The sequence below is a fragment of the Nelumbo lutea genome, chromosome 5 (assembly GCF_056320005.1).
Source record: "Nelumbo lutea isolate HS-2025 chromosome 5, American lotus-T2T, whole genome shotgun sequence".
Classification (NCBI taxonomy): Eukaryota; Viridiplantae; Streptophyta; class Magnoliopsida; order Proteales; family Nelumbonaceae; genus Nelumbo; species Nelumbo lutea.
Genome location: NC_142688.1, coordinates 1,036,793 through 1,180,971, shown reverse-complemented (window position 1 = coordinate 1,180,971; position 144,179 = coordinate 1,036,793). Strand labels below are relative to the sequence as shown.

At 36.5% G+C, this 144,179-nt stretch overlaps 8 protein-coding genes and 1 pseudogene across 22 annotated transcripts in view; 5 read left to right on the top strand and 4 right to left on the bottom strand.

The window, feature by feature from the left end:
- LOC148849729 (protein PIN-LIKES 7-like) overlaps window positions 1-5,708 on the bottom strand; it is a 7,137-nt gene extending 1,429 nt beyond the window's left edge. The window contains exons 1-8 of one of the 4 annotated variants that reach the window (XM_088945284.1): window positions 5,271-5,708; window positions 2,682-2,744; window positions 2,263-2,584; window positions 2,065-2,144; window positions 1,766-1,890; window positions 1,555-1,673; window positions 279-503; window positions 100-204 (exon numbers count right to left, since the gene is read on the bottom strand). In XM_088945284.1, the coding sequence (XP_088801410.1) occupies window positions 100-204; window positions 279-503; window positions 1,555-1,673; window positions 1,766-1,890; window positions 2,065-2,144; window positions 2,263-2,397 (789 nt within the window). In that variant the 5' untranslated portion in view covers window positions 2,398-2,584; window positions 2,682-2,744; window positions 5,271-5,708. Of the gene's footprint in view, window positions 1-99; window positions 205-278; window positions 504-1,554; window positions 1,674-1,765; window positions 1,891-2,064; window positions 2,145-2,262; window positions 2,585-2,673; window positions 2,745-5,270 lie in introns of all 4 variants that reach the window. The other 3 variants (XM_088945286.1, XM_088945285.1, XM_088945283.1) reach the window with 3 other exon arrangements.
- A 4,948-nt stretch (window positions 5,709-10,656) lies between these two features.
- On the bottom strand, window positions 10,657-29,271 carry LOC148849728 (inner membrane localized protein). 5 transcript variants are annotated; one of them, XR_016099353.1, is made up of 6 exons: window positions 28,984-29,147; window positions 27,668-27,800; window positions 25,046-25,145; window positions 24,199-24,285; window positions 10,868-11,089; window positions 10,657-10,791 (listed from the first exon to the last, which is right to left on the bottom strand). XR_016099353.1 is itself a non-coding variant. In XM_088945281.1 (5 exons), exons 1-5 carry the CDS (start codon window positions 29,045-29,047, stop codon window positions 10,955-10,957), a joined length of 516 nt encoding a protein of 171 aa, XP_088801407.1. In that variant the 5' UTR covers window positions 29,048-29,271; the 3' UTR covers window positions 10,704-10,954. The 5 variants fall into 5 exon arrangements, 3 of the variants coding, with proteins under 3 accessions (XP_088801407.1, XP_088801406.1, XP_088801408.1); XR_016099354.1 differs by having other exon boundaries at window positions 10,868-11,086; window positions 28,984-29,141; XM_088945281.1 differs by having other exon boundaries at window positions 10,704-11,086; window positions 28,984-29,271.
- A 10,011-nt stretch (window positions 29,272-39,282) lies between these two features.
- On the top strand, window positions 39,283-47,006 carry LOC148849727 (DHHC-type zinc finger family protein). Its single transcript, XM_088947064.1, has 10 exons — window positions 39,283-39,793; window positions 41,211-41,324; window positions 41,397-41,517; window positions 41,804-41,997; window positions 43,357-43,425; window positions 43,721-43,792; window positions 43,923-44,051; window positions 44,808-44,888; window positions 44,998-45,204; window positions 45,698-47,006. The coding sequence occupies exons 1-10, from the start codon at window positions 39,749-39,751 to the stop codon at window positions 46,622-46,624; spliced, it is 1,959 nt and encodes a 652-aa protein (XP_088803190.1). The 5' UTR covers window positions 39,283-39,748; the 3' UTR covers window positions 46,625-47,006.
- A 9,394-nt stretch (window positions 47,007-56,400) lies between these two features.
- On the top strand, window positions 56,401-74,842 carry LOC148849726 (Ribophorin I). The gene is made up of 10 exons (XM_088945278.1): window positions 56,401-56,937; window positions 60,148-60,192; window positions 60,450-61,081; window positions 61,191-61,338; window positions 61,500-61,676; window positions 62,308-62,376; window positions 62,526-62,615; window positions 73,158-73,316; window positions 73,427-73,651; window positions 74,447-74,842. Exons 1-10 carry the CDS (start codon window positions 56,845-56,847, stop codon window positions 74,636-74,638), a joined length of 1,830 nt encoding a protein of 609 aa, XP_088801404.1. The 5' UTR covers window positions 56,401-56,844; the 3' UTR covers window positions 74,639-74,842.
- Window positions 74,843-78,236: 3,394 nt separating this feature from the next.
- Window positions 78,237-83,045, top strand: LOC148849725 (outer envelope pore protein 21, chloroplastic-like). Its single transcript, XM_088945190.1, has 5 exons — window positions 78,237-78,527; window positions 79,336-79,410; window positions 79,538-79,690; window positions 82,436-82,534; window positions 82,798-83,045. Exons 1-5 carry the CDS (start codon window positions 78,435-78,437, stop codon window positions 82,879-82,881), a joined length of 504 nt encoding a protein of 167 aa, XP_088801316.1. The 5' UTR covers window positions 78,237-78,434; the 3' UTR covers window positions 82,882-83,045.
- Window positions 83,046-85,200: 2,155 nt separating this feature from the next.
- LOC148849724 (RING-H2 finger protein ATL80 pseudogene) lies at window positions 85,201-86,211 on the top strand (annotated as a pseudogene). Its single transcript, XR_016098593.1, has one exon. The product of XR_016098593.1 is annotated as an RING-H2 finger protein ATL80 pseudogene (transcript).
- Window positions 86,212-91,832: 5,621 nt separating this feature from the next.
- Window positions 91,833-98,480, top strand: MCD1 (multiple chloroplast division site 1). Of its 4 annotated transcripts, none has more exons than XM_088946747.1 (6): window positions 91,932-92,267; window positions 92,471-92,623; window positions 92,952-93,118; window positions 93,350-93,737; window positions 93,959-94,036; window positions 98,066-98,480. In XM_088946747.1, exons 1-5 carry the CDS (start codon window positions 92,124-92,126, stop codon window positions 94,019-94,021), a joined length of 915 nt encoding a protein of 304 aa, XP_088802873.1. In that variant the 5' UTR covers window positions 91,932-92,123; the 3' UTR covers window positions 94,022-94,036; window positions 98,066-98,480. The 4 variants fall into 4 exon arrangements, with proteins under 4 accessions (XP_088802870.1, XP_088802873.1, XP_088802872.1 ...); XM_088946746.1 differs by having other exon boundaries at window positions 91,999-92,267; window positions 92,360-92,623; XM_088946744.1 differs by lacking the exon at window positions 93,959-94,036 and having other exon boundaries at window positions 91,833-92,267; window positions 92,360-92,623.
- A 1,599-nt stretch (window positions 98,481-100,079) lies between these two features.
- Window positions 100,080-106,991, bottom strand: LOC148849722 (GTP binding protein). Of its 2 annotated transcripts, XM_088945200.1 has the most exons (7): window positions 106,557-106,991; window positions 106,344-106,405; window positions 104,232-104,292; window positions 103,948-104,083; window positions 103,502-103,829; window positions 101,391-101,519; window positions 100,080-101,313 (listed from the first exon to the last, which is right to left on the bottom strand). In XM_088945200.1, the coding sequence occupies exons 4-7, from the start codon at window positions 104,035-104,037 to the stop codon at window positions 100,670-100,672; spliced, it is 1,191 nt and encodes a 396-aa protein (XP_088801326.1). In that variant the 5' UTR covers window positions 104,038-104,083; window positions 104,232-104,292; window positions 106,344-106,405; window positions 106,557-106,991; the 3' UTR covers window positions 100,080-100,669. The 2 variants fall into 2 exon arrangements, with proteins under 2 accessions (XP_088801326.1, XP_088801325.1); XM_088945199.1 differs by lacking the exon at window positions 106,344-106,405 and having other exon boundaries at window positions 106,557-106,900.
- Window positions 106,992-117,346: 10,355 nt separating this feature from the next.
- LOC148849721 (monosaccharide-sensing protein 2-like) lies at window positions 117,347-125,855 on the bottom strand. Of its 3 annotated transcripts, none has more exons than XM_088944974.1 (6): window positions 125,718-125,855; window positions 123,892-124,012; window positions 123,056-123,622; window positions 119,867-120,819; window positions 118,591-118,778; window positions 117,347-118,226 (listed from the first exon to the last, which is right to left on the bottom strand). In XM_088944974.1, the coding sequence occupies exons 2-6, from the start codon at window positions 123,968-123,970 to the stop codon at window positions 117,785-117,787; spliced, it is 2,229 nt and encodes a 742-aa protein (XP_088801100.1). In that variant the 5' UTR covers window positions 123,971-124,012; window positions 125,718-125,855; the 3' UTR covers window positions 117,347-117,784. The 3 variants fall into 3 exon arrangements, with proteins under 3 accessions (XP_088801100.1, XP_088801099.1, XP_088801101.1); XM_088944973.1 differs by having other exon boundaries at window positions 124,351-125,852; XM_088944975.1 differs by having other exon boundaries at window positions 117,347-117,871; window positions 124,351-125,805.
- Between the last annotated feature and the right edge of the window lie 18,324 nt (window positions 125,856-144,179).

Sequence of the window (144,179 nt, the reverse complement as noted above, 5' to 3'; positions counted from 1 at the left end):
ATACAAAGGCGTTAATATAGCAATAACAAAATATACTTAAGAGTTTCTGAGTTCTGAAGCACCTATATATAGTGGGATAAAAAAAGAAAAGAAACTCACTGCAGCAATGGTCGGAGGTGCCATTATCTCTTTCAGAATGCCATGAAGAACTCCTTTCAGCTTTTCCCAGAATGCCGTCTTCTCTTTTCCCGCTTTCTCACTCAACTGATTATTCTAATTTTTTTAGTATTAAATGTTTCCCCTGTATTTTAAGGAATTCAAAACAGAAAATCACTTACAACTTGGCTTTCTTTATCTTCGTCAATGGGCTTCACTGGTTGCACTACTACCACTGTCACTGCCCTTTCTTGATTTTCTGTTTTGAGAAGGTGAGTTTCATTTCTAGCATCTAAATCAGCGTTTGGCACCTTTACGGTAGACTCACCTTCTTGAAGTGCTTTGTACTTTAGTGCCGAAGTTCGTATTAGATGGTACGTGTGAGACCAAATGAAGAAACCACCAAGCTGTATGACAATAATATGATTGAGCCTTAGATATTGAAGAAACTATAACTTCAACTTATGGCTAGCAATTCACCCGAATTCAAACTGGAAATCTGAAACCATAAAGCAATTATCCATTGTTAGTCCAGTTATTCGGGGTAAGGGTGTCAATGGACCGGTTAATCAATATCGACAGATTGGACGGACCAATAAGATATATTGGATTGGATCAATTCATTCTAAAATATTTAGGGGTTTTTATAGTTTAATCTATCTTTAGAATGGAATTAAGATTTCTAGGGGTGGACTGAATCCTGACCATAAATTGATGTCAAATTTACCGGCAGGATGCGGTTTATAGGGGGACTACTAGTATACAAGGAGGGAGTTGCAATTTCAGATTTATGAGATGGATTACAATCCACTTATCCCAAATATTTATTAGATTAGACTGGACTTGGTCCGTCCGTAATAAACTTATATTGGATTTGGTTGGATTAAGCCAATATCCGGTCTATTGATATAACAAGAACATAGATGTAAATGAACTGGATTTGGATTGAAACCAATATAAATTAAAACAAATTAAATTTAAACAGATTGGACGGTTCAGACATTAAATTGGACCGATCCAAAATAATCCAAAATATGCATCGGATTGGACCAAATCCACTCCGATTGACACCACCTAAAATTCCGAAGTCTTGGGAGGGGTAGACTAAATACGGTTCTAACTGTTGGCAATTTTTGCACAAAGTGGCCGCTGCAAGTCCAAGTGATGAGGCCAACCAGGTTGTCTGAGTCATAACTTTTTAAAAGGCACCAAATTCACAGAACTCTATATTAACACAGTCGATTCTCAAAAACTCTTCTTTACTCAAATGTCAAACATACGTCTCGACAAACATCAATGTTTAGACCTAAGTTTGTTTGTAACTCCTTAAACAATGTACCACATTTACTCTATTCCGAGTGCTTTGATTCTAAGCAATATAATAGGATGAAGCCAATAATTCATAATCATAGATAGAACATGGTATATAATAAAAAGAAGAGATATCAATGGCTTTACCGCCATGGAGAAAGACACATAGGAAAGCGCAACGGAGTTGCAGATGCCATGACTAAATGGACTACCATCCTGGCTACATATTGCAGGCACGACTATCAGAAGAAGGTTTCCCAAGTTTCCTATTTAGAAAAAAAAATGAGAAAATGAGAACCCAAACTTCATACGAGTGCTCTTAAACAGAGAGATGAAAACTAGTTAATTAATTATATACCTGCGGAACATGTAGCAATGACCAAGCCTTCTAGATGCGGCTTGGGTTTCAATATTTTTACAAGAATCCATCCAAGAACTCCTCCAATTAAGAAGGTTAACCCGATGTTAACCGGCATAAACCACCTAATGTAGCATAAAGAAAAAAATAAGTGAAATTAAGATAAATAGTATTCACATATATATGTATCATCCTCAGAGATATATAGAGAGAGAGAGATTGTTTGTAAATCAAACAATATAAATTTGCTTCTATCGCTCTCTTCGTTAGTAATTTTTGAAATGTACTATGTAGTTTACCATGAAATAATGTCTTGGAGTGTGACAGTCTGGGCAAGACATGCAAACATGAGTGAGGGAGTGAATACAACGAACACAACCTGCATTAATTGGGCAAAGGTTCTCATCAGATCAGATCATAGGCTTTAATACCCTGAACAATGTAAATATGTACAGCAAATAATATATTTGGGAATGTGCATGCGAGTGCATGAATACCTTGTTAATGTATCGTCGAGCATCAGCATTCAGTATATTAAAGTATTCGGTTGCCATGAGGACCCCTAGAATACTGACGAGGAGGACCTGCATTATTGGCATGGAAGCCACTTCGAAAAGTGTCCAGAAACCCATCTTTCCTGTTTTTTTTTTTTTATTTGTTTCCCACTTTCCCTTCTTTTCGCTGTGTTGCTAAAAGGACGTTGATAATGACGTATTTGGCTCTTTTCTTTCTTGTTCTGATTTGCTACTGCCTTCGATTCTTCCCTTGCGAACTAGTTACACTTGTTTTATGATGCTCGGATAGAAAAATAAGAAAATCCTGATAACAGCGATATTGATTATCATAAGTGACAAAGTTTCAACTAAAAAAATCAATAATCTGAATTGCAAGTAAATTAACATGATCACCGACTGACGATGGTTCAGTTGGTAGATTCTGTTGTATGTAGCGGAGGCTTGGAATAAAATCCCGCTGGTCTCTGCCACCAGAATTGGGGTATTGAGTGAGGGATCGGATTTAGTAAGCACAATATAAGTGAGCAGGTTTTAGACTGAAATAAGGTATTTTAGACTGAAATAAGGGTATTTTAAGGAATAGGTGTCAAAAAAAAATTTAAGTATTCATTGAATGTTTTTATATAGTTGAGCCTACCTGATGTAAACTGCTTGAGGAATGGACTATATTGTTGTGAAGCTTCATGAAACATATATATATGATTATAGTTTTTAAAAACAAACCGGTCAGGGGTCCGGTTATTGGTTCAAACAGTCCGATCATTCGACTTGAATGGCTGGCCCATTCGAACAAAAAATTAAAAAAAAATAGAAAATGGTCAAAACCGTTAGAATAATTAACCGACCGGTTCAGTGGTTTGCTGATCAAAATCAATGGTTTTAGGGAGAAAAACAGTTTTGGAGGAAAACGGAATCTGTCAGGGGATCCAAAAATCTCCACATATACTACATCCACCAATGGTTGGCCCCTTTATAGCCCATCCATAAGTTTTGGCCCCTCGTGAATCTTGAAAAACAAGAAAACTTGTATAAAAATGCTTTTTAACATTCTTTATTAGAAGAGAACTTTGGCTCCTATTGAATTGTAGATATCTCTTCTCACCATGGAGAGCGAAAAAGAATTAATGTTGGGGAAACATTAAAAAAATTCCCCAGCAACTCAAGAAAAATAATTTTTTAACATATAACCAAACAATATTTTAAATTCTATTAGGAAAAATATTTATATGGCGTTGAATTAGTACATTTTTTTTCAGATAAATGACAATAAAAGCAAACACATAATCTTGGGCCTGCCAACGACTGAAGTATAATGGGATGTTTAGGTACTTTGGTCCAATGCACGAACTCAGTTTGCTTATTACTGGAAATTAACGAATGAAGGCCATCCTATTGGCGTAATCACTGACGCTGGGACGCAAAAATTCCTTTTTTTTCAACTCAAAATTAAGATTCTGAGCTGGTAAAGATGCTACGTTTATTATTCGAGTGGCCGGAGCGCTCGCTAAAAAATAAAAAGAAAGTAAAAAAAAACAAGGAGAATTATTATCATTTACGTAAGGGAAAATTTCTGATCATTATTGGCTCGAGTGACAATTTGATCTTGAACTTTAAAATGAGACAATTTAGTATCTAAACTTTCAAAATATGAATCAAATATTAAAATATGACAGTATAGTATTAGCCGTTAAACAGCCTGTTAATCAACGTTAAATGACATTTGAAAAGTCAAAAATGCCTTAAGAATGTCATTTAATTCTCTTTATCAATCATCCAAACATTGACAATAAAATAAATAATCCCAAATTCTAAATATTGAATAGAAGAGAAAGATTTTGAACCGTTCAGTTTTTATCAATGTTTAGATGGTTGATAAAGAGAATTAAATAGCATTCAAATGGCATTTTTTACTTTTCAAATAGGATCAATGCTATTTATCAAAATTCATGGAGGGTTTTGATTGATCAAAACTCTTTCTATACTATATCTTTTATGTATTATAGATTTTCCCAATATTATTCAACAGTTGATTATATAATGGATTATCACATTTTAAAAGTTCAAATACTAAATTATCACATTTTGATAATTCAAATACTGTATTATTGCATTTTAAATTTGGACGATCAAATTATCACTCGAGCCAAAAAAAAAAACTGGAATTCGTATCTACTGATCACAAAACGAACACATGCTGGTCGCAACTCACGACACTTTTAACCGCACATCATAAACATCTCCCTAGTAGTATCAAAATATAGAGTGCAAGAGATGTCTCCCATCTGCGGATGCAGGGTCTTGTGGCAAAACTAGAGAAACCCTATGATACATGCAGCGGGATACCAGTGACAGACTGAGAATGAAACTGTATGACAAATAAAGCAGATCTGGACTATTCTCACCCTATTTATTTCTACTATTATTATTATTATTATTGGAATAAGAAAATCAAAACTATTAAAACTTAAAAAAAAAGTTAAACAGCTGTTTTCTCTTTTTATTATACCGAAGATGGCGGAAGTTCGCTGTTCTACTTATCAGTTTTTTTAATTGTTTTTAATTAATTTATTTAATAAAAGAGGAACTAAATAATTACGACACTTTTTTCTGAGGTACGCAAACGATCGACGTTGATTGTAAATACTAAATACAGTAGGAAGAACAACCTAGATCTGCAGACGAATAAATTCGATTCATATTGAACGGAGACCAATAGAAAAGTGTTCCAAGTAAGATGAAATTCAAACGCTAAAGAAGAAGAAGAAGAAAGAAAGATAAAGACGGTCGAAACGAATGAGAATACAGGGAAGAAAAAAAGAAGACGAACCATCTTTGTCGAAGGAAGATAAATTAAAAGGAAATAATAAAAATAACGATATAAAAAAAAAAAAAGTGAGAGTTGTTGGCATAGAGGAAAAGAAAGAAAATCGAAACACGAAGAAAACATGAAAGGAGAAAGGAGAAAGAAACCATTGAGAGAAGAGACGAACCTGGGATGGAGAGACAATGTTGTCAAAGAACAGGGGAAGCCATTTGAGTCGCCAACCTTAATCCTTAGAGGGCTTAGATGAATAGGAATCCATCGAGTTGGGAATTGGCGAAGGCGAATTGGAAGTGGGAGAGAGTTAGCTTATATCCCACCTTTTTGCCCCACGTTCAAGTGGGTCTGAACTCTCTGAAGCCGTTGTGGAAGAGACGAGCATTCATCATGGACTTTGAGTTTGATAGATAGAGATCGAGAAGGAAACGTCAGGGATGAGATGAAAAATAAAAGGGAATAAATAAAAAGTAATGGTAATCCTGATCCAGTTGCAGGCCTCCCCACAACGAGTCTTGAGTGATCTGTTCCTGCCCCTTTAGGCCTTTACACAGCTATAGACATGGACGAGTGCGAGTAGAAATGGAGCATTCATCTCTGATAAAACGGTGTGGGCCATAACGTCGTGTTCATTATCAATACGATAAACAAAACTATACTGTTTAGAGTTCCATCTAGTCGGGTTGTATTTGAGTTGGAGTTGGAGTGGCTTTTGGGTCAAACCCGTATTGGACCCAACCTGCTGAGTGTTGCAACGTTAAGCACCACGTCAGTGGGATGAGACCGTAAACGGAGTTGCCGTCTGCATCACTGTCACTGCCAACCTCATCATGTATATCATCCAACTTCATTTGATATTGTTACAAGCAAGGTTTTGGTTTTAAAATCGAATCCGGTTCCCGGGTTGAATGTTCTGATCGTTTGAACTAAACAGACAGCTCATTCTGATAAAAATAAATAAAAATGGCTAAAATTGTTGGATGGTTCAAACGATTTGATCACTCGAGTCAATGGTTTGTTGACTAAATCAATAGCTTTTGGCGAAATAACGGTTCTAGGGTAAAATGGAACCAGTCACCTGACCTATTCCTGGTTTTTCCATTCCAACCGTCCGGTCCAGTCCAGTTTTAAAAACTATGGTTACAAATACAACCCTCTGCAGTTGGCTCTGCTCCAAATCTGTGCCTCTATTCCAACTTATATTGAAATAAAATTTTTTTTGTTTTCAGATTGTACAAGGAAGGAGGACATGAGTCGAATTTTTCATAAGTTATTCAAGTTTGTCTCGTAAAAAGTTTGATTTAGCTTCACCAAATTGAATTTTGAACCGAATTCAAGCCTAATTAAATTCGGCTCATAAGATTCATGAGCTTAATATAATTCTTAAATTTTATATATATAAAATAAAATATAATTTTTTATTTTTATAAGATGTTTGATTTACAATCGAGTTCGAGCTCAAGCCTTTTATTGGTGAGACAAGCTGGAATAGTTAAAAATTTGACTCAGATGGACTCGGATCCATCCCTAAGTGGAATGAGACAAGTAGGCCAATTCTAGGACCCAAACCAATACCACATTATTACACTAGTACTATCTTATCGGACCGGAATCAAGTTTATCGAACCAGATCCGACCCATTTAAAGCCAAAGCCCCAACCCAACTGAGAAAGAAATTAAGAATGTATAAAGACGGGTAAATATATGCTAAGTATTTGGGTCCAGCCGTGTATGACCTGAAAAATTAAGTATCAAGGAATTTGCCTTGTTGTCATACACATTATTTATTATTTATTATTTTATTAATGATGAACGTATATTCATTAATTAGTTTTGACCGCGTGGTAATGGTATAAATACATATATGGTCACAGTCACAAGGATCTCGTTCTTTATCTAATTAATTTTGAAAGAATGACCAATCAGCTCATATCAGAATTTTATAGTCCGAGTATAGAGGAATGCATCCTGACCGTTAATTGATGTTAAATTCACGGGCAGAATGTATTTTAGAGGGGGGGAGAGGGTTAATAGTAGGGGGTTGGAATTCAGAATTCTGCATCGGGTGTTTCTCCGATTAATTTTCAATTTAAACTACGTAATACATACGTTGCATACATAATCTATGCTATAAAGAAAGAAATCGTATGGAACAGTCTGGAATGGTGAAGATGTGTCAGAGAAGACACAAAACCAACATACTAAGGGAGTGTTTGATCATGTGAATAGGTTTTTCTAAATAGAACAGCTATCATGTCACTAATGATAATATATTTTTGTTGATGTAGCAGTTGCTTTTGTTTTATAAATTAGAACCATTTGTATTGTCGAACACCCCTTAAGCTTTAAAAGATCATTAATATGGTAATTATGCAGGTTTGATCTTATGCATGTTTCCTATTTTGTAGGGGGATTGGCTAACCATCTCTCAACAACTACTGAATCAACCTCAAACCTTCCCTTTATAAGTGAGATAATTGATTATTCAACATATTTTGACATGATTTAAGACACACACACACAATAAAAAAAAAAAAAAAAGCCTTGGCCCATTGAATAATTATTGACCTTGACCAAGTGTTTCCAACATAGTAGGTAGAATCCTCCATTTGATGGGTATCAACTAGTAATTTCAGCATGACTACAAAGAGAGAGGCCCCAGAGCCGTGTCAACCAATAATATGCCCACAATTATTTTCATTCCAAAAATAAGTTATGATGGGAAAGGAAATGTTCATTTATTTGAACATCTCTTTTCTGGGCAATACTTGGCTTCTATCATGGTCGGACCAAAGCGTTGATCACTTTTGATTTTCAAATCCAAGCCCTAAAACCTTAAATCCTATTATCTAAATTCTTAACCTCTTGCCCTTAAAATCTTAAATCCTTAAGCACTATAATTATGTAAAATGGATCTTATAGGCATCTATTCCAACCGGTAGGGCTATTCACATGTCGGGTTGAGTCAGTTTATTAGTGTTTTTTCAACCAACCCGATCTAGTCGGTTGAAATCGAAATCGATCCAATATTAAGTAAAACCAAATTGGTCGGTTTGAATTGGTTTGGGTCACTTTTGTGAATGATTCTCTCAGTGTGAACGGTAAATGATTTAAGTCTAAGAAAGCAAAGGCTGGATGCCTGGAAATTAAAAAAGATTTGATGAATTAAAACTGATATTTTATATATCAGAATTTTTATATATAATATGTATATTTCTGAAATAAAGCTGATATATATATATATATATATACATATATTAAAACTGAAATATATCAGATATATATATAATATAATATAATATCTAAGTCGATTCGGGTTGATTCGGTTTCGGTTTTTACAAATAAAAACCGAAACCAAACCAAACCATCGATTTATGTTTTTTTATAATCCAAAACTAACCGATGCTAAAGAAAAACCGGCCAACTCAAATTGGATCGGGCCGGATTGAAAGGTTTGATCGGTTTGCGTCTTGTTATAAACAGCCCTACCAACCGCGTGGGAGACAAGTATTTTTTTCTCTCTTTTCGATGGATTTCTGTTATGGAAAACAGAGCTGACAAGTAAATAGCTTTTGTCGGTTGGTCCTTCAAAGTTATGTCAACTTTGAAGTTTGAAACTGAGCCCATAGTCCATAGAGCACGCCTTGCTCATTCTATATTGGTGTCCCACTCTCCAGTTAAAAGAATAGAAAGAAAACAACAGAAAATAAATACGTTTTTTTCAGTGGAACGCTATCATCAATTACTGTCTACTGACTACTGATGCTCTCTTCAGTTATAATTTTGATGCGGAGTCGGTGCCCTTTTGCGCTGTGTTGTGTGAGGGACTGAGGGGCTGAGGCTGTGATGCTCTGAGGGACTCGGTGGTGTGTCATGCGTGTGATAATTGATAAAGACAGTACATGTTGTATACAGGGATGGAGGAATCAAAGGCAATGAGACATGCTGGCGCATGTACAGGAATCATGGTCACTGGTAGTCACCATTGAATTAATAATGCCTCGAAGTGGGTGGCCTGGCATGGGCTCCCAGTAAAATTAAAAACGAGGATCACGCTCATACAAGTCATACTCCATAAACCTTACTAAAAAGGAGGATGAAACTGTTTGTCGCCGGCAAATTCACCGAACCCACGCGACATGCGGCGCCGGCGACAAACCCATTTTGGACAAATCGGGTATATCCTTTTGAACCTGGATAATTGACATGATTTTTTTTTTTTGGGTGGGGGGAGGGGGGGTGAAGGTTGTTTTTATTCCATTTACTGCATAGCCACCAACAACACAAAGAGAGTGCTGTGGGAGATTAGTAGTCAAAATAAGGAGTTAAGTTTGGCTCTTAGAAAGAAATTTGTCATTTAATTCCCACTGCAAATAGCAACATCAAGTACGCAGTTGGGATAGGCTGGTCGAATTCTAGATTGGATTCCTTTTTGTCACTTGTCAGTGATCCAAGAGTTGCATCGAGTCAAGGCTTGCCAGCAATTGTTCTGATCCACGTCTTTCGGCTTCTGGTGGTCAAGTCTTATTCCTGATTCCACCCCTTAGGCTGTGTTTAGTTGCAGTGCAAATTTATTAGAATTAGTGCAAATATAAAAAATGCAAATGCTTGTTTAATTTTGTTTTGGATTTTACTTTATTATACTCCATGTGTTCATTTATTTCATTTGTACAGCGATCAAATAGAACAAGCTAAAATTTGAAATAAAAATAGTTCAAAATTTATACTCAAATCATTTGCACTGCTTGGGGCTGAGTAAGGTTGCCTAGCAAAAATACAAAAGGTCTAGGGCGATGTTGGACTGTAGTCTAGTGCAGTTAGCCACGCCTCACCACCTATTGACTATTGTACAATTCAGAGGATCAGGACGTATGACTGGAATTTGGAAGGGCCCCTGACAAGATAGCAAAAATCAGCAGTCCAGAACGAATAGAAGACTTCTTTTTTTTTTCTTTTGATAAATACAAATAGAGGACAATTTATTTAAGAAATTATCTTCTTTTGAACATCCAAAGAGTTGCCTCACGATATCTTTCCAGTTTCCATAGATCAAATCTAAACAGTAAACAGTAGAAGCACTCAAGCACATACCAGTACCCTCCTCCAAGAATCGACCTGGGGATTGTGGCGCTGCGGGTATTTACCTTTTGTAGCTCACGCTGGAATCCATGGACCATGGTTAATTAACAGCCTATACACTCGTATAACCCTCCAGTACGGCGCTACCAAATGGGCAAATAACCCAGTCGAAAGAGCTAATTCTACCTTCTTAGAGTTTTAATCACGTCTTTCCCCTCCCACGTCACGTTCCCACCTAAAATACATATGCGTTGATTGTAAAAGATTGCCCCGCAGTTCTTCTATGTGTACATTGGCATGCATACCCACTAAAATTCTATTTGATTCAACATGCACACAGATTCAGTAATCGTATTCGATGGATCCCATGTATTATCTCCTTTATAACATACAATGCCGTTCAACTAGTCACGAGTAATGAAATTTTATTTTCTCTTCCTTTTTGTCGATCAGTTGATTAAATCGGTGATAGTAACAACTGAATCAAGAATACGACTTCTACCAAATGGTTGAAAGTACCACAAAATGCATGGAAAGCACTCTTAACATGACAGTTCTAAAACGAAAGCTGGGTTCTCACAGTGACATGCTGCATGCAGGTAAACTATTGGTTCCTTGCATCGTAGAAAAAAAACTGTTTATCAATATAAAGAAGTACAGAACTGAAGAGAATGTTAAGGGTTAAATTACCGGTGGTAGCTGATGGCAAATCTCAGTCCAGGGATAGTAGTTTAACAAAAAATCATATCGTATGTGAACAAGACCATTCTCATATGGTCATATAGCAGCTTCTATTTCATCTGAGCCCACGGCAGCCCCATTTGGTGCATCTTCTGCGCGTAGCTGAACAGACACGTCGTCAATGGCAGAGTTCAACTGTTCTATCTTCTCTGCCAGTATCTTCCTCGTCTTCTAAAAAGAAAAAAATAATAATAATTATAATCAATGCAATGTTACATAGAAATATGGTCTCTCCATATCGATGCCAATGTATCCCACATGGCTACAATGTGTACATTTCTTCCCTAATCTACATATGTCCTAATAAGTTTGGATCTTCTACCCACACCCTACCCACAAAACAATGCAGCCGTACATCAGAAACATCTCCTCACTTGTATATTGTCATTCACAGTGAAATGTTCTTGATGTAAGAATGTAATGCCTTGTGGATAGGGTGTGTATAACGGATCCGGACTCCGGTTATTGTTCGTATTAACGTCTCATGTAGTTCTACTTCAAGATTCCGCTCTACCTAGTGATTTCATTAAGTTGTAAAATCTACACTATTTTGAAATTTCTTACAAATTTTGTGATGAATTTCTCATTTTCGAAGCATAAAATCAAATTGCGATCCTTGGTTGACTTGCCAGAAGGTCAAAATCCAAGTTGATGAGACATCCAAATAGAGAGAAGTAATAAAAGGAATTCACAAGAGTAATAAAAGATAGAAAATATAGTGTTGATAACAGGAGAAAATAGGGCATAAGAATCACAAATACATGCAGTTGAAGGATGGTATCATAACATAAGTTGGTGACAATCTTTTAGAAAATGTGGAGTCGTAATGTAATCTAATGGACATGATTACCACTTTGAGCTAGCTTGAAAATTTTTCTAACATCAAGTTCAGTCTTAGTATTTATGGTATAATAAATCATTTGGTTTATCTATTATAACATTTCTGACCACACTTTTCAAAGTGCTAAGACGAAGCTAGGTGATAGGGGCGGGGCACCCTGTTGCATAGGAAATGGTTTTTTTTTTTTTTTTTTGAATAAAAACCATGAATCTTAGGGCAATTCCCTAGTTCCATAGCAAGCAACAACCATCTTTCATTATAAGTCGTCTATAATCTTCATAAAAAATGTATGAACTTCATTTAAAACATAGAACATCAACATACTCATGAAAAAAGGGGAAATGCAAGGTGTATCGGGAAGACAATTTTAAGACATATCGGAATACACTTTGAAAATGCATAGATACAGATGAAGAATCAAGATACACATAAATATGTTAGGAAATTCAAATGTATCCTAAAAAATATATTACTTACAATAATTACACGTTTTAAATTATTGTACATAAGTCATTTAAATGAAAAGGGATTCTTAAATGTCTACCTGTGATGTATGAAGGTGTGAGATTTAAGGTGGGAAGTGGTGGTAGGCTGAAATTTTGGAAGGATCCCTGGTGTTTGGACAGATCTTTAGAAGAGGCTTTTCCCCTTCTTTACCAATGTGCAGCTAACCAGGAAATATCAGTGGCGGATTCCTATGTTTTATCCAATAATACAGTGGTATGGAATCCTCAGTTTAGAAGAGATCTGTTCAATTGGGAAATAGATGGGGTGCTGCAGCTATTGCAGATATTACAGGAACAGTCTATAGATATTAATAGTGAAGATGAATGGAGTTGGACCTGGAGTAGGGATGGCTGCTTCTCAGTTAAATCCCTTAATTTTAAGCTCAGTAGAACAGGGGTGACTGACTTTCCCTGCCATCAAGTGTGGAACTCTAGTTCTCCCTCGAAGTCTAACTTCCTTGTGTGGACAATGGTGCTGAACAAATGCCTCTCAAGAATCAATCTGGATAGAAGGGGTCTTCATCTCCCTTCTCTGTTGTGTTTGTGTGGTCTATTGCCTGAATCCACAGACCATCTGTGCACCCACTGCCCTATCTCTTCCAGAGTTTGGAGACATTTTATAGGGGCTATTGGTCTTTGTTGGGTCATGCCAAACTCAGTTAAAGATCTGCTGCTCTGCTGGGATATTCAAGGCCTGAAGAAAAAAGGAAAATTAATATGGAGAACTATTCCTGCAGATGTGATTTGGGTAATCTGGTCAGAAAGGTACAGAAGAGTCTTTAGCAACAAAATAAAGAGCACTGAGGAGATTGTGCAGCAGGCGGTTAGCAAGCTGATTTCTTGCGTGTCTGTAGCCCCTGATTTTAAAAACTTGAATGTTCCTGAGTTGTTTAGATCTAAATCCATTTGGGTTCTGTAACCTGTTCTGTGATCTGAATAGCCATTTTATGGTTAGTTCTCCTGTTGTAATGAGTCTTTTCTGATTTAATAAAATCTTACTTTACCTTTCAAATAATATATATATATATAGTGTGTGTGTGTGTGTGTGAGAGAGAGATATCGGGAAACAATTAATAACTGTTGAAAAATGGAATAAATAAAATGTGAGAAAACAAAAAATAAAATAAAATAAAATATGGATGTGTATGCATCAATTTTCAAATAACCAATATAAATGTTATGTGTATATATCAATTTATCTTAATATTTATTAGTGTATAAATTTTAATAATTAATTCTAGCATTTATTAATAAATATCCATTAAGAAAAGAGAAAATTTACTTACAAATAATAATGCATATGACCATAACAAACAAATGGGTGTGGCTTAGTGGTGACTTACGGTTGTTAAAACCTGGTGACTAAGGATCAAATCTTGCCATTGTTTAAAGTCTGTAATTTTTATACTAACAAAATGAATTAATAAGACTGGATCATTAATTAGTGGAATTAATGAGAGAGTATCATTAATTAGCGGAATTAATAAGAGAATTCGAATTAGGCGCTAAAATTTAAATTTAGTGGAGTAACTAACTAATTAATGAAAGAAAAGTTAGAATTAAATATAGAAGTATTAAAAAGATTAATGAATGAAGGGACCCAAAAAAAATCAAGTGTAACAGGCTGTATCGGACTGTTTCGGGCCCATATCAGCTGATACAGAGCTGAAACAGCCCAATACAGGCCTGTATCAATGTGATACATACGAAAATAAACGGAACAGATTATTTCTACACGTTCTGTGTATCGAACTCTTATCAGAACGATACGTATTGGCCGATACGACCCGATATGTTGAGAATTTTTAAACCTTATATATGCATGCAAATAATATGTATATGTGTGTACTATGTATATAGCTGGGTTGGGCTCAGGTTGGGGAAAGGTCAAGCTAGGCTTGGGCAGCCCAAGGGCTAGGCCAGGCCAGGTCCAAAAGTTAAGAAAGCCCAAACTTTTTGGCCCAAGCCCAACCCATGTAAAATTGCAAGTTGGGCTGATTAGGGCTCGAGTTGGGCCTGCCCAGATTGCACCCTATTAGATGGTCACAAGAACTCATTGTGTGATCTGGTTTATCCTTTGACTTATGATTATGTGAACTCATTGCCCCACATGTTAGGCTACCTTTATATTTCTTGAAATCCCTAGTAAGGTTGTGGATCCTAGAGGTAGTCTCCATTTTATCATATGATAGCAGGTAGTTCATGTATCCCTTTAGGTACCAACAACAAGCATGCACTGATAAGTGGTTGTATCTTTGTTTAATCGATAAAATGCCTATGTTTTATTGGAGTGTTGCAAAAAAGTGTTGTGACCATGCAAACTAATCAAAACCAAATCCCCCGGGCATGCGCTCACAAGGTGATTTGGTTTTAAATTTAACTATTAGCATGTCTGTGACTTATTGGAGGGCCACAAGAAAGTGTTGTGATCACGTGAACTCATCAAAATAAAATCACCTAGGACTGCACTCACTGGGTGATTTGTTTTTTTTTTTTTTTTATTGATAGCATGTTAGTGTTTTATTAGGTTACAAGGCAGTATCGTGACCATGTGAAATTGTGAAACATCACAACACATCTTAGGATACCTTGGCATTTCTTTTGTGGAGAAAGATAACTCATATTCAAAAAGAGGGAGGAGGGGTGGACACGAGATGTACAAACAGGCCAGAAAAAAAAATAAAGGTCTAGATCAACTAAGATGGCAAAGAGCACTATACAAAAAATCCTCTTCCCAAGCCTTGCTTTGCTAAAACATCAGTACCTTGGACTACCCTTAGGGGGGGAACCCGACTTCAGTTAGCTTCTGGGATCCGGTAGTGGAAAGATTCACAAAAAGGCTTGTTGGGTGGAAGAGAAACTACATATCTCCAGGGGGTAGAATAACCCTAATAAAGTCAACTTTGACTAATCTGCCAGTCTATTACCTCTCAACCTTTAAAATCCCCATAAAAGTGGCCAATAAACTGGAGAAATTGATGACAGACTTCTTGTGGGAGCCAGGGGATACAAAAAAGTACCATTTGGTAAAGTGAGGGGTGGTCTCAAGGAGTAGGGATAGTGGAGGCCTAGGGTTAGGAAACATCAAGCTTAGAAACATGGCTTTTCTAGGTAAATGGTTATGGAGGTTTCCTTTGGAACAAGAGAACCTATGGCATAATGTAATTGTAAGCATTCATGGCATGGCAGACAACGGATGGGGCGTTGGTCTTGATCCTAGGGCAACAAGGGCTTCTCAATGGAAAGAAATTCACAAATTGCTACCTTCTTTCCTCCCGCTGGTCAAGTATGATGCTTGTTTGAGTAACAAAATTCGTTTCTGGGAGGACATCTAGCATGGGGACATTCCTCTCAAAGATAGATTTCCACCTATTTATGCTTTGTCCCTCAACAAAGGGGAAGTGATTTCTTCGGTGCTTGTTAATGAAAATTCTTGGGATCTAGGTTTTAAGAAGAGGGTTGAGGGATCATGAATTGGGCTTAGTAGATGAACTAATCTCACTTCTTAATACTGTTTTCCTGGACCTATCTTGTCATGACAGCAGGATCTGGTTAGAGTCCCCCTCTGAATCCTATACATGTGCATCCTTCTCCGCACTCCTTTCCTCGCACCCAGGAGGTTCTTTTCCCACAAAGGAAGTCTGGTGTAGTCCTGTACCCCCAAAAGTAAGAGCCTTTTGTTGGGAGGTGGTGCTTCAGAAGATTAATACTCTTTATAATTTACAAAAAAGAAGGCCGAATCAATGCCTCTTCCCTCATGTTTGTTGCCTTTGTATGGGAAATGGTGAGACAGTAACACATCTTTTACTTTCTTGTCCCTTTGCATCTTGTGTTTGGGGCTGCAGGTGGACTACTCCCCCGTATGTGACAAGTCTTTTCAACCCAAGTTTCTTCCGACTTTCAAAGAAAAGGGGAAGAGTGATGTGGAGGGCAACAAGAGCAGCCATTCTTCGGTCTTTATGGGAAGGAACAACAGAATATTCCAAGGGGCACAAAGATCAAAAGAACAAATCATCGACTGTGTAGTCATTAAAGTCATACACTGGTTGAAAGTAAGTGATTTATTTAAAGATTTTTCAGTGGATGATATACAAAGGGGCTGGTCAGCAATGGCAAATTCTTCAACCAGACAACCCATCTTTCAGTTCTCTTGGACACCAGCAGCACAACAAAGGGTAAAATTGAATTTTGATGGAAGCTCCTTGGGTAATCCAGGAGCCTCGGGAGCTGGGGGAGTCTTTAGGGATGGGGAGGGCAGAATGGTGGCACTATATTCTTGTCCCATAGGTGTGGGAGACTCTTTGAGAGCTGAAATTTTGGCTCTCCTACAAGGCCTGAGATTTGCCAAGCAATGGGAGTTTCAGAACTTGGAGGTGGAAGGAGACTCTAAATTGTTAATAGGGTGGCTGCAAACAAAGAGTTTGGGTGTATGGAAGTTTCGAGCAAATGAGGAAAATAATCTGTTTGGCAAGGGAAGTTGGAGTAACATTCAAATGGGTAAAGAGATCGGCAAACTCTGTGGCAGATAGCTTGGCAAAACAGGGGACCTTCAGGGAAAACTTATTTTGGGCTGTATTGTAATTCTTGATGTTATTTTGGGGTCAACACTCTTTGTCTAAGTGGTTGACAGTGTAAGATGTTTATTTAATACTCTTAATGAAAGTTACCGTTTTCAATAAAAAAAAAACATCAGCAGTTCGATTGAAATCCCGGGGAGTCCATCTAAAGGTGCAGTTCAGCAGAGAAGACAGCTCAGGAATTTCAGCAAGAAGGTGAGCTATCCCCCACAGTCCCTCATCTGAGTTTTTTCCCACTTGACTTGATGGTAATCCTTGAGTCTTCTTCTACTGCTACGGGACTGAAACGGAACCTCTTAGCAAACCCTAAGCCTTCTAGAAGGGAGCGGACTTCTGCTTCAGAGGCATCTACAGCTTGAACCAGACAACTAAAAGCACACAAGATGTCTCCAATAGAGTTTCTAACAATGCACCCTATTCCAACTGCTGAGAGAGGAAGCAGTGACCTTCTAAAGCTGCCATCAAGCTGCAACAGGTACTCACACTCCCTCCTTGGGCGAGGTAGAGTTGTTGAAGTTGGAGAGGAAGGGGAAGTATGCAGAATCTGCAGCCAGTTTCTTTGTAACTCCCCTCTGCTCACACCATCAAATGTTAGTGGACCAGCATCCATGAGAAAATTAAGGATAAGATCCTCTCACGAATACGATACAAAGAGGAGAAACTATCTTGGGAAATTCTTCTGTTCCTTTCTTCCTAGATTCCCCACATCACAGGTTTCACAGCATGAATTTTTTTTATCAGTGTTTCACAGCATGAATTACTGCTTTCAAAAAGAACTTTCCTCTTTTTCCCATCCTTGGTTTGACCCACTGAGCAACAAAACCAATGACTGTACTTGGAAGAGTCCAACTGTAGCTTCCATCAAGAGTTGCATCCAAAAAAATACCAAAGTTTTCTGGAAAATCTGCAGTTAATTAATAAGTGACCAATTATGCAGTAGGCCTTAGAGATAATTTCTAGTTTTTCATATGTCAGTGGGTTATTTTGTATCGTTTGGGGTAGGAAAAAGGCATGCACTCATTGGGTGATTTGATTTTTCATTTGATTGTTGGCATGTCTGTGTATTATTGTAGGGCTGCAAAAAAAGTGACGTAACCATGTGAACTCATCAAAACCAAATCACCCAAGCATGCACTCACTCGGTGATTTGGCTTTTCATTTGATTGATAGCATGCTTGTGTTTCATTAAAAGGTCACATGAAAGTGTTGTGGTCATGTGAACTCATTGTTCAACATGTTAAACTACCCTAATATTTCTACATTGTCATAGTAAGGTAGTAGACCATACTAGAGGCAATCTCTACTTTTTCATATGTTAGCAAGTTATTAGTGTCATTTGGGGAAGCAACAGCAGGATGCACTCCCTGGATAATTTGGTTTTTCATTTGATAAATAGTACGTTTGTGTTTGGTTTTATTAGAGGGTCACAAATAAATGTTGTGACCATGTGAACGCATCAAAACCAAATCAACCAGTGAAGCTAAAGCATTCACTTGGTGATTTGGTTTTTCATTGGCTGATAGCATGTTGTGTTTTATTGGAGGGTCAAAAGAAAGTGTTGTGACCGTGTGAACTCATTGCTCCACATGTTAAGCTGTCTTTACATTTCTTGATTGTCAAAGTAAAGGAGTGGACCCTCAACATATACTTTTCAAGGCATCGAGGTGAGGCTAGGTGACAGTGGGTTGTAGGTTCTAGTATTTATTGTATAATAAATTATTTCTGTGATCTATTACAACCATTTGCACCTTCTATGAGTTTAAATTTTGCCTCTCTCTCTCCATCATCAATTATATAGTTTTGACGCTAATGGCAAGGTTCAAAATTTCAATACGATACACCCCATATTGAGCATATTGTATCATATTGGGAATTGTCTGAAACCCCAAATAAGGGGTGTTTCGGACTTTTACCATTTTCAAAGGGTAAGCATGATTAAAACCGACCCCCTGATGCAATTTTGGGGAAAAAACTTTAAAAAAAAAAGTAATTAAATAGCGAAAGCCATGGCTAATAGTTTACAGGACAGCATTGTAGTGTATTGTTTTCTTTGATTAGTTACTTTTTCATGTTTTTTTCAAAAGATTATTTTTCATATGTTTTTTTGAAAGACTTCTTTTTCACATGTTAGTAGGTTGTTAACGTGTTATTTGGGGTAGCAACAACAGGATGCACCCACTGGATAATTTGGATTTTCATTTGATTAATAGCATGTCTGAGCAGTGTTTTAAAAGTACAAGGCACAAAAAAATTGCAAAGGGCATTTTGCGCCCGGGGCGCAAGGAGAAAGGCAAGGCACATGTCTTTTTGAAGCAATGTGCAAAATCTGAAAAAAAGAAAATCGAAAAAATGCAAAATAAGTAAAAATTTTCAAAATAAATTAAAAATATTAAAAATAGTATTGATTAAAAAACAAGCTTTGATTTTAAACAATATGTTTTAAAAAGCCTATTAGCTCAAATTAGAATACATAAACATTACATATAAAACATATTTACAGTGAAAATGCAAAAAATAACATATACAACATATTCAAGCATACTAAACTTTCGATTTCTTCATATCTTTCCCAGTTGCATTATTTTAAATAACTAATATGATGATCTTTCATTCCAAATCCTATGAGCCACCTTTCTCTTGAGGCGAGCCCAAACAAGTCCATGTTAGGGTTTTAAATTCTTAATCCCTACAAAAAATGACTTTAATGTTAACTATTCTTTAAAAATATCTTTTATTAAGAGGAATCTGTGAATCATCTGCAATTGCATTGCAGATTTTCTGCTGAGGTTTGGTCCAAAATTGGAGTTTGTTCGAAGCGAAAGGTTGCTGTCTAGAATCAATATTGCAATTTGTTCAAGGCTGGAGTATAGGACTTTCCAAGGGGGGGAAATTGGGTTGGTACATGGCTCCAGCAGCAACTTTTTGGTGCATCTGGCAAGAGAGAAACACAAGAATTTTCAAGAATAAAAGTAGCACCACTGATCCAGTTTTTCAGAAAATTGTGGGCAAAATGTGTTCTTGGCTTTCTGTAAACAAGTTGGTTAAAGATAGAAACTTTAACTCCTTTTTTTGTATATGATAACCTTTTTGTAAATCAGGGCAGGGTGGGTATAGGACTGCTTGGGCAGTGTTTTGTAAATCCCTGTGTACAGCAGCTTGTTGTACATGCTTTCTCTTTTCTTTAAAGATATATTACTTCACCTGTTCTCAAAGAAAAAATATATCTTTTTTTATCAGAAAAAAAAAAAAATATATATATATATATATATATATATATATATATCTTTTATTAGAATGAATGAATGAACAACATTAGCAAATAGGGGGTTCTCGAAGTTTTGGTGAGCAAAGCCACCACATGCTTAAAAACCACAAATAGAGCAAAACCTTGTAAAGGGGTTGCACCCAGAAATGTGTCTCACCTGTATGCCTAAGCATACCTTTTATTAAATCACCAGTCACAAGTAGGTGGTGTGAACACGTTAAGATGTCTTGTATTTCTTGATTGTCAAAGTAAAGGAGTGGACTCTAGAGGCATACTTTTCAGGGGATCAAGGTGAGGCTATGCGATAGGGGGTGTTGGTTATTAGTATTTATTGTATAATACATTATTTGCACCTTCTATGAGTTTAAATTTTGCTTCACTTATCTATTATATAGTTTTCACTCTTAAAGTTTACAGGACAGCATTGCAGTGTATTATTTTCTTTGATCAATTACCTCTGTTTGATGATTTGGAACAAGATAATAATTTAAATGGGTCTACCTATAATAAATTATTTGCACCTTCTATGAGTATAAATTTTGCTTCTCTCTTATCCATTATATAGTTTTGACTCTTATATTTACAGGACAGCATTGTAGTGTATTATTTTCTTTGATCAATTACCTCTGTTTGATGATTTGGAACAAGATAATAATTTAAAAGGGTTTGCATATGCATCTTTTATTGTTACATAAAATAGCATTATATACTTTTGCATATTTCACAATGTTTCCACAAGTCTATAATTTTTATAACATTTCTATATGTCGTTTCTGATATTTCTGACTATGGTTTTCAAGGCACTGATTAGAGGCTAGGCGAAAGGGGGCATCTTGTTGGTTGGTTCAAAGTCCTTTTTGGAAAAAGTGTGGAAGCCAATTATTGAAAGAGTGGAGAAGAGGTTGGGTAGTTGGAAGGCCAAAATACCTTTCTTTGGGGAGAAGAATCACTATTATTAGGAGAATGCTATCAAGTCTACCTATATATCTCTTTGCTAAGAATCCCAACAGAAGTTGCAAAGTGAGTGGAGAAGATCCAAAAATATTTTCTTTGGGAAGGTGTGGAGGGTCCTAAGAAAGTAAGAAGTTCTGATTAGTTAATTGGGAGAAAGTTTGTAGGCTAAAGGAGGGGATTTAGGGAATAGGTGGTTGAAAACTCTCAATAAGGCATTGCTTAGAAAATGGTTTTGGATGTTTGGGTTAGAGAAGGCGAGGGACTCACTTTGGAGGAGAGTGGTGGTGGGGAAGTATGGGGTGATGAGATTTGGGTGGGAATTGAGGGAGGTGTCTACTTCTTATGGGGTAAGTGTTTGGAAAGGATTCATGATGTTTAAACAAGAACTGAAGAACTCAACTAAGTTTCTTGTGGGGGATGGTGCTAGAGTAAGAATATGGGAAAATGATTGGTGTGGAGTTGGAAAGTTGAGTGAGCTGTGTTCCAGGCTTTATAAACTGGCTGAGAATGACATTAGGATTAGTCAATGCTATCAGATGAGAGGTTAGCAACTAGCCTGGTGCCCTAAATTTAGAAGGCCACTTCTTGATTGGGAGGTGGATGACAATTTATTATATAAGAAATAGGAGTACATGAGAGGATGTACAAGAAAGGAAAAGACTTCTCCCGGGAGATTACAAGGGTAACATACAATCACTAAACAAAAAGTCCCTATGAATCCCTGATTTTGCTATATTGTCAGCCACAGAATTTAGGGTCCTAGGGATCCATTTAAGGCTTACATTTAACTGAGCCATAATATCTCTTGCTTCAGCCAGGTAGTGCTTTAGGCGCCAAGGGCCACTATCCTTCTCCTCTAACCATTTAATAGTGTTTGCAGAGTCTCCTTCAATAGTTAGGGATGCAAAACCCAGCCTCTTAGCAATTTGAAGGCCTGTTAAGGCAGCCAAGACCTCAGCTTTTGCAGAGTCCGCAATCCCTAAGGGGGTCCACTGAAAGCCCATCGTATATTCCCGTCTTCCTCCTTGAACACACCTCCAATCCCAGCATCTCGTTATTGGATAAGTTAGAACAATTGAAGCTTTCAAGTTCAACTAGAGATGAACTTTGGTGGAAGAAATATGGGATGGAAGATTCTCTGTGAAGTCCTTTTATTCAGCTTTAATTTAGAACCAGATGGATACAAGTTAGGTGGTTGGTGTTTGGGGTAATCTTGTTCCACCAAAAGTGAAAGCCTTTGCAAGGCTGGTTGCAATGGATGGTATTCTAACATAGATCACCTTAAAAGTAAGGGCTTCAATGGCCGGTATTTGGTACATGTGTGAAGAGCAGGAGGAATCAATTTACCACTTTTTTTCCCTGTAAGGTTGCCGGTTTCATTTGGAAATCCAATTCTTCTCTTTTTGGTATGAGAGTTTTTCATCCTTGTAGCCAAAGTTCAGAGTTAGACCTGTTCACAGACCGGGCTTCAGGCCTGACTTTAACACTGTGTCGGGGTCGGGCTTTGGTCCGGGCCCAGTCAAATTTTAGCAAAAGCCAAGCCCAAGCCCGGCCCATGAACAGGTCTATTCAGAGGAAGCAAGAAGGACAGAGTAGTGTGGAGGTGCATTCCCTTTGTTATCTGCTGGGCCATCTAGAAAGATTAAAAAAAAATGTTGTTTGAGAACAAAGACTGGAACATTGAAAGGCTTGTGGTGGTCATAGGCAAAACAGTGGCAGATTGTGTGCTAATCCTTCCTGAATTTGCACAAGTTAGCAGATCAAATTTGGGGGATAGATTTTGGGATGTGCTTGAGTTACAAACTTGTAATTCTGATTGTTTTTTCTGAGTTGGACTAGATACCTGGTGTTACCTTGAGGCCTGCTCAGATTGTATGTTCCTTTTCATTAATAAAATTTTCATTTTACTACCAAAAAAGTAGAAGTGCACCTTGTCGCCCAAGGATTAAAATAACGATACAATATGCCCCACATCGGGCATATCGTATACGTATTGATGGATCTCAAAATGCATGAATACACTGATACAAAAACATTTTAAAACTTTTAAAATGTCCCAAATATCAAAGGCATTCCTCCAATCATTATAAAATAAAATAAAAAAAAATAGAGTATCAATGATAAAAAATGCACATCAATACCCAACTTTGGGTATCAGAAATATTGATATTTTGATCCTTGTTGCCGCCTAGGCAATGGGACCTTTTTGATTAAAAACCATGAACCCTAACATCCCAAGGTAATTCCCCAGGTTCCATAGCAAGCAACAACCATCATTCACTACTAATTGTCTATAATCTTCATAAAAAATGTATAAACTTCATTTAAAACATAGAAAATCAACATATTCATGAAAAAATGAAAGAAAAGAAATTTCAGAAAATAGAAAGGCAGAGCCTCTATTTTTGTCTTAGGAAAGGAAGAAAATAAAACAATGTATGAAAGAAGAGAAAAGAAAAAGAAGAAAATCAATGTGTTAATTGGATAAAATTTTGAGTTCTTCCATGCTTATGGGTTCAAGTTTTGAATTCTTCAAGGGTTCAAGGCAGTGTACATGTTGATTAAACCCCAACAAATGAGAAAAATAGTAAAAAGAAACTAGTATTTTAACTTAAACTAAATAATTTAGTTTAATGTCTATTTTATTGTTGTAATCTCAAAAAGTTAAGAATATAAAAGTATCCAAAAGCACCATGTAAAAAATATATTGGTGATTAAGCAAGGCGACCCTCCATGAGTGCCTCATCGCCAAGGCATCACCCTGACAACTATGCTTCCAATACATTTGCAATATGAACTCTACTAAGAGGTAAAACTTCCTCAACTTAGAGAATCACATCCGAATTAAAGACGAGCAAAGTAAAGGAACTTTTAGAAAGTATGCTCAGATTAAGAAAATAAAGAACAGAGACAAAAAGAACCAAGGATCAACTATACTACCAATAACAGCAATAAATTTTCACCTGTCCACCATGCCTTTACCAGCATATGGATTGTCATAGCATATATAAAAAACAAATTGAATTGAAACCAAAATGATTAATGATGAAAATAACTGTTCTTTCTTATAGAAAAAATAATAACTATTCTTGCTAAAAAGGTCTGAAACTGATGACAAATTGAGAATATATCCTCACCTCTAGAGCTTTTTCTTCATTATAGATAAACTTTGGGAGCTTCTTCATCAAATCCTTTCTGTCGGCACCAGCTAGTGCTTTACTGATCTATAAGATAATATAATTTGTTGTTAGAAATATTAGCTAAACTATCAATCCAATTAAAGGACAAAATATTTGACAACTAAACTTCCTAACAGGCTGTTGCCTGCAATCTTAGTAACCTCCCAAAAGCATCGAACTAATCTCTGCAGGTTAGGACAACATGATCACACAGATCAAAAAGTACTAGAGTTGGTTCAACAAGGACAAACATAATCATTTACTGAATTCACCACTAGGTGATGAGCTCAGGCGATTCAAGTGTTCAAGAGGCCCTCCGAAGAAGATCAAATAGCCATGACCCTAAAGAATTTGAATATAGAATACTTGAGTAAACTGATTTGGAATATCTGGGAACATACTCTCTCCAAAGGAAAGTCTAAAGCTGTCAACAGTAGATTTTAGATTGTCTTGGAATCATGTTTTGCAAAAGTATATTGCACTATAAATGGTTTATCTTAATTCCTAACTCCTAAGGCTCTATATGCAGGGGTATGGCTGATGTCTCTAAGGATGTCCTATGGGTAAACAGGATCCTCAGACGGGTAGGACTGCCCATATACCTGATCACATAAGCATGTAACTACGTATTAAGCCTCTCACTTTGGTATATTACCCACCCAAGTTGTGGTCAGTGTACTAGAAAACAAAAATAGTAGCATGTGCAGCAATAATGTTTTTTTTTTTTGAGAGAGAGAGAAAGAGAGAAGGTAAAGTAATAATGTGTTAAGATAATCTAATAGGAACTTCTAGCCCAAATTATCACCTGAGGTGCATATACACAGCCTAGCATTCCGACCACTATCCCACCCAATACAAAACCACCAATGAAGCTGCTTGCACTGCTTGTCTTTCCGCCATCTCCACTGCAGATGCACAGAGATACAGCAAACTGTAATTACAAACAAGGTGATTTACAGTGCTTGTTAAATAAGAAACAAACACAGGTGACAACAACTTTGTTAACAAGTGTGAGAGGGATTCAAGGGAGAGGGGAGAGGGGGGAGGGAGGGAACTGGGGAAGACTGAAAAAGCATTTGAATGGTTCACAGAAAACACTTAAAAATAGTACAGCTGATAAAATATGCAGCATAACCTCATAAAACGTAACAGGTACATATCTGACAAAAGAAGCATTGCAGGAACTTTTAAATAGATTTTGAAACATTCAAGTTAACAGAACATGCTTATGATACAAAGAGAAAATCAAATTAACTAGGAAAATATGATACAATCTGCAACAAGTGTTTTTTATCGGTAACATAATCAAAAAGCTTATTGAAAAGTAAAGAAATCAGTTCACACTCCACACTGCAGTTACACAGAAAGACAGAAAACTGTAATTATAAATGAGATGATTTATTGTGCTTGTGAAATAAGAGACAGACAGGGATGACAACCGCATGTGTTTAGATTTTGTCCATGGGTGCAAGAAGGGCTGCAAGGGGGAGAGGGGAGGAGAGGAGGGAGGGATGGAAGACTTTTGCTGGAGAAGGCTGAAAAAGCATTGGTTAGACGCTGGATTGTTCATGGAAAACATTAAGAATAGTATAGTTATACAGCACAACTTCATAAATGCAACAGGTGAATATCTGACAAAAGAAGCATTATGGGAACTATTGAATAGACTTTGAAAGATCCAAATTAACAGAAAACACTGATTTGAAATTTCTTGGATCTGGATTCATCACTCTTCTGGTAAATTCTCCATCAAATTTCATTATAAAAAAGATTTGCAAAATGCTTTGCCAACTCTCAACTCTGATTTGAAATTTTGTTTAAAGCACATTTGGAAGTTGCCTGTTCCTCCTAGATACCAGTTATTTATCTGGCGTCTCTTAAACAAGTTCATTCCTGTCAGAACTCCATTACATCTGGACATTGACCAGAGTTTGTGTGGCCTTTGTAAAAATCAGGATGAAACCTTAAACCATTTATTCATTAATTGTCAGTTTGCCCAAGCTGTTCTTTTCTCAAATCCTTGGAATCTGCATCTGCACACCTTGCCTCAGGATGATATCGCTTCTAATTTTAAAATCTTGCATAATCTTGTCAATAATCATAATCTTTTCTTGCAAATTCTCGGCTGGTTATTTGTCGCTTGGTATTCTATCTGGCAGACTAGGAATGATCTGATTTTTAATAATACAGTTACTAACCCGGAGAAAGTGGCTAAGCTAGTGTATACTCTTTATCATCTCTCTAATCATCCTAGCCCTACTTCCCTGCCAAATCCTCAAAGTTAGAATGTTTTAACCATAAGCTTGACTCAACAAACTGACTTTCTCATTTTCACTGACGCAGGAAAATTTTCTCATTCTCTTTATACTTTTGGAGTTGTTATTGTCTCAAGAAACTTATCTGTATTAAAAATTTTAGGAGGTCGTACTTCTGAAGTCAATTCAGTTCTTCAGGTTTAACTATTTGCTGTATTGCAGGCGATTAAAACTTCAGAGTTGGTCTTTTAATGAAGTTTGCATTTGTGCTGATTCCCAGTGCCTGATAAGCGCCTTCAATGATCACAAGGACTACCCTTGGACTTGCCACTGGCTGTTTTTGAATACTTTTTTGCTATTAGGAAACTTGAACTATGTAAAGTTTATGTATATAAGTAGGAATGCTAACTTAACAGCCCATGCGGTATCCCAAGCTGCCAAAACTCATCCTTCTCCCTTTTTTGTCTGCAACAATTACTTCAATGGGATACCCAGGGTTGAAGATTGTATATCTATCTCTTTTTGCTAATATATCTTAGTTTTACCTGTCAAAAAAAAAATTAACAGAAAACAATCATACAAAATAGAAAAGTCAAAATTAACTGAAAAGTAATATATAATCTGCAACAAGTTTTTTATCAGTAACAATAGTCAAACAGTTTATTGAAAAGTTTAAAAAAAGGGATCAACAGAAATATATATATGCCAAACATCAATTAGAGCAAGACATGCTTATTAATTCATTCCAGGTCAGATGCCCCCTATTCAAGGTCAACCCTTTTAACCCCTCCCCTAGCTAACGAATTAGCAGCAGCATTGCCAAAACCTTGGGATCCATCTCGATGAACCGTTCATGTTGAACCCTAGGAACTTAGAACCTCTAAGTAGATGTCTCGGGGGCCAAGGGCCATCTGTTCTTGAAAGAAACCAGCCAATTACCACTTGACTCTCCTCCCACCAATATTCCACTCCAGCCTGATGAATAGGCAATTAGGCTATTTTCAAACTTTTCAGAAGAGCAAAAAATTCAACTCTCAATAATGTTCCTTTAACCAAATATGAACACAAGTACATCCTCTTGAGTATTGCACCAGAATAGCTAGATCACAATCAAACACTAGAATAATAAGAAAACTAAAGACTGAGAAAATGGATATGGTAATAAGCAATACCTGTACCCAGCTTGAACTGTAAGTGACCTTTTATAAGTTGGAAATTTTGCTTTCCTCTGGGGAACGGAACTGAAAGACAAATTAGTGGAGCTGATTTTCACAAGACACTTCTCTGCTGACTTCAAGGTAAAACCTAGAAGAGGATATGCAACATGTTACTGATATGGGGTTTGGATATAAATTGAAACATTTTTGTGGCCGGGGCTTCAATAATGTGTATATCACATATTTCCCAACTTGAGGTTCCATAAGACCGATTAATGCTAAGGCTGTATTTGTTTGTTCACCATAAAATGGATGAAAATGTTTTTCAGGCTGAAATATTTGAGCTATATTTCCACTCCTTTCAGAATCAAAACTTCGTTTTTCTTGCATTTTACATCAAAACAAATTAGAAGGAGCATAAAACAAAGTTTTCACCATAAAGGGATGGAAATAATAGCTGGAATATTTCGGTCCAAAACATTGGAGTTTATGCACATATCTCAAGTCTAGTCTCTGGTAGAAGTAGATTTGTTCATTTCAAAATCATTTTACTTTGCATTTACATATGGTCTTACTTATGCAAGGATCCACGTAGGACTGGAGTCCATTGGTCCTGCTTCAAGCCTTTTTCACATTTTAGAGTTGCATCGACCATAATTAGCATGAATTTAGCTTTGTGTTGTCAGGTTAGCGTCCAAGCACCGTTCTCGGCATTTCAACTGGCCAACAAAACTATAATACGATTTACCATTACAGCTGTCCCTCACGGAACAACTAGAACTCTTTTCGGTATGGGTATTCAATTTTGACCAAAATCGTCTAAAATTGCCAAACTTAATTACGAAAACACTTACCAAAATTTGACACTCAAGAAACCATACTAGGAATAGTCCAATAACCCTTACTTCAGGATCCCTATAAGTAATTTGCAGTCTCATTCTTACTATGGATATTGTGCAAACTCACTCCTTACCTTCAGCAAGCTCACAGCGTTTATAAACTACTGACTGGAATGTGACAGAATTAACTGGATAACACTATGGACACGGTTGGATTGGATTAAGCATAGAGATCGTAGTCCATCTCCTGACATTTCCATTTAATCCGGCACCAACTAAATCAGAAAAAAGAAGAAGAAGAAGAAGAGGCGGTTTCAACAGTACTGTAAATAACAGAATGCATGAAAAAGAAAGCCAGAGGACGGACCAAACAGCAACGAATCTGAAGAGAAACTAGATTGCAAGATCATAAGAAATCGAGTATATTATCAAAGAAACGGACAAGGGTAATGGGATAAAAGAAGGAAGTACAAATTTCAAGAGGGAAATCACCTGATGATGATAACTGGGTTTGAGAATTGCTGGTGGACACAAATGCATTTCCGAGAGTAGTCATCGTTTAGGAGCTTCCAGCGAGAGCAAGCGATGGGAACGGCGAAACGGGAGTTCTGCGTGAGACAATTTTCCTTTTTTATTTTCCTTTTCTCGATTCGATAAAATCGATGTTAATGGTGGGTCAGTTGGTAAGTTCACTCGCTGGTTGTAGCAGACTCGGATCAAACCCCGCTGCCACCAGGTTCCGGCCTGCGGGTACCCGCCCGAGTCGATTTTTAAAACTCCGTATACAAAGGTTTCAATTATGCTTTTTACGTGATAATTCTAAATCATGATAATAATAATCTAATTATAAATTTTTATAAATATAATTTTTATTTTAATTTTTATTATTAATTATATGTAAATTGAAAAATTCAAATCTAATTACATAAATATCTCATTCAAATATGTGATAATTTGATCGATTTGTGAAGTTCCAAGTATCATTGATAGGCCTATCTGCTTTACTAGAATATTCTTTTTATAATATTTTATTTTTTTTGTTCATTTATCAAAAAAATGTAAAATTTAAATAGAGGGGAATAATGTGAACAGTAGTAATTCAATTTACAATTTAATCGTCACAATTAAATATGGACAAAATCAAAAAAATTTATTATTTTAGTCGAAAGAAAGTTTCACAATCTTATTTATATTTTTAATAGTAGTGTAAATATAGAATTATACATGTGTTCAATTTTTTCTCTATTTTTTGTATTTATGTGTGTAGAAATAATTTTGATATGTCATACTTACATTTTTGTTTAATATGATAATTATATGATATTATATATGTGACTGAATCTTTTTCTTTTTGCAAAATTTATTTATTTATTTCATTTTTGTATTTTTATTATTTATTTATGACATTAAATGTTAACACATTTGACCCAAAAGTTGAACTATTGATTTTTTTTTCAAACATTAAAATCATTTTAATTTTGGTTAGTTTTAAATTATGTATTTCATTTTCATTATCAATAAAAATAGTTATTATTTATTACACTTGTTGTTTTTACATTTTTGTAAATTTCTATATTTATTCTTATTTTTAAAATTTGATTACCTAATTATGGCTTCATAGGTTGATCAATTTGATTGGGATGGTTGAATTTCTTAGCCACCAATTAGACAATGAATGGTTTTGTTTTTTAGTCAATTTTAAAATATATGGGTTTATGTTGTTAAAAATATTAACATAAATCTAATTAGCAGCATTTATTAGCAAAAAATAACTTAAGTATCGGATTTAATAAGAGAAAATGGGAGTTGATAATTTAAATATAAGACTTCATGAATGAAATGGGATTAAATAAGGTGGGAATTAATAATTGAAGTTACATTTTCAACCAATACCATTAAAATTTGATTAAATACACAATTATGGACATTCTATTAATCATAACGGCTAACATTAAAATTGTAATAAAATAACTTTTATACCCTTTCTCAAACAAATAAGTATAGGATAATTTTATTCCAAAAAAAAATCACATTGTATTATCACTTTTATATATAATATAGATTTAACAAGTTACATGTCTCTTTTACGGGGGATTACAATTAATCAACTCTCTCTCACTCTTACCCTATAATTAATTAATATCATACACCCAACGAGTTTGGATTTGTTCTTAACACCAACCTCACAACATATACCAAATGCACCATGAGAAACACCTTCAGCTCTTATATGTTATTATTCATAGAAAATGTTCTCAATACATGGTGGGATGCTGTAGGTGAGTGTGACTAGAGCTCTCTGAGTAGCAGATTCCAATTGGATGGATGAGCTACACAAAAAGGGTTAGCTCAGCCTCACAAATCTCCATAATAAATAGCAGCTAAAAAACAGGGAATATTATCATTACATGTGTGTGTGTGTGTGTGTGAGAGAGAGAGAGAGAGAGAGAGAGCCCATATAAGAAAGAGGTTCTCTTGCTTCCCGGTAAATGTGATGATACCCCACTCTCCAACTTAACATATCACGAGCCTTCCAGCATTCCTCCATAAATGGTCCTTAGTCTCCATGGTCCTTAGTCTCCATGGTACATTAGTCTTCAATGAGGCATGAAATGGGGAGAAGAGAGTCTCCTTAGATTAAGGTTGGATGATCCTTGTAATTCAAAACCACATTATGGGCCTCCCAAGCCCAAGCAGCCCAATCTTCCGCTAGTTTAATGGTATCATTATCAATAAAATATGCTTTCACCTCTAATGTTTTCCGATATGCACCTTTGACAACACATAATGTAGCACAATAGGCATCATTTGATTGAGATGCATTGAAATTAATTTTAATTACATCATCATTTAGACACTTACAAATAATATGCTTCCAACTATTTTTATTGTCTATTTCCCCAATTAGATTGTAGCTCCTTTTACTATCTAAAAACAAATTCAACACACAGTCAAGAACAAGGGAAGGGGGAACCTTTATTATTAAAATTTTATCATTTACGATTTCCATAGAAACCAAAGAACTAAAGCACTTTTATTTTTTCCTTAATTTGATTATTGTTCTCTTCAAAATTATCCAACTTTTTTCCCATTATATCCGAATGTTGTTATCATTCTCATCCGGCCCAACTAGGGAATTATTAGTGGCCACCAGCCATACTTGTTTTGCAAATGCACATTTACTGAATACGTGATCCGCATCCCTGTCATTTTCAGAAAAGGCAACAAGCACCATCAGTTTGGAAACCTTTTATCCAACTTTGTTTTTCGCGGGAGTCTTTTCTATAGTTAAGAAGAAAGAAATATAACGTTTTGATTTTGAAAGGGTTCCTATGTCTCCAAATTCTGTAAGCTCTTATTTAATCCGTCGGTGATATTTCTTGGGACTTTGAAGGGAGCTCATAATAAATCAATGCATCATAACACTAAGATTGGATTCTAAGGGGATCCTAAGCATCATAGCCATAATTCTTTGGAGCCTTTGGGGATGTTCTTTTAGAGATCTAATAGCCAATTTAGCAAAATTTGTTAATTGACCAAAATCCAAAGCAAAGCAAAGTTGTTGAGAATCTCTTTAATTTTCAAAGGAGTAGGAATAGTTGATTTTGTAAAATGAGACAATTATAAACAAATTGCATAATCGAGATGTAAGGACTACCCCTAGATATTTGAACTCCAATTTGGCTACCTGGGTTTGCCATCTCATTCTCAATATTTATAGTAAGAGTTTCAACACGAAAAAACATAAATGTATAGACAGAGGGGGTCACCCTGCCTAATCTCTTTAGTTGTGTAGGTAACCCTAGTTGGAGAAGCATTTATTATAATTTTGTAGGAAACCATTTTTAGGCAAGCCATTACCTACCTAACCCATGTATCGTGAAAGCCATACTTATGAATAATTTTCTCAATAAAGTTTCGTTCAAAGTGGTCATAGGTTTTCTATATGTCAATTTTGCAAGTCATAATACCCGATTTGCCTTTCTTCTTCCTCATAGAATGAATCATTTCATGTGCAATGAGGAAATTATCATTAATTTATTTGTTGGGCACAAAATCACTTTAGAATGAAAAAATGATATAATCCAAAGGAATGGTCTTATAAACCATATTACACAAACTAATTGGTCTGAAGCAGTTAACAAAATTAGGGTTAATTGTCTTTAAGATAAGAGTGATGAATGTTTCATTTAGAATCTTATTCATTATCCCCAATAATGGAAAAAGGTCTTCACCAACTTACAAACTTAATCCCCTATGGTTGACCATAACATTTTAAAATAATAGCACATTAAGGCCATTCAGACCTAGAGCTTTGAAGCGCTTGATATATTTCCTCATTTGAAACTTCTTTAATAAGGTTCTTATTTTGATCAAAATTAATATCAAATTTACTAATAAAGTTCTCAATGACATTTGGACCTTCAAATTTAAATATCTCCTCAAATTTTGTGCAAATATACTCAGAGATCTCTCCCATAATAGAGATCCAATCACCATTACCCTTAATTCCCAAGATTCTATTTCTATATATTTCTTCTTATAGTCATCATAGTGTGAAAAGAAAAATTATTATTAATGTCTCCACAAGCAATCCTGAATTTTTGTGCCTGTAAGAGGGCAGCTGAAAGGGTTTTATTATGCCAAATTCTACATCATAATCCATATCGACCCATTTAATATATCCTAATTTGTCTTCACTTTTTTCCTGAAAAATCTGTGTTACCAGGAAGATATGGTATCGATAAATCTTTGATGATTTGATTTAACTTTTACTGGGTAAAGAAATGTTAATAAGGAGGACAACTTTTTCTTGTTCTGGATATTTGTATGGACATGTATTTGAAGAAAGATGCTTGCAATGTTCATCAGGTACTTGAGTAATATTGACAAGTCGCATAAGATAGAAATATTTTTGTTGTTTTATAAACAAACAAAGGATGGTTCATTGCAGCGAAAAAACAGGAATAACAAAAATCCAAAATTGACTATGTCCTCATGCATCCTGTCTCATGAGCAAGTTTTCCTCTGCTTTGGGACCAATTCACACAACCTTTGATTATTAAAATAAATGATTTTGTATGAACGTTAATCCAAGAGTAGTGCGTACGTGAGGCTGCATTTGAATGGACAAAGAATTCTCAAAACATTCAATTCAAATGCAATTTTTTTATAGTTTAAGATCGGCTTCCATCAAACCAAATTTGTGCCCACACCGTTCTAATAGCCTTTTCTAATATTGCATTAAAAATATTTCTCATGAAATAAAGCACATACTCAAAGCTCAAGGTTCTCTAGCTGAAAATGACCATAGTCAACAGCACTACTAAACCATTCAACAGATAGTGAATTAACTATTAATCGTGGAAATTTTGATCAGGTCAACTTCAATGACGAATCTGATCCGGTTTCAATTTCATAAATCGGTCCACAGACCCCACAGACCTAGAAGTTATTACTTACTAGTGAATGTGATTTTCGTTCTGGTGCTACCCTTGTTTTGTGCGTGGCAGTGGCTGTTACTCTAACCGGGAAATCAAGGCTCAGCCCACCCAGATGGGTTCCACTCGAGGTTGGTATCCAACCAATACAATAGCTCAATCGGCTCATTTTAATGTATGCATGCAGCGGTGGAGTCTAGGAATTTTCTCTTTGGGGCTGAATTATATCTATAACTGTACATGATACATACCACACCCAATACGTACTGTGTGAATACACACCCAAAAACACACTTGTTGAGTATTATGGCTTATTGCTTATTTGGGTAGTTCGAAATTAGGTCAATCATGATATAATTTCATGATTTCATCATCTTTACTCATTCACAAAAAATGGGTAGTTTGAAAGATGCGGGCCTTGAATTAGACCCAAACCTAGGATATAACCCTTATCAAAGGTGCAGAGTTAGGCCCAATTCATGATCACCTCTACAAGAGGGAGAAAGAGAGGAATTATTTATAAGGGATAAGTGAATTGCAATCCACTTCAGAAATCTGAATTATAGCCCCTTCTTTTTATTTAGGGATAAGTGGACTGCAATCTACCTCAGAAATTTGAATTGCAGCCCCCTCCTTCTATTTAGGGATAAGTGGACTGCAATCCACCTCAGAAATCTGAATTGCAGCCCCCTCCTAATCTACTATTAGTCCCCTCCCCCCTCCCCTAAATTGCATCCTGTTCATGAATTTCACATCAATCTACGAGCAAAACTCAGTCTATCCCTGAAAATCTTAACTCCACCCTAATGGTAGATTGAACTATAAAAACCCCTATTTATAAACATTTAGGGGCCAAAGAGTTGAGGACCCACGCACCTTATTAGTTGACTTCACCCTCAGCTCCCCTGTAACTAAAAGTTTGGGGGGAAAGAACCCTAATGTATAATGTAACTCTGCCCTGCATGCATGCTTTAAAACATTGGCTTTATTTGTCATTTGGTACTAAAAGGTCTAAACAGCATGAAAGTACCGATGGTGTTAATGCTGTACACTGAATCAGAATAGCCTTTCAGGAGGAGACCAGACCAAGAGGATCCATGATATTGCAATCTGAGAGAGAGAAGAAAAGATACAAAGGAAAGCAAAGCTGGAAGGAGTATGGTCAGTGACCAGAAGCTAAAAAAAGGGTTTCAGAAACTAGGGAGAGACAAATATATCTCATGTCATGATATCACCTTTTCAATAACCAGGAAATTCATGCAGGCGGGGCCCAAAGATTTTGTCTCTAGGTAGTAGATACCATGGTCATGGTTTGTGTGGTCTTCGATGGATGGACGTGGTGGGACTCTTGATTCAACAATGATTATGAAAACGAAATTAAGTAAGTTTGGTCACATGAAATCAAATCATGATACCATTTAACCGAGAAAATAGTAGCAGAGCCATAGAAGAAAAAGCACATTGTGATCTCTTGTATTTTACATTGTGATTGATAGAAGATATTTATGAGGTATTTTTAATGAAGAGTTGCCTTTTCACATTAAAAAAAAAAAGAGAAAAATATCTTGTTTTTTACATAGTGATTGATAGAAGATATTTATGAGGTATTTTACTATTTTTAATGAAGAGTTGCCTTTTCACATAAAAAAAAAAGAGAGAAAATTTTCGATAAGTACTCTATCTTTAGCTGACTAACAATTTGATCCTCTAACCTTAAAATGTGACAACTAATATCTGAACTTTTTATTTGTGATAATTCGGTATTTAGCGTTAATTTACCGTCAGTCAGCACGTAATAAGATATAAATATCCATTTCATTTTCAGTAACCTAGTTTAAGTCATTTTTTAAATGACAAAAATGACCTCACTGTATTGAGGGATTCCTCTACCGCCTCTGCCTTGACCAAAAAATCCGGTGAACTTGCCCTCACATAATAAACAACCTCCAAAGGCCTGTTCGCTCATGCTAATTCAGCAGCCTCTACTACATATTTAGTTGAAACCCTGCCCCTGCTACTCCTCGAGAACCCCTCTCCACTTCCAAACCCCTCTTTCATTTTCACAATGGGAGAAGCCACAGACCCAACATGATAATTCCACCGAACATAGTTCATACTGCTGCTTGACCTCGTAGTACGCCTTACCCAACAAAAAGCTCTTCAGTTTGGTTCTTCATAAAAATCATTGAATATCCAGCAACAAGCTTCTTATAATTAACGAACTTACTCCACCCATTCGTCAATGATGCCGATGTGGCATCCCAGGGTAAATGAATCGGAAATCCCACATCACACCATGAACATCTCTCACTGTAATCATCTGTACTGGCGACTCCGCCTTGTAGTTCAATGGGGGAAATATTGAATCTGCACAAAACCTGGGAACCAAAAACCCACCTCCATTGTTTGCATCGCCTGGTGTCAGGATCTTCGAGAATGACAAAATCCTCAACGTCACCATGCTGCGACAATCCCGCTACAACCAGTGGCATACAAACCATTCCGGGAAATGATCAATCCAGCGATTCAAGACGTATTTTTGCAAAAACCTCATCAGTATCAAGAATCACCAGGAACATAACCGACACAATTATGCACAAAACCATGCATGTGCCTGACGCAAGCCAGAGAACTAAAATCTGGAGAAGAAGAAGCTTGCTCCGCATGGCCTTGTGGGAAGTAGTAAACCGTGGAACCGACGGTATGGATTTTTAACTCGTTTTGAAAGCCCATCTATCCTCTTTACTTTCTTCTTCGAGGAAGTGAAGATGCTTCTCTTTCGGAGTGGGCATACCCTTAAAACGAATGATACCAGGTGATAATTTTTTTTTTTTCCTGCAACCTCTTCTTCTCCTGTTATCTCATCGTCACTGTTGTAGATGAATAGAGTGTGCTTCCTTGTAAACCCCGGCATTTTCTTATGGTTCACGTTCATCTTTCTCAGCAATGACTAAGTGACCACAATCTTTCGAGATTCAAAAACCTTTTTGTTCTTTCCATCCATCCCCGTGACGAACTGAACACAAAGTAGTTTATATTTTAGAATTCAATTGGATAAGAGGGAAAAAGAACGGGCGGTTGGTGAGTGCCACCTCACCTCTTCTTCAACCCAAATTTAAGAGAAGGAGAATATGATAAAAAGAAAGGAAAAGGGTAAAATGATTTAAATATTATTATAAAGATTAATTTTGGTATTATGAAATTATTTAAGCTGCAATTCACGTGATAGTCCTGACTGACACTGAGTTAATGTCAAGTATTGGATTGTCCCAAATTGAAATTTCGGGTAATGCATTGTCACATTTTAAAGTTTGGGGACCAAATTACAATTCGAGCCAACTTATAGGATATTGATCCAGATTAAATTGGTTAATAATTATTATTTAATATACATGATAAATAATAGGGTGTTATACAACATTTTATTTTCACTTGTTCTTGGAATTGTCACATCAGCAAAAAAAAAAAGCTCTTCAACTGTTTTGTAGTTTTAAAAGGCAAAAAACAAGTTGGTTTTGTTCTAAATGCTTGGTTTGGAAGGAGTATAAATACAAATATGTACAATATAAATACATACAAAATAATATAAAATACAAGGGTTTGTATTTGGGAATGGGATTTGCTCCTCACACATGGGCACCTCATAGGCACATTCACCGTGCATTGGGAACATCTTAGAGGAGATGTTCTCAATGCATGGTAGGATATGCGTGTGAGGCGCCTTGTGTGAGGAACGGATCTGGTCTCTTGTATTTGTGCTCCTTCCAAACTGAGCCAAAACAATACATATTTTTTGAACCATCTAAATGCTGGTTTTGAAACAAAAAAAAGAATTTTGTAATAGAATATGATATTAAATAATATGATGAAAATATGTTTTTAAAATTAGAATTTGTAAAGCATGTTTTTTGTTTCGATATTAAGGGGATGTTTGGAACCATGGCCGTTATTCCAAAAAACAATGCCACATTGGATCCACATAGGCATTTCAACATGGGCGTTTTTTCTTGAAAATCAGTCCCAAAAAACACCCACGCTTCCAAACACTAAGTAAAAACAAAAAGCGAGCATGTTTTTAGTGTTTTTGTTTTTAGAAACAGTTAATTTGTTATCAAACCAAAGGGTTTTGGTTTATTTTTGAAATCAACTAAAAAATTGCATTATAGAATGCCCCTTAAACCCATTATTTTGCATGAGATCCATTATTAATTTGGTAAGTTTGGTTTTGATTTCTTGTTATTTTGTTTGGAAATCATGAATCTTTAAATTGAAACAAGGAAACCAAGAAACAACTTCCCTCAATCCTCTTTGCAGTTTGCATAGTGAGTCTGTGACGTTTCAGACAATTGGAACCATTATGGGCACGACTAATTTATTCTCCTTCATTGATGCTGTAGTTGCAACACGGTGCTACTAATGTGTGGCTTGGAGCACCGTTTTCTCAACTGAGCCTTTATTTTTGTTTGGAATAGTTGCTGCCAAATAGGACGTTTCCTGGAGCAATAACAACTTTTTCTGTTTGGTACCATTACTCTAGGAAACTTTTTCAGCACTGGAACCTATTATCCAGTGCCACATCACTGTCATATTGGCAGCAACGAGTTGTAACTCCAGGAAATGCCAAATTTGGCATTGCCCAAGCCATGGCTTCCCGATTTCCGAGACGTGGCTTGGAACATCATTTTTTATGGAAAAACAATTCAAAACAAATGCCCATTTCCTGGAGCACCATTTTTTCCGATGTGGCGCTGATGTGGTGCCGATGCTCCAGGAAACGGCAATGATGCCAAACAGTCCCCTTATTTTTCAACTTGCCATGGCCTTTTTAGGGTGATATTTCATTATTCTAAAGTGTTTTTTTATTAAAGTTAAGGAAAATTGCTGAACTCTCCCTTAAATTTTGATAATTATAATAATTTTTTGCTCAAATTTTCTGACATAATTGTGAATAAGTTCTTTTGTTTGAGTTTTCTAAAGATTAAAATGTTCAAAATACCTATAAAGTTATTTTTGACCAAAATGTTTAATTTCTAAAATTTCTTTCAAATAAATCTTAATAATAATTATAGGGTATTTTGGATATTAATAAGAGGAGGAATCTATTTGTAATGATATCATAAATTAAGGGGAAGTAATTACAATTACATCCAAAACATTAGCTGAGGCCTGATGTTTCATAAAAGAAAAAAAGATAGATTAGTTGAATGAAAAGGCTATGCCAGAGGAAAAGGAGAGTCAGCGAAGATATAACAGGGACAAAGACTCTCGACTTGAAAGATACTTTAATGGTAAGTTTGTTTATCAGGATTCGAAACTCTAATAAAGTAAACGGAAATAAAAAATAGAATAAAATAAAACGGGCTTGGTGAATGGTGAGTTAGTTCCTATTTTCACTCTCTCTATCCAATAACAGAAATGTAGGATAAAATCGTTGAGGTGAAAAAACACATTATTGGATACCATGGTAAAACTACACCAGACCTTCTTCTTCCTTCTTCTACTACTATTTCCATGGCTCCTCGATCGATGACTCCAGCTCTGAAAACCCTAAAAAGTGAAAATCAAGCTTGTCTGTCGTCTTGAGGTTGCTTTTGAACATCTAAATCAGATTGAAATCTCCCAAAACCTATTTGGAGCTTGGTTGTTGTTTGATCTGATACTGAAGAAAAGGGTTAAGTAGAACAGATCGGCTCTGATTTACTAGCTCTAAGAGCTTGAATCAGATTTCTGTTCTCAGTTTCCGTCTAAAGAAGTTCTTACGGTCATCTTCAATTGTAAATGCTGTTAATTTACACGTCACTACTTGGTTTTTAGTCATGGTGAGGCGTCATGGATGGCAGCTCCCTGCTCACACGTTTCAGGTACATTGTACAACTTTTATTTATTTTTTCTTTTTCCGCTGAATAGTTTCTGCAATGTAGATAAGTCTTTTGATTATTGGAGATAATTTGTTTTGTCCACCCCCTCTTGCTGCTGAATTGTTTTAACTTCCCAGAGCACAGAGGATTTCGCTACAGAAAGTTATATTTATGAAGCCCCCTCCCCTCTCTCTCCCATCTTTATATTAAAGCTTTACCGCCTTTCTTCTGAAATTTCTGCTCTTAGGACATTCCAAGGAAATCTCGCAGTGTGGACATCGTTACAGAGTTTTTGATTGGCTATGTAGCTTTTCTTTGTGTGAGTTAGTAGCAATAGGCTCCGGTTCTCAATTCTCTCAAAGCAAAACTTGTGTTTTCTTTTAGGAACTTTTATACTTTTTTGGTGTGCTATGCCATTGCATCCTACTCTACGCCGCCTGTTTTGTTTTGTCGTATGCACTTTGATTCAATAAAATGGAAATTTAACAACCTCGAATAACTTTGACACTATCATTTCTCTCTCTCTCTCTCTCTCTATTTTTTTTCACATCAGACTGCACATGGTTAAGAGTAAGAGGATCTTACATTAAAATATAGACTTCTTCGTATGGATGTAGTGTTTATGAAATCTTGTCACTTGATGTGCCATGTATCTATCAGCAGAAGTCCAACACCACTTTCTGATCATCTTGAAAACACTGTGCCATTATTTCTAGCAAAATAGAGCTAAATGTAGTTGCTTATGGCACTCTTAGAGAACATTTGCGAGAGCATGACTAAGGAGACTTGTATTTAAGAGCTTCGGTTGCCCACACTGTTGTTGATCGCTTTAGGAATTATCTTCGTGATTTCAGTTACGGGCCTATTTCTGTGAAGTTATGCCTTTCCTTTCCTTTTTTTCCTTTTTCCTAGGCAAATTATTCCCTGGATGCATACTTTCTATCTTTATTTTTTTGGGAAATAAGGAGGAGCATGATACCTTAAGTCCCTAACATGATAAATCCTTGTTGCTGATTAGAAGAACAAATAAAGCATATATATATATATATATATGGTGATTATAATAATTGTTCTTCTTTTCAATGGAATGAATGGTATTAAAGCCACTTGCTCTCATTTTTAATACAAGTAGGATTTGAAATGGGGTTACATGGCATAAGTTGAAATTGTCTATTGCTTTTGACATTTTTATTTTAAGATGGGTAAAATTGCCAATTATCAGAGCAGAGTAAGTATGTTTTCAATTATTTTGTGGTTTAATAACATGGTATCAAGATTCCAATATTTGTGAACTGCTGGGTTCTATGGTGTTTACTCCATTCATTCTGTTTCTGTCAACTATTGGATGTTCTTCTATGGTTTAGATGTTTAGTTACTATAAAAGCTTACATTATCATTCCTAACTTTTCTGGTTCTTCAGGTTGTGGCTATAACGGTGTTTTTCTTGCTATCTGTTGCATTCTATGCGTTTTTTGCTCCATTTCTTGGAAGGGAAATTTATGAATATGTGGCTATTGGTGTTTACTCTTTTTTGGTAAGTTTACTCTTGCTAGGTATAGAACATTATTTCTGGTTCCATATTGAACTTCTTGTTTGATTATTTCAGGCACTTTCTGTATTTATTCTCTACGTTAGATGCACAGCTATTGATCCAGCTGATCCTGGAATTCTGATCAGTGGCGACAAGACATCTACCTATAGGTCTCATGATAACAATGATTTGCCTGGTTAGTGGTTTAACCTTTTCTTTAAAATATTCAGATTAAAGAAGTTAACAAGTTTAGAGATGTTCAGTCCACCATTCAGATGGTGCCAGTAAGAAATCGTCCAAATACCAGCCTTATTGGATGAGACTGGCACCACTCTAACAGATTGGCTGGTTACATTTTCCAATATGCTACAGAATTTTGCCTTCCATTGCTTTATGCACATGGATAGCAGAGGCATGAACTCTGGCCTTTTGTTTCATCTTCTATCTTTTACAGTTTGTATAAACTTCATGTATGCAATCAGGGAACACAGCTCCAGATGGAGAGCCTAGCAAGAAGAATGGAGAAAAATTTTATGGCCATATGTCAAGTTGTTCAAAACTTGCTGGCTGCTTCTGTTGTCTTGTGGTAAAAGAAGATTGCCGGAATGATGAAGATCTTGTGCAGCAACAATCTGGCGAGGAAGATGCTTTGTTCTGTACATTGTGCAATGCTGAGGTATAAAATGCTTTCTACAGAAGTTACTTTCATTTGCCTGATGGACAGTGTAGTGTTAGTAAACCTGAATTTGAATACTTATTTAACATCAGAAAACTGAAACATTGACTTGCTCAATGCCAGAGGAGCTAGGAGGTGCCTTGGTTTTTCATTGTAATTCACAAAATACAATAGCATACCCATAAAATCTAGATAAATGATTTATCACTCATCCAAAGCCAACAATCTCAATTGGGTAGATGCTCAAAACCTGAAAAATGAGACTGCTCCATAATTTTTTTTTTTTTCTTTTTAACTTGAAAGGTCCTATCTGGTGCTCAATTAAGGGCCTGTTTAGGAGGGCTAAAGTATTGTCTGAGCTGCTTTGGAGAAGGCACTAAAACTTTAGTGGAAAACCATGCTTTTGGCTTCCAGAAAGTCATTTGAGGTTCTCTGGGGTTTTCACTAAACATGGCTTATAGGCTACCTGTGTGGGGCCCACCCCACAAAGCCAGAAGCCACTGCATGAAAACCCCTCCAAGCGGGCACTAAATATGATCTGAGGCCAAGATATGCTTAATTTCTTTAGTCAGACAGATTGGAAAATACATCTTTACAATGGACAAATCATCTCAACTCATCATTACTTCTGAAGGATACCTCTGGATGGAGTTCTGTAACTTGATAGCATATCAATTGTCTCAGTTGTTTGTTGACTTAGGCTGGGACTCTCTAACTTTTGAGTGTTGAGTATGAGTTGTCCATTACCTCAGTATTGGTTATTGTTCTGTATGTTTCTCATGCGGAAACAATTTGTAACAAAATATTTTCCTTCTTTTGAAAATGAAACAGAGGTTTTTTTCCTAGTTGCACTTCTGTTCATGGTAAAATGCATTGTAAATGAAACGATTCCAGATGAATTTCACAATACTGGCATTATGTTCTCATCTTTGCTAAATGTAGTTCTCATCTATTGCAGTCTATTAAAATCTACTGGGTGTAATAAAAAGTGTTAGTATAAACAAGTGGTCAACTGGTTGTTCGGTGGATGTAGATGGTTGTGAGGACCCATGGAGCCTCCATCATTTTCATCAGGGGGCTGGAACATCTTGTTCATTGCTCTACACAATCACAAGCTTTTAATTTTTTGCATATAAGCTATTTGTTCAAATCCAAAATGAATTTATGCATGGAAACATGTCTTTCATCCAGTTTGAAAGCTTAGTTGAGAGAATAGTCAAATTGCTCCTTCAGTCCATGGTGGTCAGAGGTTGTTGCTGCATTATTGCAACCTTGAAATAAAAGACTATATCTGCTAATTTATACTCTTAGTGTTAAATAATAGGAAAAAAGCAATTATATGTTCTGTTATCTTTGCAGGTGCGTAAATTCAGTAAACACTGCAGAAGTTGTGACAAATGCGTTGATGGATTTGATCATCATTGTCGGGTATGCAACCTTGGGAGCTAAGCTGCTTTACTCGGGGCAGGACCCTTAGTTGATTTTTTCCACCTAGGAGTCAAGTCAATAGGAATGTATTCTTTTTCCATTTATCATGTTCCTTCTGATTTTGAGAAAGATCTAGAGAATGGTCCATAAATAATACCAATAAAAAAGTCCACAAGCAACATTATATATCTGATGATTGGGACAGCTATCTTATTGATATTTTTACTAGGAGATTTTAGACTCTTTGTTGTCTTTATGTGTGGATGTCAAATAACAGCCGGTCTTTTTGGTGCAGTGGTTAAATAATTGTGTGGGGAGGAAAAACTACATCACATTTGTATGCCTGATGGCAGCGAGCCTTGTTTGGGTAGGTATTATATATAAGGTTTTAATTTAAAATTTCCTTTTCCATCATCCATTGGACTAAGTTTTTCCATTTTCCTTTTCTCCTCCGAAATGTAGATTATTGATGTTTATTCTTTATTGTTGTGTGGCAGCTTATAGTTGAATGTGGGATTGGTATTGCAGTCCTTGTTAGGTGCTTTGTTGATAGAAAAGGTATTGAAAATCAGATCATTGAGAGGCTTGGAGTTGGTTTCTCTAGGCCCCCATTTGCTACAGTGGTGGTATGTTGTTAAATCATTTCCATGTTTCTGTGTTGTGAGTTTTTTCTTGTCTATTGTCTAATATAGCTATAAATATTTTGTCAAAAGAGAAAAATCTGAGATATGTATCTTGTAGTTGTTGGGAAAGTCCACCAACAAAATGATACGTGAAAGCCTATTATGTTGTTTTTTAGATAAATAAGCCTATCCTGTTGTTATTGTTGTTGGGGATGGGGTGTATGTGATAGCGGCTGGGTGTGCCTTTTTCTTGTTTGGGGGAGGGGAGGTGTTTGCCAATTAACAGAATATATCAGGACCAAATGTGTGCTTGTTACCAGGACATATCAAAATGGGTTCCATTTCTATGTCGGATACTTGGGTTTTAGTGTAAGTTCCATATATCCCATATAGTATCATATCTAGCAGCATGACTCCAATTAAATGGTTGTCCTGTGCCCACCCCCTACATAAAACCAGGTGTGTTAATCCCATTGGTACTATACTCACTTTCTACCTAATGGTAGTTCTTATTTGTTTTCGGAAAGTTGGCATCAATTCATCCACTTTAAAGATGTGTTCCAGAGCTGCATGTTTCTGTGAATATGATATGCAGTCTGAAGGAGAAGGAAGAGAAGATATTACCGATAGTATTTTTCTATGCTCTTTTTTATTTTTTTTTGAGAAAAATAACTTTTATTTCAAAGAAAAAAGGGAGGATGTCTATGCTCTTTCTATTACTAATTTTGTTTTTTTTTTTTTTTCTTTTTTTGGTTTCAGGCCATATGTACAGCTGTTTCTTTTCTGGCCACTGTGCCCTTGGGTGAATTATTCTTTTTCCATATGCTGTTGATTCGTAAGGTGCATTTTTTTAAAACATTTATATAAGAATGGTGTATCCTTTAAAGAGCCTAAATAAAAGAAAGGGGAATTTATGATTTTATTCTTGTTCTTTCTGTCCTTCCAACAGGGTATTACAACATATGAGTATGTTGTAGCCATGAGAACACAAAGCGAACCACCTGGGCCATCTGTAGATGGAGGAGACCAGCAAAGCTTGCCATCCTCACCAACCGGTTCGGCTGTAACTGCTATTAGTGGAAGAAGCTCTCTTGGACTAGGCTTGCAATACAAAGGTGCTTGGTGTACACCTCCAAGAATTTTCGTGGATCATCAGGTATTATATTAATCTAAAAATGCAGATTTAGTTGGTATTACACAACTTGCGTTGTAGTGCTATTTCACCTCAAGATGCATAAAAGTGTCTTGGTGTGCCTTTTGTACCATTAGCTATAAAAAAGTTTTGGGGAACAAAATTATACTGCTCAAAGTTCTGCTGTTTCATCATATGTTTCTTTAGGGCAATGCTGCCATATTCTCAGTACATACAAAAGATCCGAGCTGTCGAGAGGCTTCCAGACTCTTTGGTCAAAAGTAAATACCGTAATATTGGTTAGTTAAGGCTATTTGCTTAGATTTCTTGATCATGATTAAATGTCTGGTCAAGGATCCCAAAATACTGCCATAGTGGATTTTCTTCTTCTTCTTCAGTTATTTGTTTTATTTCCCAAGGTTTCTTGGTAAATGTATCTTTATTATATACTTTGATTGTAAGTAATGTGTTTTAAAAAATAAAAGCTTAGTGCTTGTATCTCTTACCAATCAAACAGGATGAAATAGTCCCACATTTGGGTCCAGGACGTGTACCATCCACAGTTGATCCAGATGCTGTTGAATCATCTGATAAAGGGAAAAGATTGGCCCAACGCCCAGTTCGAATCAGTGCATGGAAGCTTGCAAAGTTGGATTCCAATGAGGCAATCAAAGCAGCCGCAAAAGCTAGAGCTTCATCCTCTGTACTACGGCCAATAAATTCTCATCATCCTCCATATGATGGTGATCATTCATCTAGTGGCAATTTAAGTGGCAGAAGCAGTCCAATCATTTCTGATCATGGATTCAATAACAGAGATGCTAGAGCAGGGACTTTGATGTTATCTCCTCTCAAGAGTTCTTATCCTCCAAGTCATGCCAGCAGGGAAGATCTGGAAACATGCGGTCATAGCATTAGCAACTTCAGCAGTCCTAGCCACACTAACAATGCCACCTCTTCTTCATTACAGCCACATACTTCTAACAGGGAACACTTCAATCCAATATATCAGTCTTCAGCAGATCAGTCTCCTTTGTCAACCAAAGCAAGTGATGTGAATGAAATTGCTCTTCAGGATAATTTAGCACAAGAGTTGGTCAAGAAAAACAACAGGGCTGCTGCAGAGAACTCTAGATCATCAGTTTTCTGGGATCAAAAAGCTGGACGCTTTGTGTCCACAACTTCCAGAAATATTGGGTTCTCTTCTCAGGGTCCTGGGACAGAGCTTTTGTACACAGGCCAGTCCATATTCTTTGGTGGACCTCTTGTTAATGAACGGTTAGGCAAAAGTGTCAGAAGTGGAGGTTCATCTGTGCCCCCATCTATGGAGAGAGGGTCTACTTCAAGTCATAATCAGTGTCGAGTAGAGAGAGGGGGGCAGCTTCCTGTGTTTGTTCCAAGTGATTCACAGATTAACCAGTTTCCTTCCTCTAGAATGCCTTAAATGTCTGCTGTGGAGATACTTTGTTCTTCTAGGAATATAATGAGTTGGATTAATGTCTTCTTTCATCGGTTTTCTTTTTCCTCTCAGTTTGAACATCTCTTGCATTTAGAATCTGGTGAGGTTTTGTTCTTAAAGCATCTCTGCTGTCATGTTCACTTTTTTTTTTTTTTGATATCTAAATAGTTGAATTGGTCAGTTAGTAGAGGTTACTAGGGACATGGGTGGAGACATTTGAGATATGGATCGCAAAAGTGGGCAGAACATTGTATATTTTCTGTCATTCTCCTCAATGATAAAATTTACTGTCCACATAATCTTGTAGTAACAGCAATGTCGTTAGAAAATAACGGTACCATATGAAAGATGTTCAATATTGGTGTTACATCGTGTAAATTATTCTTTTTTGTTTGCATAATAATCTATTACAATCTAAACTTGTTGAACAGCTGACAGTCTGAAGTACTATGATGATATGATCTTGTTGAGGGGAAGTGTCAAGTGGCTGAGAAAGGATTTACAGTCCAGGTTCTTCTATAATAGAAGTAGAGCATATTCTGTTCCCCCAAGTTAAATAGCTTCCTTGATTTTCCAATGTTATTGAATACATCCTTAAATTCTTCTTCTCCGGTTGTATTCTTAAGTCCATTTTGACTGCATATATTGAGGTATTATAGCTGTTTCAAGTCAAGAATCTAAACTCTTAGCTGAGAATTACATTATTGTGTAAGTTGTTAATTTATTGGTCCCTTGCCATGTTTTGTAAAACATACATGTCCTTTTCTGCCCATCTTTTTTTTTCCTACAGCGTTAGAATCATAGGGTGGGATTGGCTGTATTACCCTTTTATTCTGAATCTATATTTCTTTAAGAAACAATTTGTAAGATGTAAAAGAACTTGACCAAAAGCATGTCTCTAATGGCTTTACTTTCCAGCTGAAGGGCCACAGGCCCAATCTTGTTTTTTGTGCCCATTGCTTAGCCTCCAAAATGGATTAGTTCCCCTTGATCCATAATTTAGAGAGAAGTTGAGATGATGGCTAAGACCATATGACTGAATGGAATTAATGACTTAGCTTAAGAGAACTGGACCTCCCTAACACTCTGGATGGTGAGTGAAGTCAAATGGCTCGAAGAGGGAGAAACTGAATACTTGGACTAGCCCTCTTGCTCCATCTGTTTGTAAGGACATTTGAGACAAGATAGCTTCCAATTGCTCCTACCACCAGGCTATTCCACCATAATTCCATTCAAAACATGTTTATATTCCACTCTGTAATGGTGGCTAACCATCTACATTGTTTTTTTTTTTTTAAATGTTATGTATCATATGTAAATAATAATTACTGGCAGACATATTCTCTATGCTTAAGTAGCCATATGAGTTCAATATTGGAGCTCCTCCAGGAAAAGAAAAGAAGCTTGAATTTGTCAACAACCCAACTGGTCTTATTTCTGCCCAGGCTGTACCCAAACCTCGAGCAGCAATGTATTCAATGACCAAAGGGATGAAAGTAGGAGGGAAGGTGAGAATTTCTCAGTACTTAGCTATTTCACCACTTTTCCTCTTAGTTTCTGTACATTTCCTTTAACAATCAATTCCTCCTCATTAATGCAACTATATTCACTTTCAACTTGTAATTTGGCCCACATATTTTAAGTGACTAATTTTCTGATAATTGATTCCATTGCAGAGGACAGTTATTATGCCTCCAGAGGCTAGATATGGACAAAAGGGAATTAGCAAAACTGACCATACTATGAAGTGTGGACATGGTGTCAGAAACTGTCCGTGCTACAGTGGTGTCAACTCATGTACATTTTTCATGTTTCTGTGCATCTAGTCTAATTTTTGCTCCCATGTAATAAATTTAAGTTTTTTATTTGGTATAATGTGTAAATTTTAATTTAAGAGTGCGCTTCCTGTTCACAGAGGACCTTCTCAAGATTTACATGCATATTACATCTTGGAGCATACTTGAAGAGCAAGTAAAACGAAATGAGAGAAAAATTGTTAAGTTCAGCAACCATGTTTATTTTGCAGCCTAGAGCTACCTTTGAACCGAATGTGGAGCTTCTACAAATAATAGTATAATACCACCAGAAGAAAACTAATTCATGTTGGGTGACAAGAGGGACATCTCAGTTGAATTAATATTTTTGCATGGAAGCCATTCTTCTCCCTTACTTCCAGATGAGGTAATTTTTTATTTGAGTAATTCTCCCCCCTGTTACGTGGATTACCTGTGTTTCCTGTTTCTTTATTGTATCTATGATACCACTTTTTTGGTATTAATTGAATTTACCATACCTACTGTCACAAATATTGTAAAAGGTTGGGGATAGTAGGGAGGTTGTATTCTTGACAAGTAGAGATGTACCCAGTACCCACGTAAGGTTGTTCAGAATCCCTTTTTCCTTTTAACCATGTCAGTTATTCTCATCATTGAAGCTGTAACTTTGTACTGTGGTTATGAGCTTCCTATTCTGATAATACTTATTGACCATATCAGATGGTATGGTTATTTATTTTGATTGTTAAATTTAAGTTGTGGGCATTCAGGTAGCTGTTTGTGCAATTGTTGTTGATGGGAATACTAGTGTGCATTCTTCGGTTTTTCCTCCTTTCTGTACATCATTGATGGTTGACACCTACCATTGGTTTGGGTTGGATAAATAGATTCACTTAATAATGAGGGCTGAGACATGAGTGGGTCACTACAGCCTCACTAGCCACTCCAACCCAACCCACTGCGAGAATTTTGCTGGATAGCTCCTCAAACCAGTCCATACCTGTCTTATAGTTAGGCTAGCAAGCCTAGCATCCCAACCCATTCCAAAACTGCATCAGGTTCAAGATAACCTCTTCATACTTTTCTAATACAGGCAATGGACCATCAATAAGGTCCTTTTGTCAAAAATGAAATACATGCACCTGTTTCAAATTGTTTAGTTTAGTTTAGTTTTTTTTTTTTTTTTTTTGTGTGTGTATCTATAATGGAAGAATCATTTACTTAATTGTGCTATAAACTCGATGCATGGCATCAACTGTTGGATTCCACTTGCAGAATATGGAAAGCGTTCGTTTCAAAGTTTAGACATGTTCTTTGAATTTCTATTCTGTTAGGTAAGTTGGGTTTGAATCTTTTGACCTCATAAGGTGCAGGTGAACCATTAAGCAATGAAGCCAATCCATTTTAAGAGGATACAACCGAGTGGAGCACGGTGTTGAACTTACAGGCATTGGAGAGACTTTCAAAAACCGGATTTCACGTTAAAATTTACATCTAAAATGCTTGACCCTAAATATTGGCATTGAACAAATTGATGAATCGAAACCAATTAGACCTTAACGATTGCCTATGGGCTTGGGCCCCATTTGGTTCACAGGAATAGAGGTCTGGAATTGGAATGGGTTATTTTGATTTCAACTGTTTGGTTGGGCCTAATTTGTATCTCATTCCCATCCCTGGGGGAATGATATTCCCCATTTGAAGAATGGTCATTCCCTCCCCCCTCCCTTTGAAATGAAATTCTATGTGTTGATTCCCATTCTCGTCTGAACTGGACAGACTAGGGAATATCCCTAGACTATTCCTATGAGGTCAAGCATGTAACTGCCTCGTTGGAGTTCTGTAAATGTATTTGTTAAGGTTTGGAAAGAGTGCAAATACAAAAATGTACAATCCGAATACTAAGAAATGCTGTACATCAGGTTTTGCACTGTGCGTACATATATGTATTTGCGTTCTTCTCAAACTGGGCCTAAGTTCATTTGTAAATAGAAACAACCATCGCCTACAAATTGATTAGACTTATGAAATCTCCAAAGGATCAATAGTTCAATGAGCCGATGATCAATATTATTCGTTGGGATCAAGAATATCTAGAAGCCTCATGTATATTATTAGGTTATAGTATTTATGTAACTATACATGGATACTTCTTAGGCAGGTAAATATACAAAATGTTTGCAATCTCATGTTACTTTTAGCTTGGTTTGGAAAGCGTACAAATGTAAGTATGTAGAGCGTAAAATCTTGTGTTTTGTATTATTTTGTATGTAGTTGTACCCTACATATTTGCATTTGTACTCTTTCTAAACTGAGCTTTAAGGAGCAAAGTGAAAACATACTGGAATTAAAAAAACCTATATATCTATATATAATTAGCTTATCAAATTATCTTTTGAGCTGTGAAAAAGATTCAACAAAAGACAAACAAATCCACTATTTGTTTTATGTCAAACAATACGTGGAGTAACTCCTGATATAACAGTAAAAGTAAGAAATGTAGGCGGATTGACTCATCAAGTTTCCATTGAAATAGGATCTACAAAAGGAAAAGCACTTGACATCTGTTGATTATTAGGGGCATCCTGAAAACGCCCGGGTCAAATATATGGCTTTCAAATTAAGTTCCTAATAAGTGGATGCTGCCAAAGGAAGTGGTGATGCCATACGCAAAAAAGAAGAGACTCATAGAATGGCAGAGGCAAATAGAGCTTTTGCACATTTTTGTTATTAGCAAAGTTTCCAATTTATTATGTATAAATATTTCAAGATATTGGTTCACCAAAAAATTAAGATTTGATGAAATTTTGTAGAATTTTCAGTAATTTTGGTTCTATGCCTTGAATCAATGACCCTGATTTAAAAATAAAGAAAATAATGTTTTTTATCAAGGCAAGCAAATCAAAGCATTCATTAAATCAACGAGAGTTATTTACAATGAGATCATGAAGAGACTACCACATATGAATGCTTTGGATGTTACAACCATACTTTTCAAATAGACCATTTACTATTTTATTAAGTTCTCATTAATCCAAGAGCTGAGAAACCCGAAATGACATGAAGCTGTCTTTGTTAAAATTTTGGAAAGTTGGAACTGTACTTACAAAAGCCGCAAAATCCACTTTTTGATGAAGCTATTTCCCGTAGATTCTCCAAAGTGGTTTGATACTCAACAAACACAGAATCCCTTCCAAACAGGCTATAAATTATCAACTTTTGGTCAGTAACATGAATGTTTAGAAACTTAACCACCTAGATGAGCTTTTCTCTTATTAATAACATAAAAAGGCTATTATGGTTCTATCCTTTAGGTCCTGTTCACCTTTCGGTAAGTTATTTATTTGGGTAATACCTTCTTTTTAATTTTCTAAGTAAATAAGATAATGATTGTTTTAACCATAAAAAATCATTATTGAAATGGACAATTTTGTCCCACCCAAGTATTGGCAACTTTCCCCCATGTGGGAAAATTATTTACCCACTTAGGAGATGGTAAAGAACATGGGTTTCTTTTTAGGAATGGCAACCGGGCAGGGATCATATTCCTTGTCCCCGACTCCGATTTTGAAATTAACCTCATCCCCTGTCCCCGATCCTTGCTGAGGATAAAATTTGTCATTCATCCCCGATCCCCAATGGGGATGGGTTCCCATGGTGACTCAAATCCCCAATTTTTTTAGATAATAATATTTTTAAAAATAAATTTACTTAAAATAAATAAAAAAATTAAATTATAAATAAATATTTTAAATATATATATATATATATATAATCGGGGTCGGGGTCGGGTCGGGGTCAGGGTGGGGTGGTAACCTCAATCCCCATCCCTGACCGAATGGGATCGAGGAAGTTGGGTCCCCATCAGGGATGGGAAAATTGCCATCCCTATTTCTTTCCCCATTGACCATCTTTCTCTCCTCTTGAAATCCAAAAAACCAACGAGTCCTTAGAGATTCTTTTTTGTTTTCATCCATCCCTTCACAACGTGGCTGCTCTCATACTAGAAGTCTAGAACATGTGTTCTCATGCTTGCTTGCTGAGGTTTTTACCATTTACCAAGTAATAATAGCCTTTAGTTATTAATAATTAGTGTGGCTTTGCCCAATTGAAAATGTTATAAGGGTTGTTTAACTTGGATTTCATTTAAATGCATCACATGAACCCCTACTAGTACTATATCAACCAAAATGGAAAGTGATGAAAAAAAAACTTGATTGATAATTAAAATTATTAATTTAATATCAATTAGATTTATATTCTCTTCATAGATACATATTTTAATTATTTAATATCCCATGTGTATCTTAATATTTATGTGTTATGAAAGTGTATCCAGAATACAACTTTTTAAAATTGTCTTAAAGGTACTCTTTGTGTTCCTCATACTAAATTTTGAATCTTGGCAAACTTATTGTTAATAGCTGAACTGAATTGTTAATGATTTGTAGGTGGCAAATAAGTAATTAAACAGGGGCATTCTCCTTAATTGTTGAATGGAAATTGGTATGTTAGGGTTATTAAGGAATGGAAATTGGTATGTTAGGGTTATTGTAAAATACTTTTGTTCCACTAAATAATTGACTAATCACCAATTCGGTTAAACCAATTCAGCTATCAAACAAACCCTAAGTGGCTTATGAGTTCCCTTTAAACCCATTGATAAAATTCGATTTAAAGCGGGATAAAATTCGATTTAAAGCAGGAGTCCGCTTTAAATCCAATTGATAAACAAGAAACGACTATAAATTATTAAATTATAGAATTCGAGTTGATAGCAGACAGAATGCTGAAAAGATTTTACGTCTAAATCCGATATGAGTCCGCTTTAAATAATTAATTCCAATTGATAAAATTCAAAACCAAATCAAATTTGGGTCCAACTGTCCAAGGATATCTGATTCTACACGATCACTTGTGGAGCCCCGCTCCTTCTTGCCTTGCGGGTCCGGAATTGGAGAGAGAGAGTGATTGAGTTCAAGTCTCAATCCAATACATGGTGATGGATCAATTTTTTTTTGGGTGAGGTATCAATTTTTTGGCTAAGTACTTCGTTGTTTGGTTTGCTTTCAAGTGGCCGATGACTCAGAGGTCGAAGTGGAGAACTTTTGATGGATGAGGACCTAGATGCTGAGCTAACCAGGTCAAACTGGGGGCAGATTGGGTGTCGAGTTGACTGAGCCGAGCTGATTGGCGGTGAACTGGATTGATTGTTGAGCTTCGTCATTCTTTAGGGACATGCGAGGAACTAATGTTAGAGGACCCGAGGTGACTAACCCGACGAGGTTGCTCCGATGCTTAAGTCAGTACTCTCATAGTAAACTGCGAGCTAAAAACCACAAAGTATGAGAGCTAGAATATGCTTACTTGCCCCCCTAATGTCATTAGGATTGGTGCCTTTATATAGGCATTGTTTGGCGTGGGCTTTACGCACCATATATGAGATTTCTGAGAAGTCATCTAAGTGGTCTAAGATTCCCTGAGGCAACTGCCATGCACGTTGACCACCCTCCGGATCATTCGGTATGTGGGACAATATTCAAGGATTGTGGGAGTGTTAGGATATGCATGCCGAATTTGTCACCGAGCATGTCTCGCAGGTCACCAGGTCGCGCCTGTGCCAGGCCGCCAGGTCGTGCTTGGGCTAGGCTGCCAGGTGGGACACCATCAACTTGGCTAAGGCAAGTTGTTGCCAAAGTGGTTATGGGTGTCACCTAGTTGTTCCGAGATGCCATGTTTCACAATATCATTGGAGGGTCAAATCCACCATCATCATTTGCCCCCCACTCCCAAGCTGAAAGTACATCAGCGAAGGGAGTAGATTGCTCTTTTTGGCCTGAAATGACTAATTCGATGAGCTCGTAAGCGTCGATTCAATTCCTTAGGCCCTGGAAGCGATTCACAGTCCACTCTCCTTACCCTTGATTTTGCCCATGCCGAAGAGACAACTAGGTCTTATGTGCCTATGCCGAGGAGGCGACTGGGACTTGTATGCCTATGCCAAGGAGGCGACTAAGACTTATGTGGTGCCGATGTCTTTTATCAGCTCGGCACCTTAGCCCTTAGGCTCTGGGAGCGACTTGTAGTTCATTCTCCTTAATCTTTGATTTTGCCCATGCCAAAGAGGCGACTAGGTCTTATGTGGAGCTGGTCTTTTATTAGCTCGCCAGCTCACGCCTAGGCTAGGTCGCCAAGTCGGCACCCGTGCCAGGTCGCCAGGACGACGCTTGGGCTAGGTCTCCAAGTCAACGCTTGGGACAGGTCGCCAGGTTGCGCCTTAGAGCTACAGTTACATTGCATCAGCCTCGTTAGTGACGTCGGTTACCCACTCCTACAATAAGCTACTAGGAGCTCGACCTATGAGGGCAGCACTACTGACTTTAGGTCACCAGCTCACACGGGAGCCTCGGAAGGCTCGACCGGTAGGGGCGTCCATGCAGTCTGTTAGCCGCCTACTCCCGTGGAAGCTACGAAGAGCTCATCTTTGTAGAGGGTACCTCACGAAGAGGACTGATGATGCTTTATCCGAGTTGAAATAAAGTTGGTAGAACTGCTTAGTCTATTGGCCATCAACTTCCTGCATAGTCTTTGAGTTCATAAAAAATGGAAACTAGAAAGTGAGAGCTTTTAGTTCATAAAAGGTGAGAACTTAGTTTTCTGGAATAAGAGAAGAGGACTTAGCCTTTTGGAGGATGGGAACTTAGCTTTTTGTAGTGTTTCCCATAGACGACGCCAATTGATAGATTAATCTTTTTTTGTGAGTTATCAATTTTTTGGCTAAGTACCTTGTCATTTGGTTTGCTTCCAAGTGACCGATGACTTAGAGGCCGAAGTGGAGAACTTTTGCTGGATGAGGACCTAGATGCCGAGCTAACCAGGCCGAACTGGGGGCAGATTGGGTGTCGAATTGATTGAGCCGAGTTGCATATTAGGTGATGAGCTGACCAGAGGGCCGAGCTGCCTATTAGGTGACGAGCTGACTAGAGGGCCGAGCTGCCTATTAGGTGACGAGCTGACCAGAGGGCCGAGCTGCCTATTAGATAACGAGCTGACCAGAGGGCCGAGCTGCCTATTAGGTGACGAGCTGACCCGAGGGCCGAGCTGCCTATTAGGTAACGAGCTGACTAGAGGGCCGAGCTGCCTATTAGGTGATGAGATGACCAGAGGGCCAAGCTGGCTGGTGGCAAGATGGATTGATTGTTGGGCTTCGTTGTTCTTTAGGGATGTGCAAGGATCCAATGTCAGAGGACCCGGGGTGGCTAACCCGACGAGGTCGCTCCGATGCTTAAGTCTGTATTCTCATAGTAGGTTGTGAGCTAAAAATCACAAAGCATGAGAGCTAGAATATGCTTACTTGCCCCCCCCTCATGTCATTGGGGTTGGTGCCTTATATAGGCATTGTTTGGCGTGGGCTTCACGCACCATATTCGAGATTTCCGAGAAGTCGTCTAAGTGGTCCGAGATTCCTTGAGGCAACCGCCATGCACGTTGACCACCCTTCGGATCATTCGGCACGTGGACCAACTTCCAAGGATCGTGGGAATGTTAGAATATACATGTCGAATTTGTCGCCTTACATGTCTTGTAGGTTGCCATGTTGACGCCTGTGCCAGGCTGCACTAAGGCCAAGCCACTAGGTCGGCGCCTGTGCCAGGCCGCGAGGTGGAACACCATCAACTTAGCTAAGGTAAATTATTGCCAAAGTGATTTATCACCTAGTTCCTAGATGGTATGTGTCACAATATCATTAGAGGGCCAAATCCACCCTCATCACTTGGCACATAGCTTCACTTAACGGTGTAGATCTAGTCATTTATACGAGATACATTCAAATTTGTTGGATTGGAGTTGAAGATTGGGACCCACGGTAGTAGGTAAATTCAATTTCCGGAGATAGAATACCGTAATGCGGATCTACCGAGTGCTAAAGACTGAAAGGCGTGGCTCCACTTGGATAAAGGATACCGATCCAATGGAATTTGGATTAGTTGAACCGGGCTGTGGACGCAATAATGAGATAAATTGATAGTTCTGTTGTGAAAAATGCGGGCCCATGTATTTTATTACTGACGTGAAATAAGATTTAACAGCCCGCTAAACAGCCAAAACGTCCAGTTAAGATTTATCAGCCCGCTAACCAGTCAAAGCATTCAGTTAAAGCTTATCAGAGCCAAAGGGTTAAGCTAAATCTTGCCCGATCCAATGGTCAATATGGTTACAGATTGCGTGATACATATTGATAAATCGATTTTTTATTGATGTTGATTTACCTCCAAGTCTTAACCCATTCCCTTCTGTCAAATTTCCACTTTTAACACATCACAAGTTCAGAACTGCTAGTGCTGGACTCCTGCGTTCTCCACAACCTCGCGAGGTCTAGGGCTTACAGTCCACCCGTAATCTGTCTACGACACAGAGACGGAAGAGGTGATGGGTTTTAGGTTCGAATTTTTCCTCGTTTTGATCTCGATACTTTCCGCACCGGTTCTATCTGATCTAATCCTTTCGAAGGTCGATCGACGAGTAAGTAATTTACATCGATTTCTTTGCAGTTTTACTCAATCATTTTGTCAATTGTTTCTTCTTTCTCGAGCAATGGAGTTACTGGTTTTCGCTTAAATTATTTCCTTCATGCCAATCTCTAGGTCGTCGACTTTGTGGTGTTTCGGCCCTTAATGGATCCGCTTTGTTCTAATATGCTACATTTAAATGTTTGACTTTGTTTGAATTTTGATCTACAATGAGATCGAGTTAGATTAGCCTGCATCAGTTTAGCAAATTAGCAGTCAGTGCATATGTATCAGTTGAATCGAACATTTGTTCACACTTTATGCTTAGCCATGAAGATGCATATATGTACATATATCATATGCATATTGGGTGAATAGGCTTTATTTAACGCTGTAGGATATGACTGCTCGATTTCGAATATGATTGATCTTTTACAAGAACGCAATTTGTTTTATAAGCGTACTCAGTAATAGACGGAGAACTATTGTCGATGGTTGATCCATCTTTAGGTGTCTAATACATCTTTGTAAATGTGTTTGACCGAAGAAAAGGTCATATATTGTGCAATAACAATTACAATGGTGATAATGATAACGCATCTGTTAGGCCTTTTGTCAAGAGAAGAAGTTCAAATGACGGACGGATGTTATTGTTTAGATGTAAAGATACTGCAAGAAATGAACAAAAGGACAATCCACTCATTATCTAAAAACAATTCATCAATGCGCAGTCACCATAAAAAGAGAAGCATAACTTTTCTTATTCTATTTGAAGAAACGAGCTAGTCTCCAGGGACTACTTCTAACTCTTTTGGTTTCTCTCTCAATGAGTTACTGAGTATAGGATATATGACTATTTAGTTATGGATATAACTAGAAGGAGAGCACTTGCTATTAGCTTTTATTCAACTTGTATCCCCATTGGATCCACAAAAGCCTAATATACATTGCTCATCTAATTTGGAGAAAATCTTATCAATCGTAGCTGGTCCAGGGTACTGAATTTTCTACCTTTGATCTGCATTTTGATATTATTATCGGATGTTGCTGGAGGATGAGTTGTTCTACTTTTTCTGGCGGGTGGTTCATGTTAGAAGAATTAAGGACTCTCAGTAGAATTTTCTTAAGATCATCAGGGGAAACTCCTTTGAATTCCTTATGGCAAGGATCCGGGCACTAAGGGTGCAAAGCATCAGAGCACATGAACTGTTCTCTCAACGAATGAAAGGAAGCCTTTTTGCTATGAAATATGCTCTTGTTCCTTCCTTCTCAGATGTAGTACAAACTACAAGGAACTGCCATGATCATTTGGTAACAACATAGTGAATGAGGATTGAGGAGATATGTGGTTGACTCCCCATAAGCATGTGGTGTGAAGTTTTAAGTTCTTTATCCTTGTCCTTTGCAACAGGTTATAAGTGTTAATTTGAAAACATATTTCTTCCTAGGTGAACAACAGACCTCTAGGTGGGGTAAATGAGAGATGAAGGTTCAAAGTATCAATACAATACGCCCTATAACGGGTGTATTGCATAGGATCTTTGGGTCCCCAAATGCTATTTAAGGGGAGTTGGATGATTTTAGCTTTTTTTATATGTTAAAAGGCAATGATGTGATACCCCCCTGTCAAAATCTGACACCAGAAAGATAAAAAAAGGAGTTTTGTTCAAAGAAAAACTCTTGATATTGTGTATCGAGAGTATTGATACTTTGAATCATGAGAGACATAGAGTGTTCTCTCAATGCAACTCTATTGCAGATGAATAATGGAACTCTAGCATCGAGGTCTGCATTGATGGTATGTAAAAATGCATCTGGTCAGGGAGGGTAAGAAGAATGTGTCCTGGAGGGAGTAGATGTTCTCCAGTTCCGGTTTTTTGAGGGTTCTGTTGGAGTTGCAATTCCAGGATAGCTATGCTCGCCCTCACCTCTGGATAATATGGAGCAGAACATGGCTTCTATTCTTGACATGGGTGGAGCAATCTAAGACATAAGATAGTCAAGTGTTCTACTGGTGTAAAATAAGAAAAATCCTTGAAAGTAGATATGGGGTATGGACGTCCCATCCAAAGTATCTTTTTCTTATGGACAGCAATGTAGGCAGAATATTAACCATTGAACACTTGCTGTCCAAAGGTTTGGTGCTAGACAATTAGTGCTGCCTATGTGGACTGGAGGAAAGTATCGTGTGCTGATTTACTTCAAGAAGTCTTACATCATTTAAACCGATTTTTCAAAGCTGTTTTGGAATCAATGATTTGTGCCAAAGGACTGAAGGACCAAAATACTTTGGAAACTGATACCAGCTACTATCTGTTGGTTACTCTGGTTAGACCGTAATCAAAGAATTTTTGAGGTTAAGAGAGTGTCATCAGAAGTTTTGATAGGCAAGATCGAGTGGGCCCTCATTTTTTGGGCTAGCATATATGTAAGGAGTTTGTAGGTTTCAGCAAACTTTTTTTCAGCAGTCAATGTTAACGGCAAACAACATTTGGGAAAAATTCTGTATCATAATATTGTACATAATCACTATGGTATGCACTGTGACAAATCAGTATTGTAAGTGTCTTTTTGCATGAGGGCCTGAGAGGCCCTATCCCTCCATTAATACAAGATCATTTTACCTTTCAAAAAAAAAAAAGGATATACGATATTCAAAAGACAGTTGTCCCACAAAAGGATAGAGCATGATTTTATCCAGTTCCTGTTACCCAAACTATAGTGCTCAAAGGGAATGAGATTTTTGTATGTTTGAGTTAACCCCATGAACAACCAAGGTTTTTCCAGCCAATGAAAACCTTGCCACATGTTAAATATGCCTTTATTTGTCAGTATATTTAAATTAAAAGATTTACAAATTTGAATGACCTGCATGTCTGGGAAAAACTCCTGTACGTCTTTTTTTTAATTGGTGCCATATATGTCTTTCTTGTTGGAAATTTTCCTCTCATAATTGGCTTTGGCATCTTTTGCTGATTAATCTACAAGTTAATAGCTTAAAGAGGTATTTGTTCTGTACTTTACGTGATCTATCTTTCAATGTATCACAATGGTTAATCTTCAATTAAAGGGGAAAGTGGTCATGCAATTTTTTATAGGCTTTTCCATTTTTGCTTATTTTAATACAATCACTCTTGCTTATCTAAATAGGGAATAAATGTCAATTTCAATTTTCTTTACTCATAATTGATCTGTGGCTGTTTGGTCTGATCTCCTTTTGTAGATTGATTTGACTTCTCAAGTTGTGCGGATTGCTTCAACATTAAAGGTACCAAGTTATTTTGTTTTATTGCTTCAGGATATTTTCTATTCTCATATTATTGAGGTAGAACGTTTCTGCTTGATATGTAAATGAGTTTCTTTGTGAACTCTATTGAATTCATTGATCCTGTCTATGAGTGCTGTAAATGATGTTTTGCATGTCACTCTTGCAACTATATTAACTAACAAATCTAATACCATTCATGAATTTTCTTTTCCATGAATAAGTGCTTTGTGTCTTCTGAAGTTCTCTTTGTTTTCTAGGTTGAGAACACAGGCAATGATGTGGTATCAGAGGTTCTATTGGCATTTCCTGATCACCAGGCCAAAAACATGGCATATTTAAAAGCAGCATCTAATGTAGGAAAAGGGAGATCCAAAACTTCTGTTAGCCTCTCTGTTAAAGTTGTCCATCCTAAAGGAATGCCTCCAGCTTTGACTCTGTACTCAGTGACTTTACCCAAGGGATTGGGTAAGAAGGAAAGCTTCACTTTGGACATCTTGGCTGTGTTAACCCATTCGTTGCAACCATTCCCTGAGGAGATTACTCAGGCTGATGCACAGCTTGTCATGTTCCAAGATAGTGCTTATTATCTATCTCCTTATGAAACCAAGATCCAGTCTCTCAGTGTTGTACTGCCCGGTGCAAGATATGAATTCTATACAAAAATTCATAGTACTAAGGTTGTAGATTCAGAGATCAGATACGGACCCTATGAGAATCTTCCTCCCTTCTCATATTCACCTATAGTTGTTCATTTCGAGAACAATCAACCTTTTGCAGTTGCTCAGCGATTGGTGAGAGAGATAGAAATTTCTCATTGGGGAAATGTACAGGTCACAGAGGACTATGACATTGTCCATGGAGGTGCTCAGATCAAGGGGGGATTTTCCAGGTCTGTTTGTATTTTCTGGGGGTTTAATTTATCCCTACTGTTCAATATGGGAATTGGAAGCATAGTGTGATTTAAATCTTTGCACTCCGTTTTATGTTTTATGTTGCAGGATTGATTATCAAGCCAGACCTTATGTAAGAGGTGCATCATCATTTAGGCATCTTATTGCTAGATTGCCTCCACGGGCTCATTCTGTGTATTACAGAGATCAAATTGGCAATATATCTACATCTCATCTTCGGGGTGATTCTAAAAAGGTAAATTCTTTTGATGCACAAAAATACTGATCACTGAATGTTGTATTATTGTTACTCTTTTTTTATAGGACCAAATGAGAAATAATCCTTTATAGGTTGAAGATCTGGAGAAATTCCCTTGGAAATTTTGATTTTCACTAAATCCTTGTCTCTGGTTGCAGACAGAAATACTAATTGAACCTCGATATCCAATGTTTGGTGGTTGGAAAACATCATTTACAGTTGGTTATGGGTTACCACTCCGAGACTTTTTGTTTGAGTCAGAAGGGAAGCGCTTCCTCAACTTTTCTTTTGGTTGCCCTATGGATGGTGTTGTAATTGATGATCTCATTGTGAAGGCAAGTAACTTCCTAATATAAAACATGTTGCTTTATTGTTGCTACCTAATATAACCATTATAGAGAATTTGACTTTAAGTGTGCCAAGGGATATAGTATTTATTCTTTGTTTGATAAATATGATTGGCCATATTTTTCAATTTGGTATTTGCCCCTTCTTTTTGAAGAATCGTAACAGCACTAGACATTCTGCATTCTTTTATTGTCATATCTGTTCTCCCTTCATGATTATCAGTTCACTATATTCTCATTATGTTCAAGAGAGAGATGATAAATTTATCATAATGTTTGCTCAGACTAAGTTAGGCTGTAAGGGTTGTGGAGACATGGTAACTGCTAGTTAACAGAAGTGATTATATATGCTGGTTATCATCACATTCTTTAATGTACTAATTGATCTTTTCTTCCCTAGAAGGGATGGTTATGTTCTAGATTGTTATTTTCTACCTAAACAGGTGGCTATCAATTCCCTATATTTTTAGCTTATAAATTTTTTTAAAATTGTTTTAGCTTATATTGTTTTATTTAATTTGTTTACTTTACTTTCCTATTATCGTTTTAAGATGCTAAACAATGTGATTCTTGCAGTTTACAGATCAAATAACCTTGTTTTGCTCTTTTGTTACTGCAGGTTGTGCTGCCTGAAGGATCAAAAGATATTTCTGTTTCTGTTCCATTTCCAGTAAAGCAATTGCAAGAGGTATATACTAATGAATTATCTTAATTAAGTTTTCTCATTTTCCATTATTTTTATTATTGCCTTTTGAATGATATGTACTGCTCATCTTCCCTTGGCTTGCTATCTGGATGTTGTTGCATTCTTTTAATTGTTTGTAAGGCCTACTGCAGATCAAGTATTCTCACTTGGATATTGTTGGGAGACCGGTGGTTGTGCTAGAGAAGACTAATGTTGTACCAGAGTATAATCTTCATTTTCAGGTAATCTTTTCACACCATTCTCCATAAGCTAATTGTCTCCTGTTATTCTTGGAAAAGTTTTGGATGGTTCATTGGCATTTCTATATTTACTGTTTGGCTCCCTTGTCCAGCTGTATCCTTCATGTATCCTGGTATCAATGTTTGTAGGCATTTTATTCAATATGGTTGTCTGATTGCTAACCAACTTGGATTGGAGAGTTTCATAATCGAGGGAGATTCGAAGGTGGTAGTGGGGTGGTTGTTGGATTCAGATACTGTTTTTTAGGGCTATAGGGATCTTTTTAAAAAAGTTAACTAGCTTACAAGGAATATGACAGTCATATTTCAGTTGGCAGATCGGCAAATGCCTTGGCTGATTTTCTTGCTAAACAAGGGGTTTCTTGGGTTTCTTTGTATTGGGCTACTTTGTAAACTGTAATCTGGTTAGCTTTGAAAATTGTAATCATCCTTAAAGGGGAGGTAGCATCTCGTGCCTCTTCTTAGGCTGGTTGTACTCCTTCCTCTTGATTAATGAAAATATCATTCAACTATAAAAAAATGTCGTCTGATCCTGCTGATGAAAATACACTCCTGATCCTGAACCCATACAGAGTCCCCTCTGTTTTTTTTTTGATCAATAACAGAAATTTTATAAAAAGAGATATAGAAACTACAACCAGGAGGGAGGGGTAAAAATACTTAACCCTCCCTAACAAACTGAAAAAACACGTTACAATATAGCCCAAAAAAGATTTGTTCTTCCCATCCCCTGTTTGGCCAAGGTATCAGCCATGGAGCTAGTGCACCTCTTGGCCCATTGAACCCGTACAGACATATTCTGAGTTAACTGAGTACTTTTCTTTCTTTCATTAGAGAACTTCCACAAGCTGGACACTTCCTTCTGCAACCATTTAATAGTCAACTGAGAATCTCCTTCCACCAACAGCTTACTAATATTCAGTTGTTTAGCTCTTTTAAATCCTTCTAGACTTGCCAAGATTTCAGCTCTCAATGAGTCCTCCCCAGCCTATAGGTCCTGAGAACATAGCAATGATTCTACCTTCCTCATCCCTGAAGATACCGCCTATACCAGAATGGCCTGGATTTCCTTCGTTGCTACCATCGAAGTTCAATTTGATGAAACCCGGATCTGGTAGAGTCCAAACAGGTCTAAGAGCTGTGGACATGGGAGCTGACCGAGCCACTTCATCCCACTTTCTAATGATGCCTCCTACTGAATAATCTTCAAAGAGCTTCAAAGGCTTGACCCAAAGAGCCACCCTAACATAAATAAGTTCTATGATGGCTTCCTTACTTTTTTCTTTATCATGAAAAACTCTTTGATTTCTTTCTTCCCAAACCGTCCAACAAACAGCAGCTCTAGCACAACTCCACAATATTTTCCCTCTCCTTTTTAATCCCCTCTGTTGTGGAGCTAAACAAGCTTTGCACATTAGAAGGTGAGGTCCACCTGCAACCAAATAGAGAAAAAAACCAACACCAGATATCTGAAACAAAAGGGCAAGAAACAAACATGTGATAACAGCTTTCACCATTCTTCTTACATAAGATGCACTAGTGCGGGGATAAACACCAATTAGGCCTTTTCTTTTGAAGTAAGTCACAAGTGTTACACTTTTCTAGGCATGCTTCCCAGCAAAAAGCGCCTACCCTAGGAGGAATTGGACTAGGCTATGTCAGTGCTTTGAAAAAGGAGGAGCAAGAAAAGATACCCGAAGGGACAAGAGACCATACCTTGGAGTCCCCAATTGAAGGCTCAAGGACTACCTCATTCAGGATCTCTAAGTGCCCTTCTAAAACCCAGGTTCCAACCTATAGTAGAGTTAGACATGGTAGCAAAGGTGGCTACAGGTTCACTTTTAAACCTAGACAGAGCAAACAAAGAGGGAAGCTGCTCTTTCAAGGGGGAATCCCCACCCAAATGTGTTCCCAAAAATTAACTGGCAAGCTAGAACCAAGATCATACCTGATGAAGGGAAGAAAAGATTGAAGGATGGCATGGATTGACTTCCACGGAGAAGCTCTTGAAGCCCTAGATGAGAGTCTGGATCCTAGCCAATTGCCTCTTGCCCATGAATACTTATGATTATTTTGGCCCGCAGGTTCTCCCTTTCTTTAGACCACCTCCATAACCATTTCCCTAAAAGAGCTACATTCTTCTTTTGGATGTTTCCCAGCCCCAGACCCCCTTCACTTTTGGGTCTTGTAACTAGATTCCACCTGTTTCGACTGTTGCTACAGTAGTCCGAACAGGAAGAGGAGAAGAAGAAGAAGAAGAAGAAGAGAAGAAGAAGAAGGGTCTGTCGAAAATCTGATGGCTAACCCATTCAGTCGACCCCCTTAATCTATATTAGTTTCTAATCATAGTTACAAAGACAGAAATGACCTTACTTAAGTGTGGGGCAGAGTAACTCTAATAACACTGCCACATAAGCAAGTTACTTAATAAACAAAAGAAGACTAAACTACCCCTATTCGACACATCTTAACACTCTCCCTCAAGCTAGAGAATATATGTCATATAATCCCAGCTTGTTACATAGATAGTTCACTTTCCCTGAGCTTAGAGCTTTTGTAAACAAATCTGCCCACTGGTCATTGGAGCCCACATGTTCTGTATTTATCTCTCTGGCAAGAACCTTCTCTCTCACAAAGTGGCAATCAACCTCTATGTGCTTTGCTCTCTCATGAAAGATAGGATTGGATGAGATATGTAGTGCAGCTTGGTTGTCACAGTACAATTTCATAGGTTTATCCATGTGAAACCCAATTTCTTGTAGGAGATTCCTCAGCCACACTAATTCACAGGTAGTGTGAGCCATGACCCTATATTCGGCTTCAGCACTGCTTCTGGCTACAACCGTCTGCTTTTTACTCTTCCATGTCACAAGATTTTCTCCCAGAAATGTGCAATAGCCTGTATTAGATCTTCTGTCACTCACTGAGCCTGCCCAGTCTGCATCTGTATACCCAACTACTTCAAGTTTTCCTCCTGGTTTATACAATAGCCCACAGCCTGGAGCTCCTTTCAGATACCTCACAATTCTAAGGACTGCATCCCAGTGAGGTATACGAGGGTTCTGCATGAATTGGCTCACCACACTGACTGCAAAGGAGATGTCGGGTCTCGTGATAGTCAGATAATTCAGCTTTCCCACTAGTTGTCTATACCTTCCAAGATCTTCAAATACTTCTCCTGTATCACTGCTCAACTTAACATTTGGTTCCATATGGGTCGCAGCCGGTTTTGCACCTAACAGTCCTGTTTCTTCCAATAGATCAATGACATATTTCCTTTGGCACAGATTCACACCTTGTTTTGACCTGGCAACCTCTATTCCCAAGAAATATTTTAATGTTCCAAGGTCCTTTGTTTGAAAATGATTTTGCAGAAATACCTTTAGTTTGTCAATCCCCAATTTATCACTATCAGTGATGACAATATCATCCACATAGACCACTAATAAAATCTTCCCACCTTCTGAGTTATAGCTGAACACTGAGTGATCAACCTGGCATTGCTTCATTCCAAAACTCTTCACCACTTCGCTGAACTTCCCAAACCAAGCACGTGGAGATTGCTTCAACCCATAAATTGCTTTCTTCAGCCTGCACACCTTACCACCCTCCCCCTGAGCAACAAACCCAGGTGGTTGCTCCATATATACCTCCTCCACTAGATCACCATGGAGGAAAGCATTCTTTATGTCAAGTTGAAGGAGAGGCCAATCATACATAACTGCCAAGGAAATTAGGACACGAACGGAACCAATTTTAGCCACCGGTGAGAATGTCTCCATATAGTCCACACCATACACCTGTGAGTAACCTTTAGCAACAAGTCTTGCCTTCAGACGCTCCACACTACCATCAGGCAAGTATTTCACAGTATACACCCATTTACAGGCCATAGCATGCTTCCCAGGTGGAAGAGTAGTAAGTTCCCACATTTGAGTATGTTGAAGAGCAGAAAGTTCCTCCTCCATTGCTCGCCGCCATCCAGGTGAACTAAGGGCTTCTTGAACATTGTTAGGTATGGAAATATAAGACAAAAGTGAAACAAACTGGCGATGTGAGGCAGAAAGACGAGATAATGAAACAAAATTGGAAATGGGATGGAGTGTGGAACTACGTTTACCTTTCCGTAAGGCAATGGGTAGGTCAAGATTTGAAGGTTAAGCAATAGGAGCCATGAGAGGATCCGCAGATGAGGTAGAAGCAGGAGGAGGGGCCGGTGTCGTTCGACGTGTATACACTTGTCGGATCGGTGGTCGTTCAGTGGTGACCTGCACTGGATGAGGAGATGAGTCTACTCCAACAACAACCTCTGGAACTGAATCATTGACAGGAAGAGGAAGAGGAGGTAAGGGTGAGGACAAGGGTGCTTCATGACTGGAGAAGAAGGGGACAAACTCAAAAAATGTGACATCAGGGCAGACATGGCACTTTCGGGCAATAGGATTATAATACTTGTACCTTTTTGAGTCTGAGAGTAGACAAGGAAGACACATTTAATTGAGCGTGCATCTAGCTTGTCTATTCTAGGACTCAGATTATGAACAAAGCACACACAACCAAAGACACGATGAGTTAATGGAAACAGAGATAAAGTGGGAAACAAGATGGAGAAGGGGGACCGACCATGAAGAATAAAAGAGGGCATCCGATTAATGAGAAAACATGCAGTGAGTACAACATCACTCCAAAACCGTTTAGGAACATGCATGTGGTGAAGCATAGACCGAGCAATTTCAAGAAGATGACGATTCTTCTGTTCAGCCACCCCATTTTGTTGAGGGGTGAAAGCACACGAGGTCTGATGAATAATGCCATGCTGTTCTAAATACTGTTGAAATGCAGTAAGAAAGTATTCATGACCATTATCTGAACGAAGAACTTTGTTTGGAACACCAAATTGTGTGCGTATTTCAGCATGAAATTTTTGAAAAATGGAAAATAATTCACTTCTTTCTTTCATTAAGTAAATCCATGTCATTCTTGAACAATCATCGATAAAGGAGACAAAATACTTGTACCCATTATAAGACTCTATTTTGATCGGACCCCAAACATCTGAGTGAACCAAAGAAAAATGACTCAACATACAACTCTCAACTCTTGGACTGAAAGACACACGACGGTGTTTACCAAACTGACGTGACTCACATTGTAAAACTGACAATTGACTCAATGATGGAATCAACATCTTGAGGACCTTGAGAGATGGATGTCTCAGTCGGCAATGCTGCTGTGAAGTAGTTTGAAGGAACCGTTCATACTCATCACGCGGAACACTCACCATCTCCCTCCCAGAAGTAGATGTAGATGTGGAAGGAGTTAGGTCTGTCAGTTTACTGTCACTAATAGCAACCTTGCCTGCTACAACATGATTAGCCCATTTAGAGGGAGGGCCATGTAGATCATAACAGAAATTCACTGTGTGTCCATCCCTACCACAATGAGTACACTTCCTTGTAGAGTTATTATTTCCTCTGCCACGGCCTCCCCTTGAGTCATGGCCACCCCTACCAATCATGGAATTGCCACGGCCCCCTCTGGAATGACCTCCCCCTCTTGTACTACGTCCACCACCTCTAGCTGTTACAAGTGCTGATCTATCATACTGTGTGGGGTTCTCTGTCTGGCCCAAAGAGATTCTACGAAGTCTTGAGAATACTTCCTCAAGTGTAGGAAGAGTAGAGCCCCCCAATATTTGAGCTCTAATTGGTTCATATTCCGACTTCAGCCCCACTAAAAATCTTGTAACATCTAGCTGCTCCCTTTGCTGTTGCTGAACTTGAATATCTGGAGTAAGGGGATGATAGACATTGAGTTCATTCCTTATATTCTTCATGCAGGCATAATACTCTTCTAGTGTTTTGGTTCCTTGTTGTAAATCAAAGTACTCCTGATACAGCTGATATACTCTTGTTGTGTTATCTTGTCCAGAATATAGCTTCTTAGCATGCTCCCATATATCCTTAGCCGTATCAAGGAACATGAAGTTGGCACTGATTTTGGGTTCCATACTATTCCACAGCCAAGTCATGATTTGAGCATCTTCTTGTTCCCAATCATCAAACCCTGGAGAGTCAACTGGTGGCTTCTCATCTCTAACATGCTTTGCTTTCTTCTTTGCCTTGAGAAAAACTTCCAATGATTTAGCCCATGGAACATAGTTCTCCCCATTTAGCTTAATTGAGGTCATTTGTACTCCTAGGTAGTCGGAGGAAATTACTACACTAGGTTTCTGATCATTGTAGCCATCTCCTATTGCTGCCATTGTACCTTTTCACAGTTGTCTCTAACTTTACTTCTCAGCTACAAGCTGATTGATGTTGTTCACAATTTGATATTTCAGCCCCTATTGCAGCCTCTAAACATCACTGCTGACTTCACACACTTGTTCTTATTCACACTACTGCTGACTTCACACACTTACGTCCCACATAAGCATCAGTTTACCATTCACTAATCACAAGTAGAGGCCTTCTTACAACCACTCAAGCACCACAACACAGTCAAATCTGTTGCACCCAGTTCAGACTTATTTAACACACTTAAGAGGGCATTACACAACCACAAGGAGTTCGGCAAGGTCACTGCATTCTACCTTACACCACTCGGCCACTTACAACAGCCCTAATACCATTCAACAACTTACAGCAGTCCTACACCATTCGGCTACTGCACACACAGCCCTTCCTAGGGCAACAATGAACCTAGTTCTCTAGGTTCTACTCAGTACAACAACTTCTTGTAGAGTTTCTACCTAGAAATACAAGTAACACTAGAAGAAGAGAGAACCGACCTTCCTTTGAGAATATCAATCAACCATTCACTACTGAAGTCACTTTCCTTGTTGAAGAAGGTTATGCACAGCAAAGAGACAAGCTGTACTGTTTCTGACCTAGGGCGAACCAGTTCTCTCCATCGACTGATCAGAAACGAAGGTGAAGAGTCACGAACAATGCTGAGGTGCTTTACCAACTGACTTAGGTCAGGAGCATTGCTCTGATACCATGTTTCAACTGTTGCTACAATAGTTCGAACAGGAAGAAGAAGAAGAAGAAGAAGAAGAAGGGTTTGTCGAAAATCTGATGGTTAACCCATTCAGTCGACCCCCTTAATCTATATTAGATTCTAATCATAGTTACAAAGACAGAAATGGCCTTACTTAAGTGTGGGGCAGAGTAACTCTAATAACACTGCCACATAAGCAAGTTACTTAATAAACAGAAGAAGACTAAACTACCCCTATTCGGCACAACTTAACACCACCTAACTCTATGGTCCCTTTTTTCTTCCTCGGGTTTCCATAATAAGTCCCTCACCAGTTTTTCCAACACCTTACAGACTCCTTTAGGCATTTTGAACACAAACATGAAATAGACTGGAAGGTTTGCCAATGTTGACTTAATCAGCGTAATCCTACCCCGTAGAGACAAGTAATTCTTCTTCCAAGAAGCTAGCCTTTTAGTGAATCTGTCAATTACCGGATTCCAAAAACTCCTTTTTCTAGGATTATCTCCTAAAGGAAGCTCTAGATATTTCAGTGGCCAATGGGCTATCTCACAACCTAGCACTCGAGCCCTTTCCTCCACCTCTCCCTCGCTCATATTAATGCCAATCACACAACTCTTACCAAGGTTTACTTTGAGGTTGGTCATTAGTTCAAACACCTTAATTTCCTTCTTCAAGTTTCTCACCCAACTAATCTCCTCTCCATCACAAAACAGAATTGTGTCGTCTGCAAATTGTAGGTGAGTGACTGGAACCCTACCCTCCCCACTCTCCATCCACTAATCAAGTTCCTTGAATCTGCCCTCTCAATCAGCCTCCCTAACACTTCAGCAATTAGGGTAAAGAGGAAGGGGGATAGAGGGTCCCCTTGCCTAATACCCCGAACAACTGGAAAGTGATCCACCATCCTGCCATTCATTAACAGAGAATAATGACAAGTCCTCATGCACCCTTTTATCCACTTGCACCATCTCTTCCCAAATCTGAAAGACTCTAAAACCTCCAATAGCAAAGACCAATCCACCATGTCATATGCCTTCTCCAAATCTAGCTTACACACCAACCCCTTCTCACCTCTACTTCTATAGTCTTCCACGCTCTCATTGGCAATCAAGATTTGGTCCACAATTTGGCGATTCATCACAAAAGCACCTTGATTGTGGGAAATAATTGAGGGGAGCACCTCTCTAATTCTTCTAGAAAGCACCTTAGCAATAATCTTGTAGAGGGTATTAATCAAACTGATGGGTCTGAATTCTTTAGGGTGACAGGCTCCTTCAATCTTCAGAATTAAAGCTATAAAAGTAGAGTTCAGGCCCAAGTTTATCACACCTCTTTCGAAGAAGTCAGAGAACACAGCTTGAATATCATCCTTAATTATCTCCCAACAATCCTGATAAAAAGCCAACGTGAAACCATCAGGGCCCGGGGCTTTAGATCTATCCATGGAAAAAATGGCATCCCTGATTTCTTCCAGGCCAAACTCTTTCCAACCACACAATCAACTCATCAGGGAGCTTAGGCCAATCCAATCCATCAATCCTTAATCTCTTAAACAGAGGCTTACTGAAGATGGATTTAAAGTGCTTCACAAAAGCCTCGGCAATCTCATGTTGTTGAGTCAAAACTGTCCCATCAACTACCAACTTAGATATGGCGTTTTTCTCTCCTGCTATTGGCAATTGCATGGAAATTTTTTGTGTTCCTATCTCCTTCCTTCACCCATTTATGTCTAGATTTCTGCCTCCAACTGATCTCTTCTTGGAAAATTGTGTCCTCCAGGCTCTTCCTTAACTCCCACCTCTGTTCTTTATCGCTTTCCCCAAAACAACCCCTTTCTTCCTTAGCATCTAACACCTCTATCTGGCTTATCAACTGCTGCTGCTTCTCCTCTAACCTACCAAAGTGGAGAATATTCCATTCCTTAATTTTGACTTTCAGTTCTTTTAGCTTCCAATGGAATTTCATCCCTGCCCAATCAACTTTCGGGTTACTTTCATTCCACCAACTTTTCACCTTGTTTTCAAAGTCCGGGTGAGGTAACCACATGTTTTCAAAACTAAAGGGGGAGGGTCCACTACCACCAAAATCAGACTTACAAATCATTATTGGCCAATGGTCGGAAGTAACTCTGGGTAAGGTCCTTGACACCAAATCTCCCCAATGCTCCTCCCAGCCTGTGGTGAACAAGAACCTGTCTAGTTTTGAGCAAATAGGTTCAGCTTGGAGATTGGACCAAGTGAAGCTATTGTGTTGGAGATTCAGTTCTTTTAGCTCAAAAGCATTAATGAACTCATTGAACTTCGTCATGCTGGTAGTACTCCTTTGTCTTTCCTTGTTACTCTCTTCAATGAATCTAATCACATTAAAGTCCCCTCCTAGACACCAAGGCCCCTCCCACAGTCCTCTGACATCTTCCAGTTCCTCCCACAACTCATTCCTCTGTTTATAACTTTTGGGGCCGTAATTCAAAACCATCTGACACATGCTTAAATTTAACCGAGATTGAGAACCTACCCACTAATTCTTCCACTCCCTCCACTACTTCATCCTTCCACAAAATAATTAGGCTACCAAATGAGCCCCAAGATGGACTCATAGCCCAACTTAGACCATTCACTCTCCACACTCCTAGCCCACTTGTTGGATACTTGGATTTTTATTCTCTGAGATGTGGCAATGTCTTCAGTATGGTTATCTGATATTTTGTGGGTATGACATGTTTATTGCTAATTCCTTCAACAACATCAATTACCCAGGTTATATGCTTTGGTGCTTCATGGCCCACCAAAGTTGAAAGTTGAAATCATTTGAGGAACTATTAGTTTAATTCATTATGAACAGGCAGTCTTTGTATTTGGTGTAGTTTTTTGTTTCCCTTTCCAGTTTTTTTTTCAACAACAAACTACAGAGGAAAATATGTATTGTATTTAGCCGATGCATCTCTAGTCTTTCAGACAGTTATTATGAGCTTTATACTTTTAGGAGCTTCTGTATGGATCTTCAGGACCTTGAAGTATGTGAGTTCATCAATATTTTCATTTTAGGCCAGCAACATATAAAAGCATTTTATTAATGAAAAGTGTGAAAATATTGGACTGGGCCTTGGAGGCTGGCTCACTTCCTTCTAAAAATTTCACATCTGGCTGCTCATCTTGGTTTCTATTTCAGATGGATGTCAAAAGAACTTAACCAGAAGAGGCTGATTCCTTAGCTAAGTCAGGATTGCAAAGTAACTTTTTGTATGGTGCAAATGGATTACCTGATTGTTGGAGAGGAATTGTACATCCTCTCATGTACATCTTTTTTTTTTTTTTGCCTTGAACGTAATAGTTACTTTTTCGAAAAAAACATGCTTATTGCATGATTTTTAAAATGGAAAAGGGGCTTCCACTTTGTCAATTTCTAAAACTGGATTACATTGTGCACTATATCTTTCTAGAAAATATGTTTTATGCTTTATCCTTATCTTTGGGGATTTATTCTGAAGGAAAATTTTGCTGAATTATTTTTTTCCAGGTCTATTACAAGTTCAACAACCTTTCTTTGCTTAGGGAGCCGATGATGTTGGTTTTTGGATTTTTCTTCCTTTTTGTTGCATGCATTGTATACATGCATGCTGATATGTCAATCTCCAAATCTTCTGCTTCCTACTTGGCAAAACTACAGTGGGATGAGGTATGTAGAATCTTATTCCAATCTTGAAGTATTAATTAGAGTTTTTTTTTTTGTTTTTTTTTGTCTAAAAGGCCCTTCCATTCCTGTTCTTGGCCGTACTCTTATTTCAGGTGCAAGCAGCGGTTCAGCAAGTTCAGAACAACATGAACCGCTGTTTAGCAGTGCATGATAAACTGGAAGCATCATTACGTGATCTCTCCAGGACCGGAGATGTTCAGGCTTGTAAAGCAGCACGCAAAGCAGCTGATGGTTTGTTGAAGGAATTGTCCAAGGAGTTGAAGCCCTTGCTTGGTTTTTTGCAATCTTCTCCACAGGCTGCTCAGCTATGGCCTAAGGTTTGATATGTTTCTATTTGATGTCATTCTTATTTGCTTCTAATTTGTGCCTTAGGCTCTGTTTGGAAGGAGTATAAATACAAATATGTAGAGCACAAAACCTTTTATTTTATATTATTTTGTATGTATTTGTACAGTACATATTTGTATTTGTACTGCTCCCAAACTGAGCCTTAGTTGATATAACTTGCAAGTTCTTGCCCTATTTAGATTGATGTTAGCTCCAAAATTGCATTGACTTTTGATCAAATGAGTTGTTTTTGGATGGTTGAACTTCTTGTCCATTGCATGTCTCAGCATTTAAAAGTTAGCATTGCCCTCGTTTAGCTATGGTTTATTCTAGGAGTAATTGACTGGTTGGCTACTCCAGTGCAGTGCCCCTCAACATAGGAAAGCCCTGTACTTTTAACAGAATTTATAAGATTATGACTTTGTGACTTGCTTTGTCCTCGTACTAAGAGCCACATGACTATTCTTTTTTCTTTCAACTTGGAAAATACCACCTTTTAAGAAAGTCATACAGAATTGATTGGTCCTCGTGCTAAGAGCACTATGGTTATTCCTTTTTCTCCCAAAATTTGGAGAGTAACACCTTTTAGGAATAATAAATCTTAGGGGGTGCTCGCCAATATGTATGATTTTGTGTTTTGAAACAAAAACAACTGCCACACTAGCAAATTTGGTGAACACCACTTGCTTTTGCAAGTTCAAATCTTTCATTTATGATAGTTTCCATCCTTGTAAAATTTGTGGATTATACACTGCAATTAAAAGTGTCTTTGGCTATTTATATAGATAGAGGAGCTGGTTGGCAAGGAGAAAGAGTTGCAGGAGAGGCTGATGCTAAAACACTCAACAGTGGTGGACTCTTATGAGAAGAAATCAGGGGGGCGAGAAATTGAGAATCGGGTTGCTTCACACCAACAGAAACTTACAGCCCTGAGGCAGGAGGTTGATGATCTTCTTGACATCATTAGTGAGATTTGATAGGTAAATTAATCTAGTCATCATCTAAAGTGAACAAATTTTCCCATGATGATTGTATACTTTGTTGGGGATGAGTGGATTGGATGGGAATTTTGTTTTGATCTAGTAAATGTTCTGATGAGACTGATCAAAAAGAATATTGTGATGAGCTACAACTTTAGTAGTTTTGTTATCATGAACGTGCTTATGCTTATCTAATTCCAACTACCAGACTACCAGTGCATGTACTCATTCTCCCTTGTTGGTAGGGAAGTTGTAAATCCAGCCTATTTGATGATTATCAATTCATGCTGGTCAACTTCTTGCAGGTGGCATTCTCTCAGATGGCAATTTTTAAGCCATCAGTCTGAAATTATGTTAGGCAGACGAGTTTAAGTTTCGAGTGAAAATAGCAATGGTACCAAACACAACTCAAATCGGGACTAAACTGAACTGCACCCTTCCATATTCAACGTGTATTTATTATTTAAGGACGACGCTGTTGATCTGATAGAAAGGGGTATGCTTGCCTGAACTTGATGTGTGATTAACCCTTTTCCATTTTTAAAACTCCACTGTCCTGCGGAAAGAATTTCTCACTGAACCGAACCTATCGTACGTACAATTTTGGAGAGCTTACCAAGTCTCTAAGGCTGGGTTGGGAATTGGGATTATCCAAGGATTCCGTTAGCCTGGCGCTGGCGCTGGAGCCCTGGACTCACACCACTGAGCTATCAGCCAAGAACAGAATCTTTTTTCAACCAAAAAATAAACCGAGCTCTCGCCTCGACCTCCAGCAAAAGCAACCGTTTTCTCAATCATCGACCCAATGTTAACCATTAAAAGCTATCTGTTCGAAAAAGAATGGAACTGTAAGGACTTTGACGAATCAAACACCCTGCTTCCCCGGCCCCATCACGAATATTAGCTGATAGGATAGGGGTGAGCATTCAGTTTATTCGGTTAAAAATCGATTTGAATAAATCGAATTTTTAAAAACTGAAATAAAAAATAAAAATTGAACCGGAACTGAAAATTCAGTTCAGTTTTTGGTTATTTCAGTTAAAAACCGAGTTTAATTAATATATAAAATATTATATATTATAACCTATAATATATATTATGAAATTGAATTTTATTATATACATTATATATAATATATTAATATATAGCATATTATATATTATATGTTATATATTGTATGTTATATATTACAAATTATATAATGAATTTTAGTTAATTCAGTTTTTTTGGTTAATCAAATTTCTTACTCTTAAAACAGAAACAAAAAATCAAAATTCTTAAAAACTGAACTGAATTACCTAAAAACTGAAAAAAATCGGAAAAACAAAAACCAAAACCGAAAATTTTGGTTCGGTATTAATCGAATAATGCTCTCCCCTAGTTACCACTTTCATCCAGTCGGATTTTAGGTACATTTTGTTCAAAAAATTCGATTGGATAAAAGTGGTAACCATTTTGGGTTTGATGGGTATCATACCTTTCCGGCATCATAGATTTATCCAAGCATTTTTATTTACTATATATAACTGATGTAGCTCGATTTACACCGGTCCCTACTGAAGAGGTAAGTCGGACGAGGAGTGCTTTGAATCTACAAAGAAGACAAATGTCAAAGAGTTCGGATTGCAGACCCAGGCGAAGAAGCTTCGACGATCAAATTAATACTGAGTTGAGAGAGATGGGAGCAGAGTAAGAGCTAGAAGACTTATGAGAGAGTATCGTTTGAGGGTAAGAAGCTACCCTTATATAGGTATTTAGGAATGGCCAAAACATCCCTGACATACTCGGAGGTAATGGGCTTCAACCAGTGGAATCTTAGAGAATACTCAGGAGTGGTGGCTAAGTCAACCACTCACCATTTCTTAGAGCAACCACTCCCATTTCCCTAAGAAATGGGAGAGACTTTTGTAATCGTTGCTACGTGGATGATGTGCCCTCCAAATTTCCCGAGGCCATTAAGGGGGTGTTCTTTTTTCGAATTTTGAGAGGGGGAAAGTTGGACAATGGGATTTTGGTTCCCATTGACCAAGAATCCCATGTTCTTTTTTTAGATTTATGTGGGGACTAAGGAAAGTTTATTTTCATAGGTAGGGCTGTTCACGGGTCGGGTTGGGTAAGTTTACTGGGGTTTTCCCAACTGACCCGACCTGGTCGGGTTACCTGAGATGGAAACCGAAACCGACCTAGTGTTAAGCAAAACCGACTTGATCGGTTTGAATCGGGTTGGGTCGGTTTCGGTTTTGCTCTTGTACAAAAAGGATATAGAAGCCTAGAAGGAAATATCTATTTTGAAAACTGAAAACTGAAAACTGAAGTTTTTAAGATATTTTATGGAAATATATTTAAAAAGTGAGAATTAGAGTAGAAGACAAAAGTTATCAAGAAAATAGAAAGTCAAACTATTTTATAGAAAGAATGCTGAAATTTGTATATTTTAAGAAACTTTCTAAGTTCTAATCTAATTAAAAATGACACCTAATTCTAATTGTAATTGCCTAATTGGTTGCCTATTTGGTGTAAAAGACTATATAAATTAGGATAGAGACAATTTAGTTAAATAGGAACTAGAAGACTAGGTTAGGTTGTAATTAGGAATTATGATAGAGGCAACTTAGTTAAGTAGGAACTAAGTCGGTTTTGGTTTTCACACAAGAAAACCAAAACCGACCCGAACCATCAGTTTATGAATTTGTACAACCCGAAATTGGCCAGTGCTTAAGAAAACCCGGCCAACTCGGATTGGGCCGGTCCGGGTTGGTCGGTTTGGTCAGATTTGCCCTTCTTATGAACAACCCTATTCATGGGTATCACTTATCCGGGTAAGTGATACCCATCTTCAAGGTGGATAAATAATTTTCCCACCTAGGGGAAATGTCGCCAACTTAAATGTGTCAAGAATGCCCTTTTTAATAATGAATTTACATGAAAAATAAAAGAACATGGGTAAATGTACTTACCCAGGCAATTGCATCTACCTGGATAAGTAACTTATCGAAAAGCAAGCGGGGCCTAAATGGCTTGAATGGTGCAAGGCGAATAAAATTGTAGATCGGTCTCCATGAGATTGGATAACTCGTCGGGTGCCTGAGCTGAATAGACACTTTGAGGTGATGACCGAAATCTCATGTTGGTCCTCTCGAGTTATCTTCAACTAAGCTCAGGTGCATCTGGTTGGCATGATGCCATGAACCATCTTACTAATGGATACTTGTGTTGCCACATTAGATGTCAAGATGGCTTTGAATGTCCACGTGGCAGCAAATGAATGGTGTAGCACTTTCACCCATCATCAACAGCATTTTAATTATTTTAATTCAGGTTGGAATTTTAGTGCATCTAATTCTATTTGTCATGTATTTTTATTTGGGAATGCAAGACTTCGCTGGGTCGGGTCGTTAACTGATTAGCCCAGCCCAGGTCGTCCGGCAATTGACATCGCGGCATGACAGACATGACCCGGATGACGTCCATTTATGTCTTTTACGTGAGATCAAATCAGTCCTTTTGCCTCCGCAATATCTCACAGCACATCTCCACCGTGTATTGAAGATATCTTCTAATGATAATATTAGATATAATGATATCATCATGAAGAGATATTTCCCATATACAGCGGGAATGTGCTGTGGACGCTGGGGGGGGGATCTTGTGGGGCTGATTTGAAGTCCTTTTACGGTCGGGGTTAGTGTCTTAATGATTACTGGTAGGGGGTTGAAGAGTAGCAAAGACCGTATCCCCCGCGCACAAATAGTAGGGTTTCTCTAGGATTTCTGTGCATGTTTCAAAGGAGAAAATGGAAACCTCTCTCAGATATGGTGGAGATTCTAAAGCTCTTAGGGTCCATTTCAAGGAGAAGCTTCCTATCAACTCCAACAACTATTTCCAGGTATGCTAGTCTCCTCTCCTCCTCTATCTTCTCTCCTCTTCATTTATTTTATCCGGCTGTCTTTTCCCTCCTCTCCTTTCATATGTTGATCACTTACCTCTGTTCGCTTTAGCAACTTCAATTCTCTAGTTCTGATTAGCGTTCCCATATCTCTTTTTTCTTTGTATTTAGGTTTCTGAATTATGATTTTCTTTGTATTTAGGTTTCTGAATTATGATGTATTGCTGATACGTATTTAGGTTTCTCAAGCACAAGGGATTGTATTGCTGATACGTATAACTGATGACTAATTTTATAACCATAATTTCCTTTGAATTGATTTATTACTTTACAGGGATGAACCTTTTTTTTTTGGGTAAGCGATAAACCCTGTTTAAACCTTAAACAAATTTCACTGAAAAATTAATGGTTTCTGGAGTAGAGAACTCTTCATGTTGAGGCAGCGATTTATGTGTCCTAACCATGTTTTACGCATACAGTAGAAAACTAATGGCACTTTCAGGGCATCTCTATGGGCACGTTCATTATTGTTAAGCACTTGAATTTTGACCTTTGTGGTTAAATTTGTACGCCAGCTCTATTACGTGGTCTAGGCTCCATCAAATTTTGTGAAGATTAATGCAAATGAGTACTCTTGGGATGTACATGCTTAGGTTTATGCTACATTACTTTGGCAGCCAATCAATGGGAAAGAAAGATTACCTTTTGGTCATGGAAATCCCAATCCTCAATTATTTATATTTTATATATAAGAAATGAAAGAAAAGCATTACAATAATTCCCCTAAAAGGTCATTATTCTTTGACAGGTCGATGGAGATCTAGATACTGGCATTGGAGACCTGAGTTCTTTGAGTGGAACAATCAGATGCTTTGTCCCTGAGGTATGTTATTACTATCTGGGCATAGACCAATAAAAGTTGTTCCTTATTTTTCTTCCCTTCTTTAGCTTCCACTAACTCATCAACAATAAACTCACATTAATACACCTGATGGTTAACTGCTTTACAGTTATCAGCCATCTTTGGCTTGGGGTTGCAGTATGATATACATGACAAGGCTAATTTTATTGCACGTGGAAAGAGGGCATTTCCAATAGCAAATAATGGCTTGTTAAGCTTTAACATGAAAGGGAGATGTGAGTTTGACAAGACACTTAGAAAGGTTTGTCTTCTCCTAAAGCTTAGGAAAAACTGCTTATGAATGCAATGAGTGATATGAGTGAGTGAGAGAAGCATAATATTATCTGCATCCTACAGTGGTTTAAAAGGTGCGCCTTGGCACACCTGCGTGGCGCATTTTGGGGTATGTGCCTTGCCCAGGTCCTAGGCGCACGCCTGGTGTGCCTAGGCGTGCGCCTGATGTGCCTTGTGCCTCATCCAAGCATGCACATTTTTAAATTTTTGCACTTTTTGCTTTTTTATTTGAGTCTTAACGGCTGGGTTGGGGGTTCTCGGAGCTTCGGTGAGCGAGCGAAGTGAGCGAACCGGAGCGGAGTAGAATCCCCTATTTGCTAATGTTGTTCATTCATTCATTTCAATAAAATGTCTTCTTAAAAGTCAATGAAAGTTATAAAATCATTATTTTTTATGTGAGAAATAAGAATTTCAGGCCCTAACATAGACTTGTTTGGGCTTGCCTTGAGGGGCATGGTACAAAGGTGACTTACAGAATCAAGAATGCAATATGTTTTACATCACATTAGCTACTTGAAGCAATGCGATTAAGGAAAAAAAGAGATTGTGGGTTTTACATGCTTGAAAATGCTTTATATGTTTGCTTTTTATTTTTAAATTTTCATTTGAATATGCTTTACATGTTATGCTTATGTATTTTAATTTTAGATAATAGGTTTTTAAAATATTTATTTTAAAATTTAAGTTTATATTTTTATTAACATTATGTTTAATATTTTTTGAAATTTTAATTTTTTTTGTCATTTTTTTTAATTTTCTGACTTTTCTTTTATTTTTTAGCTTTTCTTTTTGTAATTTTGCGCGTTGCTTAAAAAGGCGTGCACCTCGCCTTGCACCTCAGTTGCAAATCGGCCCTTGTGCTTTTTTTGCGCCTCGTGCTTTTAAAACACTGACATCCTATCATTTGAATGATTTACAATAGGAGAGAATCAATTATGATTCTGATGCAGGGGTTTCAGTTACATCCTCTAGAATGTTTTGGTGAATTGCTTCAGGAAGAATTTCCTTGTTCAAGAGAGCAAAGCAGATTCACAAGAAAGTTTGCTTGTCATTGCATTCTAATATCTCTAACCTCCAATATCTAATACTTAAATCTCTTTAATATGCTCCAAAGCTCCATTTGGTTTGCAGGAAACGGATGGGAATATTCCATTTTTGTGTGTTTGTTTTGAGAAAAGCACGGGGATGGGACGAAAAAGTAATGGGATGTGGGTTCTCAAAATTGAAGATACAGGGTTGCACCAAATCAGTATGCCCCCAGTGAGAAAGGAAAATAGAGAGATCGCGGTGAGAAAAAAAATATCGAGCCTTGTCAGAACCATATGTTGTCTCCTCCATTGGACTCTGAAACTCTTCTCCAACAGTTCAAACTTTGGTGTCATTTGTCATTGTTTAGGTCGAAAGTACAATGTACATTCATCTACTATGTTCTTTTGATCTATTCTTTTCACTTTTGAGATGCATCCTTCATCAGTAAGCACCACTGCTACTTATTAGCCAGTCCCCGTTGTAGAACTAAGAGGAAGGGCTTCTTCTTCATTGTAGCATCACTGCTACTTATTTAATTCTTCTGTTAACTAATGACAGACACTGCTGGGTGATGTGATGGCTTGGTTTTCTTTAATTGCTCTGCTAAATAACACTAGACACTATTGGGTGATGCTGAAATATGTTCATTGTCCTTCATTTTTTGGAATAAGAGTTGAGATTTATTCTTTGTTCCTATTAACAGTGAATGGTAGTTTGGATATCTATGTCCTGTCAATCATCCTGAACTTTTGCATTTGTTTTTGTGTCTTTGAGATGTCTGGGTTGATTTCCTAGTGCCCTTATTTGGTTGATTTTCCTTCAAATTGAATTGTGTGATCATTTTTTTTCCTTTTTATATTTGTGAATCTATTCTAATAAATTGTCTTTATTTTTTCACAAATCAAATATGGGGAAATGAATATCCCCACTATTTTCCCTTGTGTAGACAAATTATGGAAAATGAAAATTCCCTTCTTTCTCATCTCATCTCATCTCATCCCATCCTATCCCATCGTATTCCACTCCACCCAAGTATTCTAGCAAACTTAAATGGAGCCCAACAGTTACATCCAAGAAAGTTGTTCACTTTATGTGATGCCAATAAAGGGTCATTACACGATGATAATCCAGGCTGTGGGGTCTTGGGAGGGGTAGATTGGAAACTTATGATACCCAGATACCAATACATGCTAGCATACTGGTGTTGGATATGATACCAGATTCTACATGGGTACTTTTAGATGTACCCTATTTCATTAACAATTTAACACCTCTGCAATATTTGAAAATGGTATGTTTTAACAAATTATTCCATAAAAAAATCTGCACATGTTATAAATTTAATAAAATTTGGCAAGACATAAGTTTTGAGCTCCAAAAGCTAGATAATGTGAACATATTACATGGGATATCTGTCGTGTCCCAAATCTAAGGAAATTGAGTCATATTCCCATTTCCCATGTGTCTGTGTCCATATCCGTAACTTGACATCATAGCTAGATATTTTCTTTTGCACCAAGTGACCAATCTCAGACTCCATCCCATGCTTGCCAATCCAAGATTTGACAATTGCAAAGCTTTTAAATGATGTTTATACCACTAAAGAAAATCAGGGGCTGTAGTTGATGATACACTTAATTCTTATAATCTTATGCACCTTCAATGTTGCTGATATCTTTTGCAGAGAAAGCCAAAAGGAGCTACTGAATTGGTTTGGAGTATATTCAATTTTAAGAAGGATCAAGATCTAAGGTTAAAAATAGGATATGAAGTCTTTGAAAAGGTCTCTCTCTCTCTCTCTCTCTCTCTCTCTCTCTATATATATATATATATATATATATAGATATATATTTATCTATCTATCCATCTATGGTTAGACTTAATCCTAGGCTAGCCGAGCAAGGATGGCAACATTGCATTTAATCACATTTACAGACTTTTTTAACCTCTAATAGATTGCATCCAATATAGTGGTTTGTTGGTTTTCTTTCTAAAAAATGTCCTTATTTATCGTTGAGTTTCTTGTGTTTTGTGATTTTACTGCAGGTGCCATACCTCCAGATTCGGGAAAACAATTGGACCCTTAATGCAGACATTAATGGTAGATGGAACGTGAGATTTGACTTATAAAAAGGCAAACCCAAGCTTGTTGGAGGCAAAATTGATTGCGCTTCAGTTTTTTTTTCTTCCATGATTTTACTTATTCGAAAGTGTCGGGACAAAACGTTGTTTATGTTCCATGTTACAGACTTACATAATTATTTTATTGAAACTTTTTTGCCTTGTATTCTAAATTTTCTTGTCTTTGGTGTGATCATGGGCATGGATTGCCAAGTAGTGGGCCCCCAAAAGAAATCAATTGTTTTGCCAAATCCAAACACCCCCTCCCCCCCCCCAAAAAAAAAAAAATGAAGTATGCCAAAATACTGAAGGGTTGAATTGAACAGATTCGTATCGAAAGGCCTTTGGCTTATTCTATTTATCTCGTTATTCCATGTGGAAGGATGCCAAAATACGAAGGGTTTCACTTTCATTCATATGGAAGAGAGACTATTATATGATCTTTTGCCCCCGAAGAGGATTTATTCATTCCTTGGTGGTGGGGACGGTGGGGGCAACTCATTAGGTCGTCGTCAAAATTCAATTCTCAATAGATCAGTGGAAGAGGGGCCGAGGTGTCTGACAATTTGCACATGCATGTGCAGAGTGCAGGCTCTCAAATAAAGAGATGATGCGCTTGAGCATTCACGTTGTTGTTGTTGTACAAGCATTAGTAGTACTAGTAGGCTTCGGTTCGACTTCGACTTAGTGAGTCTTGGCTCTTCTCTTGCCAGTTGCCACATCGAACTATGGACTCTTTTACGGATCTTAAATTAAATATGGGGGGCTGCTTTAGGACCCAAAAAGGAGTCTAGGGTCCTTTCCTTTGTTCAGGGGCCCAGCACCTATCATCAAATGGGTCCCCATCTCATCATAGAGACTATAACTGGGTTATAAATCAGATTGAAACATGCTGCCAATTTTGATGTTGAAGTAAACCTCTCTTCTATCTGTTGGAATGTTGAGAAAAATTAGTGGTTTCATTACTCACATGGTGGAATTGGGAACTCATCTCCAATCCTTAATTCTTGCTGATATATACTTTTTCTTATGTAGGCAATTCGATAGATTTGATGGATGAGATTCCAAAAGGTCACCACATTATCTACTATAATAACAACAACAGCATGACAAAATAATGTTATCTCAAAAGAGGAAAGAGTATGCAAACAGTGAATCATCTGCAACATCCACCGAATACAAACTTTTTTTTTTCGTTGATGTATCTCCATGCAATAAATGAAGCGTCGGCCATAACTTAGTGGTTTCTTAAGGGGGCGTTTGGTTGGCTACTGGTAAGTCGCTTTATTATTGAGTGCCTGTTTGGAATCGAACACCACTCCAAAAGGGTGGTAGAAAGTAAGTTTTTTTTTTTTTTTTTTAAATGAATGATGATAAATAGCATATATCATAAACCTACTAAGAATCAAACATCACCCAATTGCCTCACTAGACCTGGCAAAAAGTTGATCCAACCCGCAAACCTGACCCATACCAATCCGAAAAAATAGGGTTAGGGTCTCATATTTAGCAACCCGAATGTCAAATGACCCAACCCAACCAACCCGAAAAATCTGGATTAGGTTGGGTTGGGTTGGGTCATGGGTCAACCCGTTGGCCCGATTGTCAAGTCTAATTGAGATTATTTATGCATTGTTAGAAGTTTTCACTCTTAAATTTTTTCTATTTAGTCTTTACTTTTTATTATTTACTCTTTAAATTGTTAAATGTTCAAGTTTTTATTTTATATTTGGAATTTTAAGATTAATTCTTTTAATTGACATTTTTTATGTAATTTTTCTTTATTTTTTTAAATTTCAATTATTTTTTGGGATGACCCAAATTGACTCATTGGTCAACTCTAACCTTAACATTTAGGGTTAAGGTATGACATTTGACAACCCAACCCGACCCAAAAGCAACCCGAAATACCTTGACCCAACCCAAACCGACCCATCCAACCCGATTCAGAGACTTATAGCCGAAAAAAGGAAAATGTAAAATCATCTAATCTTGATTATTTAGGGTATGGACAGTTTATCAGAGAGACTTGGTTCAATGATGGGTCCAGATGTTCCGATTATTTAGGGTAAAGTTGAACAAATTCTTGGTTCATAAGCTTAGGGGGTAAACTCGTGACTCATGAGAAAGAAATAAAGGATGAATAATGCATAGAGAAGAGAGAGGAAGAGTTGTTCATTCGGCCAAACTTTGTAATTATTAGTTAGACCTCAATAACTTTTCCTTTTCTCAAAGGGTGGGTTAGCCATAACTTAAGCATAGGTGAGACTTGAGAGGATAAAAATCATCAATCAATGCTCTATCATCCTTGGGATATTAGATTGGACGAAACTTGGGTTGGGCCTGCTACTGCTACCCGCCTATCCGTTCATCTTTATTTTATTTGGTTTTTAACTTTTAACTTTAAAATGTAAGGTGGTTCCCTTTTCTTCTTCTCCTTCTAAACTTCGGCTATAAAAGCACTTTGACAGTTGATACCGCATACATGAAAAAACCCTTTTGAAGTATCATGACTATTCCGTTAAGGATTCTTGCCGGCGTCAATTCGTCGTCGTCGGACCCGCCTAGCTCCGTCGAGGTGGATTCTGACTTCGTCGTTATCCTTGCAGCCCTTTTATGCGCTCTAATTTGCGTCGTCGGCCTCGTAGCCGTAGCTCGTTGCGCTTGGCTCCGCCGTGCCTCGGGCGGTGCCGCTAGAACCGGCCGTACTCAACCTCAGCCTCCGGCCAACAAAGGCCTGAAAAAGAAAATCCTCAAGTCGCTCCCAAAACAAACTTTCAATGGGGACATCAACGGAAAGGGGAAACTCGCCGACGCCGACTGTGCTATTTGCTTAACGGAATTCGTGCAGGGGGATGAAATCCGAGTATTGCCGCAGTGCGGGCACGCGTTCCACGTCGGTTGTATAGACACGTGGCTGGGATCCCACTCCTCCTGTCCGTCGTGTCGTCAGGTTCTGGTGGTTGCGAGGTGTCAAAAGTGCGGGGGGTTCCCGGAGAGCTCCGGCACGACAGCGGCACATGAAACGGAGTTGGGATTGAAAGCTAGAGAAGATGATGTCAACAGGTTCTTGCCTTGACATGGGTTTTTCTGTCTTCCTTAGCTCTTATCACCCTTCTGATTCCCTCCCTCCCTGTATTTGTATGATCTTCTCCGTTTTTTTTTTTTTTTTCAATTTATAAAACTAGACTAGACTAGAGTTCTGAAATCTGAACTCTTTTTATTTTCATGATTTTAATTTTAATTTTGTCTGTACCTATTTATTTGGTCATTTCACTTCTGTATGTAATTTAGAATTTATACTAGTAAACAGCTGATAATTAACGTTTCGTACTTTTATTGCCGATTTTCTCATATATATATTTTGGGCTTGATCATCACCTACACATTGCTAGGCATACAGAGATTAGAAAATGTGGGTTTGTGGGTTTCAAATTTCAACCAAACTCGAAATAGTTGGGGGGTTCTCTGAATTGAAGCTAAGATGATAAGAAGGGAAGAGGGTCTGAGGGTGGCTACACTCTACACTCTACAGTGATAAACAACACGCACGCACACGAGAGAGAGAAGGAGATCTCACATGGGAAAAGAGTTGATTGAGCAGATGCCACATTTAGGCAGTAGGCTTTTTACCCCTGAAAATGATTTGGTTGCAAGTTGTGAGAGTCCCGAAAAGAAAAAGTTGAAGGTTAAAGGTGATAGAATCAGAAGGGTACTGACCTTGGCTTTTGTTCCATTTTGGATTGGCCTTGGACTAGTGTTTACCGATATTTTTTTTTATTGGGTGGTTACTAGTTAATACAGAGAAACATAAATTAATGAAAGAGGGTTGAATCAAGTATAAGCTTTGTGTTCTCTTTCTCAACACAAGAACAGAGGTTACTTTTGTTGAGTCGAACACAAGATAAAAATATGAAAGTGTAGGGGGAGAAGTTGGGTTTGGTGTTGTTTTTTTATTTGCTTGGTAGTCATATCACATATAACATAATATTACATCAGATTGAAAGTAATAAGAGCTAGCTATCATATTCGTAGCAGAACCAACAAATTATAATATTCATCCCCACCCCAAAACAAAAGGCTTTACTTTCAACTTTGGAACCTAATTCTGAATGATAATGAAGATTTATTAATTCTTCATTATCATCGAAAAGGACGGTCTGGCCTCGTCCTTTGTGTTGTTGGAAGGAGTGAAAGAGATGCAGTCACTTGCATGTGCAACCCTGTGGGCTGTAACTGTATGCTAGGTAAATTGGCGTTGTGGATCACTTCGTTCTATTGCTGTCAAATGTCAAAAGTTACGGGGTGGTTTGATCCAGATCGGGGCAGAAATAATTGTACACTCGAGCCAAATTACAATTAACAGCTATGTTTTTAATATTAAACATTTGTAATAATGTATAATCTGTTCAGATTTTAATTTTATGGACAACCAAAATTAGGGGATAATTTGAGTTCAATCCACTTCAGAATTCATAATGCGATGGTATATATAGTTCGGACAGCCCAACTCCAATGAGAGTTGCTCAAAATGGTTAAAAGACTGGTTGAAGTAGCTGCTGCTGTCTCAGGAAATGGAGAAGTCGTAAGCGTTTGTTTGGGAATTACCGAATTACAACTCTCAATTATTGTACCAACCAAAACCAAGTGAAGGTGACTGAGACACGTACAGTTAAAAAGGTGGTTTGTCTGAACCTTATCATGACCAATTTCGTGCATCATGTGAAGCGAGGCGAGTGCCGAGTGGGAGAAGAGCAGCAGCAGCAGTAGCCGCATCTGCACGGGAGACGGAGACGAAGCACATCATGTATTATTTATGAGCGCAAGTGGTTGCGTTTGCGTTGCCTGCCTGATCAACTCTGAACTCTCTGATACAAAACCACTGTTACTCTGGGCTACCAAGGCTGGAGTGAATAATAAGCTGCGGATTGGGATGCGTTCCCTCTGCTCATTGATCACGCAGAACGCATGAATATTATATTATTATAGTTTATAGGCTTGGACCGTCAGATGCTTTATTTCATTGTTTTTTCTATACAAAAATGGGTTGTTTTGTGGATCCCATTTTTTTTTTTGTTATCATGTTCAGGGTGGGCGTTTTCGGAAAATGATGCATTATACGTAATTAACAAGAAATGGTTTAGGAACCCGTAATTTAAATATGGATATTACTGAAATTTCCCCTTTTCATTTGTATTTATACATGTTCTTGATTGAATGAAAATTTGTTTTTAGCCCTAAAAAAACTATAGATTGATGAATGAATTAGCCTTTTGGCATTTTTGTATTAAAAATAAATAAATAACGTAACTGATCCCTTATGATATGATTGGAAACTTAGGCCCCTTATGGGAATAGGGGTTTGGAATCGAAATCAGAATGAGATTTCAACCATTTTGGTTAGGCAGAATTAGAATCACATTCCCATTCTTACTGGAATGGCATTCTCCCATTTGAGGGAATGGTCATTCCCTACCCCTCCCTTAGGAATGAAATCTCATTCTTGTTGATTCCAATTCCCATTCACATTCCTGTATGAATCAAAAACTAACGAAGTCATTGTTTTCTATCTTTAGATCTGAAGCACATTCTTGTCTAGTTATTTCTTTACTTGCAGTTATTGTTTCGCTCTATCATATTTCATGTTTTTTCTCTCTTTTCCTTTGAAGATAATCGTTTCAATCTCATGGTAGAAAACAATGAACAATGCCTTCTTTTGAAGGGTAGTTTTGACATTTTCAACAAATAGTTGATGGTATATTAACGGCAAGGACCAACTTGACACTTTTTGAAAGTTTAGGTACTACAGTGACACATTTAAAAGTTCGGGTATTAACTTGACACTACCCCCATAGTTTAGGGTACTAAAGTGGAATTTTCCCTAATATTTAAGTTAATTAATTTAACTAAATTAACATAAGTAAGTTAATTTAATTTAATATATAAATTAATTTGCTAATCTCTCTCTATATATAGTCCACGTCACTATGCTTCTCCTTGCTCCAAACCCCTTCTTAATTTCCTGTTTTTCTGATTTTTTTTTATAATTATACATAATTACCCATTAAACCAATAATGAAATAAAATAGGCTTAACTATTTGTTTAATTCTACATAATTCTCCTAAATTCTCTCTAATTCCTATTTATCTCTTAAATTATCTCTAACTCCTATTTATCTCTTAAACTATCTATAATTTAGTAGAGAGGTTCCCACCTAAACTATTTCTAATTCCTATTTATCTTCTCCCCCACTTTTTATCTACATCCATCTAAAGAAAGTTTCAATTAAAATTTTCAGAATTATTTAAATATTATAGTAAAATTATATACTAACTTTAAAATATTTATTCAAAACACAAAAATTAATTATAATAGATTTAATAATATTCATACTATTAATAATTCTATATTTTTACAAAATTCATCATGAAATTATGTAGTAATAATATAAATTATAATTTTATGAATTATTCAATTTAAATGTTATTCAAATAATAAAAACTTAACATTAAAAAACAAAACATTCTTTAAATATTTCAATAATTAAATATCTTAAATAACAAAGCATTAAAAATATATAAATAATTATCTACCAAATATTTAATATTAAGTAATAGCATTAAAATAAATAAAATGAAGATAATGAAAACTTTTAAATATTTTACATATTATTTAAATATTTAAATAACGAAATATAACATGATTAAATTTTAAATAGTTAAAATAATGAAATATGTAATAAATTTAAAAAATCTCTTAAAAGTAAAAAATATAATTTAAAAAATAATTATAATAGATTTCAGAATATTCATATTAATAACAATGTATTATTTTACAAAATTAATGATGAATTATGTAATAATAGTACTAATTATAATTTTATGGATTATTAAATTCAATAAATAATAATTTTTTTTAAAAAATGAAATAACAATATTATTTAAGTAGATAAATAATCTTGTAAATAACTAATTTCACTTGTATCAATTAATAATTGTAGAAAATAACTTTTAAAAAAGTAATATTTATTAGTAATAGCTTTACAATACTAGTGTATATTCATTATATATCTTATATATATATATATATATACTAAAATTAATATTTATTTTAATTTCAGTAATTATTTATTGTAATTTTTATAAATATATTTTCAATAATTATTTATAAATATATTTTTGTTTTGTTATTTAACAGTAAATTGTCAATAATTATTGGAGATTAAATAACTACTATTTGACTTTTGAAATTTAATTTATCATATTTTGTTATAAATTTACTTTTAGTAATTATGTATTTTTTATAGTTTATTGATTAATATTTATTAGAGATTAACCTATTATTTGATATTACACTCTTTATTGACTAATTTAATATATTTTTAGTAATTATTGTATTTTTATTAGATATCTATTGTATTTTCATTGTAAATTTATTTTTCAATAATTGTGTATTTTGCTATAAATTTTCAATAATTGTTAAAGATTAAACTTTTGTTATTTGTTAGAGATTAGACTATTAATTTAGCTAAAATTAGGAGTGTTCAAGGATTGGTTCAGTTTGGTTGCAGGTAGGGGTCATCATGGGCCAAGCTGGGCTTTGCACTTATGATAAGGGCCATAGCTTAGGCCCAGGCCCGGGCCAACCCAGGGTTCTGGGCCTAAAACATAAGCCCTAGCCTAGGTCTATATGGGCCCAGGTCGGGCCGGGCCTGATTTCGAGCCAATGTCACTCATATATAAAACATTATATATATATATATATATATATATATATTAAATGACATAACACACATATAAACTTATTTTATACATTATATAATATAATATATTACATATAATATAAATTATACATGTCATGTTATAATATTTATATATATTATATAATATAATGTAAAATAACATGTATACATATATATACATTATACACAATTTGTGTAAGTTTAAATATATGCGAGCCGGGCTTGAAGTATTAAGCCCAAGCCTAGCCCTAAAATTTGCGGGCCTGATGTGGGCCCAGACTCGGGCCTGAACACAAAACCCAGGCCCAAGCCCCAAATTTCCAAGTCGGGCTGAAATGATCACCCCTAGTTTTAGGCTATTTCGCCAACTAAATCGACTTAGTTAGGTCGGGAGTTTGTCACTCGAAACCAATTGACCATTAGTAAAACCCTCCAACTTGGGTTATATCAGTTTGGGTGTATTCAAGGTTCAAAGTATTAATACGATACACATTTTGGTTGTATCGTATCGATACATAGAAACAACTGATACACACATTTTTTTTAGATTTTTTTTTTCAAAGTTTGGTTTTTTGGGAAGCTTATAAGATGTTTTTTATTATTAAAAAAAGTTGGGGAAATAAAACTCCTGGAAACAGGCGTTTCAGATCGTATCTTTTTCAAAAGATATGATACAATACACCCGATACGGGGCGTATCATATCGATACTTTGAATCTTGGGTCTATTTTCAGTTTGGTTTGTTTGTTCAAAAGATTTAAACTTAAAAAATAAATTTAAATTGCAATGGTATTATTAAAAAATAAATTAAAAATATTAAATCTCGATACTGACCTAACTTGGTCAAATTATAAAATTGCTAAACCAAAACCAATCGAAAATACTAGAAAACTTACCAACTCGAGTTGAACTTGATTAGATCAGTTATTAAACAGCTTAAATATAAAATAATTATACTTCTATATATTTTTATTATTTAACTTTCACTGTAAATCTCACGAATCCCCAATAATTTATAAAATGTTTCCCTTTAATTTTTAATTTTTGAACCACTCTTACTAGAGATGCATCTTGAGTTGCCAACTTGCAATTGGATTGATTAGACATGAACCAAACTAATGGTTAGGTTGGATCTATATTGCTGGTTTTGGCCCAATTGAAAAATGTCATACATAACGTTTCTTTTTATTCAATTTCATTTGACCCAAGCCCACACGAGTCTCGACTAAGTAACTAAGTAAGGTTTTTTGGTAAAAGTTGTTCCTAATTAAGTTTGAAAATAGTTATTAATCAACAGCTAATGATGGATATTACGAATAGTTTGAGAATGATGTAGTTCCCAAATCCCAATCTATACAGTTGTTGCTGTTGGGGCGCTCTCTGGTCTCTACAATAACTGGCTAGTTTTATAACTTTATATATTTCCGGATTCCCAACAGACAGAGAGAACCGGAGGACCAAATGTGAAGAGTGAAGTTGAGTTGAGCCTGAGAAAAAACCTAGACCTCTTATGGTCTATAGTTTTCGTCCATGTCCACACCAGATCTTCCAATTTCCAAACCAAAACCCCTTGGCTTCTACGTTCAAATTAGATATACCAGCAGCATCAATGGCTTCGATTTCGAGTCTGCAATTTCATTCCATCAGTATGCAGGTAAGAAAAATTCTGCGTTTTTTCTTCTTCTCTCTCTCTCTCTCTCTCTCTCGCGCGCGCGTCATTTATCTTGACCTTCTTTTGGGATGTAGCCTTCAATCTGGGCTTCGAACCATCGGATTTCGGCGAATGTGTTGGAATTTAGAACAAATATTCGGTTCGACTATAATTATCTGAACTGGAATACACGAAAACTGGTGCAGCATTTTCCAGTGAGAGTCTATGGTAGTTCAGCGAATTTTGAGGACAAGCGTGGTGGAGATGAGGTCGAGAGCAAAGGTTTCAATGTTGGTTCTGAAAACCTAATAGGCAGATTGCAAAGCACAATTAGCAGTATCCCTTCTGTTATTTTCGTGGTATGGCGGCTTATCATGTTTGTTTTTTTTTTTCCTGTTCATTCTTCCGTAGGTAGCTACATATTTGGTTTTTGAAAGGGAAAATGTTAGCATTAAAGAACCTTCTATTAATAATTGGTGCACGGTCAATAAAATCCTTGGGCATCCCAGAGGTATAACTACGAAGTAGAAAGAAGATAATCCCTGAAAACATGATTAATTCACACTTCGTATAATGTTGAGTCACTTGTCTTGATAAACTCTCCATAATCAGATAAACTTCCTTCAAGCGTATAAAAGTAAGATATGTTATTGTTTGCTCACATTCCTCAGCATTTCTTTGTCTCAGATGAAAAGCAAAACTGGAACTAATTTTGCAATTGGTTTATGTATCGTAATTGCAATTTTCGTGGTTGCTGTGAGAGAATTTGTGGCAAGGAAGTCAAGGAAAACTTACCATGGCTCTGTGAATGATCTTGTCAAGCGGGGGCAGTTGAGATCTGATAGGAGAGGCATGTATGTTCTCCAAACTCCCGATTTCCCTTATTATAGTAGCTTGACAATTGCTGAGTGAATCTTGATTTGTAACCATTAAAGTATGACCTGTCTGTCTGTGTTTTTCATAGTATTTCAAAGTTCGACATGTTCAGGTTGAAAATCTACATTTAATTGAAATTTCTGGTTTCAGTTGTAATGTATCTACAACAAGATAAAGCTGTGGTTTACTTGTTGGATTTCTCCTCACAGCTCAAGACCTCTTAAGTATGATGATCCATTCAATAACCCATTGGTCAAGGTCAGTAAAGGCAATTCAACCATCGAAATGTGTGGGAAGGTTTACAGATTGGCTCCAGTGACTCTTACGGAAGAGCAACAGTCTAGCCATCAGAAAAGGAGGTCACGAGCATACCAGTGGAAAAGGCCAAAAGTGTTTCTTAAAGAAGGAGACTCAATACCCCCAGATGTTGATCCTGATACAGTTAGATGGATTCCAGCAAACCATCCATTTGCAACAACTGTCAGTGATATTGATGAGGACTTGGCACAAAATAACGTGTATCAAAAGCATGGCGTTCCATATCGTATTCAGGCTGAGCATGAAGCACTGCAGAGGAAACTGGAAGCATTACAGAATGTAAGTATCCTACTCCTCTGTGCTTTCAACTAGTCAAAAGTCAAACTCAATTAAGCCTCTCCCCATGCCCCTGGTGGTCCATTTAGGACTGACTAGATTAATCCCATTCTATCACTCCAATCTGTCTGGCCATTTCACTGTTAGATTAAGTGTTTCTTTTTTCTTTTTTTTTCTTAACTACTTCAACCAAAAGCCTTGCGGTTTTCTCCTTGTCTATTTAGAGCTTCCAAATTTCAGCAGATCACTCCCAACTGGTGCAGTCATTGGTCTACGCTTACAACTGATGGGAGAATATGAAGGTAAAAAATAGTGAACCATACTCTTCATATTTCTCGTTGGAGGACATGGTAACAACAGGGTTGGGACTAGCCTCAAGTGAGACCAGACTGTAGAGAGAGTGAGAATAGGAGTGAAAAGTAGGAGAGAAAATGCCAAAGCATCAAAAGTTGAGGAAAATAACTATTGAAGTTGGAACTTGGAAGTTAGATGAAAGCGCTTCTTTGTGGTTATGCATATATTTGTTGTGTTAGAAAAATTTATCTGTTCTAAAGTTAGTTTCTCTTAGTGTTTTAAAAGTGCAAGGCGAGGCGCGTGCCTTTTTAAAGCAAGGCTCAAAATTATAAAAAAATGCTAAAAAATAAAAAAAATGTCAGAGAATAAAAAAAAACAAAAAAAATACTAAACATAATATTAATAAAAAATATAAACTTAAATTCTAAAATAATTTTTTAAAAAACCTATTGTCTAAAATTAATACATAAACATAAGATGTAATTATGTAAAGCATATTCAAATGAGAATTTAAAACTAAAATCAAACATATAAAACATTTTAAAGCATTTAAAACATCTAATCTCTTTTTTCACTCAATTGCATTACTTCACGTAGCTAATGTAATGTAAAACATATTACATTCCTGATTCTATGAGCCGCCCTTGTGCCACACCCCTCGAGGCAAGCCTAAACAAGTCCATGTTAGCTCTTAAATTCTTAGTTTTCACACAAAAAATAATGATTTTATAGTTTTACTTGTTTTTTAAGAAGACATTTTATTAGGATGAATGAATGAACAACATTGCTAAATTGGGGGTTCTCGGAGCTTCGGTGGGCGAGCGAAGTGAGCGAACCGGAGCTTGGAAAGATTGCTTGTGCCATCTACGTTTAGATGGCCAAAGCGAAGAGGGAGAATGATGTAGAGATGCACAAGGGCAGCAGTACTATGGGTACTATGGGAGGAAAGAAATCGGAGATTATTTGAAGATAAGGAAAGATGCATGGCAGAAATGATAGAAAGTATTATGATGAAGGTGATCTCATGGGTGAAAATACTGAACTTATTTTCAAATTTTACAGTGGATGATATGATTAGGAATTGGAGGTTAGTTGCTTTCTCTTCCTCGGCAAAAAAGATCTTGAAGGAGTGGGTGCCCCCTGAACCAGGCTTTGTCAAATTGAACTTTGATGGCAGCAGTTTCGGAAACCCAGGAAGATCTGGAATCGGAAGGGGTTATAAGAAATGAAAGAGGAAATGTGTTGGGGCTGTATTCGGGTCCCATTGGAATTGGAAATTCCATTACAGCTGAACTGAAGGCAATGGTATATGGGATACAAAAAGCTAAGGAGATTGGGGATGGGAAGGTTGGTTGTGGAAGGGGATTCCACAACTGTAAGAGTGAAGGGGTAGCCGAGGCTACTCATAAACTATAACCCCTGTAATTTCTTTACATTAATGAAATTTCTTTTTACTGATAAAAAAAAGGCCAATCAGGGCCACATCTTGGAGATCTACTAGTGTATGAATGACATTACTCTGAAAGCATCACGGAACCATATAAAAAATAGTGAAATTTGTGTTGCTAGCAGTATTTACATTTAAGATTGAAATGCTGATCATGAAGATGAAAGCATCGTTTCAGAAACACATTAGGATGAAACTGGGGAATGAGAACACTCTTTTTTGGATGTATATTTGTTGTTTTGATTGGTCACTTTGCGCCAGGAGTATCCATCTCTCTATTGAACATTTTCCAATAGATGGTGTGGAGTCCCAATTTTAGAAGGAATCTGAATGATTGGGAGGTGGATTTGCTAGAAGACTTAATGAGAAGACTGAGTGCTGTCTGCTTGGATATCCATTCTAGGGACTCTAGACTTTGGATTTGAGAGAGATTTGGTTTTTTCTTGACTAGGTCATGCTACAAAGTTCTCACTGGACCATTTCTGAAGGTCTCTTGGTCCTGGAGCTGGGGAGTATAGGTCCATCCAAGACAACTTTTGTGATCTACTGGTTGGGAGAAAATTCAAACCATTGATAACCTGCTTAGAAGAGGTATGAAATTGGAGAGTATGTGCTGTTTATGTAGGGAGGCACGTGAATTGGCCAGCGACTTGCTTATCCATGCCCTGTAATGTACTTCATATGGAGTCACTTTCTTTGGTTGTTCCTGAGATAGTGAGCAACTCCCCTAGTATGGCTGGCCTTCAGTTGGAGAGTGGGTAGATTCTCAGCCAGGGTAAGCTGCTGTGGAACTCTATACTCTCTATCATCTGCCAGGTTATATGGAAGGAAAGGAACAAAAGTTACAAAACAGTTTTTGAGGCCAAGGCCTCATCCTTGGAAGCTTTCATCAGAAAAGCAGAATGGACACTAGATCTATTCATGGGCAGTTCGTCAGGCTAAGCTTTACAATGGTTCAGGCTCACTGAGCCCATTCAAAATTTGGCAAAACATGAAACCAAGTGCAGCCTACGAACAGGCTTAATGGACACTAATGAGATGGGTTAGGGTCCTGAATATGTTCTCATATGTGCAAATCAAGTGCTTTAGGAACCAGTGGAGTTATATCATTTTTTTGACATATTGTATGTGATTTGTGGATGCTTATAATCACACCTTTTTGTACATTTGTGAGGGTTTTCACCCTCCCTTGTCTCTAAACCTTCCTCAAAACCCACCATTTATCATAGTCGAACCCATTTGTCTATCATAGAGAACTTGGCATGAATGTATATTTCCCCACTTTATGATGATATAATTGTATTGCATACATATACTTGGGTGTGTTTATATGCATGGCCATTGGCCAAATACCCATTATATATATATATATATATGTGTGTGTGTGTGTGTGTCCCTACATGGTTTGCATACATTAGGTACAATAAGCATGCAAATATCATGCATTAAACAAGTGCATAAACCAATTTTATATAAATTTGTGAAAGATAAAAAAAATCTCAGTTTCTATGTTGTTGCTGACAAGTTAAATAGATACTCCATATCAGTTTCTAAGTTCATGTTTCAAAAGTTTTTTCAAGATTGAAAGATGGATTGATTGGAGCTGGTCCTACCAACAAATTTAAGAAAGTTTATAAGAAAAGAGATTCATAGAAGAAGATGGTTGTTGAGGTCCAGGAAGCCGAGTTTCAAGCTACAGGGGTGGAGTTGCATTGGCCATCAGCTTCTGAGGAAGGTTTAGAGACAAGTTCAGAGCTCAAGGAAAAGGAGGAAGAGGGAGAAGAATCTAAATGTGACATCATCATCCAGTGCAGAAGAAAAGGGGGGAAAGTGGAGATTGAGTGTTCGGCTGACAGGGATGTGAGGATTGGCAAGAGCTTAGTTTTTTTTTTTTTTTTTGGTGGAGAGGAGTTCACTCTAAGGGCTTTCAAAGCGTTTAAAAAGGTGCAATGGGCAAGAGAAATATTTGAAGAAGATGATTAAAATCCTCTTGATTGGGGAGGCTTTCTTTTGTTCCCTTTAGTTTTGTGCTTTTGGAGTTTTTGCTTGTCTTGTTGTTGGGTGGGTGTTATCTTAACAGTTAACACCCGGTTGTTGCATGTAATCAGTTTTCTTTTTTAATAAAGATTTTCTTTATACCCTTCAAAGAAAAGTAACTTTAAGTGACTACATTGATATTTATTGAAATTGTCAACTCTTCTGATGCTTCTCATGTCATGGCACTTACATTTAATGTACATCATGACTGGTATGGGCATCTGAAAATGGGTGTTCTACCTGACAGATGTGTTGAAATGGACATCAACATGATATTTTGAGGGGACATTTCTCTTTATCGTCTTTATTATGTGAATAAAGAACCTTGAATTCTTAGGATAAATTTTGAATTTCCGATAATTGTAATTTCTTAAAATTTATTCTAGTTATATAGTGTTGTGTGCGTTAATTTATTCCTGTTTTTGTGAGTGTAAAATGAAGGAAAGTGAAAATTTCCTTGGAAAATTATATGCAGTAGACAAATGAATCATTAATACACGCATTCACAAATTCACAGTACTCTTTGAAGTGCTAATTTTTGTTTGTTTTTCAGGAGCAAAAACTCAATAAGTTGGTGATCGATCATGGCACTGCTAGAGATTTTGAGAGGCCATTCAGGTCACTTTCCGCACAAGAGAAGGAACAAAAGCCCAGTGATAATCAAGGTAGTAATTGTAGCCCTTCCAAGTCAGATAGGGCCTCCAATTTATCTGAGACAAGTACACCATTGGAGGAGCAGCAAGGTACATTTTGATTGATCTACTTGCTAGTAAATGCTTGTAACATCGGTATCTATTCCTAAAGAATATTGAAAATTTTTGGATTTTATTGAGGCCCATCCACATGTATTCAAACAATGATAGTATGAAGTGGGTTGTAAATAGAAAGTTTAGTGTTTTATATGTTTTAATTTAGGGAATATCTATGATACCAGAAAGGTATAATAATACTATAAAAGCTTTAACCAATCAGAAACCCACTTGAATTTGGATGAATACCAGTTGGTTGGTTACCAATTGGATGATACCGGTTGATTGGTTATCAGATTTGTAGGTATGGTGTCATTTGACTATAGCTTTATATTTGGTACAGCTTTTTTAGGTCTGTACCTTTTCGGTATGATTCTGTACTGCCTCTCTTCATGCAAGTGTTTCTTTCTCAATCTTCCATCCAGGAGGAGATAATTCATAGTTGTCACCTAGGCGGTAAGGCGCTTTTGGAGGGTCACCTGGCCCATTAATCAGCCATTAAAGATCCATCAAGTGGAATTTGAAAAGATACATGCCCTTCAAGTGTCATCTAATTTTCTTTATCAACCATCCAAATGTTGACAAAAAATGAACAATCCCAAATCCTTGTCTCTTCTATTCAAGAAAGTTGGATTCACTTCTTGGTGGGCATTCTGGTGACCCCAACTTTCTTGAAAATTAGATGAAACTTCAGGTACTAAGTTGAAACTTGAAGGAAATTTGTCTTTTAAAACACCACTTAATGGCTGGTTAATGGTTGATATTAATTTGGCACATATTGAAAATTCAGGTACTAAGTTGTCACGTTTTAAGGTTTGGGGATCAAAGTATCAATATGCCTAAAGTACATAATATTAATCGGAATTTCCCTATATTTTATTCATCTAAAAGAAAAACCTCCATCTATATTTTTGCACGATGTCACTTCTCTTCGATTATAATTTATATTCACATGATTGTCAGCGCAAGATTTTAAGGTGTTTGGTTCTGTTGCGTTTATTTATTTGTTTAAAAACAGCATTGTGTTTTTTGTGATTTTTGAAAAAAAAAAAACCTTTATACATGGTGCTGTTTGGTTTCATTGTCATTTTCTGAGATATGGGAACTTGGCCTGGAACCAAACAGCTCATCACATCGGCAAAAAATGGTGTTATTTGAGATGGGCTGTTTTTTCAAGAAAACGTCTTACCAAACAGTATGTCAATGTGTTTTTTTTTTTTTTCTTCCAATCTTTCAAAACCTGAAGCGACTCCAATGTGGTGGCAATGGAACCAAACACCACTTTTATAATTGTATCAATCAACGGTCATCCTTTACCCCATAAAAAAAAATCAACGGTCACTCGAGTACAACCAAATTAATAATATCTGATGGGCTTTTCAGACAACCAAAGATTATAATCCAGAATTAGAAAGATGAAAGCTAGTTTCATGGTTTAGTCCCTTTTTCAAATTTCAACCAAGTTCAATATTCGGATTCCGACCAGATTGAATATAACGTCCCGCTGGCTCTATTGTTTTTTAACAAGAAACAGAACGCTCTTAAGACTTTTCCAGCCTATCTAGAAACTAAGGCCAGGCCAAGGTTCAAACTGTAGGGCCAGAATTTGGCTGGGCTCAGTCCCCGGCATGACCTTGCACGAGGGCTGATCCTGTTATAGCTCCAAAGGTTGATTTGGACACTTGTCCTGTACCTAATTAGAGATTGGAGGCTGGTCTGAATTTGCACAGATCTGGCCCACTACAACATAATTATTAGTATCTCATTAACGTTAGCCTATAACAAAATTCTTCGAGGGGAACAAGAGAGGACATCTCATTGACGAAAGTGCTATTCAACACCAGCAACGACATTTAATATATAGAACAAGGTTCTTAACTACAGCTCTTTTTTTTTTCGTGAGAATCCATGCCAGACATCTCGGCTACAGCTGCAAATCTGGTATTTTCTTCAAGTTTCACCCCTAGGCACAGCACTAGACTGTTCACAGGCTGGGCTTCAAGCTTGGTCCATGAACATTTTATACAGCTTTTGGCTAGGACTTCGGCAAGGTCCAGTCAAAATTTGGCAAAAACTAAGCCCGAGCCTGGCCATGAACAGGTCTACCAGGCATTCCATATTTTATCCTTTGTGGTTGCCTCGACCACAATTCCTCCTCATAACAGGCCTCTGTAAGTCAAATGAGTGATTATTAGAAAATACAAACGCGCCACATTTGAATTACTCTCCACACATAATTTCTCCAGAAGATAAGCTCCTCGACTCCAATGAATTTATAGGAATCTCGTCTGCTTGACCAATCATGCAAACAAAAATTGCTTGTTAAATATACTCGGATTATCACGTCCAAGGGATTCAAAGCTGATTATCCATCACGTATGGGTGATTAGGTTACAGTCGCTTAGTTTTCAGTCAAAATCGTTTTCATCGCCACTGCTATCCCCAAACATGGCAGCCACTTTCATAGCTAACTTTGCAGCCATTTCCCTCCTTTGGAAATCGGGCATCAACCGTAAGCTGGCACGCATATTCCCAATTTCAGACATTAACTGTTCCAAATCTTCCAACCCCAAATGAGTTCCATCGTCTGCCATCACGATATTTTCAGTTTCTTTGGATTCAGTTGTCAGCTCCTTTTCGGAAACTTGTTGTGAAAGAGGCTCAGCTGTTGAAGGCTGCAGCTCATCCCTATTTTCATTCACTTCATGTTCTTGATCGTGTTCTTCAACTGCTACACTCTTGGTAATCGGTTCTCCTTTATCCGGATCTGTATCCGTACCTGCACCATCCGCACAGACCCAAACTTTCCGTTCAGAAACTGCCTCCAGACAAGGTTCAGATGTTGAAAGTTGCAGCCCATCATTTCCATTCACTTTATTTTCTCGATCATGTTCTCCAACTGCCATGGTCTGTGTAACCAGTATTTCTTTATCAGTATTTGTACTTGAACCATCTGCAGAGACCCATACTTCTGTTTCATCCCAAGGTTCGGCTGAACCCGCGGACAAGATTTCATACTCAATCTCATAATCGGACTCTTCTTCTGATAAATCTGGAGCACAAAGATATAAAAAGTATCTCAGCAGAGAGAGAGAGAGAGGGAGGGAGGGGGAGAGGAGCAGCCTTTACCTCCTTTCTCAAATGGGCATGGTTCAGCTATCTTACTGCCAGATTTAAGGATCATCCCAGGCCATATATGAGCAGAAAGAGCCCCATAGAGTCTCTCAACTCCTTGTGAATCACCATTAACTGACAAACCTGTCAAACCACCATTTTTATTCCATGGGTATGAAAGATGACAGTTCAAAAAATATGTAAAACCAAATAAAATGTGACCAGACAGTGAAAAAGAAACTATATCTCTCTTCAAATAAAACAAAGTGAACTGTCAGTGAACCATTGCAAGGTAACGTAAGGATGCAAGTCCAAGCTCAAGGTATTGATGATTGCGATTTCATCCAGATTCCTAAACAGGACAAAGTTTTACGGAACTAATCTTTTATTATCATATATATTGCCATTACGCATTTAACTTTGCATCACATTTGTTTGGAAGCATGGAGCTGCCATACATGGAGTCGTTTAAAATACACCACACCATGAAAACGTTTGATACATGGTGTAGCATATTTCCAACTGTACTCTGTGTATCATGAACTGAATTTGAATATCTCGCAATATACCGGCCATGAGATTTCATCCACGCCAGTGTGGGCCAGTACATTTGATGTTCAAAAACGTATTGGTGTAAAAGAGCCTATTGTTAAACTCTCACTAGTAGCAGTCACATACTGGAGCAATCTGCTGTCACGTTTTCCATTCCATTTCTTCTTCGAGTTTCCCATTAGAGAAAGGTATGCTCTTCCATTGTTAGGTATGCTCTTCTTTGAGCTTCTCAGTCTTAAAGGTGTCTAGTGCATTTTCTTTTATTATTAATTTTTAAATTCTCCATACCTTGACACATTGTCCAAGAAAAGTAGGATACTTGGAATTCTTTTTATTTATAGCCTATTTTCTTTTGTTCTTTTGTGATCCAGGAATTTAAAAGAGTTATGACTGAACTTGCAATGACATGGATAAACCCAAAACAAAAGCTCTTGGTTGGAAAATGCAGAGTGTTGCATGGTTGAAGCAAAGCTACAATCATTAAGGGATGGCTTTAATGTTTAAATGGATTAACAGCAAGTTCATACATAGGTTGCAGTGTGCAGTTCTACATTATTAAGAAGATAACTGAAGCAAACTATAATCATTTGCAGGGGAAGTTTTAAAAGGTGTCAGTAAAAGTCAAATAGAGTTTTAGAAAAATATACAACTTTGTTTGAAAGTGGAAGAGATTCTGCCAACGCTCAAATATATTTCAAAATCTTGATAGTTAAACCTTGTCTAAACTTACTTAATTTTTATATGCATGATCTATTGAATGAGACCTATCCAACTGAGATTAAATGATGACAGGATCTCTCTCTTGTTATAGTTGCAAATAGCAGCAGAAATGGTCCAAAAATCTCACCTTTTTGTTGCTGCAAATAGCAGCAGAAGCTCACTAAAAATTCTCAAACCTAATGCAGCGAAGGCTTTCCTTCCCCTCTTGTCCTCTCCCTCTGCTACTGCAATTTGCAGCAGAGAGAAGACCTAAACTTGTCTTAAACCTTCTCCTTCTGTCTCTCCTTTTGCTGCTGCCATCTCTAGCAGACAACCTGCCCCAAGATCCTATATCTTCCCCAAATCTCAAACCCAACTATGAAGAACATTCAAAGAGAATCATGATTGCAGATTTACTTATCTGCATAAAGTACAAGTTTTCAATCCCTAATTACTTATTGATCTGGATTATTCTAATTTGTGGCTGAGAAATTGCTTGGCAGTTAATAGAAAAATTTGCTACTGACATCATGATAGATGTAGGCAATTTCCCACAATAAAATGACTTCTTGCATTTGGGAATATCATGCTGCCAATGTGGGATTAAATGTCAAATGGGTTCAAGTTACATGTAAAGAATCACACCTTGGGCACCCCTCTTGAAAGAAAAACTTTAATCATATAGGGAATTGCTTTAGTAGTTGAATTATAAATGTATTTCAAGACGAGTATATCCCTTGAGATATTGATAATTAGAAGTAAAAGCAACTTACAACTGCATACTCCACATTAAAATGACTAAACAAATATCATATTTAGCTCACAGAAGAAAAACAATATTGAGTTGTGATTCAACATAAGAGTTAATAACTTACATCTGTCAAAATCAGCATTAGATGCACAAGCCTCAATGTACTCAATGTTGTATTGACAGCACCATTCCAGACATGATCTCCTAATCTCCCATGAGGGCTCTTCATCCCCCAGCAAACTACTACCCTCAGTTTCTAGAATTCCATAATCTAAGCACTCTGCATGTGGATCACTAAAAGATTCTCCACGCTTCTGCAGGTGTCTTCTATATTCAGTATGAGCAAAGTGACCAGGTAAAAGATCTACTTTGTTTCCAATGCATAATAATATGTCAAACTTCTGAATATCATTGCAAGAAACCCAGTGCTGGAGAGCGGTAAAAGATGCTAGCTGTAAATCATATCAGTACAAGAAAGATTACGTAAGAGACCACACAAATAGAGGTTTTCCCTTATGGAGATCAAATCTTCAGAAATAAACCAAAGAGAAAGGAAACAGAAAGACTAACATCGCTCGTGTCAAAAACCATCACCAGGGCAGCCAACTGATTAGATATTGGCCACATCCCAACAGAAAACTCCTCATCAAGATGAGCCATCCATACAGAAACATCAGCTGTATAATACTTTGTATCAATAGTCCACCTGGTCAGTAATAACCATGTATTAGCACTTCAGATGCAAAGTTTCCTCATTTCAAAGGTATAAACTATTACTACTGCAATACCAAGGTTCCAAACTATAAAACACATGTGAAATACCCTCTTGAGTAGAGAAACCTTAATTTACATACCCATGGCAAAATAGTTCGGATGAAGAACCAAAGGCATCTTCAAAATCCACAGAGAGAAGCCCTACATTCAAGAAAAAAAAGGAAAAAATGCACTAAGCCTAAACATGCAATAAGAAATAAGAAACATTGCTGCAACAAATAAAAGTATTTTTTGGTGAATAAAAATACTTAAATTCTAAACATCTAACCAGTTGACTGGGTGGAAAGAAAAATGTCAACTAATCAATGACTAATTGGCACTTTGACCATGTGGCAGATAAAGCTTCTAGATTTCATTAACCACTTGCACGCACATAGTTTCCTGTTTTTCCTTCTATCAACATTATCCAATTATGTGCTTGTATAAACAATTCAGTAATGAAGAGAAGCAGGGCCAAAAAACAATGAAATGACAAAGCTTTTGTAGGACAAGGGGTCATTGCTTGGAGCAGTGGAAAAAGCTAGGGCTGACAAGCATGAGTACAAGGATTCAAATTTGAAAGCAGCTACTTCATATAAGAAAATGGCAAAGGTTAGGTCCATAGCAATACACCCTTCCAAAGATTATCACCCTAGATGATTTGGACAACATTGGGTAATGGCCCTTACTATGTTTTGTAGGGCAATGATACCTAATGAAATCCCAAGCAGTGCATTTGTTATAATCTTTGGACATGCAAAAAATATGGGGGATAGTTAAGAATATACTAAAAGGGCCTATGTTCCACTTGCAGCAAAGACAATTTTTCCAAAGCATGATAATTATCTCCTTTACATTAAAAGTTAATTGATCTCAACGCTTGAGTCTAGGAAATAAGAATGCTTGGCAAAAAGGAGGTAAAAAAGTTGGGCCACCCAATTCCAACACAACTCCAAGTTTTGAGGTTAGGTTAGGGTTAAGATTGGGGGTTCAATAGCTCAGATTGGGTTAAGGTTGACCTCAACCCAACCTAACCTGGCCCAACTTGCATCCATCCTGATGAAAGTGCTTATCTCAACAGCTATGTACCAGGAGGGGTTGTGTTTAGCAAATGATGAATTAAACATTATCAATAAAAAAAGGGAATTAAAACCAATGCTTTGTAGGACCCAAGCAATGATAAGTTACTTGGCAAGTCACGAGGTAAGAAGTACTTAATTCATAAATGATAGTAAAAAATTATGGAAACAAATGTAGTTATCACATTATAGTAACTAGAGTCTAGAGAGTGGCATAATAATCTAAAGCATGCCAAATATGGAAATACCAGGATTTGAAGCATATATTCATATTTTCACTGACCACCATTGCAATACATAGTTCTTATTCTACTAAATTCCTAAATTTCTACAAAGAAAGAATGAAAAGAACCAAATAATCAATACCTGCATACAGCATGTATTTCCAAAACAAAGGTAGAAGTTTGAGAGAAAGCACAAACCAAAAAACCTAAGTTCCTGGTTGCTTAAACTAATAGAAAAAACATTGGATCCATCTGCCAATTAATCCGGTAAAGAAAAGAGAAGTACTATATACCTATGAATAAGAAGTTAGAGCAGGACGCACAGTGAAGGTCAAACCAAACAAAACAGCTCATAACAAAAATAAAAACATAACTGAACATTACTTGCATGTTTTAATGTGAATTAGATTGTTTCTCTGGAAGATATCCATTAGGTCGAAAAAGAGGCCACAAATCACAAATGCAATGCATTCAAAAACAATGCATTCTTATTGTTTTTGAATTTTCTGTTTCATTTTGTTGTCCTTGAGGGGGGTTAATCAATCAAAAGGAAAGAGATACTAATTTCGAACTCTTGTGTTGGACCAAAAGCCACTGCTTTAAGTAAAAAAGGAAAAGACAAATAAATAAATAAAATATATTTCCAAGTAGATTTTTATTTCCAGTAAGTTTCGTTATAGACAATAAAAAACCAGTGTATGAAGCCACAAAATTACAACCCAAACTCAATGATTCCATGTTTCAACAATCCAGTAACGGAAAGCAGCACCCATGCACCAAGAATATCTAAAATTAAATGCAGAACAATTCCTAAATTGCAAACTTAAAATGTTCAATCAGCTTAAGATCAGTTCCACGAGAGTAAAAGCAAATGACCGGAATAAAAAAAATCCAGACATCTGAATTTTACCACTGGCTGTAATTGAATTCGATCGCCATGAAAAAGCAAAACCAAATAGATTACAAAGAAAACTGCCAACAAAATCAACAGATAGGTGTCAATTACAAAAAGGAAAACGAAACAATTAAAGCCCCTAGATGCCATCAAATGGTTTAGATTGCCGCGCGCGGGGGGGGGGGAGAGAGAGAGAGAGAGAGAGAGAGAGAGAGAGAGAGAGAGAACTGGAGAGAAGTGTCCGCTTGCCAACGTTGGAGGATCCAATGACGAAGATACCAGGCCTATTCTCCAGAGCAATCCTATCGAGTTGCGGAGCCATTTCTCTTCCCATCTTCTCGCGCGAAATATCAAAACCCTAACAAGCAGACGTAGATCAGCCACTTCTTTTTTTCCTTTGTGTGCTGCCCAGATAAAGATCTCCCGACTGTTTCTTTTGTCAAGCTCTTCAATCGGATGTACAGGGTAAATTGTTAATAGTCGACCGGTAGTCTCTCACACTCTCACCTAATTCACCCTAAGCCTAATTCCTGGACCTTCAAATGTGTCATTTTAATATTTGCTCGAGTGACAATTTGATCCCTTTTTTAAACCGGCCATTAAAGTGAAATGTAAAAAGACACAAATGTCCGTCCATCTCGGTATTTCGTCAAATCCCGGTCCAAATATTTTAATAACTCAATCATACAACATAAATTACTCAGCACTAAGGCTAGGGACCTCTATTCTATTCTCTATTATCAGACAAATTGTCGTTATTAAATCAAAGCCAATGGCAGAGCAGAGCTACGTAAAAAAAAGCGAATGAAAAGAGTCCTAAACCCAGATTTCTGAGATCGAAAATTTCCTTTGGGGTCTTTTGTTTCTTGGTTGTATTTCGAGATGAAGAGAGCATTTGTCATCGGTAAAGATCCGACGGTTGATGATGAGAAAAAGGAGAAAGAAGAAAAGAAGAAGAGGAGAGTAATCAAGAAATTGGGTTTGTGTTTTTTCATGAGAATATGATTTTTATCATATTTGATCAAATTGTGACCATTAATCTCATCAATGGTGATCAATGGTTAATATTATATCAATCAAATTCATATTCTACTCTACTATTTTTAAAGAGTGTAAATCATTTCCTATTAAAATAATGAAAATAAAGTTTATAATTTTTCAATGTGGGACAAGTTCAAAACTGAATTTTGTAAGAGAAGAGTTAATTTTTCAATCAAGTGTACATATGCAATTTATCATGTAATTGACTAATCAAACTCATTGGATTTAATCTCTTATGAGATTAAAATCCAACATTCCCTACTAGAAACAAACGCGAATCCTTAAAATTTGTCATCTTTTTTGTGTTGATGAATGCTTTATTTAAGTTAAATTCATTGATTTATAGCTTAAAAATCTCAAAATTTCAAGACGTTCTCTTTAAGATGGATTTGTCGATTTGCAATTTCATGTTTTCAGAAACCCATAAATATCATTCCAAAAATAGAATATTTTCGTTCTCAGATTCCCAGTTCCACTGTAGACGTTCTCCCACGTATTTTGTGAGTGAAATGGATGCAAAAACTCACCCCAAGTTTGGTTTTCCTGCCACTGTATTTAGTTTCATATGGTGCCGGTCTTTTTTTTCCATTTTCTCACCGTTTTTTACAACTTTTACAGTCATTCACTGTCTACAGTCGTCGAAGACTTTTCCGACATGTTTTTGGCCTGAATGGGACAGAAAGGCCAGCCGTAGAACTCACTCCACGGTGGGTTAACGTCGACTGTATCGAATACCACTGTTCATCTATTCGGGTTGGATTATGTGCATTCTTACATAGATCCAACCCATTATTAAACCAGCCCAGTTTAGACTTCTTGAACTGATGTAGATGACTACATAAAATGATAATTAATAATAATTTAATATTAATTACTTTAATTAATAATTGATCATTAATTATTAATGAATGATATTTAAAACCAATCTACACCGGTTTTATTAATTGTTAATTAATTACATTAACAATTAATTAACGTATTTAACTAAGTTAACTAATTATTAATTATTAATTAACAACTAAATAACTATTAATTATATTACTTAATAAATAATCATCACTTATTAATAATAAGGGAAATTGTCTAAAACTCATCATGAGTTTTCAGCATTTCCCTTAAACTCACCACGACTTTTTAAAATGTCTAAAACTCACAATGTCAATAAATTTTTATTTTCCAAAACTCACTTTCCCTTAATGCATCATTAATGCTTCTTAACGGAGGTGTCCATGTCAGCATAAATAACAATTTTCATGACCAAATTACCCTTGAATGGCAAGTTAGAGGAAAAATGGTCCTTTTCAGTTTTCAATTTTCTTTTTTTTTTTGCATTTTTAGTATTTTGTTATAATTTCCAATGTTTTTTCTAATTTGTTTTTTTACATTTTTATATTTTCTACAATCTATAAAATTTTCTGTATTTTTTGTTATTTATTTGTAATTTCTGTGTTTTTCTATAATTTTTGGGGTTTTTTCTACAATTTTTATTTTCTGATTTCGTTTTTCAATTTCTATAGTTTCTATAATTTGAAAATAATTTTTGAATTTAAGGTTAAAATGGTAATATATTAACACCCGTTAGTCTGTTTAATGTCAAGTTAGTGACATGGTGAGTTTTAGACATTTTGAAAAGTTGTGGTGAGTTTAAGAGAAATGCTGAAAACTCATGGTGAGTTTTGGACAACTTCCCTTATTTTTACTAAATACTGAAAATAATTACTAACGTAATATTTTAAATTAAGTAACTATTAAATTAAGTAATAATATTTTATTACTGAAAATGATAATATTTTCAGTAATATTATAAATTCAGACTTATTGTAGCAAATATTCAATATTATAATATTATAATATTTAATTATTCAATATAATAATTAATATTATTATTACTGAAAATAAGTATAAAAAGTAAATATTCAATAATAATTATTTATTCTAAATGTTTATAAATATTGAAATTTTGGTTATTATTATTAAGGAAATTGTCCAAAACTCACGATGAGTTTTCAGCATTTCTTGTAAACTCACCACAACTTTTCAAAATGTCTAAAACTCACCATGTCACTAACTTGACATTAAGCAGACTAACGGGTGTTAATATATTACCATTTTAACCTTAACTATAAAATATATACAAAATAAATTAACGGGTGTTAATATATTATCATTTTAATATTTAGACATGAAAAAAAAAGAAAAATTTCAAAAATTATTTTCAAATTATAGAAACTATAGAAATTGAAAAATGAAATAAGAAAAAAAATTGTAGAAAAAACACCAAAAATTACAAAAAAGCATGGAAATTACAAATAAATAACAAAAAATACAGGAAAATTTATAGATTGTAATATAAAATGTAAAAAAAAACAGAAATTATAAAAAACATTGGAAATCATAACAAAATACTAAAAATGCAAAAAAAAAACAATAAAGTTGAAAACTAAAAAGACCATTTTTCCTCTAAATCGCCATTCAAGGATAATTTGGTCATGAAATTTGTTATTTATGCTGACATAGACACCTTTGTTAAGAAGCATTAACGGTGCACTAACGAAAGGTGAGTTTTGGAAAATAAAAACTTACTGACATGGTGAGTTTTAGACATTTTGAAAAGTTGTAGTGAGTTTAAGGGAAATGCTGAAAACTCATGGTGAGTTTTAGACAATTTCCCTAAAAATAATTATCTACAATAAGTTAGACTTTTCAAATTTTCACATTTTTTTATAAATTAATGTAATTACTGTAAAAGTTAATTATTATGTTAGTAATTATTGTATATATTCCAAGAAAAAAGTTAAAATCTGAAAAATGATAACTTATATATATATATATATATATATATATATATTAAAGGAAGACTTTCAGGCAATAATCCCCCACTATTAAGACACGTGGCATTTTCAAATTTAAACACGACATTTTTTTTGAAAAGTTATTGTTAAAGCCCACTTACCATTTAGATAAGTTGCCTTCTCATCTTCTAGAAACCTAGACACATGACAATTTATAAGAAATTCTTGCTAAAGGCCACAACCCACTACCATTCAGACACATGGCCTTTTCAATTTTCTGTAAAGCTAGACACATGCCATTTTTTGAGAAGTTGCCGCTAAAGCTCACAACCCATTACCACCATTTTCAATCAATTCCTAAAAAATGCAAAAAATGCAAAAATGGTTATCCACAACCACTTTTACCTACATTCTATCAATCTCATTTAATCATTGACCCTCTAAGTATCCTAACAAAAGAAAACTATCTATATTCTAATAACTATTGAAAAGCTATTTTTTGAAATAAATATTTTTTTTTTAAATTTAATAATTATTTACAATATTAACAAATATAAAATAAACATTACTGATTTCTCATACTTAGTACGGGCTCATTCACTAGTATATATTAAAACAAGGCAGGGAAGAAATTTTCTCTTTTTTTGAATTTTTTATTCTTTTATTCCATGCCATTTTTTGAAATAACCAATGAGATGCACTTTACCGATAACCTAAATAATCTCTTCTCCTAAAGTTTCTCCTAAACTACATCTCCCACTTTCTCCAAAATTATCTCTATTTCCTATTTATCTCCAAACTTATCTCCAATTTAGTAGAGAGTTTCTCTCCTAAATTATCTATAATTCCTATTTATCCTTCCCCTACTTTTTATATATATCTATCTAAAGAAAGCTTGGATTAAAAATTTAAGAATTACTTAAATATTCTAACAAAACTATATAATAACTTCAAAATACTTATTATAAACACAAAAAGTAATTTTATATTTTTATAAAATATATCACAAAATTATGTACTAAAAATTTAAATTATGTTTTTTTTCTGGATTATCAATTTAAATGCTCTTCAAATATTTAATAATATGTAATAGCTTTAAATAAATAAAATTCAAATAACAAAAAATTTTAAACGTTTTATAGATTATTTAAATATTTAAATAACTAAATATTTACCATAACTAGATTTTAAATAGTTAAAATAACGAAATTATGTAATAAATTAAAAAAAAATCATCAAAGTAGAAAAACAATTATAACATAATATTGAAATTAGAAGCAATTTAATATGTTATAAAATTAACAGTGAAATTATGTAACAATAGTACAAATTATGATTTTATGGATAATTAAATTCAATAAACAATTAATATTTTAAAATTTAAATATTTTACATATTACTTAAGTATTTAAATAACAAAATATTTAACATAACTAGATTTAAATAAAGAAATTATGTAATAAATTTAAAAATTCTGAAAAGTAGAAAAATAATTATAATATAATATTGAAATTAATAATAATTTAATATTTTTACATAATATTGTAAATAACTAACTTCACTTATATCAAGTAATAATTCATGAAAATAACTTTTAAAAAATAATATTTATTAATAATAATTTTAAACTCTTAATCTACATTTATTATATAATTATATATATACTAAAATTAGTATTTATTGTGTTTCAGTAATTATTTATTGTTTTTATGATAAATGTATTTTCAATGGTTATGTATAAATTTATTATATTTTTTTATTTAGCAGAAAACTTTAAATAATTATTAGAGATTAAACTACTATTATTGAAATTTTTAAATTTAATTTATTGTACTTATTATATTTATTGTCTTTTTATTATAACTTATTCATTAATATTTATTAGAGATTAAACTATTATTTGAGATTATACTATTTATTGACTAAGTTAATATATTTTTGTAAGTATTGTATTTTTCATTATCAATAATTATTGGAGATTAAACTATTGTTATTTATTAGAGATGAGACTATTAATTTAGCTGAAATTATGAGTGTTCATAAGTTAGTTTAGTTCGATCATATGCTATTTGGCCAACCAAATTGACCTAGTCAGATTGGGGAGTTGGTAAGTTGAAACCGACTTACCTTTTTGTGAAAATCGACCCATTCAAGGTGTATCGATTTGGGTCAATTTTTTTGGTTTGGTCAATTGGTTCAAAAGATTTAAACTCAAGATTTAAATTTAATTTTATAAGTTATAGTGCAATTATTAAAAAATTAGATTTATGATATAAAACATTTTAGACTAAGAAATATGGGAAATTTCCTATTTTTTCATATTAAAAATTATATTTAAAATATAAAATATTAATATATATATCCATGGTTAAGTCATTCGATTTTGGTCGGTTTACAAATAGATAAAGCGAAACTGGTCTAACTTGGTCGAATTAGGAAATTTTTTGAATCAAAGCCAACCTAAAATACTAGAAAACCAACCAACTCAGGTCGAGTTGATCGGGTTGGTTAGTTTCATCAATTTGATGAATAAACCTAACTGAAATTAATTATTGTTATTTTTGTATTATAAAAAATGTATTAATAGTAGTATATAAAATATGAATAATTATTAATTATTTGAAAATTTGAAAATATAAATATATTGTATACTCTTATGTATTTCTATTAGGGTCATTTACTAGAATGCACCTTATAGTTTTCATTTTACTAAAACATCCCATATATTTTACAACTTATTTACTTAATCAACCTTTCATAAAAGAATGTTTGTTTTATCATTAGGCCAATGATTTTTTATTCCAAAAATACCCTTATACTTTTTTGTACATAAAACAAAATTGACCAAATATAACTAATAGAGTAGTTGTCCGTGTCTTATTAAGAACAAAAATGATATTTTTATTTTTATTTTATTTTGATTAAATTTATTTAAATGAGAATTTGGGTCAACACTGTCATTTTTCACTATCATCTAATGGATGATTGATTAAATCCATTACAAATTATAAGTAGTCTTTTAGTAAAATACTAAATATAGGATAGATTTTAATAAATCTATGAAATTATAAGGAATATTTTAATAAATGACCCATTCTATTCTTTAACTTTCACTTCCCAAACATGGCACAGTCCCGTTATTACTTGATTAAAATTTAATCCAATTTACATCCCCATAAAGCTTTTACCCAAAAAGCAGCAGTGGAATCCCGAATGATAACACCAGACACACAGACACGCCTAGACGCGTGAGTGATGACCTGCCCTGCCATCCACATTTATTTTCTAGGCCTTTTTAGAGGTTAGTACCCTTCAAAATTGTTTTATTGATTTCATAAATGTATTTAGACCCCCGCCCGCGAATTGAGATTTTTTTTTCCCTTGACACTGACCCGAACAGTACTTGTAAACATCCGGCGAAGGTCCGGTGAAGGCGGAGGAAGACCATCTCACACGATGAAGATTTTGATGGATGGAAGTGATGGAACGAAGGAGTATGCAAAGCAAGTATTTGGAAGTAAACTAACAATGGATCAAATTCCACCAACTGTAACCTACTCGAGTTGGTTTCTTTCTCTCGTGTGATGCTAGGAATCATCCCGTTAGCATATGCAAAGAAGTTTTCTTTTTAAACAATAAACTATATCAATCTCACCCTCTCCATTCTTCCTCCTAACCCGATTGAATAACCAAAGCAGTGTTGGGAAAGATACACTAGTGGTTGAAAAGTGTGTTAAAAAGCAATTTTATGACAATAAAAAAATTTTCCTCAAGTTTTTGTCAATAATAATGATAATAAATAGATAATTCAATCAAGTAATAGAAAATACAAATAACAATCATCACACAATAGCATGTTAGAAATTTTACATGAAAAACCTCAAAATTGGAAGAAAACCACGGGACTTATGGTTCATAAAAGTCTTTCACTAATTCAGAAATTAATAGATACAACAATCCCTTTAGTTGTAACTAGAGGTTTATAAACATCAAGGAAATCATCCATGGCTTATAAATACAACATTAACATCACCAAGTGTAAGGTAGATTCAACAAAAACAACGGTTTGGATCTCACCAAGATATTGTAAATATGAAACTAAAAAGAAAGGAAGTGACAAACTGACAACCTATCTGAACTAGAGTGAGATTCTTGTCTCCTTGAACAGAATTTAATAACATTAAGAATGGGATTGAAATTACATCCGAACTTAATCTTGAATGGAATAAAAACAAACTCTTTTTTCTTTTCTTTACAAAACTCAAAACTCAGAAAAACCCTGGATTCCCTCTATTTTTCTTCTTCTTTTTTTCAATTAAGTGATTAAGAAATGGAAGCACACCAAATCAAAAAAAAAAAAAAAAAAAGTGGGAGCCTTTTTGGGAGTAAGAAAAGGTGGGGTGGGCCCTTCATATGGGCTGGACCCACACCCAATAAGCAGCTTATTTAGACTGAAATTTGCACGTTACATGCTTAAGAAAGATAAGCTGTGAGCATATGAATCACCCAACAAGCAGCTTATTCAAAGAAATTACTTGTTTCTAGTGTTAAAAAAAGATCCCCAAACCAGAAAACATTTAAAGAAAGAAGAAAAGGATTTAGTACCTCCAAAAGCTTTGCAATTTGGCTTATTGGTAGCACTTATTTTCAAAGGAAGGTCAAAGAGACAGACGAGTGCAGGCAATATATTTTCAAAAAACCAACGTTCTTTTAGAAGAGGTATAAATGGAAAACACCAAACAGTCTAATGTTGGCAGGGGCTGAGCTAGGGGGTGCTCCCTCCATGCCTTCAAAATCCCCACAATACCATATTCATATAACTTTCACCTATATTTTGGCCCCCTTTATCCATGTTTACTAATTTTTGCCCCCTTCAAGAGAAAGTCCTAGCTCCAACCCTGAATGTAGGGAATCAAATAGATTTGTTCCTTTCACTCTTTATAGGAGTCAAAGCTGAAGCCAATAAGCTAAAAAAAAAAAGTGTTGGATCAGTATTTTCAAAAATGGAACGGACTGGATGGTTGGACTGGAAAAACCAAGAACCACTCAGGTGACTGATTCTGTAACCGTCTTTTGGCCAAAAACCGTTAATTTTGTCAATGAACCATTGATCTGAACGATTGAACTGTTGAACCATTGACTTGAACAATAATTTTTTGCTATTTTTATTTATTATTATTATTATTATTTTTTTGTCAGAGCGAACAATCCATTCGGGCCAGACAGTTGGAACGTTCAACCTGGGAACCGAACCCATAACGGTTCCCTGTCTGGTCTAGTTTTAAAAACCTTGGTTTGGATGATTCTTTTTTCTATACCATTTTGAACTTTAGAAAGCTTATAGTTCTTGGGTTTGTGGTGTTAGAAAGCTTAGAAATTTGATTGTTTTTGTTAATAGACATTACCTTCAATGGGTTTTTATTTATTATATTTACTCCTTGAATCCCACTTCAAATCCTATCGGTTAGTCGGATCTTCGGATCTGATCCGATCCTACTTGTTTTCTTTAAAAAGTATTAAATTATTAAAAGAAAAATAAAATATACTTATTTAAATAAAGAGTAAAAACAAAAAATACAAGTATTTTTTAATTATTTTCATCATATATATACATGTTTCTTATAAAAAATAAATAATATAACAAATTTATAAAAATATAATATTAATAATATATTTATAAATAAATAAATAACGTATATGTGCATTATATATTTATATTTATAAATATATAATATACATCGGATTGTATAGGAGGGTGATCCGAATTCCACCAAATAGGATCAGATCCATTTGCACCCCTACGGGAGATGTTTCCAACGTGTGGCTAGTACATACTGTAAGATCAATGTGAGCAGATCCGACTCCTTTTAACCAGTGTTTTGGTTAAGAGCCATTCGATTGGATTGGTTCAACCATTGACCCATTTGACCCAATCACTGGGTTGAGGGTTGCACACTCAGTGTATGCAAAATTTCAAAGGCCATAACTTTGCACTCCAATGTCTGATTGGTGTTTTTTTTTTATTATTTTGGATAACTTTTCAAGATCTATGCATCCCAAGGATCTGTAGGCACCTTGCCCCGCTATTTTCAGGAAAAAAACATTTTCAGCCTCAAATTACAATTTTTAATATTTTTTATAAATAAAAAAATAAAACTAAATTAAAAATATAAATTAAATATAAAAAATACATATAATATATCTAAATTATATTTATACATTATTTATTAATAGTATATATATATATATGACATGAAACGATCTAGATCATTCAATCAAACCGGTGACCTGCAACCCGGAGGCAAAAATCATTCAGCCTCCGGGTCAGTTTTTAAAACATTGCTTTTAACTATACATAACATCCAAGGCGACCTAGGTGTGGGTATGGGATAGATTGAATGGTCTACTTTGACATCATTCCTCCCGTGCCCATATGCATGTATCAGTTGGTATCAACTGATATTATTGGTCTGTATTGACTGATATCTCTTAAAGCCATACTCGATTGTGCCATTGAGCCCACCAAATCCCACTTTTCATTACTTGTGCTGATTGTGCAATTAATCAATTTTTATACCCCATTAATTATAGACCTTTTAGATTTCAAATCTATGACTTTGTTAATGATATGTATCTTAAAAATTATAATAGATCTGATGACAAAGATTATATATTTTTATAAATTATTAAATTACTGCTTTAATTTACAACAAAAAACATCATATTTATTATTTACATAAATAAATCAAATGCTTTACGCCGCTTGATTTCCTTTTCAATACTTGTGCATAACTTCAAACTGGAAGTTGCCGTCTCGACTCTAGGCTTTGAATATCTTCAATAATTGGGTACCTTCTTCACGATGTACAAATTTTTTCTTGTTGGGCTGTCAAAACTGAATCCTTTTATAAGCAAATTAGCTAAAATCTTTATTCCACGCTAAGATTATTGCTCCCCAAGTCTCTAACAAGTAACAAATAAATAAGGTGTTGAGGGCACCAGAACCAGTGAAAACCATGCAGAGCCAGAGGTCAGGCAGGATACACGACATCCAGAAAACAGTATAGCAAAAAGGCCTTCTGTCAACCATCAAGACATACGATTACATCACTCTTACCTATTATATGAGATTAAATTCAACAATCAAAGCTTCTACTTCCACCGTCCTGGTGAAGTCACACGCGATCCAATAATTTAGCATTCCTCATATGATGGTGAGAAACTGAGAATACATGTCTACATGACTACATCTATTAACGACAGTAATAGCATTCCTCATATACATAGAAACACAAATAATTTGGCAGCTCATTTGATAAAAATTTTAAATGACGATTTAGACAAAAGGAGGAAATTTGAATTGAAGAAATCAAGTTTTCTACTTTTAAACACCTCGATGAGGTAGAAAAGAAAAACCCAACTCTAATACACCAACCGCTTATCTCATAATTTCCAGCTTTTGATGCTCACCTCTCTTTTTTCAGATTAAAATAACTAAAATCATCTCCCATACTTCTTCAACTCCAGATACCATTGGCATTATAACTGAAACTGATATGATGGAGTAGCTCATAATGCCTTTGAACTGACGAATGGAAATTTCGAAATCTCTTCATGAGCAAGTCAGTCATTCTTGGCAGCAGCCTGCCTTGCACCAACTGCAAAGAACTCTGTAATAACTTCAAGGGGCATGCCCTTGGTTTCAGGAACCTTCAAGAAGACAAACACCCATGAGATGCAACATACAACAGCATAGATTCCAAAAACACCAGCAAGGCCTATGGAGGTAAGCATCACAGGGAGTGTATATGTGACAATGATATCCCCAATCCAAAATACAAGGGCACAGATGGCTATGCAGACCCCACGGACCCGTGTGGGGAATATCTCTGAGCAGAGTATATTGGGAATTGGCCCAAAACCTGTGACGAAGCAACAGAAGTAGACCACCACACTTATGGTTGAGAGTATGGCATGAACGACACTGTTCATGGTCACAATATTGCTAACGACTAGAACCACAAGGGAGACTATCAGGATAGGGATTGTGGTGAGTAGCAGACGCCTGCAAGAAAGGGTATGAGTAATCAATATGATCCAGCAGATTGCTTGATCATGTTTTTAACATTTATATAAAGCATCATGTGAATCCAGCAAGTACTTGTATCCATATAAGCTTTTCCACAACCAACAAGTATCAACTATAATTTCTATATCTTAACAGGCTTTTATGTGAAAAGGCAAGGATTTTAAACAGGCTCATATACTCTTGGAATATCAAAAACAAAAGATCAACCAGAAGACACTAAGAGAAACCCAAAAAATAAATGACATATTGGGCATTTCAAAAAGGAGTTCTGGTTAAACCAAGGAGAAGTTAAAAAAAAAAAAAAAAGGAAAGGAAAACAGAAAAGTAAAGTATAAATTACCTTCTACCAGAAATATCCATGAGCCTCATTGCGACAGCAATGCAAGGAAGCATCAAGAGAGTAGTTACTGCACTAATAAGGATAGAGGCAGAGTCAGAACCAATACCCATGTTTGCAAGGAGCACTTCGACTCCTGCCTGTTCAAGAATCTGAGGTGTGTAGTATAAAACTCCATTTATGCCAGCAAACTGCACATATGATAAACATAGAGATAATAAGAATATAAGAAAAAAATAACAATAAAAAGAAAAAGAGAAAGAAATACATAAAACAATCACTTTGTGCAACCTCACTACAACAAAACAAAGCAAAAGTGAAAGTAACTGAATTTCATTTATAACTCTAGGTCTGATTAGGGGTGTTATTTGGTAATAAAACCAAAACCGAACTGAACCAAACTGAATAAGCCAATTCGGTTTGGTTACTTCGGTTTTCAGTTTGGTTTGAGAAAAAATTCAACCAAACTGAACCAAAAAACAAATTAACCAAAATAAATACATATACTTATATTTTAATTATAAATATTAATACTAATATTAACATATACGTATTTTAATTATAAATATTGATATATTTTAATAATAATTACTAATATAAATATAAAATACATTTATATTTTAACTAACCAAACCGGACCAATTTAACTTCAGCTTGGTTTGGTTCGGTTTCAAGTCTAATTCAGTTCGGTTCATGAAAGTGGCCTAACCAAAATGTTGGTTAGGTTCTATTTCCGAACCAAACCAACCTAATGAACACCCCTAGGTCAGATAGTTTCAGAATGAAATTTACACTCAGCTTCTCCTTCAGTCTGGATAGAGTTTGAACCAAGCAAAATAGAAAAGATAACAGGCAAAACCATTTGATAGCACCATAAGAAACTTCCTAACCACAACCAATTCTTATGCTATTTCATTAAAAACAAGATCATTTATAAGTGGATGGACCTTCCATGTAAAACCATGTGTGCGTGTGAAAACTTTGCATTAATGTAGAGCATTAAAATTATGGGAAAACTTTGCATAAGGCTTATTCCTGGGCTTTAAATCTGTCCTGTACTCCATAAAATAAAGAGCAACTCCAATTAAAGGCAACAAAATAAGAACAGAAGAAAAACTAAAATATGCCAATGATGATGAAAAATACTGAAGACAATGCCCCAGCTGGATAAAAATAGCATTTTCATACCTAGAGCCTTTAATCCTAGGTGAACCTGAACATCTGGGGGAATGAATAGAATAGTGGAACTCTGGACACTTCAGTAGAAACTGTTCCTTACCTGTTGAAGTATTTGAATCAAAACACCAACAAGCAATGCATGCTTGACACCAGGCTCAAAAAGATCTCCCCACCTTGGCCCTTTAGCAGCAGTTTCAGATGGGTGAACCATTGCTGGTCCAACTGGATGCTGTTCCATAAGCTCCTTAGAGTAGAGAGCAGGTTGGCTCACTAGAGCAGCAGCCTGGATGAACTCACCTTCTACAGGGGCATCAATGCCAGGAAGTGAAACAAGAGACCCATGCCGAGATCCAGGGACACCCTCCTGATGCAAGTAGATCCTCTTAAATCCCCCTTCCTTCTTTCCATCTTCGCCTTCCCTCTCAGACCACTTCCATGCCAACTGCCAACCACCACCGATACCCATGCTACTGACTGGCTCCCCTCCCTGCATAAGACTGCTATTTCGTCTCATGCTCAAAATGCTACCATGTGAAGCAGGAGGTGGAACCATGTCCTTCCCTTCCATAGTTGTTGTCTGACGTGAGAGAAGTGGACTCTGCAAATTGTCATCAGAATCATCCCCTGCTGCATCAGATGTGTAATCCTCACCGTCCCTCCGGAGACTCTCCTCATCCCACTGCTCATTTTTACCCTGTTGCTCTGCCACACTGAACATGCTGCCAAAGTTGGGGAAGAGCATGCTTCGCATGCTTCCCATCTCAGGAAGCTTTTCATGGACACTGCCAAAGAGGGTGACCATAGGGTCCATAAGGGGCACACTCTGACGGCTCTCCATACTTCCATGTCGGGAAACTGGACCAAGAGTGCTTTGCCCAGTGACAGGTCTGGCAATCCAGGAAAGCCCCTCTTCAGGCCCATATAACTTAATCTGGTTCTTTTCAGCAGTTGGTTCTTGGTCATCAGCAAGCTCATTGGCAGGGCCTATAATGTATTCTTCTATAGATGTTTCACCTCCAACTCCAAGACCTTCAACCAGCAAAGCCATCTCACCTGCAGACTAAAGGAGCTTAAGAATCCCCATGATGATAGCTAGTAAAGCTCTCAATAAGAAAACAATAGCTGCAGTAGAAGTAATAAATATTTTCATTCAAAAACAAGGAAAATACATAACATCTCTAACATGTCCTGGTATAGATTAATACACCAGTAATAGGGAATAGAATAGAAAGGGCAACTAGCTGACCACAGATGGTAGGATCAATATTTGTAAAGCACAAATTTTTAAATTGTTTTGGTTATAACATGAGATTTTCTAGTGATTATTGGTATAAACATAGAATTCAGAATGAGGATCCCCTCAATTACATTTCCTGGTGGATATTTCTTATTTGTAAATCTTATCTACGTTATCTTATGCATTTAAACCATAGTTATGATATCATGATATATGGACAATTTAATATACATACTTTTTTATTGGTATAACTTAATATGCATACTAGTCCATAAGGACAAATAGTGCATCATCTACAAATCTCCTTTGATAGCATCCTGAAAGGAAATTTAAAGAGAAAATTCCCCAACAGTAAGATATTTCAAATAAGAGAGAAGATAAAATGCAACCAATAGGTGCTTTTATGTTTGTTTTTATCTTTGTGCCTTGCATGCAACCGGAAAAGGTGCTTTGCTCCCTAGGTGATTAGAATATCTATTTTTCTCATTGTAATTGGTATATTTTTGTATCAATCTGTTTCTCAACCCGGGAATTGCCACAATCACTCCTTTATTTCTTTGTTTTGTTAACAATTTCATGCTTATTGACTTCAACTCACCATTAATTAAAATATGTGATGCTAATTGTAATCTTGTTTTTAAAAGGTTATTTAACTTGTTGACTAGAAACCCAGAAATTTGCTGATTATACTCTATTGTAGAATTTATGCATTGCCTAGGTGCACTTTGTCAAAAGCCAATGGCTAGAAGGCAAGATGCCCCACTATTGCTAGTCTTGCTGTGTTGCTGTGTTGCCTTGACAAATAACAATTATAACATGTAATATAAAGTAAGACCTTGATAGGATTTGGGCTTAGATTTATATGAATTACAAATCTAACTACATGGAAGACCTACAAGTCCTGTATATTCATAGAATTAAAGTTATAAGAGAGGGCCAATTGCATAAATAATTATTTTACATGGCTACAAAATGAGCAAGCCCAAAAACATTTACTTATGATTTATTCTACTTATCTTCTGCAACAGCAAAGAGAATTAAGTGCATAAAAGAGAACGCGTGCAAACTATCAGAGAAATGATCAAGGCGAAGGTCAACATGGATCACTTGCTAAGATGCGAATGACATCTCTTGCACATAACAATTAAACACATTAATTGCAGCATCTGCAAAGTTATTGTAGATCTACTTTACAATCTAAGAATATACCAATTCTTTTGAATTTAGCTGTGTTGAAATAAGCCAACATCAAGGTTTCCATTAACTTTCAAAATTTTATTCCAGTTTTGACAGATAGAATTCAATATATTTAGAAATACAAATAATATAGAAAACTTTAAAGAGACTTAGATAGGGAAGGGGAAGGAATATGAAGTAATCAGGTTTAAACAGGGAAAAGAAATAAGTAGGGAAAATTTAAAAAAAAAAAAAAAAACTAATGAATTCTTTCATAAGTAATAAAGCATTTTTCTTGCATTTGTTCAAATAAAAAATAAATATGCCTTGGAGGCCAAAATCAGAAAAACCAAATTTTAATAAACCCAATGTAGTCTCACGACTCTCACCTATAAAAGGTCTTCAGAGGAGTGAGCTGGATGCAGACCTAACCTCAAGTCATCACTCTCAGACTCAAACCCGCATGTTGTGCTTAAGTAGTGATACATATCAGTCAGGAGAGGGGGTTCGATACACCAAATACTAAGATTTAACATGGGTGCATATGTTCAAAGTGTAACATACCATGATACTCTTTTTTTTTTATTTGAGCATTGAGTGTATCAGACAGAGATTTTACCACCATACCAAGCACTGGCCCTTAGAATGGTAGATCCAATAAAAAAGCCAGTAACCAATGTAGATCCAATCATATACACGAATAGGAAATTCCCCACATGTATATTAATTCCATATTATTTATACAAAACATTCTAGATTTTAATTAAAGCATCCATATAATCATATAAGATACCATGAAAAGGAATTATTTAGAGCCTTGCACAAAATAATCAACTACGTAACAGAAAGCAGCACCCAGAAAAAGAAAAAGCAAACCTGAGACATCTTCCCTGCCGCGTAATTTTTGCAAAACCCGTTTTGCCTCAAGCATCCTTCCTTTACTCACTAGCCACCGTGGAGACTCAGGCAAGAAAAATATGGTCAATGCAAAGTATACTACAGAAGGAATAGAAAGAACCCCGAGCATCAACCTCCAGCTTGGTGAATCCGTAAGTGACATGCCAAACACCATACAATATGACAAAAACATTCCACCAGAACCAGTGAACTGTGGAAGGGTATTCAATAGTCCCCTTATTTCTGATGGAGCAGTCTCAGATATATAAACAGGAACAAGAGTGACTGCAAGACCAATTCCAAATCCATCTAGAAGCCTTGCCAAGAGTAGAATATAAACATTAGGAGACCAAAACATTATCAAGCCACTGACAAAATAGAGAACTGATGATATTATCAACATTGGACGCCGACCAAGCCAATCTGATACTGGTCCAGAGCATGTTGTAATAATCGTAGCTCCAATAAGAGACATGGCTACAATTAGTCCTTCTATAGTTGGTTCACTTTCCAATTGGAATTCCTTCTTTATGTAAAGAACAGCTCCTGCAGAATTTCTTTCAAAAATGAGATTTAATATCTAGCATTTAATGGTACAGTATGAAGAATTGAAGATAAGTCCTGACAACTAGGAAGAAACAGAAAAGGGGAAAAAAACAAAAGCAAAAAAAACCTCAAAGATGTAGAATATAATGAGATGTAAATTGGTAAGATATAAGTCAAAACCTCACAATTTCTGAATCTGCATCCATAAACTTTGGATTTGAAGCACCACTTTCCAAACAAAAGAGCAATTGAGTAATGAAAAAGTTTACCTGCAATTGTTGCATTATCCCATCCCTGCAACAGATTACCAACAGCAGCAGCTATAGCAACAAAGACGGCCCCTTTCATCTTTCCTGTAATTGAGCGCTACTATTCACCAACCGACTTAACCTGCAAGAAAATAGAACAAATGAAAGACAATAGAGAGGAAATATAAGCCGACCAACAAGTAATAAAGAATCTGTAAGCTTCCAGTTCCAGCACTGAATGAAAAATTAGGGGACCTCCTCCCCCTGTCCACGCAGTTGAACAAACGGTCAACATGTTGACAAAAAAAAAAAAATTGACTATGGATTAATTCCAGAATATCAATGAAAGTAATCTGGTGAGAATATCTAAAGAGAACGAAGCAGACATCGATACCAACAAATACAACAAAGCTCAGAGCACATCTAGGGTTTGCATTTTGCAAGTTACCTCAAAACACTATCTACACCAATAACACGTACCTAAGTCCTCTTTGAGAGGTAAAGTGAAGTCCTTTTAGAGCTTCAGGATCAGGGACAGTGAATTCGAACAAGAAACCCAGCAAATGTCATTGAAAAGCTAAAGAATCCGAACAAGATCAGAAGTATAGAGTAGATGCGAAGAAATCTTTACGTCGCTGCACACACAAATCGATACGGCAAGCTCGCTGTTTGAGGGGATCTTCATATCCAGACAAAACTCTACTGAATCAGAAGTTCGTGAAAAACCGAAAACAACAGACGTATGCTTTTCTAACGACCCCTCACTCTGCAGATCCTCGCTTTAGTTCAGGATTGCAGTTAAAGTTCATCTGCAATGCTCGAAACCGCCAATAATCACCAGAATCAATAATACTTGCTTAAGGACGTCAAGAGATGGCCCGGGTTCAGAGTCACCTCGTGAATCTATCAATTCCTAGCCTGGAAACTAGAGAGACGTCTAGTAAATAGAGTTTACTGCTAGAACACCGACTAGAGATCTTATGCTGAATAATTTATCAATCGAAAGGCTCACTGAGGCAACTCTATATTATGTAACTGAGAAAAGTTCAAAGGATTTTAGTCGAAACCGATGCTAATCCCTAAGAATATGAGCTGACAACTGCATCAATAACTTTGGGCCTCTGGTTTCCTTTTCTAGAATGAAAGCGAAATCGTAAGGCATGTACTGCTTCCGAGATTGAAAAAGGAAGAAAAATAAAGGAAAAACGAGAAAATTCGATAGAAGCTCAAGCTTCTGAAATGGAAATGATTACGGATCTCAGATAACCGAGGCTACAGCCCAGTAATCATCCACTTACGATCAGTCCCGATGTCACTAATTTTTTTCCAGTCGAACCAGTTAAAAAAGATATTGTACTTCTCGAGAATCTTCCGACGTCTACCTTTCGTAGTCGACAAAACCTCCTTCTTCTTCTCTTCTACTTGATGGAGCCAAAGATTGGTGAAATCGTGTATTTTCTATTATAACAAGGGAAACTCTACTCCCAGTCCACTATTTGGAGTTTTCCGTCATTCTATCCGATTAAATCGCCTCGAACCAGTAATATAAGTAGTTGAGAATTCCACCGGTAATTGCTTATTAGATCTGTAAAATCATAGATTCCCTAACCAGAAAATACCTTAAATCACTGGAATCTTTGCAAGACCAGTAAATAAGGAGAGAGAAAACGGAAGTCTGTAAAATCGAATGGGGAAAAAAGAAAAAAGAAAAGCCAAGTGATTCACTAACTGTTGGAGATTCAACAGTTGGAAGATGTTTAGAAACCCTAATTCGCTTTGTTTTGTTCCTTTTCTTGAGCGTATCTACCTGTCAAAGGGCGGTTAGATGGAGGAGCAGATTGCCTTACCACTTGCAAACCACAACCATAAGCTCCGGACGAGGAACGTGCCTGCGCTTAGGTTAATAAGCTGCTCTGTTCCCTTTTTTATATGGACCGAAATATTACAAGAGAGAGTGTGTGTGTGAGAGACTGTCTGTCTTTGTCTAGACGTGTCTGTACAAATATTTATGAAAAAAAGCGGGAAATAGTATTTAATTTAATAAAAATGACAACAGCGTAATAATAAAAATAACAAATGCATTATTACATAGGCATTTAAAGTCTAATAATCCGCGATTTTCGTTCCTTCTTAACCAAAAAACGTCGAAAATGTTCGTTAAAAGGAAAAAAAGATTCCATGAGGAACTGCCCTCGCCGTGACCGTGATTGGATCCTCCACCACTACGCGACAAAAACAGCTTGGACAAATGTACATTTCTGGGGCTGTTCTCCTCCTCCAGCGTGATTTGTATATTGTTTTTCATTAAGATTGAAAAACAAAACAAAACTATAATTTGGTTCCTTAAATATAAATAAATATAAAAAATATGTTTGTGGTTGTACATTTTTTTTTTAAATTTTTAAAGCTAAAATCAAAAACATGTTTTTGAATTTTAGATTTAAAAAACATGTTTTATAAATCGTATAGCATGTATATTATAAATTTTGTTTTTATTTTAAAAAGCATTATTTTGATGGTTTCAAAAATACAATTCTTTTTTAAAACAAAATAACTTATTCTTATCTTTCAAAACAAAAATACATAATTCAAGAATAAATTTTTTTAGCTTTTCTGATTATGTAATAATTTTAAAATGATATATAACACCCATTAAAGCCTGGCAGGCATGCATTGGATTCAAACTCCAATTGGGCTTGGGTCCAAGCCTTTAGGATTGTGATCGTGGCCTATCTTCACACACATGTAATCCCTCGTAACAAAGTCCTGTTTTTTTTTAGAATATTAAATAGGGAAATTATTAAAAATTAATGATTGTAATTACATGTGTAATTTTTTATAGGATGATGTATAAATCTCGTTCCACTAATTTTTCTTAAAAATTAAAAACCCCCCATTGTCTTATTTTCATATACACTTCAATACTACATTAGCTAAAAGTGCAAAAAAGGAAAAAGAAAAGGTTTGCTTCCATATATTCTCGCCATTATTATGATCGAGACAATTTTAATTTTCTAGAAGCGTTAAATAAAGATGAAAAAACAAAAAATAATTAATTCTAAAATATAAAAAAGGAAGAAAAATAAATATACTTGGGCTTTGATATGGCAGAGGAGAGGAGTGAGGAAGGGGGCCCAACGATAACAAGTTCCATGAATGGAAGATTTCCAATATTGCCTAATTTTAAGGTGGAAAATTTAGAACTGTTGGTATCAATTAGTAATTTTCCTTTATTAAAATTCCTAATTTAACGGGATGTTTTAGCCTGAAAGCTAGACAGGACAAATAAGTACCACTTCAGTTAACAGTTAACACCATACAACTCATGCGCAAGGCGTCATATTTGGAGATATACTTTTTCAAATATATATATTTGGAACTGTATTTATCAAAACATTCATTTGCGAAAATGGTAGAATTGGATTTTGGGTAGTTTGAGTCATCCACATAATTCTTCTAAAATGTTTTATTTCCGATAATTTATTGAGTAAACGTGTATCTCAATCTCTGTAATATTCCAAAATAATTGAATTTTCAGCTGACAGATGTTTTTTTAACCATTTTTTATTAACAAAATTACATTCATTTGTTTTTATGCAATAATTATTTCAAATATTAAATTACTACTATGCATTGAATTTTATTTTCATAATTATAGAAAGGGATCATATTTTGTTTTTTAATAAAGAGGTAGATGGAGTGCCCTAGATAATATGGTTGTTGCTCTTTTATTGAAATTTACTGCTTTTTCTTTGACAAGCAAAGCCTGCTATGAGGCGGTGTTTATTGTTTAATGGGTAAGGGTAATATATTTTTAGGCCCCGTTTCGTTCGTGGGAATATGGGTATTCGAATGGTTTATTCCAATTCCAATTGTTTGGTTGAATGGAATTAGAATCATATTCTTATTTTTATTGAAATGGCATTCTAAGATTTAAGGGAATGGCCATTCCATGCCTCTCCCTTATAACGAAATCACATTTCTACTTATTTCAATTATCATTCCCAGTTCTGTCCGAATCAAACAGACTATAAGAATAAACCATTCTAATTTCAATTCCAGTTCCAGAGAATCTTGATTCTTATTCTAATTTTGACTGCAAACAAAATGAACCCTTAAAATTTTAAAATCTTGATATATCTATCATTGTATGGTTGACTTGTAATTTAAGGCCCCATTTGACACGTCTTTTTACGTGGGCTGTTGACCTTTTAGAAGCTTGGAAGCTTGCATTTAGGTCTTTTCCCGTTTGGTTGGAAAAAAATCCAACCATTGAAAGCCGTAGCCCCAAAAAGATGCGAAAAGCCTATTTTGGGCTATTTTCAAAAAGCTCCAAATCGATATTTGTACATTTTTTTTTCAATTCATCTTTATACAGAAAAACGTACAGATATACGCATCTTAACCAAACGATCTTCAAATTGTTAAGGTTTTGATGTAAAAGCTCACATCATCTTTTATCCGTTAGAACTCTTAAGATATCTTTCAAAAAGGACTTGTCAAACGGCCCCTAAATTTTCGTGAATTTTATTTTCAAGACAAACTCTGAAAATACAATTATACAAATTAGTAAGATAAGAGCTCAGATATGATACCCTACAACGGCTACAAGACGATACTGCCGTATATCATGAACATCTCCCACATGTTGTTGCTCATGTAAGATATTCTGGATATATGGCCGTAATGTCTCGTAGATAGCCTGGACTCTTAGACGTGAATAAGAACCGCCCAACTCGATGAGAGCCCAATAAAACTTATGATTGATTTTTTTATGCAAAAACCCATAACTGTTTGGTGGCTACTGTTTGCCTTAAAAATAAAAATGAAAACAGCCAGACATCGGGATCATCTCCCTTGTCAATCACGGGGAAATGTTCCTATTTCCTAATGTATGACTTGAAGTGGGCTGTTGGGAGTATTGGGAATGACGGGATCTATTCCACACAAATGATCGCCTTCCATTAATAAATACGTACGGAAGATATTCACAATGAATGATAGGATGTGCGTATAAAGCGCCGCCAAGACGGCAGGATAAGATCCGAACTCGTATTGGGAGCGTCTGATTGCTAGTAGATTCTTCTCCGTCGGTAGCTACTGCCTAGTTTAGATGCGCTTCGCCCAATGTTTAAGTTGAATTATCACATGACGAGACATGACACCGTGGCATGATGCCGGAGATAATGAATTACATGACCATGTCATGTGAAATTATTAGAATTTAAAACCATGCATCTCCTGTCATGATGCCGAAATCGGCACAAATGGTTAATCTACTTCATAAGAATAAAATAACCTGGATTCTGAACCGTAAACCGCTCAATTACAGTTCAATCGGTCGATGGGTTACTCGGGTTTTACCTGCTTTATAGTACACGCAACTATGCGGGTGCATGTGAATACGGATGCATAGTTGCACAGAATAACTACCGTTCGTTGCCGTGTGAAGTCTAAACTAATAAACTTTGGCTGTTAGGGGCAATAGCTTATGCTGTCAAAGAGCGTTATTAGGTTGGATACGTTCATCAACTCACGTTTATGTTTATGTTTAGAGATCGGCTTCGGTTAGTACAAGCCCGTGTTAGCAATAGCCTCTTGCAACCTTGTATCACCAATATTTTTCTACGAAATAAAGCACATGAATAGAAAAATATTCCCAATGTAAGGTTGTAAAGGCTGTTCAAACAGGGAGCAATGGAAGTCAAACTTCTATCATCCTATGTTTATGATTAAAAAAGAAAAGGGCTATTGGCATGGTCCACACCACACCCTGTGGCAAGGACATATTTACACTACACCACATCCCATAATTGTTATTGTGGATAGATTGTGTAGACCACATCTAGACGGCATTCTGTACACTTTTTGATTCTATGTATTTCATATACATTTTATGAGAAATCTATATAGTTGATCATAAATGTCTAATTTTTGTATTTTATATGATAAATAAATTAAAAAAAATGCATCAAGACAACAATTGCATTTTTAAAATAATGAAAAAACATTATTTCAAATATTAAAAAATAAAAAAGAATATTTAAATAATAAAAAAGAATTGAGAAGGAGAACCGTCGGACTTGAGCTAGAATTAACATTAAAATTTATTATTTTATTGATAAAATTTTAAAAATTATTAAAAGATTAAATAAAATGAGAATAATTTAACCAATATAACACAAGTGCATTACACTAAAATATTTCCACAAACTGTCTACACCACAGTGTGGACCATCCACGAGAAAAATATTATGAACATAAATTGATATATGACCTATCCTTACCTATACTATTTTGTGGACGGCCCCGTACATACATAACTTTGACCAAAACAATCCCATCAATAATATTTATACACTAGGGAACGCCAGCTAAATTAAACTAATCGTGGCGTCGTGGGGCGTCGTGTATGCATGCAATGCATACAATGAAACTCAAAATGGTTCATACTTCATACATTGGGTGTTAGATAGAGAATATAGGGGGACACGTGGTTTGATTGGAGGATGGGAACTTTAAACTTTGGAGTAGATCAGATAGATCTACGTTTGTTGATTTTGAAACATAAGCTGGATTACAATGTTTGTTTATTATTATGAAGTTTAAAATCTCAATAGGAAACTTTACTAGCTCATTAACTAATTATTTTGTGTGTTTGAGTTTTGATTGACGACGCCCCCTAATTTATTATTTAATGGTGAGACCTACAGAGAAACCATAAATGCCAGCCTCAGTAGTACGTGTTAGCGAGTCAACAGAGGCAGATCGGAGAGAGTAGAGGTAGAGAGAGATATCCGTCGCGACTTGCGGCGTTGCGTGGGCCTGGGGAGAGCAGAAAAAGGAATGTCTCAAGCATCGTTTGTTGTAAGCTATCATTTATCATTTTATTGTTCTATCTATCCCATTTTTAGCTTTTTTGGGCATTTAATGCCAGTAAACGATGAATTGTTCCCATGCACGGTTGCAAAGAGTGTGGCGGGTGGTAACTGGGAACGAATCGATCTTTCGACGAGTTATTCCACCTCGGTTCGTGAAAATTTAATTCGGCTCGGTTTAATTTGAAATTTGATCCGAGCTCCAGTCTGATAAATAGGTTCATTTGTTAATTTGCTAAGTTCAAGCCTAGTAAAACTCGGTTCATTAGGCTTACAAGCTTGATTGAGCCATACCTAGGTATATGTTTGATATATACGTTCATTTGCTAATTGAACTGAGTTTAAGTCCAGTAAAGCTAGGCTCCTTACGCTCGGGAGCTTAATCAAGCCATATATATGTATGTATTTATATATAAATTTTTTATTATATGCTTATATATATATAATAAATAATATTTATAATTCTTATTTCTTGTATGTAAAACAAAAACAATTTTTATATGTATAATAGTAAATATTATATATATATATATATATATATATATATATATATATATATATGATAATAAATAATTTTTATAGTTCTTATTTTTTTGTATGTAAAATAAAAAATCATTTTCTATATGTATAACTTTTATTTTTTATATGAAGCTTGGCTTGTAGTTGAGCTTGAGCCTGGCATTATTTTTGACAAGTTGAGCTCGAATAATTAGGTATTCGGCTCGGTTCAACTCAAATCCACCCCTAATTGTGGGGGCCCTATATTGAGAATTTTGAATCGAGTGAAATTAATCTCAAATTCTTGAAACCGATCTCCACCCAAGCTAGTTATAGGGTCTAGTGTTTATCCTACCTGAACCGAACCAATGAATCGGTCTTGATAGAACTGACCTTGGAACCAAACTTACCTTGAAATAAACCCCTTAATAATTTTGAGGATGTGCAAATTTGAACCCAAAGCGCTCATGGTTAGAAAGGCATTGGTCTCAATTGACCATTGAGATACTTAAGTGATTTCATTTCATCATTTGTTTTCATTTTAAATTTGAATGTGTATAATAAGTAATGTAAAAGATAATATTTTATGAAATTTAAATTATAAAATAAGTTTTGAACCATATATTAATATATTATGATAATCTACATATTAAATTACTCAATTTAATCAATAAAGACGGTATTAGTTTTAAATTATATATTACATTTATTGAAAATCTAGTTTTAAAAAAATGTCTTTTCTCTAAGGGGGAGAGTAAAGAAAGAACATGTTTTATGGGTAGACCTTGGAACTGACCCTAAAACTGTCAAGGTCAAAACTGACCATGGAACCAACCTTCACAAAGTAGGTTCAAAAACCTTGAAAATGGCCCCCTATAGGATGGGTTCTGAATTCTGCTATGGAACCAAATCAAATTGTCCAATGCTCACCTCTACCTAAGTGTAGATCACTCAATGCCGAATTAGGATTTACTCTTTAGAGGAGTTCAGATCTGTTGACCAAAACACATTGTTGATCACATTGATCCAGTTGCACATTGGAAACATCTCTTATACTATACTAGTAATTAAGCACATGCGTTGCACGTGAGAAACTTTTATTCACATTAATTACTTGAATTTTAGATATATCATAGTTAAGATAGAAATTGAAAACTAAAAAAAAAGCAACAATATGATTAAAAATAAACTTAAATATTTATTATTCAATTATGGCATCATAAGTTTGATCATTAACCCACCATCTAAATAAGAAATAGCATTGCTTTTGGATTACTTTTAAATTAGGGAAAGTTATAGTCAAAGTCGGCTGTACATTTAAATTTTGGTTACAAGTTGTTCCATAAACCAAAAAAACTCTAATAAACAGCTTTACATTTCAAGTTATAAAAACCCTTGCCATGTCATTAGAGGATTATGTGGCTATTGCCAACATGGGACTCTTAATCCATATTGGACACAATAAAAAGTTTATACTGAAATTGCCCTTTAATGTTGGGTGATTGGAAAATAAAAAAAAGGGGTTTTAGTCTCTCTCTCTCTCTCTCTTTCTCTCTCTCTCTCCCTCACACTCTCACTCACAGTCATCTTTATTTACTCAACGACTATGTTATTTGAAGATAAATAAAAATGGTTTTTGGTTTTTGTATTTACGTTATCTATATCAATTTCTCTCATTCTCTCTCTACCTATCGTTCTTCCTCAATCTCTCTCATTCTTTTTCTTAGTCGATCTCTCCTCCCTTAATTTCTATCGTTCTTCCTCAGTTTCTCTCCCTCTCCCTTTCTCATTTTTTTTCTTATTTTCTTACACACTTATATGGTATTAATAGATCGTATAAAAGAACATGAGACCAACTTGGTATAGTTCAAAATTTATTACACCAAATTGATAAAATTCACAAGAAACTTTTGGCTATGAATGGGAGAAGGAGATTTTGACCGAAATGGAGAGTAAGGGAGAAGAATGAGAAAGATTGAGGGAGAACAATAAAGATAGGTGTTTTGATTTGGCTATAGACCGAAACAGAGAGAGTGGGAGAGATAGAGGGAGCGGGAGATCGGGAGATGACTTTGAGAGTGAGAGAGAAGGCAGGGAGATCGAGAGATAGAGGGAGTGAGAGAGAAACTGAAAACCTATTTTCAATATAGGTTTTCTGCTATGTCCAACATGGAATAAGAGTCCCAAGTTGGCAACAGCCACATAAGCCTCTGATGACATGGTGGGGGGATTTTATAATTTGAAATGTAGAGCCAGTTTTCAAAGTTTTGTTGGTTTGTGGACTAACCTACAACCTAATTTTAAATGTACAACCGAATTTGACTATAAATTTCCCTTTAAATTATATATTTCATTTACATTATACAAAATATGTTTTACTTGTCACACTTAATTTTTATTTATTTATGGTATCATTTTACTCAAACCACTAACCCACCATCTAAAAATAAAAATTGTTTGATTTCTAGGTTGACATTAAATTGTGTATTACGTTTCCATCATTGATAAAATTATTTATTATGTATAAAACTTATTTTTTTTTCAATATAATGAGTGTACAATATTAGAGATGTACCCAGTATTTTATTTTTTTATAAATATATAACATTAGATATGTGCCCAAAATTTTTTCTTATCTTTTTTTATTTTATTTTTGTGACTCTTTGCATTTTCTATTATTAAAAATTTTATTATTTGACTATGACATCATTTAATTTGTAGGTAGATTTTGAAATTGACTTTCCATTTTCATCTTTAATAGAAATACTTCTTACATTTCATAGTTATTTATATTATTTTTTTATTATTTAATTATGACATTATTTATTAATCCATTTGACCCCAAATGGTCAAATTGCTTGCCCACCACTGGGAGGGAAGAAAATGGTTTTGTTTTCAAATTACTTTTCAAAATATTTATTTTTATACTATTAAAATTAATATTATAAATTTAACTACAATAATTTAATGATGAGAAAAATATATTTTAAATATAGGATTTAATGAGAGAGAATAGGAAAATATTTTTATTTCTAATTGATTTTAAATTTTATATTCCATTTTCATCATTAACAAAAGCATTTCTTATTTAACATACTTATTATTGTTTAATATATATGTTAAAAATGTTCCCAATTTTTTTTAATTTCTATTTTTTTTTCATTTTGTATATTTTTTTATTTAATCTTGGCAACTTGGATTAACCCATTTGACCCAAAATGATTTAATTTCTTACCACCACTTTGATGAAAACACTATTTTTGCTAGGTAGATTTTAAAGGTATAAGCTTTTATGCTATCGAAATTATTAATTTATTAAGTATGAATTTAATTAATAGAACTTAATGATGAGAATAAATAAAAATGACTTAATTATATGATTCAATGAACATGAATGCAAGTTAATAACTTAAATGTTGAATTTAATGAGAGATGATTAAATGCATTGAATATCTTTAAATTACCTCTTTTCAACTCATTTAGTATCAAGAACCAATTACCCTATTTGCCCTCATTTTTTATCATTAAGTTTAAATATAGAGGTGTAAATATTGTCCTTAGAAACTTCCAGAAATATTCTTGAGACCATTCATGCTTTTTAAAGTATTATAGATATAGTTGATGTTCATGTTGTGCACCTCATCAGCATAAAATGTTAGATTGAAATCCACCAAACAACCATGTCCCACATGTTCTAACAATCATATAAACCCCCACTGCGTTTTGAATGTTATAGAAACCTACCAACCCGATTGCTCGAACCATTTTATGCGACTCGTCACCCTTTTGTTTATTTCCTTGTGTCTACTCTTCTCTCTTGCCATCTTATACTTCTCATACTTTGTATAATGATCATCTTACATTTTTCCTTCAACAAAAATTCTGAAGGATGCATTTGGAAATGGTGCAAATAGAGTGTAAATGCCGGTTCAATGTAAATATGCACTTTGATCCAGTTTTTCTAGTGTTTGATAGAATGCATTTATGCATTGATAATAACATAAAATACAATTTCCAAGACATGTTTACATAAAAATAAGATGTAATTTTACATTAAAAGTAAATTTACATTCAATGTAGACTTTTGTTAAAAAAAGTATATTATTTTGTCGAGATTTACGTTTGCATCTATTATAATTTAAAGTTATTTATTAAAAAAATAAATTTATTAATACAAATTTAACCCAACTTTATATTTATAAGTACCGAAACCAAAATGCAATCTATATATTTGCAATTTCACTCTATTTGCGTCGTTTTCAACGCAGCCGCAGGTTCTATTTGCAATTAAGTCTTGTAATGAGTTTATAAACCAAAAGTTTCAACCTTTTCTTTTGAATTTTTTAAAAGCAACTTTTCTGTTTTTCTTTTTAATGCTTATTGATTGTTTTCCACTAGGCATGCTCAAATCAATCAAAATTTAGTGTATCGCATGTTTATTTTCTATATTTTAATGGTCGGTAAAAGTTCTTTTTCCATTTTGTTTAAATATGATTTCTTACTTGTGGTTGTATACAACTTTTGCAATTAATTATTAATGCTTAATTTAAATGATGGTTTCATCTTTAAAGAAAACTTAAATGGTGGTTTCGGATTTATTTCTTACTACTCACAGTCGTATACCACTTTTGCAAATGTTTCCCATTCTATAACATCATTGCCGCCTTTGTGATCGTCCAACCAAATGCCATAACTAGATGAAGAAACAGGAAAAGGGAGGTAATTTCCCCGTCCCCGACGGGTACCCGGGCTCCCTGACCCATCGGGTCGGGTATGGAGTACTTTGATGGATCAAGGTCGGGGATGGGGTTATCACTGAATCCTCGATTGGGTTTGGGGACGGGGATAGGGAATGCAATCCCTGCACTGGCCCCGATTAATAATATATAATATTATATATTATGTATATAATATTGATATTATAATATTATATATTATTTATTTATTTGATTAACAAATAATATTATAGCAATTTCAATTAATAATTAATTAAAAGACAAAAACTAAAAAACTCTCAAGCATTGAGACTCTCTTGATTCTCTTCTCTTCTAGACTACCACTCGAATGACTCGATAGAGGACAGTGAAAGACTCAAAGAAGAAAGATCATATAAAAGAGGTAAACCTTAGTTCTTCCTTTGTCTATCGTCGCCGACCACCGTCACTGTTGCCATAGCTTGTTGAGCGTCGGACGTCGGTACTCAAAACCCTAGTTCTTTAGCTTCCTTCCTCGTCTATCAATGCCACAGACCTGCAACTCGCAATGGTCCTCTCTCTCTCTCTCTCTTCAACTTCTTTCTTCATTAATCTACTTTAGATCTGAATCTACTCACAAGTCTAAAGTCTCTCTCTCATTTAGATCTAAAGATAAAACTCACAAGTTGCAACTTGGTAAGTACAAACTCATTTCTAATTTATTGATTAATGCCAAGAGATAGCTACGAAAAAATTCTTCAGATCTCCCTATCCCTATTACCATATGTTATGAGGTTCTGCAAACAACCATTTCAGGTTCAGCCGGTGGCTACTGGCTTTCGTGTAATTGCGGATTCGGGTCTCTAATGGGAAATTTATCTTTATCGGAGTCAGAGATGAAGGAGAATTCCTTTCCCCGATGAGGATCGGGGGTGGGGGATGATTTAGGGGTCGGGGATGGGGAATGTAATCCCTGCCCCATTGCCATTCCTAAACAAGAAGGAAGAAATATTGATCATCTAATATCGGGTTTTTTTGGAAATGATGTTTCTTAACCAGCTCCTAAGAACCGGAGTTGTCATGGCATTCTGTCTTCTGCTTATCATGGTTATCAAAAAGAAGAAAGATGCAGACATGTAGTGGGCTTCAAGTGGAAAAGTTGGAAGCTGCATGCTCCCATATCTTTGTTCACATAACACCACTATAGTGTATTGGGAACCAATGTTTTAAAAATCAACCCGGGACTGGAATTGTTTTAGCCAGCAGTTTTTAGATATCTAACAGATTTTTTGCCAATAACTAAGTTTAGAGTAAAATGAAATCGATTGTATGGATGGTTCTCGAACAGTTCAATCCTCTGAGTCAATGATAATTTGAAAATATTGTTGGGAACATCATGAAAAGTGAGATTACCAATGTGCAACTGTTATATACTGTGGATAGGGACGTGGGAACAACTTATGGTTAGTGGATCCGAGCCCAAGTGAAAATGCTTATAAAATTGTCAGAAAATACAGGGAAAGATTTTATATTTTACAAAAGAAAAGGTCCAAATGATCGTGCCATCGTCCCCGTCCTCGCTGTCGTAGAAGTACCGTTAAGGCAACAAATATACGATTCTTGTCCGGATCATTCATCGATGGACAAATTTTGAACAAAATTGATTTCGTTTTGTTTTTTTTTTAATTTTTTTTTTGGCAAACAAATTGATTTACCAAAAAAGGGGTTTTCGTGGCCTAGTCGCTAGAGCACTAATAATACAATATAAATGACAAGTTGAAACTAAAATTGAAATCTGGGAATTAGGTGGATTGATCTTGCAAACTCAGAAGAAATGCCACGTGTTTCATAGGATTTTATGGCTGCAACTCAAACCCAAATTTGAACCTTTACAAAATAAAATAAAAGAAGGAAAAAAACGCAGTTTTGATTGGGCACAGGCTGCGCATTAAATCTAATACAAGAGCGGATAAGCCAGTTGTGTAGTGGACTATAATTGTGTTCGGTTCACCCATGGCCATAATATCTATCAATGATTCATCGATTCAAACCCAATGACCTCACTTGATGTCAATGATTCAGTCGTTGAGATGTCTGTCACTCGACATCACCTCACCTCACTTGATGTCAATGATTCAGTTATATATGTATCCTGTTCCTGTTCTATCCCTACCCACGAATCTTAGCTTACGTGAATGCGCCCCACATATACATCTTAGCGATTATAACTTATTCATGTCATTTCGAAACCCAAACTGTGCGTGTCGTCCTTTTACTTGGGCCATGCTAGTCTTACACCGGATCGAACTCTATCGACATTTACCCACGTAATATTGCAGTCACAGATGAGTAACATTTCATCCTTTTATATAGTATTATGTATGGATAGATGGTTCCAATACACTGACATAGTGTATTCTAAGTAGATTTACGCAGAGTTTTGTGGGTAGAAGATCTGAAGTTATCTGCTCCCACTAAAAACTGAATTCACATCTGTGCCCCCAAAGAGCATACCCCAGAAACTTTCCACAGCATATCTTAACTATGTATTAGAAACATCTCCCAATAACACATAACACATGGTGCGTTTTTAAGGCACAGATGTGAATTCCCAAAAGCTTCCAATAATACCCTAATACGCTAACTATAGCAAATTCTAGGGGTGGACACTATTGAACTAGATCCAAGGTGGCCTTGTGGTATCAAAAAACGGAATAAAGGTGATGAAGGATGATTTGGCCTGACCTAGTAAAAAAGGGACATGTGGACACGATCTGACCAAGAGATGACAACTTAGTCTGACAAGTTCATTCGCAACAATTGAGCTCGCGTATTCAGTCACCTCGGTACAAAGGCCAACTCAGCTTAAGGCTCACCTCGGCGCAAGTCTCACCTTAGCATCGAGGCACCTCGGTATCCAAGCCAGTTTGGAACCAGCAACTCGAAGCGCCACGTAACTGACTCCCGCATAACCAACTCCAGAGGTCTCTCTAATGAATCCCGAATCCCTTGAGATCACGATGAGTTAACAGACCCTGACTTTTTTGGGATCACGATAACGACTTATCCTGACTCCGCCGGAATCGGAAGCGGAACGAACTCCACCTCCACATCCTAGATACCCCAGAACTCTTTCGTGTGCCCCACGACTACTCAACTATATAAAGGCTCCAACCCCGATGGCATAAGGTACGCGTGATTTTTCTGCTCTCTAGCTCTCTAAACTCTCAAATCTCTCTAGCTCGCATCAGATTACTAATTTAAGCATCAGAGCGACCTCATCGGGCTAGCCACCCCGGGTTCTCTGGTCTTGTTTTGTAGATCCACCAAGCTCACCGTCCGACTGGAAGCCAAATCATCCTCAAACATGGAGTAGTCAGATCGCACCACATCAATTGGCGTCGTCTGTGGGAACACGATCAAAATGCCTTCTTCACAATCAATAGCTTTCATCGGAAATCAATGGCATCTTCCAGTCACGTCGGATAGAGTAGTGAAATGAACGTCTCTAGGGGGCAACCTTAGTTTCCATCAGTCTCTAGGCAGAAATGTCCGTAATAGACTCTAAAATTGTAACTCACAAGTTAAACACCAATCCCTTAGTCAGGCCAATTAGACAGAAAAAGCGCAACCTTGACCCAGAATGCTAGAGGATAGTCGATGAAGAGGTCGGGAAGCTCTTAAAGGAAGATTTCATCAGGGAAGTCCATTACCCGAGCTGGGTAGCTAACCTAGTTCTGGTAAAAAATGCCAACGGTAAATAACGCATGTGCATCGATTGTACCGACCTGAATAGAGCCTACCCAAAAGATTGTTTCCCGCTGCCCAAGATCAACCACCTAGTGGACACGGCGTCAAGACATGAGTTGCTGAACTTTCTGGATGCATACTCTGGTTACAACCAAATCAGGATGGACCCCACCAATGAAGAAAAGATGGCCTTTATAACTGAACTCGGATTGTACTGCTATAAGGTTATGCCCTTCAAACTAAAAAATGTCGGGGTAACCTTTCAAAGACTTGAAAACAAGATTTTTGAGCCATTAATCAGCAATAAAGTTGAATGTTATGTTGATGACATGGTCGTTAAGACCCAATTTTCAAAATTTTTATTAAACGATTTGCAAAATGTTTTTGAAATTTTACGAAAGTATAACATGAAATTAAATCCTAACAATTGTATCTTCGGGGTCACCTCGGGTAAATTCTTGCGCTACATAGTCAACTGACGTGGCATCGAAGACAACCCAGAAAAAATAAAGACCATCTTAGATATGAGACCACCCCGCAAACTGAAAAAGGTTCTGAGGCTGAATGGCTGGATGGCCACTCTGATTCGTTTTATGTCTAAGTCGGCAGATCACTACCTACCTTTCTTTAAGGCCATTAAAAAGAGTAAAGATTTCGAGTGGACTGTGAAGTGTCAGCTCGCCTTCGACGAGATAAAAAGGCACTTAGCTAGTACCCCAGTTCTGACCCGACCCGACCCGACCCGAGGAAGGGGATATTTTAAAGCTGTACCTCTCTGCGAGTGACGAGGTGGTCAGCTCGGTACTGATCAAAGAAGTAGATCAGGTCCAACGACCCATCTACTATGTTAGAAAAGTTTTACAGGATGTTGAAACAAGGTATCCGGAGATCGAGAAACTGGCAAATGCGCTAGTCATAGCAGCTCGAAAGCTTCGTCCATACTTCCAAGCCCACATCACCGTCGTCCTCACCAACAAGCCTCTGAGACAAATCCTGCTCAAGCCCGAGGTGTCTGGCAGATTGACGAAGTGGGATATCGAACTCAGTGAGTACGACATCCTATACGAACCTCGGACGACAATTAAATCCCAAGCCTTGGCCGATTTCATGGCAAAATGTACGTCAGTACTGCAACTCTCGATCTGATCGAGCTCGAGCACATGGTAGAAGCTTCAACCAATGCGGCACCAATCCCGGTTAGAGCTGGTCCGACCGGAGATGAGGAGCCCTAGATCCTCCACGTTGATAGCTCATCCAACCAACAAGGAAGCGATGCGGGAATAATTCAGTACGGACCAAGCGGGGTGAAGCTGGAATATGCGCTCCGGTTCGGGTTCGCAACATCAAACAACGAAGTGGAGTATGAAGCATTAGTCGTTGGGCTCACTCTAGCAAAGGAAGTGAAGGCCAAGCATCTTGTCATATGCAGCGATTCTCAGCTCGTGGTAGTCAGCGGCGAATATGAAGCCCATGACCCCACCATGGCAGCTTATTTGGCCAAAGTCAGGGAGATACTACACAACTTCATCTCCTACTTCATCCGGCAGATCCCGAGATCCGAGAATGTTGAGACCGTGTACATAGAACACTTATCTCGGCCTAGCATTCTTGGGGGGGGGGGCAGAGGTCGCTCCTGTAGCACAAGCAAAGTCGAGTTGGATTGACCCGCTCATGAGTTATCTGCTTCACGGGACCCTCCCTGCAGATCGCAATGCGATCCGAAGGATAGAGCGCTAGTCAGCTAAGTACGTCATCATAGACAGACAACTATACAAGAAATCTTTCATGCTCCCCTATTTGCGTTGCTTGCGTCCCTCAAAGGCCGAGCTCATTCTCCGCAACACCCATGAAGGCTTGTTCGGAGGACACTTGGGGGGCAGGGCTCTCGCCTAGAAGGCATTACAACAAGGTTTAGTGGCCCACGATGAAGGCAGACACACTCGAGCTCGTTAAGAAGTGCGACAAGTGTGAGGCACTCCAACATCCACCACCAACCTGCTACCAACCTCAATTACCTCACCAACCCATGGCCCTTCGCAAATGGGGAATCGGCATACTTAGCCCATTCCTGTCTACGACAGGACAGAGGAGATTTCTAGTCGTAGCGGTGGACTATCTTATGATGTGGGTGGAAGCGGAACCCGTAACAACGATCACAACCCGCACCATACAAAACTTCTTTTGAAGGAACATAGTGTGTCGCTTCGGGCTACCTCGGGTACTCATCTCCGACAACGGGAAGCAATTCAAGGATGTCAAGTTTCAGAATTGGTGTGTTGAGATAGAAATTCAGCAAAACTTCACCTCGGTGGCACACCCCCAAGCGAACGGGCAAGAGGAAGTCACCGACAGAGCCATACTCCATGGACTAAAAGCTCGCTTAGCTCGAGCCAAAGGAATGTGGGTAGACGAACTGCCTAGTGTGCTATGGGCCTACCAGACCACTATCAAGACCGCTACATGTGAGACTCCCTTCAATCTCACTTACTGCACAGAAGCGGTGGTCCTAGTAGAAATCAAGGTGCCTACACTGCGCTTGGAGGCCTATGACGAGGAGACAAATAATGATGAGCTCCGTACCAACCTAGACCAGGTGGAAGAAGTACGAGACCTGGCATACATCCGGACAACAACTTACCAACAGAGAGTGGCTCGGTACTATAATGCCTGGGTCAAGAAGCATCGCTTCCGTGTCGGCGACCTGGTTCTTCGGAAGGTTATGGTACTTGAGCCTGGTGTTGGTAAGCTCAGACCGAACTGGGAAGGTCCATACTGAGTAAGACGGGTATTCGGGGAAGGTGCGTACGAGTTTAAAACCTTGGAAGGGAAGCAAGTACTTCGAGCGTGGAACGTCGACAACCTGAGAAGATACTACTTGTGATCGTCGAACTGGAGAGAGGACAACGAGTCACTCCCAGAAGTCCAAGGGCCATGATGCCGAGCTGACATATGACCTCGACACTACGAATAAGTCCCAGTCGCCTCTTCGGCATGGGTAGACAAGTCCCAGTCGCCCCTTCGGCATGGGCAGACAAGTCCTAGTTGCCTCTTTGGCATAGGCAGACAAGTCCTAGTCGCCTCTTCGACATAGGCAAATCAGCTTTCATGCCTAAGGCATTGACAGTTCGGGTATGAACCTTACGACATCTAGCCCACCTCGGCATATAACAACAGGTTGATCCCACTAGCTTTAAGGGGCAACCGACACCTAAGCGAGTAGCCCGTGCGTAGACAGGTCGGGTATATACCCTACAATGTCTGCCCACCTTGGTGTACAATATGTGAAATCACCCCTACTCCTCCTAGTCTAGCTCGTTACCTCGACAGTTCGGGGTAACCTACACTTGGAAAAATTTTATTTCGGTTATCCCTACTTGTAGTCCAGTTCAGTAGCTCAACAATTCGGGGTAACCTACACATTTCTACTCCTACTTGGTTTCATTCGCCAGTTCTAGAGTTATGTACACTTAGAGCATTTTTGCACAAAGATAATCGAAATGTTTGTATTTCATTGATGAATTTTTTTTTAGTACAAGCAAAAAAAAAAGAGAAATTTCCACTATAAATCGAGCTCGGAGGCCCGGGGTACACAATATAGAAGATTGGGAGACTTCTAGTCATCTAGGGGCTCCTCGCCCTTGTTCGAGGCTTCAATAGGAGGGTCCGTCTTCATATAGCTCTCATCAGCACTAGTCTCCTCGACGTCATCGAGCAGGTCGCTGTCGCTTTCTGCTTCGGAGTCTAGATCTTCAGCAGCTTCGGCGGCCATTTCTTTCGTAATCCTCGAGGTGGTAATTGTACTGAGATTGAGTTGAGGGAACTCGCACCGTGTCAATCACTTACTGAGCTTGAATCCTTTGTGGAAGCTCGCAGTTCCCACCTTGATCATCTCTTTCTGGTACTCCTCTGAGGCCTTGTATTCTTCGATGGCCTTGACCTTGGCCTCCACTACTTCTTGAAGAGTATCTCAGTCCGCTCCTTTATGTGGGCTTCGAGGTTCTCCACCTCCCTCTTCAGCACTGCTTTCTTCTCCTTGAGCTCCTCCTTCTTGGACATCAATAGTGTGATCAACTCCTTCTTAACTCGCACATCCTTCTTTAGTTGGTTAACTTCATTGCATGCCAAGTTTAAATCGGCTTGAGCCTCACGAGAAGAAGACTCAGCTGTGAGAGCCCGCTTCAGATGCACTTCGGACTGGTAAGTCAGGGCGTGGATAGCGAAATTCACTTGCCAAGAGAAGAGAACAATAGTTAGCACAAGAGAAGCTAAGTACAAAATCGAAGAAATTAAGTCATAAAACCTACCACCATGTAGTGGGTAGTCGCTCGTGCTCCGAGCTGAGCGACTGGTAGTTCGGCCTAGCCAGCAACCTCCCTCGGCGTACATTATGCTTTGGCTCTTGAGAAGGCTATATTTCGGAGTCAAAATGCTCCGAGTTGCTTCATCGCTGCCTATCGAAACTAAAGCTAGACATGGAAAGACACAGAAT

Excerpts from the sequence above, each read along its gene's own strand:
- LOC148849728 (XM_088945280.1), bottom strand. The coding sequence starts at position 29,047 with ATGACTACTCTCGGAAATGCATTTGTGTCCACCAGCAATTCTCAAACC. Across the intron at positions 24,286-25,045 it reads GCTGTGTATATGCACCTCAG|ATCAGTAAAGCACTAGCTGG; the intron begins GTGATAATTTGG and ends ATTATCTTATAG. Across the intron at positions 11,090-24,198 it reads ATGAAGAAAAAGCTCTAGAG|AAGACGAGGAAGATACTGGC; the intron begins GTGAGGATATAT and ends TTTTCTTTTTAG.
- LOC148849727 (XM_088947064.1), top strand. The coding sequence starts at position 39,749 with ATGGTGAGGCGTCATGGATGGCAGCTCCCTGCTCACACGTTTCAG. Across the intron at positions 44,052-44,807 it reads CCCCATTTGCTACAGTGGTG|GCCATATGTACAGCTGTTTC; the intron begins GTATGTTGTTAA and ends TTTTGGTTTCAG. Across the intron at positions 45,205-45,697 it reads GAATTTTCGTGGATCATCAG|GATGAAATAGTCCCACATTT; the intron begins GTATTATATTAA and ends CCAATCAAACAG.
- LOC148849726 (XM_088945278.1), top strand. The coding sequence starts at position 56,845 with ATGGGTTTTAGGTTCGAATTTTTCCTCGTTTTGATCTCGATACTTTCC. Across the intron at positions 61,339-61,499 it reads TTCGGGGTGATTCTAAAAAG|ACAGAAATACTAATTGAACC; the intron begins GTAAATTCTTTT and ends CTCTGGTTGCAG. Across the intron at positions 61,677-62,307 it reads TTGATGATCTCATTGTGAAG|GTTGTGCTGCCTGAAGGATC; the intron begins GCAAGTAACTTC and ends TTGTTACTGCAG.
- LOC148849725 (XM_088945190.1), top strand. The coding sequence starts at position 78,435 with ATGGAAACCTCTCTCAGATATGGTGGAGATTCTAAAGCTCTTAGGGTC. Across the intron at positions 79,411-79,537 it reads TCAGATGCTTTGTCCCTGAG|TTATCAGCCATCTTTGGCTT; the intron begins GTATGTTATTAC and ends ACTGCTTTACAG. Across the intron at positions 82,535-82,797 it reads GATATGAAGTCTTTGAAAAG|GTGCCATACCTCCAGATTCG; the intron begins GTCTCTCTCTCT and ends ATTTTACTGCAG.
- MCD1 (XM_088946744.1), top strand. The coding sequence starts at position 92,124 with ATGGTCTATAGTTTTCGTCCATGTCCACACCAGATCTTCCAATTTCCA. Across the intron at positions 92,268-92,359 it reads TTCATTCCATCAGTATGCAG|CCTTCAATCTGGGCTTCGAA; the intron begins GTAAGAAAAATT and ends TTTGGGATGTAG. Across the intron at positions 93,738-98,065 it reads AACTGGAAGCATTACAGAAT|GAGCAAAAACTCAATAAGTT; the intron begins GTAAGTATCCTA and ends TTTGTTTTTCAG.
- LOC148849722 (XM_088945199.1), bottom strand. The coding sequence starts at position 106,662 with ATGGGAAGAGAAATGGCTCCGCAACTCGATAGGATTGCTCTGGAGAAT. Across the intron at positions 103,830-103,947 it reads TGGTTTTTGACACGAGCGAT|CTAGCATCTTTTACCGCTCT; the intron begins GTTAGTCTTTCT and ends TATGATTTACAG. Across the intron at positions 101,314-101,390 it reads ATGCCCATTTGAGAAAGGAG|ATTTATCAGAAGAAGAGTCC; the intron begins GTAAAGGCTGCT and ends TTTGTGCTCCAG.
- LOC148849721 (XM_088944974.1), bottom strand. The coding sequence starts at position 123,970 with ATGAAAGGGGCCGTCTTTGTTGCTATAGCTGCTGCTGTTGGTAATCTG. Across the intron at positions 120,820-123,055 it reads CGGCAGGGAAGATGTCTCAG|GTGAGATGGCTTTGCTGGTT; the intron begins GTTTGCTTTTTC and ends TTTAGTCTGCAG. Across the intron at positions 118,779-119,866 it reads TGATTCAAATACTTCAACAG|TTTGCTGGCATAAATGGAGT; the intron begins GTAAGGAACAGT and ends TCATATGTGCAG.